This window comes from Oncorhynchus tshawytscha, unplaced genomic scaffold, assembly GCF_018296145.1.
Source record: "Oncorhynchus tshawytscha isolate Ot180627B unplaced genomic scaffold, Otsh_v2.0 Un_contig_1859_pilon_pilon, whole genome shotgun sequence".
Lineage (NCBI taxonomy): Eukaryota > Metazoa > Chordata > Actinopteri > Salmoniformes > Salmonidae > Oncorhynchus > Oncorhynchus tshawytscha.
The window spans coordinates 1-107,500 of NW_024609732.1; the positions used below are offsets into that span (position 1 = coordinate 1).

At 45.3% G+C, this 107,500-nt stretch overlaps 3 protein-coding genes, 1 long non-coding RNA gene and 1 pseudogene across 7 annotated transcripts in view; 1 reads left to right on the plus strand and 4 right to left on the minus strand.

Moving 5' to 3' along the window:
- Positions 1–14,628: 14,628 nt before the first annotated feature.
- LOC112239519 (ras-related protein Rab-33B) lies at positions 14,629–22,697 on the minus strand. Of its 2 annotated transcripts, XM_042317344.1 has the most exons (4): positions 22,441–22,697; positions 16,579–16,614; positions 16,022–16,200; positions 14,629–15,193 (listed from the first exon to the last, which is right to left on the minus strand). In XM_042317344.1, the coding sequence occupies exons 1-4, from the start codon at positions 22,657–22,659 to the stop codon at positions 14,809–14,811; spliced, it is 819 nt and encodes a 272-aa protein (XP_042173278.1). In that variant the 5' UTR covers positions 22,660–22,697; the 3' UTR covers positions 14,629–14,808. The 2 variants fall into 2 exon arrangements, with proteins under 2 accessions (XP_042173278.1, XP_042173279.1); XM_042317345.1 differs by lacking the exon at positions 16,579–16,614 and having other exon boundaries at positions 22,441–22,684.
- LOC121845663 lies at positions 17,567–19,841 on the minus strand. The gene is made up of 3 exons (XR_006082680.1): positions 19,149–19,841; positions 18,491–19,087; positions 17,567–18,430 (listed from the first exon to the last, which is right to left on the minus strand). It is a non-coding gene; the product is annotated as an uncharacterized LOC121845663 (long non-coding RNA).
- A 1,956-nt stretch (positions 22,698–24,653) lies between the features above and the next one.
- Positions 24,654–40,385, plus strand: LOC112240074 (annotated as a pseudogene).
- A 4,458-nt stretch (positions 40,386–44,843) lies between these two features.
- Positions 44,844–64,260, minus strand: LOC121845664 (N-alpha-acetyltransferase 15, NatA auxiliary subunit-like). 2 transcript variants are annotated; one of them, XM_042317346.1, is made up of 6 exons: positions 63,950–64,260; positions 56,279–56,363; positions 53,966–54,087; positions 51,491–51,641; positions 51,185–51,304; positions 44,844–45,083 (listed from the first exon to the last, which is right to left on the minus strand). In XM_042317346.1, exons 1-6 carry the CDS (start codon positions 63,992–63,994, stop codon positions 44,902–44,904), a joined length of 705 nt encoding a protein of 234 aa, XP_042173280.1. In that variant the 5' UTR covers positions 63,995–64,260; the 3' UTR covers positions 44,844–44,901. The 2 variants fall into 2 exon arrangements, with proteins under 2 accessions (XP_042173280.1, XP_042173281.1); XM_042317347.1 differs by lacking the exon at positions 51,185–51,304 and having other exon boundaries at positions 44,845–45,083; positions 63,950–64,256.
- An 11,298-nt stretch (positions 64,261–75,558) lies between these two features.
- Positions 75,559–107,500, minus strand: part of maml3 (mastermind-like transcriptional coactivator 3) — a 242,728-nt gene continuing 210,786 nt past the window's right edge. The window contains exons 4-7 of one of the 2 annotated variants that reach the window (XM_042317348.1): positions 92,608–92,874; positions 91,641–91,643; positions 81,554–81,635; positions 75,559–77,286 (exon numbers count right to left, since the gene is read on the minus strand). In XM_042317348.1, the coding sequence (XP_042173282.1) occupies positions 76,178–77,286; positions 81,554–81,635; positions 91,641–91,643; positions 92,608–92,874 (1,461 nt within the window). In that variant the 3' untranslated portion in view covers positions 75,559–76,177. The remainder of the gene's footprint in view (positions 77,287–81,553; positions 81,636–91,640; positions 91,644–92,607; positions 92,875–107,500) is intronic. The other variant, XM_042317349.1, reaches the window with a different exon arrangement.

Below are 107,500 nucleotides of genomic sequence, written 5' to 3' on the forward strand. Positions count from 1 at the left end.
GCCAGAGCGTCCAGTGTCACTCTGAACGCTCAGATCAACCCTGCTCCTCGGCCAGAGCGTCCAGTGTCACTCTGAACGCTCAGATCAACCCTGCCCCCTGCTCCTCGGCCAGAGCGTCCAGTGTCACTCTGAATTTACAAACAACAATCTGACAACGCTCTGAATTTACAAACGCACAGAGCGCACGCTGGCACTCAGAGTGAATTTACAGACACACAGAGCGCACGCTGGCACTCAGAGTGAATTTACAAACGCACAGAGCGCACGCTGGCACTCAGAGTGAATTTACAGACACACAGAGCGCACGCTGGCACTCCAGAGTGAATTTACAGACACACAGAGCGCACGCTGGCACTCCAGAGTGAATTTACAAAACACAGAGCGCACGCTGGCACTCCAGAGTGAATTTACAAAACACAGAGCGCACGCTGGCACTCCAGAGTGAATTTACAGACACACAGAGCGCACGCTGGCACTCCAGAGTGAATTTACAAACACACCCTAAAGCTAACTGGCGAAGCAGCTATGGTTTCCATGGTTTCCAGGTGTTTGATGCCGTTCCATTTGCTCCGTTCCGGACATTACTATGAGCCGTCCTCCCCTCAGCAGCCTCCTGTGGCCAACATACAGGGTGAATTCTCAATAAGTGGGACCCCTTTTTGTGTTTCTGTCTTCTGTAACCTCTTCAGACATCTATCCAACATATTAGCCCAACACAGGATACATTTCTGAAAATCCTCAAGATGTTTTCTAATCACAAAAAAAAAAAAGAATGTTGATATCATATTCATGAGCTGGATGGCTGACCAGCTGACTGATCGCCTCAGACAGGGCAACTCCATACATCAAATGGAATGTGGAGTCAAGAACTAACAACTCTTTAAAAAAGCCCTTTGATACTGTGAATCATGAGGTCCTCCTGTCCAAACTATCCTCCCGTAATGTGTCCACTGAAGACACGAGTTGAATGTAATTCCCATCTGACAAACAGAAGCCAAGGGTTCGCCTGGGTGTGGGACTCGCTCTACTTTCACATTGGCGTCCCACAAGGGTCAATATTAGGCCCTCTTCTGTTCGCCATCTATATAAATGATCTCCCACAAGATGACATGCAGATGTATGCAGACGATACAGTCCTGTATGTCCTGTCAAAAAAACAGACAACATGCTGTTAACAAGTTAACTGAAGTCCACGTCTCTCATGGTCCACGTCTCTACATGGTCCACGTCTCTACATGGTCCACGTCTCTACATGGTCCACGTCTCTACATGGTCCACGTCTCTACATGGTCCACGTCTCTACATGGTCCACGTCTCTACATGGGTCACATGGTCTCTACATGGTCCACGTCTCTAACATGGTTGGCTGATTCTTACAATGCATTTAAATATTCACAAGACTGTTTGGATGTACTTCTGTAAGAAAACCATTGATTCTACCCAACGAGCCGTTTCCGGTCAATGGGGAGAAACTCCAAAGTTGTGTCTAACTTCAATATCTTGGCATCGTTTTGGACTCCCAGCTTCATATTTAAGGAACAGGTGATGGTGGTGGTGGTTAACACGGTCATGTTTGGATTAAGCTTCAGGTTTACAAAACCTTCCCTTCCTCTGGAGGCCACCGAACTATGTAGGTATGCTATGATGTTCTCCCATCTGAGTTATAGCATCACATGCTGGTCACTAGTAGGAGCTACCATTCAGAAACCTATTGAATCGCTCTACAAACACTTTTACATAACAAACCAAACAGTTAGCACCATTGTCACATCATTTACAAACATCATTGATTCAGTCTGGACAGCTTTAAGCCTTGTCTTTAAGATCCTGCATGGCCTTGCTCCTCCACCTCTATGCCGGCATATCATGCTGAAGGAAAGCCCCTCCAGGACAACAAGGGCAGCAACTAGAGGGGACTGCGTTGTCCCTTTTCCCCACTATAAACTGGGACAATCCTCCCTCTCAGTAAGAGCCATGATAAACTGGAATACTCTGCCCATGGACTTGAGAAACTGCACTGACTACTACACTTTTACATTTCAATAGAAAACATGGCTCAGATCTATCCAAACCTGTACGCATTAGTTATCTGTGGTTTCTCTTGTTCCTGATGATCGTGCTGTTATGATGAATAGGTTGTTTTGCATAGTTTTTAATGAGTATATTTGTATTTGTGTAGTGGCTGTGTAGCCCTTAATAGCCCTTAAATGCCCAGGGACTATGGGTGCAAGTTATCTTCTGGCTAACCCCGGCACATTTACATGGATGTTGCATCACTGTCATATCTTTTGTTCAAATATTTTTTATTGACACAGTAATGGTGTATAGGTATAAAAGACAAGTGTGCAATTCTCATCTAAACATAAAAGAGCAGACAGGAACTACAAGCCCCAGAGTTCTGGGTCCAAAGTAAATGATACAAAACACCACATACAGAACAAGGACATGTAGAAAGAAAGAGGGTAGATGCCCCCCCACTCGGGTGGCAGGGCCGGCACATGCTGCCCAAAGGTGGATTCAAATATTACAATTGAGAGTAACGTGTTAAAATGTAGAAATTCACAGCGCCAACTGGTCCAAGTGAGAGAGGAAAGGCTGCCAGATTTGATCAAATGTTGATCATTTATTGTTCAGAATATATCTGATATCTAAGTGAACAGTGTTTGCCAATTCGCTGATCCATAAGGGAGCTTCCTTTTCCAAAACAACAAGATACATTTTTTTTTGCCGAAATGAGACTGTAAGAGATGAGTTGTTTTGGGCTGAAATGAGACTGTAAGAGATGAGTTGTTTTGGGCTGAAATGAGACTGTAAGAGATGAGTTGTTTTGGGCTGAAATGAGACTGTAAGAGATGAGTTGTTTGGGGCTGAAATGAGACCGTAAGAGATGAGTTGTTTTGGGCTGAAATGAGACTGTAAGAGATGAGTTGTTTTGGGCTGAAGTGAGACTAAGAGATTAGTTGTTTTGGGCTGAAATGAGACTGTAAGAGATGAGTTGTTTTGGGCTGAAGTGAGACTAAGAGATGAGTTGTTTTGGGCTGAAATGAGACTGTAAGAGATGAGTTGTTTTGGGCTGAAATGAGACTGTAAGAGATGAGTTGTTTTGGGCTGAAATGAGACTGTAAGAGATGAGTTGTTTTGGGCTGAAATGAGACTGTAAGAGATGAGTTGTTTTGGGCTGAAATGAGACTGTAAGAGATTAGTTGTTTTGGGCTGAAATGAGACTGTAAGAGATGAGTTGTTTTGGGCTGAAGTGAGACTAAGAGATGAGTTGTTTTGGGCTGAAATGAGACTGTAAGAGATGAGTTGTTTTGGGCTGAAATGAGACTGTAAGAGATGAGTTGTTTTGGGCTGAAATGAGACTAAGAGATGAGTTGTTTTGGGCTGAAATGAGACTGTAAGAGATTAGTTGTTTTTTGGCTGAAATGTGACTGTAAGAGATGAGTTGTTTTGGGCTGAAATGAGACTGTAAGAGATGAGTTGTTTTGGGGGGGTTGGTTAATCTGTTTAGGGAATCAGACACTCCCAGGATTATCAGAAGCGGGTCTGGGTCTATTGAGGTCTCCAGAACTTCAGAGAGGATCTTAAAAATTCCACACCAATAACCATACAGATTCTTGTGAGCTGTCCCCTATAAATACATAAATACAGGTACACTGAGACAAAACCATAGCTTCCGGTTTTTATTTAACTACGCAAGAAATTATAAATACAATGACGGCTAGGAACAGTGGGTTAACTGCCTTGTTCAGGGGAACAGTGGGTTAACTGCCTTGTTCAGGGGAACAGTGGGTTAACTGCCTTGTTCAGGGGAACAGTGGGTCAACTGCCTTGTTCAGGGGAACAGTGGGTTAACTGCCTTGTTCAGGGGAACAGTGGGTTAACTGCCTTGTTCAGTGGAACAGTGGGTTAACTGCCTTGTTCAGTGGAACAGTGGGTTAACTGCCTTGTTCAGGGACAGAGCAACAGATTTTTACCTTGTCATTTCATTTGATCTAGCAACCTTCTGGTTCCTGGCCCAATGCTATAACCACTAGGCTACCTGCCAACAATGTAAAAATCTGTAATTCTGCCCCTGAACAAGGCAGTTAACCCACAGTTCCTTGGCCGTCATTGTAAATAAGGATTTGGTCTTAACTGACTTGCCTGGTTAAATAAAGGTAAAAAAACAATAAACAAACACCTCCTCTGTGTTGTCCCACTATAGCTCCTCCCACTATAGCTCCTCCCACTATAGCTCCTCCCACTATAGCTCCTCCCACCATAGCTCCTCCCACTATAGCTCCTCCCACTATAGCTCCTCCCACCATAGCTCCTCCCACTATAGCTCCTCCGTGTTGTCCCACTATAGCTCCTCCCACAAAAGCTCCTCCCACTATAGCTCCTCCATGTTGTCCCACTATAGCTCCTCCCACTATAGCTCCTCCCACTAAAGCTCCTTCCTCTATAGCTCCTCCCACTATAGCTCCTCACTTTTGTCCCACTATAGCTCCTCCCACGATAGCCCCTCCCACTACTATAGCTCCTCCCACTATATTTTATAACCTTAACATCAAAACACAAACAAAGAGTTGATCTTCTGTCACTGATCTAACCATGGGGTGAGGTTCCTGTTTACAGCTAGCTCTGCCACCCTCCATGACGTCACACCCTGATCTGTTTCACCCCTCCAGGTGTCGCTTATTATCCCCTGTGTTTCCTGTCTCTCTGTGTCAGTTTCGTCTTGTATAACTTTCAAGTCAACCAGTGTATTTTCCCGTACTCCTGCTTCTATTCTCTTTTGCTAGTCCTCCCGGTTTTTGACCCTTGCCTGTTTTCTGGACTCCGTAACTGCCTGCCCTGACCTCGAGCCTGCCTGACCATCCTGCCTGCCCTGACCATTGAGCCTGCCTGACCATTCTGCCTCCCTCCCCATTCTGCCTGCCCTGACCTCGAGCCTGCCTGCCCATTCTGCCTGCCCTGACCTTGAGCCTGCCTGACCCATTCTGCCTGCCTGACCATTCTGCCTGCCCTGACCTCAAGCCTGCCTGACCCATTCTGCCTCCCCTGCCCCAGCCTGCCTGACCATTCTGCCTGCCTTCTGACCATTCTGCCTGCCTTCCCATTCTGCCTGCCTTCCCATTCTGCCTGCCTGACCATTCTGCCTGCCCTGCCCTTGAGCCTGCCTGACCCTGCCTGCCCTGCCCTCGAGCCTGCCTGACCATTCTGCCTGCCCTGACCTCGAGAGCCTGCCTGACCATTCTGCTGCCCTGACCCCGAGCCTGCCTTCCCATTCTGCCTGCCCTGACCTCGAGCCTGCCTGACCATTCTGCCTGCCCTGACCTCGAGCCTGCCTGACCATTCTGCCTGCCCTGCCCTCGAGCCTGCCTGACCATTCTGCCTGCCCTTCCCAGCCTGCCTGACCATTCTGCCTGCCCCCCATTCTGCCTCCCCATTCTGCCTGCCTTCCCATTCTGCCTTCCCCTGAGCCTGCCTTCCCATTCTGCCTTCCCATTCTGCCTGCCCCCATTGAGCCTGCCTGACCCTGCCTTCCCATCTGCCTGCCTTCCCATTCTGCCTTCCCATTCTGCCTGCCCCCATTCTGCCTGCCTGACCATTCTGCCTGCCACTCTGTACCTCCTGGACTCTGAACTGATTTTGACCTTTTGCCTGTCCCTTTTGGATTGTTTAATAAATATCAAGACTCAAACCATCTGCCTCTGGGTCTGTGTCGTGTCTGGGTCTGGGTCTGTCTGGGTCTCTGTCTGTGTCTGCCTCCTGGGTCTGTGTCTGGGTCCGGGTCTGGGTCTGGGTCTCGCCTTGTGCCCTTATGATGTCACACCAATCAAGTAATGTGATTTTGATCATGTGGTTTCACTGTAATGGTTTAGTAACAATATCTTAGATTTTCTCTTGTCAAACCAAGAAATAAACGCGTCAGGATTAAGATGTCCCTGTTTATATGATGTCCCGTTCTTTCCCGAATTCACCCTGAACTCGTGACAGGCTGTGACTTTCAGACCTATTGGGACTGTCACAGTCACATACCAGCAAAAAAATGTGTAAAAGAAATGGAGCGCTATTTGCCTTTCTTGTGTCTTTCTTTCTGTGGGCCAAGGATCAGCATGCGCAAGACACCTCTTCATCCTCCTTCTTCTTCTGTGGATTTTATATGGCGTTTGGCAACCAACTTTTAAGGTGCATTACTGCCACCAACTGGACTGGAGTGTGGACCAGAGACAGTGAAGGTCTAAATCCTACCCAATAATCTGGTCTCCCTAAACTAAGGAAACTAAATACATCATTAAATATTACTTCCCTGAAGATTTCCCCAGAAGTTCACTTAATCCTGGCTCTTCAAGCCCATTAATCCTCAAATCTAATAATGTGCTCCCTTTCTCTCACATATTTCTGGCACTGAAATAGAACGTGTTCCACTGTCTCCATCTCCTACTGACACTGATCACACCTCCCAGTCTCAGCCTTGTGTGTCCCAGTCTCAGCCTTGTGTTTCCCAGTCTCAGCCTTGTGTGTCCCAGTCTCAGCCTTGTGTGTCCCAGTCTCAGCCTTGTGTTTCCCAGTCACAGCCTTGTGTGTCCCAGTCTCAGCCTTGTGTGTCCCAGTCTCAGCCTTGTGCGTCCCAGTCTCAGCCTTGTGTTTCCCAGTCTCAGCCTTGTGTTTCCCAGTCTCAGCCTTGTGTGTCCCAGTCACAGCCTTGTGTTTCCCAGTCTCAGCCTTGTGTGTCCCAGTCTCAACCTTGTGTGTTCCAGTCTCAACCTTGTGACTACACTTTCTTCCCTTCTCTCTCCCTGCCCACCACCCGTTCCTGGATCTTATACAGGGGTCTTCCCTTCTGTTCCTGGATCTTATACAGGGGTCTTCTCTTCTCTCCCCGTTCCTGGATCTTATACAGGGGTCTTCCCTTCTCTCCCTGGATCTTATACAGGGGTCTTCTCTTCTCTCTCCCTGGATCTTATACAGGGGTCTTCCCTTCTCTCTCTCCCTGGATCTTATACAGGGGTCTTCCCTTCTCTCCCTGGATCTTATACAGGGGGTCTTCCTCTTCTCTCTCCCTGGATCTTATACAGGGTCTTCCCTTCTCTCTCCCTGGATCTTATACAGGGGTCTTCTGTTCCTGGATCCCTTCTCTCTCCCTGGATCTTATACAGGGGGGTCTTTACAGGGGTCTTCCCTTCTCTCCCTGGATCTTATACAGGGGTCTTCCCTTTCTCTCTCCCTGGATCTTATACAGGGTCTTCCCTGGATCTTATACAGGGGTCTTCTCTCTCCCTGGATCTTATACAGGGGTCTTCCCCTTGTCTCTCTCTCCCTGGATCTTATACAGGGGTCTTCCCCTTGTCTCCCTGTTCCTTGATCTTATACAGGGGTCTTCCCTTCTCTCTCCCCGTTCCTTGATCTTATACAGGGGTCTTCCCCTTGTCTCCCTGTTCCTTGATCTTATACAGGGGTCTTCCCTTACTCTCCCTGTTCCACAACTCTGACCATTTGTTTTAAACCACTGTTATTATTAACCCCTTGGCTTCTGCTTTACTGATGGACAATTCCATCTCAACATTAGGATGTTTAAGAGCCTGCTTGGCAATAATATCCTCTTTCCCCTCTACTCCCACATGAGCTGGTACCCAGAGGAACATCACAAACACCCCCGATACCCCATCTGTTTCACCCTATACAAACACTAAGACCTCGTACAATACATCCTGTCTGCTCTGAGACACACATGAATTTAAACTCATCAGTGCTGCACATGAGTCAGAGCAGATGACTTGCACAAGGCACCCTATCAGACTTAACATACGGACCCATGCCATCACACATCCCCTTTTGTAGCCTATAGATTTGTGGAATTTGTAGTTTTTTTCATGTGGAATTCTGTAGTTTTTAAATGACACCCTTGTCATGCTACCATCATGCTATGTTATTTCAATAATCCCAGGATGGTTGTTGTCTGTTTTGGTTGGTGCCACTTGTAAATAATTATATTTGAACTATTCTGTTCTTGCCAGGGATATTACAATGACCAGCCCTCTTTCCATTGATTTAAAACATGAATCCTTTCCTCCCTTCTGCCCCTCTCCTCCCTTCTGCCCCTCTCCTCCCTTCTGCCCCTCTCCTCCCCCTCTCCCACTCTCCTCCCTTACCCTCCTCTCATCCCACTGTCCTCACTTCCTCTCCCCCTTCCCCTCCTCTCCCCTCCTCCCTCCCCTCCTCTCCTCCTCCTTCCCCTCCTCTCTTCCCCAGATTCCCCATTGATCTGCCAAGGATGGATTGGTGAGAGTCAAAGCAATCCTAACCTAGCTTCCACTTATCCAGCCACAGGTCAGTGATTATTGACCAGTATTAGAACAGAACAGGGCATGATTATCTGCTGGTCCCAGATCTGTTTGGCTGTCTTGTCAAATCCTACATGACAATGACCATAGGAGTTGGCAAGACAACACACAAACAGATCTGGGACCAGGCTACAGTGCTGCTGCTACTTCTGCTGCTACTGGTCCTTCCTCTTCCCTTCCCTCAGACTCTATGTCCCTATCATCAAGGAGAGAGGAAGGAAAGGAGGAAGGATGCTAACAGTATTAGAATGGGTCCCTCTTCCCTCAGACTCTATGTCCCTATCATCAAGAAGAGAGGAAGGAAAGGATGAAGGATGCATAACATATTAGAATGGGTCCCTCTTCCCTCAGACTCTATGTCCCTATCATCAAGAAGAGAGGAAGGAAAGGAGGAAGGATGCATTTAACAGGAATGTATTAGAATGGGTCCCTCTTCCCTCAGACTCTATGTCCCCATCATCAAGAAGAGAGGAAGGAAAGGATGAAGGATGCATAACATATTAGAATGGGTCCCTCTTCCCTCAGCTCTATGTCCCTATCATCAAGAAGAGAGGAAGGAAAGGAGGAAGGATGCTAACAGTATTAGAATGGGTCCCTCTTCCCTCAGGCTATGTCCCTATCATCAAGAAGAGAGGAAGGAAAGGAGGAAGGATGAAATTAACAGTATTAGAATGGGTCTTGAGCTGCAGGTCCCTCCTCTTCCCTTCCCTCAGGCTCCATGTCCCTATCATCAAGAGAGAGGAAGGAAAGGAGGAAGGATGCTAACGTATTAGAATGGGTCCCTCTTCCCTCAGGCTCTGAATACGGCAGAGCACCACGTCCAACAGCAGACATTTAGACAGGAATGTCATCTCCTTCTCAACAGAGCATGACAAACAGGAACATCTCATTCCTGGAAATTAACATTTTGCAATCTTTTTATTTATTTTATTCAGTTAAGAACACATTTTTTATTTACAATGACGGCCTACCGGAAGGCAAAAGTCCTCCTGACTGTGGATATGTCTGTGTATATGTCGGGTCTGTGTATGAGGGGGCTGGGATTCAAATTATAAATATAGGACAAAACACACATCACAACATTACATAAAGAGAGACCTAAGACAACACATACATTACATAGCATGGTAGCAACACAACATGACAACAACATGGTAGCAACAACATGACAACACAACATGGTAGCAACATGACACAACATGTAAACACAACATGGTAGCAACATGGTAGCAACACAACATGACAACAACATGGTAGCAACACAACAACACAACATGACAACATGGTAGCAACACAACATGGTAGCAACATGGTAGCAATACAACATGGTAGCAACACAACATGACAGTAGCAACATGACAACATGGTAGCAACACAACATGACAACAACAACACAACATGGTAGCAACACAACATGACAACAACATGGTAGCAACACAACATGGTAGCAACATGACAACAACACAACATGGTAGCAACACAAAACATGGTACATGTGAAAAACATGGTACAAATATTGGGCACAGAAAACAACACAAAGGGCAAGAAGGTAGAGACAACAATACATCACATGAAGCAGCCACAACCGTCAGTAAGAGTGTCCATGATTGAGTCTTTGAATGAAGAGATGTGGAGATAAAACGGTCCAGAGTCAGAGGATAACATCCAGGACTGTGTTTGTGTGTCGATCATCAAACGATATGCTGACTGTGGATATGTCTGTGTATATGTCTGTGTATATGTCTGTGTATGCTGACTGGGTATATGTCTGTGTATGCTGTCTGTGTATATGTCTGTGTATGCTGACTGTGTATATGTCTGTGTATATGTCTGTGTATGCTGTCTGTGTATGCTGTCTGTGTATGTCTGTGTATATGTCTGTGTATATGTCTGTGTATATGTCTGTGTATATGTCTGTGTATATCTGTGTATATGTATGTCTGTGTATATGTCTGTGTATATGTCTGTGTATGACCAGTGTCTGTGTATATGTCTGTGTATATGTCTGTGTATACTGTCTGTGTATATGTCTGTGTATACTGTCTGTGTATATGTCTGTGTATATATCTAGTGTATACTGTCTGTGTTTATGTCTGATTGTATACCATGTCTGTGTATATGTCATAGTGTGTATGCTGTCTGTGTATATGTAGTGATTGTATGACCTGAGGGTAGTGAATCGACCTAGTGAGACATAGTGATTGTATCGACCATAGTGAGACATAGTGATTGTATCGACCACAGTGAGGCATAGTGATTGTATCGACCACAGTGAGACATAGTGATTGTATCGACCACAGTGAGGCATAGTGATTGTATCGACCATAGTGAGACATAGTGATTGTATCGACCACAGTGAGACATAGTGATTGTATCGACCACAGTGAGACATAGTGATTGTAGTGAGACATAGTGATTGTATCGACCATAGTGAGGCATAGTGATTGTAGTGAGGTTTGACCATAGTGAGACACAGTGATTTTAGGTTGATATAACAGTGTTACCATCTATAGGTTATATAACTCAGTGTTACCATCTATAGGTTGATATAACTCAGTGATACCATCTTAGGGGTTATATAACTCAGTGTTACCATCTATAGGTTATCTATATTGACTCAGGTGTTACCAGGTACAGGTTGTACTGATCAATATATTGGATCTTCATCTATATTGAATCTAGGGGGTTCAGTGTTACCACCTATAGGTTATATTAGGATCTTCATCTAGAATCTGGTTCCTCCCCGAGTTCCTCCTTGCTGGCCTGTCACCCTAGACCTGACAGGAAGTTCCTCCTTGCTGGCCTGACCTAGACCTGACAGGAAGTTCCTGACAGGAAGTTCCTCCTTGCTGGCCTGTCACCCTAGACCTGACAGGAAGTTCCTCCTTGCTGGCCTGTCACCCTAGACCTGACAGGAAGTTCCTGACAGGAAGTTCCTCCTTGCTGGCCTGTCACCCTAGACCTGACAGGAAGTTCCTCCTTGCTGGCCTGTCAACCTAGACATGACAGGAAGTTCCTGACAGGAAGTTCCTCCTTGCTTGCCTCTCACCCTAGACGTGGTATCAATGAAATAAACTCCTGGACTCCAACTGATTTGCGATAGAGGTCATTATTTTGCGTTTGTAAAAAGAGCTATAAACAATAGAGGTAGGTTTATAAAACACAGATATAATGCAGATCTAGGATCAGATTTAACTCACCCCAAATGAACCATTATGAGTCAAGTCGATGGTAATGAGTTGACATGGGACCTGATCCTAGATAAGCCGTCCTACTCTGAGACGCTTTATCAACTCCCTGACCTGAGACCAGTGCTTAAAGGCAACCAGGAGGGACCTTCCACTTGTTCTGATTCAGTCAGTTCAGGAAGTCTGTGAAAGGAGAGAGAAAACCGAGAAGGACCTCTGTCAGCTAACCGATGAATGTTGCACCATACTGTCGTGCCACACACACACACACACACACACACACACACAGCTGTTAGTGGCATGTGTGTTGTCTGCTGAACTGAGCAGAAGAAGGGTCATGTGACAGCCTCAGTCACACACACCATTCTCAACCGCCCACACTCCTGCACCAGACACCTGCATGACCAGCACACCACTCCTCCCGTGTAGTCCCTCTACCACAGTAACCATGGAAAAGGGAGTGTTTCCAGGGAGTAAATCGGTTGTGAAGTGTAACCTTTTCACAGTTGATATCCCGGGGCAGCGATTGTCTCCTTCTCATCCAGAGATCAAGAAACATATTGAACGTGTTCTAGTCCTGCTCTGCTGTAGTAAATCGTTTTTCAAGTAAACTAACTTCAAAATGAACACTGAAAACTATTACAGACCTGCATTAGATCCCTGTGAAAAATCAGACAAACTGCCAATGGGATGAACAATATAAAAACACACTTCAGTTCAAAGAGTAGTACTATTGATGGGATGAACAATATAAAAACACACTTCAGTTCAAAGAGTAGTACTATTGATTCCAACTTTGAGGAACATTGATTATTTTATTGAATATGGAAAACATTTACACACATCATGAATGGAAATGTCCAGTCATATCTTTCCTGCTCTACAATGACCATAACGCAAAGATGGACAGATCGAGACACATAAAAGACGACCCACTGCACAAGCTTCAGACAGTTACATTTATGCGGTACTTCCAGGGGAGTGTATCCAAGAGTTTCCACTGTTTTTTGGGGTCATTCCACGAAATGAGGGGTTCCCTTTGATATTTCAGGTATAAATTGAGCACCAATATTGAATTTTAAAAAGCCTGTTATATTAAATGTAGTGCCATTTAATATAGACCACATGGAGAATTCAATAAATCTGATTTAATAGGAATAGACTTCGGCATTTTGAAATGTCCCTCCGTGCACCCTCTCCGACTTCTAAGAAGATTAAACCCCCTTCATCCCAACATTTCTCCATCATTGTAAAGCCCTCGTTATTTTATTGTGATTAGTGATTCAGTCCCTCAGTTTTAAGGTTAACCCTGTTAAGTGAATTGAACTCTCATTTTAATTTGGTGAAAATATTCCCATTTTAAATATTTCTTCCCAAAGAGACATTGAACATCTAGTAGTCAAATCATAATGTCAAAACAGGTGAGCTGGTTCTATTCTTTCTGGCCATTTTCTGGTGTTTTGTGGAGTAAAACTGAGCGGGTCGAGCGTAACAAGTCAACCCTTTTACCAACAGACAGACAGTCTAAAAATGTTTTAACAATTAAAATGTTTTGGGAAGCCTGTTGCACATACAGTAACAAGCTTCCATTCCCCCTGTCACAAGGGGATTCATGGCTGATTTAAGATGACATCGTCAACCCCGTTACGGTCAACCCTGTTACAGACAACCCCGATTAGGGTCAACCCCGGTTACGGTCAACCCCGTTACGGTCAACCCCGTTACGGTCAACCCCGATTAGGGTCAACCCGATTAGGGTCAACCCCGATTAGGGTCAACCCCGATTAGGGTCAACCCCGTTACGGTCAACCCTGATTAGGGTCAACCCCACCCCGTTACGGTCAACCCCGTTACATTATTTGGCACTTGCTATAGTAATTTCCGTCTTTAACCTGTTGAGATGGGGAAACTTAATGAAGTTCAACATGTCCTCTTTATGACAGAATGTTAAAATGAGGTGAAGTCAAAACGTTTTCAAAAGGCACCGAATTAGTAGAACGACCCTTTGGTTACAACAGATCTGAGAGCAGGCTATAGAAGGAGACAACAGATCTGAGAGCAGGCTATAGAAGGAGACAACAGATCTGAGAGCAGGCTATAGAAGGAGACAACAGATCTGAGAGCAGGCTATAGAAGGAGACAACAGATCTGAGAGCAGGCTATAGAAGGAGACAACAGATCTGAGAGCAGGCTATAGAAGGAGACAACAGATCTGAGATCAGGCTATAGAAGGAGACAACAGATGTGAGATCAGGCTATAGAAGGAGACAACAGATCTGAGAGCAGGCTATAGAAGGAGACAACAGATCTGAGAGCAGGCTATAGAAGGAGACAACAGATCTGAGAGCAGGCTATAGAAGGAGACAACAGATCTGAGAGCAGGCTATAGAAGGAGACAACAGATCTGAGAGCAGGCTATAGAAGGAGACAACAGATCTGAGAGCAGGCTATAGAAGGAGACAACAGATCTGAGAGCAGGCTATAGAAGGAGACAACAGATCTGAGAGCAGGCTATAGAAGGAGACAACAGATCTGAGAGCAGGCTATAGAAGGAGACAACAGATCTGAGAGCAGGCTATAGAAGGAGACAACAGATCTGAGAGCAGGCTATAGAAGGAGACAACAGATCTGAGAGCAGGCTATAGAAGGAGACAACAGATCTGAGAGCAGGCTATAGAAGGAGACAACAGATCTGAGAGCAGGCTATAGAAGGAGACAACAGATCTGAGAGCAGGCTATAGAAGGAGACAACAGATCTGAGAGCAGGCTATAGAAGGAGACAACAGATCTGAGAGCAGGCTATAGAAGGAGACAACAGATCTGAGAGCAGGCTATAAAAGGAGACAACAGATCTGAGAGCAGGCTATAAAAGGAGACAACAGATCTGAGAGCAGGCTATAAAAGGAGACAACAGATCTGAGAGCAGGCTATAGAAGGAGACAACAGATCTGAGAGCAGGCTATAGATCAGTGGAGGCTGCTGAATGGAGTAAATGGAATGGGATCGAGCACGTGTTTGATACCATTCCATTCCAGCCATTATTATGAGCCATCCTCCCCTCACCAGCCTCCACTGATATAGATGCTTGATCAGAGAGGACTTCCCCCTCTCCCTCTCTTCCTTCCTTCCTTCCTTCCTTCCTTCCTTCCTTCCTTCCTTCCTTCCTTCCTTCCTTCCTTCAGGTATATGTCCAGAAGTCTTTCTCTGAGTTCTTGGTGGGCACCCTAAATTCCCCTGTTCCCCCTCCCTCCATCCCATGTTCCATCCCTCTTCTCACCCTGCCTCTCTCAACAGGTGCATGTCCAGAAGTCTTTCTGAGGGTTCTTCTTGGCTGGCAGTCTGAAAGAAGATGTCCCTGTATAGGACCCACAATAGGACCCAGACACTCCTGTGTTGTTGAGAACCGGGGGAGGAGGTCTGGTCTGTCTCTTCAGCCTGGAGGCCAGGGCCATGAACACATCCTCCACGCTGTCCTGATGCCCCCCTCCTGGTTCTCCTCCTCCTCCTCCTCCTCCTCCAGGGAGGCTTTTAGCAGACGTTTCAAACAGAATCATCCCGTGGGCAACTGCAAACTTCTGGGCCTGATCCCGTGTCACCTGACCTTCGACCTTGATGGAGCGGGGGTCACAGCTGCAGGTGTCACGGAGGTCGCTCTTGTTGCCCACGAGGAACCTGCAGAGGGGGAGACATATGGAGAGTTTAAAACATAATAGGTTACAACCGAAAAGGCAATGTTGGCCACTACAGAGTATTCAAAACCATGTGTTTACTGTGTTGGTTGAGGTGTGTGTAACACAGCTGCCCAATGCTGACACGATGCAGCTTTTCTGAATCTGATCCTGGCGATAGAGCTAGTTCCTCTGGGCCTCCACGTGGAACTGATCAGGTGTAAACGGGGCCATTTAACAAAAAAGGACAAATGGAATTGGCTTCTAATATGACTGACTAACCTGGTTAACTCCTGTCCCAGTGAGTACCGTCTACACCCCTCTATCCAGGTTGTGTGTGTATATAACTAACCTGGTTATCTCCTGTCCCAGTGAGTACCTTCTACACCCCTCTATCCAGGTTGTGTGTGTATATAACTAACCTGGTTATCTCCTGTCCCAGTGAGTACCTTCTACACCCCTCTATCCAGGTTGTGTGTGTATATAACTAACCTGTCCCAGTGAGTACCTTCTACACCCCTCTATCTATAACTAACCACCCCTCTATCCAGGTTGTGTGTATATATAACTAACCTGGTTATCTCCTGTCCCAGTGAGTACCTTCTACACCCCTCTATCCAGGTTGTGTGTGTATATAACTAACCTGGTTATCTCCTGTCCCAGTGAGTACCGTCTACACCCCTCTATCCAGGTTGTGTGTGTATATAACTAACCTGGTTATCTTCTACACCCCTCTATCCAGGTTGTGTGTGTATATAACTAACCTGGTTATCTCCTGTCCCAGTGAGTACCTTCTACACCCCTCTATCCAGGTTGTGTGTATATAACTAACCTGGTTATCTCCTGTCCCAGTGAGTACCTTCTACACTCCTCTATCCAGGCTGGCAGGCCTCTGAAGCTGTCTGGTCTGGTGACGTCGTAGATGAAGAGAACAGCATGAACGTTCCGATAGTACTGCTGGACCATCGACTTCCTGAAACGCTCCTGGCCCGCCGTGTCCCATAGCTGGAGCTGGAGGGAGAGAGATGGTTGGGGGGTGAAACTATTCTACATGTGAGAGAAGGGGTTTTAGAGATGGAGGAGCGGGAGTAGAACGGGTGAGGGAGAGAGATGGTTGGGGGGTGAAACTATTCTACATGTGAGAGAAGGGGTTTTAGAGATGGAGGAGCGGGAGTAGAGAGGGTGAGGGAGAGAGATGGTTGGGGGTGAAACTATTCTACATGTGAGAGAAGGGGTTTTAGAGATGGAGGGCGGGGGAGAGAACGGGTGAGGAGAGAGATGGTTGGGGGGTGAAACTATTCTACATGTGAGAGAAGGGGTTTTAGAGATGGCGAAAGAGGGGGAAGCAGACAGAGAGAGAGGGGCCTTTTCTCAATTAAATTTGCTCACCTCCTGCGTCCTCTCTCCTCCATCCTCTCTGTCCTCCTTTAAAAAAGGTCCAAGTTAAAACAGGAGAGGCGGCGAGGAGGGAAAGTGGACGAGAATGAGCTTGTATGAAATGAGACTTCTCCAATCGCTCGACAGAGCGGCTAATGAGGTTTAGAGGGTGGAATCCCAACATAAACATATATATTGTGACTAATTTAGATGGTTGTACAAGATATTTTAAAGATAAAAGGATAAGTAGAATAAATGTTTGCATTAATTTCTCCTTTGATAAAAACAATAGCTGATTTAAAGGGGGCGTGGAAGATTTCAAAACACTTGTGCTTCATCGCCAAAAGGAGGCTATCGAGGAGGGGAGGTCCGTCTCCCTTTTGTCTACTAATGAACTGACACTCATCAACCACTTACCAGGTTCTGGATCACGTGGGAGAGAGAGGGGCGGGAGGAAAGAGGGGGGCGGGAGGAGAGGGCTGGGGAGAGAGAGGGCGGATGGAGAGAGGATTGGGGAGAGAGGGCGGGGGAGAGAGAGGGGGGGGGGGGGAGAGAGAGAGGGGGGGGGAGAGAGAGAGAGAGGGCGGGGGGGAGAGAGAGAGGGGGGGGGGTGAGAGAGAGAGGGCGGGGGGAGAGAGAGAGGGGGGGGGAGAGAGAGAGAGGGCGGGGGGGAGAGAGAGAGGGAGAGAGGGCGGGGGAGAGAGAGAGAGGGCGGGGGGGAGAGAGAGGGGGCGGGGGGAGAGAGAGGGGGCGGGGGAGAGAGAGGGGGCGGGGGAGAGAGAGGGGGCGGGGGAGAGAGAGGGCGGGGGGAGAGAGAGAGGGCGGGGGGGAGAGAGAGGGCGGGTGGGGGAGAGAGAGGGCGGGTGGGAGAGAGAGGGCAGGGTGGGAGAGAGAGGGCAGGCGGGAGAGAGGGGGGCGGGGGGGAGAGAGGGGGAGGGGGGGGAGAGAGGGGTGGGGGAGCGTGTGAGAGAGGGCGGGAGGGTGTGGGAGAGAGGGTGTGGGAAAGAGGGGTGGGGGAGCGTGTGAGAGAGGGCGGGAGGGTGTGGGAGAGAGAGAGGGCGGCTGTATAAACTCTCTCACACAGTTAGTCAGCAGATGATGTTATTCTACTTCCCATCAACATATCGACTCACCAGATAGAAGACCAACGTCAATATAATGATTCCTCCTCCACCACTCATGATAACTCCAATCAGAAGGTCAGCCCTGTCTCATAGTAACCTCCGGGCTCTACCTATGATGTAAACTCCAATCAGAAGGTCAGCCCTGTCTCATAGTAACCTCCGGGCTCTACCTATGATGTAAACTCCAATCAGAAGGTCAACCCTGTCTCATAGTAACCTCCGGGCTCTAAAGGGCTGAACCTATGATGTAAACTCCAATCAGAATGTCAACCCTGTCTCATAGTAACCTCCGGGCTCTACCTATGATGTAAACTCCAATCAGAAGGTCAGCCCTGTCTCATAGTAACCTCCGGGCTCTACCTATGATGTAAACTCCAATCAGAAGGTCAGCCCTGTCTCATAGTAACCTCCGGGCTCTACCTATGATGTAAACTCCAATCAGAAGGTCAACCCTGTCTCATAGTAACCTCTGGGTTCTACCTATGATGTAAACTCCAATCAGAAGGTCAACCCTGTCTCATAGTAACCTCCGGGCTCTAAAGGGCTGAACCTATGATGTAAACTCCAATCAGAAGGTCAGCCCTGTCTCATAGTAACCTCTGGGCTCTACCTATGATGTAAACTCCAATCAGAAGGTCAACCCTGTCTCATAGTAACCTCCGGGCTCTACCTATGATGTAAACTCCAATCAGAAGGTCAACCCTGTCTCATAGTAACCTCCGGGCTCTAAAGGGCTCTACCTATGATGTAAACTCCAATCAGAAGGTCAGCCCTGTCTCATAGTAACCTCCGGGCTCTACCTATGATGTAAACTCCAATCAGAAGGTCAGCCCTGTCTCATAGTAACCTCCGGGCTCTACCTATGATGTAAACTCCAATCAGAAGGTCAACCCTGTCTCATAGTAACCTCTGGGCTCTACCTATGATGTAAACTCCAATCAGAAGGTCAGCCCTGTCTCATAGTAACCTCCGGGCTCTACCTATGATGTAAACTCCAATCAGAAGGTCAGCCCTGTCTCATAGTAACCTCCGGGCTCTACCTATGATGTAAACTCCAATCAGAAGGTCAGCCCTGTCTCATAGTAACCTCCGGGCTCTACCTATGATGTAAACTCCAATCAGAAGGTCAACCCTGTCTCATAGTAACCTCCGGGCTCTACCTATGATGTAAACTCCAATCAGAAGGTCAGCCCTGTCTCATAGTAACCTCCGGGCTCTAAAGGGCTCTACCTATGATGTAAACTCCAATCAGAAGGTCAGCCCTGTCTCATAGTAACCTCCGGGCTCTACCTATGATGTAAACTCCAATCAGAAGGTCAGCCCTGTCTCATAGTAACCTCCGGGCTCTACCTATGATGTAAACTCCAATCAGAAGGTCAACCCTGTCTCATAGTAACCTCCGGGTCTCTACCTATGATGTAAACTCCAATCAGAAGGTCAACCCTGTCTCATAGTAACCTCCGGGCTCTAAAGGGCTCTACCTATGATGTAAACTCCAATCAGAAGGTCAGCCCCGTCTCATAGTAACCTCCGGGCTCTACCTATGATGTAAACTCCAATCAGAAGGTCAACCCTGTCTCATAGTAACCTCCGAGCTCTACCTATGATGTAAACTCCAATCAGAAGGTCAACCCTGTCTCATAGTAACCTCCGGGCTCTAAAGGGCTGAACCTATGATGTAAACTCCAATCAGAAGGTCAGCCCTGTCTCATAGTAACCTCCGGGCTCTAAAGGGCTCTACCTATGATGTAAACTCCAATCAGAAGTTCAGCCCTGTCTCATAGTAACCTCCGTGCTCTAAAGGGCTCTACCTATGATGTAAACTCCAATCAGAAGGTCAGCCCTGTCTCATAGTAACCTCCGGGCTCTAAAGGGCTCTACCTATGATGTAAACTCCAATCAGAAGGTCAGCCCTGTCTCATAGTAACCTCCGGGCTCTAAAGGGCTCTACCTATGATGTAAACTCCAATCAGAAGGTCAGCCCTGTCTCATAGTAACCTCCGGGCTCTAAAGGGCTCTACCTATGATGTAAACTCCAATCAGAAGGTCAGCCCTGTCTCATAGTAACCTCCGGGCTCTAAAGGGCTCTACCTATGATGTAAACTCCAATCAGAAGGTCAGCCCTGTCTCATAGTAACCTCCGGGCTCTAAAGGGCTCACCTATGATGTAAACTCCAATCAGAAGGTCAGCCCTGTCTCATAGTAACCTCCGGGCTCTAAAGGGCTGAACCTATGATGTAAACGGAGTGTAGTTTAGCATCAATCACATACTTTTGTCCCGCTGCGTTTCTGGACCAGACCCGACGCTCTGCCCCTCCGTTTCCACCTCCGTTTCCCAAGGCCGTCTAGAGCCCTAAAGGCAGTGGAGATTAAATACATGGACCGTATACCACGCTCTGCCCCTCCGTTTCCACCTCCGTTTCCCAAGGCCGTCTAGAGCCCATAAGGCAGTGGAGATTAAATACATGGACCGTATACCACGCTCTGCCCCTCCGTTTCCACCTCCGTTTCCCAAGGCCGTCTAGAGCCCATAAAGGCAGTGGAGATTAAATACATGGACTGTATACCACGCTCTGCCCCTCCGTTTCCACCTCCGTTTCCAAGGCCGTCTAGAGCCCTAAAGGCAGTGGAGATTAAATACATGGACCGTATACCACGCTCTGCCCCTCCGTTTCCACCTCCGTTTCCCAAGGCCGTCTAGAGCCCATAAGGCAGTGGAGATTAAATACATGGACCGTATACCACGCTCTGCCCCTCCGTTTCCCAAGGCCGTCTAGAGCCCATAAAGGCAGTGGAGATTAAATACATGGACTGTATACCACGCTCTGCCCCTCCGTTTCCACCTCCGTTTCCATAGGCCGTCTAGAGCCCTAAAGGCAGTGGAGATTAAATACATGGACTGTATACCACGCTCTGCCCCTCCGTTTCCACCTCCGTTTCCCAAGGCCGTCTAGAGCCCTTAAGGCAGTGGAGATTAAATACATGGACCGTATACCACGCTCTGCCCCTCCGTTTCCCAAGGCCGTCTAGAGCCCTTAAGGCAGTGGAGATTAAATACATGGACCGTATACCACGCTCTGCCCCTCCGTTTCCCAAGGCCGTCTAGAGCCCTTAAGGCAGTGGAGATTAAATACATGGACCGTATACCACGCTCTGCCCCTCCGTTTCCGTAGGCCGTCTAGAGCCCATAAGGCAGTGGAGATTAAATACATGGACCGTATACGACGCTCTGCCCCTCCGTTTCCCAAGGCCGTCTAGAGCCCTTAAGGCAGTGGAGATTAAATACATGGACCGTATACCACGCTCTGCCCCTCCGTTTCCACCTCCGTTTCCATAGGCCGTCTAGAGCCCATAAGGCAGTGGAATGTTGAGATAAAATACATGGAGGACTTTTGGCCCCTAAACGAGATATGTGTTTTGAAGCAGTCAGAGGTCAGAGAACCAGAATACACAAAGGACAAAAGGCAGAAATACATTATGTCACATACTTGCAGGTGAGTAATGCTTGATTTCATTTGTCCTGGCACAATGGAACCAATTGGATAGTCCCCAAAGTGAAAACACAATACCATGCCGGCAACCTAAAACATCTAGTATTTGTAAAATTTTAAACAAGTATTCTGCCCCATGTCTGGCCTCCTCTCTCTCTCTCTCTCTCTCTCTCTCTTTAACCCAGATACAAAACAACGTCTTGTTACCCGCCATGCTTCCTCTATCATGTGGTCTGCCCTGCTCCGATAAAGAGAGCATTGGGTTGGCCAATATCCTCTTTTCATGCCTGTGTTTCCGTAAACACACAGAAATCACATTATTTAGCCCATCACGGACGTTACAATACTTTTCACGACATTAAATAACCCGACTAATGTTGTGTGCTGAGGTGAAAGGTTTTTATTTAACCTTTTTTTAACTACGAAAGTCAGTTAAAGAACAAATTCTTATTTACAATGATCGCCTACACTGGTCAAACCCGGACGACGCTGGGCCAACTGTGCGCTGCCCTACCGGACTCCCGATCAGCGCCGGTTGTGATACAGGCGGGGGGTTGTGATACAGCCTTTGTCATATGTGTCATGACCATATAAATGCATTACACATGTGGTTTGTTCTGCTGTATGAGAACCGGGGGAGTTACATATGCATGTATGTAACTCTGAAACACACTAGTTTCAAGTTAACAAGACATTCATTGTATTCATACTTATTTAACCGTCACTGTTGATCCAAGAGGCCAAACAACACAAACACTATTGTGTCAGTCCTTTCAACTGAGCCTTTAAAGACACTTGGATCCTACACTGGTTTAGGTCAAAAACTAAACATAACCATTTACATAAGATGACATTTTATTTGACAGTAGTCATGTTTGTTAGTCCTGTACAAATAAAACGACATTTCAAAAGGAACTTAACTAAGATTGATAGACCAAAGCTGACACCACAGACCGCTTGCTGTTCATGCGCAATAGTAGGCGCAGATTCAGCTGCAAACACAAATGTTTAACGAGTAACGCCTACGAAGTGCAAATATCTATTTTTAAAAATGCCCATACTACGAGGCAATGAGAGTGCCGTCTGAGAGAACTCAACACCACCTTCTCAAAATGTGTGAGCATAAAAATGATAAGGCACATTTTCTTGTTTACGCAGTGATTCTCTGGTGCATTAAATTGTGTAATGCACCAATTAATTACGACCCAACTCGTTCATAATATTTGGAAATAACGGTTTAAACTTTATACTTCTCTTACCTTGATTTTCTCGCCTTCGACCTCGACCAATCTCTCACGGAAATCGACACCGATGGTGGCTTCGGTTCGGTCGAGGAACTCACCGGCACAGAACCGGTAGGTGAGACAGGTCTTACCGACACCGGAGTCTCCGATCACGATGATCTTGAAGATCCGACACCGCGCGGAGGGCGAAGACACACTGGTGAAAGAGTTTGAGAACTCCAGGGATGATTCCATATTGCGTAAAAACTCAAATTAAAGAGTGAGATCAGGCTCTCCCAACAAGCCAATATGTTATGTCGAGATCTTTAACGTTATATAAACAGAGAACTCCCTTGGCAAAGTTCATGGCAACTCGCCGGCTATGCTATAAACTCTCCCTGGTTGTCATTGTCTGTGGAAGGAGCGGAGAGTTTAGAAAGTCCCCTGCTGCAACTTCTTGGCCCGTGGCCACGTATCTGACAGCACGGTAATAAATCTCGCGAGAAGAAGGGGGAATCTATTCGCTGTAGATGGAACGCTATGTCATCAATATTGTGTCTCTAGACTTCTATAACCATAGATAGCCTCAATATGTCTCAATATTGTGTCTCTAGACTTCTATAACCATAGATAGCCTCAATATGTCATCAATATTGTGTCTCTAGACTTCTAGAACCATAGATAGCCTCAATATGTCATCAATATTGTGTCTCTAGACTTCTAGAACCATTAGATAGCACCCCAATATGTCATCAATATGAATGTGTCTTTAGACTGACAGACTACAGGTACATCAATGAATGATCTTTATCTGACTGACAGACTGACAGGTACATCAACTGAATGTCTCTTTATCTGACTGACAGACTTCTAGTACATCAACATGTCTCTTTATAGCCTACATCACTGAATAGGTACATCAACTGAATGTGTCTTTATCTACTGACAGACTAGAACCATGAAGATACTGAATGTCTCTTTATCTGACTGACAGACTGACAGGTACATCAACTGAATGTCTCAATGACAGATGTCATCAATATTCTCTTTATCTCTAGACTTCTAGAATGTGTCTTTATCTGATAGATAGTACATCAACTCAATGTCTCTTTATGTCAGGTCATCAACTGAATTGTGTCTCTATCTGACTGACAGACTGACCATCAACTGAATGTCTCTTTATCTGCCTCAATATGTCATCAACTGAATGTCTCTTTATCTGACTGAGAACCATAGATACATCAACTGAATGTCTCTTTAGTCTGGAACACTGACATCAACTGAATGTGTCTTTATCTGACTGACAGACTGACAGGTACATCAACTGAATGTGTCTTTATCTAACTGACAGACTGACAGGTACATCAACTGAATGTCTCTTTATCGCCGACTTCTCACCAGTGATGTCATCATATCATCACCAGTAACTATTTCTATTTTTGGTCCAGACCTAACTTGACCCTGACATTCTGAGCCTTTACTTCTCTAACACTTCTCCAGAACCCGATAAGTGTTTGAGGAGTGTCAGTTCATTCGTAGACATACGGAAGACGGTCCTCCCCTCCTCGATAGCCTCCTTTTGGCGATGAAGCACAAGTGTATCCTCCCTACGTCCTTCAAGGAAGAGTTTTGAAATCTGTCAAAAGCCATTTAAATCAAGGACAAAAGCATGCAAACATTTAAAAGGATAAGTCATCAATATCACTGCAGGTATCATATCTGTCTCTAACTGGGGCTCCACTGAGCTATACAGTCTACTGTCATAAGGAGAGGACTGAAGAACCAGAACAGGGTCATCAATATCATTGCAGGTATCATATCTGTCTCTAACTGGGGCTCCACTGAGCTATACAGTCTACTGTCATAAGGAGAGGACTGAAGAACCAGAACAGGGTCATCAATATCACTGCAGGTATCATATCTGTCTCTAACTGGGGCTCCACTGAGCTATACAGTCTACTGTCACGAAGAGCGGAAAATACTGCTAGGCTATATGACTTCTATGTCATTATGTCTTTGATGTGAGAAACTTCTTAGCAACTTATCCTGGATCGGTGGTTGAACCCAGCTACCTACATCAAACTGATCTGTTTTGAAAACCCCAACAGGAAGCTGATGACAGAGCAGCAACATTTCACATAGAGTGTGCTCAAATATCTTCTGTTATTATTAGTGCATGACTTGGGGAAAGTCTGGGGTGTAGAAGCTAGAGGTCTGCTGCTAACCCGAGTGTCTTCTACAGAGGAGAGTGGTCAGGTTTATGTTCTAGGTGGTGGAGCATGATGAGAGAGGCCAAGGTTGTGTGTAGAGAGCTGGACTGTGGGAATCCTGTAGCTGAATCTAGAGGACCTCTGATTGAAGATGGAAGAGGAGGAGTCAGACTAGGTTGTTGCTATGGAGATGAGTCTTCTATTAGACAGTGTGACATCATAGAAGGAGAACCTGGTGTCTGTAATGGTGGATATTATCGTCATGTGACCTGTTCAGGTAAGAGACTGGTCATATTGAACATTACATTACCATGTATCATGTTTTTAGTAGTTGAAGAGGTTTGTCTTGATCTCTTGTATTGTTCCAGAAAGCCGGTGTTGTGTGGTCAATTGCATTACTACACAATGGACCCAAACACTACCAACACAAGATAGGATTTAAAGGGCTGTGTCATCATTTAGATCGTGTTAAAGGGAATTTTCTCAAATGTTCAACTTCATATTCATCATCAACATATGTGAAAATGGCATGTTTCTATATTTAGTAGTAAACCAGATGGAATAGAAGCGTTTCCAATGACATCATCAACCAATTAGTAGAACATTAATAAGTGATTAGTAGGCCATGCCTACACGTAATTGGTTAAAAATCACACGACGCACACTGATGATGTCATTGGAAACACTTATCTTCCTCTGTCTTGTTTACTACCAAACATAGAAACACCATTTTCACATAATGTTGATGTTTCTGGAGAGGATGAATATGAAGTTGAAAACATCTGAAATGTCTTCAACTGCCTTCAACTGTCTTTCCTGTTTACATCAGAATGACCCCATGCTACAGCTCCTCAGAATGACCCCTGCCAACCCCAACCCCATGCTACAGCTCCTCAGAATGACCCCATGCTACAGCTCTCTCTCTCCAACCCCATGCTACAGCCCCAGAATGACCCCAGCTACCCCATCGACCCCCACCTCTGTTAAACCCAGCTTGGCTACTTCCACCCAGCGGTAGTCTGACCAGACAGTTTTCAGACACCTCAGCCAGACTCCAAGAGAGTGACATCACCTCTGATCCTACCATCAACACCTGAGCCAGACTCCAAGAGAGAGACATCACCTCTGATCCTACCATCAACACCTGAGCCAGACTCCAAGAGAGAGACATCACCTCTGATCCTACCATCAACACCTGAGCCAGACTCCAAGATTGTGACATCACCTCTGATCCTACCATCAACACCTCAGCCAGACTCCAAGATTGAGACATCACCTCTGATCCTACCATCAACATCTCAGCCAGACTCCAAGAGAGAGACATCACCTCTGATCCTACCATCAACACCTCAGCCAGACTCCAAGAGAGAGACATCACCTCTGATCCTACCATCAACACCTCAGCCAGACTCCAAGAGAGTGACATCACCTCTGATCCTACCATCAACATCTCAGCCAGACTCCAAGAGAGAGACATCACCTCTGATCCTACCATCAACACCTCAGCCAGACTCCAAGAGAGAGACATCACCTCTGATCCTACCATCAACATCTCAGCCAGACTCCAAGAGAGAGACATCACCTCTGATCCTACCATCAACACCTCAGCCAGACTCCAAGAGAGAGACATCACCTCTGATCCTACCATCAACATCTCAGCCAGACTCCAAGAGAGTGACATCACCTCTGATCCTACCATCAACATCTCAGCCAGACTCCAAGAGAGTGACATCACCTCTGATCCTACCATCAACACCTCAGCCAGACTCCAAGAGAGTGACATCACCTCTGATCCTACCATCAACACCTCAGCCAGACTCCAAGAGAGTGACATCACCTCTGATCCTACCATCAACACCTCAGCCAGACTCCAAGAGAGAGACATCACCTCTGATCCTACCATCAACACCTCAGCCAGACTCCAAGAGAGAGACATCACCTCTGATCCTACCATCAACACCTCAGCCAGACTCCAAGAGAGTGACATCACCTCTGATCCTACCATCAACACCTCAGCCAGACTCCAAGAGAGTGACATCACCTCTGATCCTACCATCAACACCTCAGCCAGACTCCAAGAGAGAGACATCACCTCTGATCCTACCATCAACACCTCAGCCAGACTCCAAGAGAGTGACATCACCTCTGATCCTACCATCAACACCTCAGCCAGACTCCAAGAGAGAGACATCACCTCTGATCCTACCATCAACACCTCAGCCAGACTCCAAGAGAGTGACATCACCTCTGATCCTACCATCAACACCTCAGCCAGACTCCAAGAGAGAGACATCACCTCTGATCCTACCATCAACACCTGAGCCAGACTCCAAGATTGTGACATCACCTCTGATCCTACCATCAACACCTGAGCCAGACTCCAAGATTGTGACATCACCTCTGATCCTACCATCAACACCTCAGCCAGACTCCAAGAGAGAGACATCACCTCTGAATATAACACCTCAAGTCTACCTAGTACCACACCAACCCAATCAACACCATCACAGGGTGACTATATACCCTACGTACCTGTTCAACAGGAGTCCTTAAATCTAATACAACTTAAATATCCCAGAATGCTTTTGTATGTGAGTGTTATCTCAGTGAACGTCTCTACTCACTACCACTGTCACATGTCATATTATTGTCACATCTAAATGAGGAAAGTAGTTGAGGAGCTACGTTTTCTTTTTCTCTCCTCTTGTTCCAGATGTCCTGCTTCAGCCTGATATCAACATATGTTGTCTCAGTGACTGTAGGCCCACTACTCATGTTGCCCTGTGAGGGAGGGTGGCTGGCACTGTTACATGCTGATGTTATTGTCATATCTATAGGAAACTAGTTGAAGAGGTTTTTATTGTTACAGATCTCCTGGTCCAGCCTGATATCTTCCTGACTGACCCAATGGGAGGGGTCTTCAGGGGCCACCAGGGGCCTGATGTGTTCAGGGGCTACAGCTTCACCATCACCTGCTCCACTCAGCCACAGTACCCAGGAGGCTTATTCCTCCTCACGTTCACCGGCTCCAACAGAACCCAGACCCAGCCAGCTGTCAATCACTCTGCTGCCTTCCTCTTCCCTGCTGCAGATGACTCCCACCAAGGGAACTACAGCTGTGTTTATGACAATTATGTTTTCTCTCATAACTTCTCCTCTGAGAGTGAGCTCCTCTCCCTCACCATCACAGGTAACTGAACATGAACCAGACTTATAACTTTGTCATTGACAGATTTCCCACAGATCTATGTGATGATGATCAGTCCCCTCATCAAAGGTGTTTCTGTTTGCAGCCTCTCCTCTGCCAGCCTTCATCATCAGACACGTTGTTGTGCTGCTGATCCTTCTGACAGCCATCACCATCATCTACCTGTACTACAAGGTAAAGACATTTACTCAGACGTGACAAGTCATTTAAACTAGAGGGAGAGGGTGAGGGGGAGAGGGAGGGAGAGAATGGAGATACTAGAGAGTAAATGTCTGACTGTTGGTGCTGTGTCTCTCTAGCCCACCAGGAGGCAGATGAGAGTGAACAGGGTGAGCATCATGGATCTTAATGTCAATGCCATGGAGATGGTCTCTCTGAGCTCCAGAGCTGAAGCTGGACCGGGAGAGGAGAGAGCAGCCCAGGAGACGGAGTAGGAGTAGAATGAAGCTGACCCTACATGCTGATCTTAGGTCAGTGTTGTGTTTTAAATCGATAGTCAGCAGTGGACTGGTGTTTAAAATGTGGTGACAAACCTGAAGTTGTTCTAATTTTAATAACAAGTTCAGAATTAGTTTCTCTTTCAAGAACCAACTCAGTGTACAGTTGATGTGAGCTTCAGGTCTTTATCTTATCATCCAGCCAACTGGACACAAGTGTAGGAAGCTTTGGAGTCAACATGTCAAAGGTCAAAAGGTGGGGGTCCAACTGAATATCAGGAAGGTGTTCCTAATGTTTTGTCAACTCAGTGTACAGTTGATGTGAGCTCAGATGATGTTGCTGTTATGTTATTTACTCTTTCCAGATAAACACCTGTTGTTCTCTAAACTGTCATGGAGTCACTGAATGTTTTAATAAACTCACTGTCAGTCTTGTGTGATTTTCCCCTCCAGTGTTTTATTTCCCAGTGATCAAAGGGTTATTGATCATTAGTGATTCCATCAGTGACACCAGACATCATCTCAGCCCAGAGGTCCAGCTCAGCACCATGACCCTTAGTGACCTCTCCCCCAGACAGACCTACCTACCTACCTACCTGTCACCCCTCCACTCTCTCCCTGAGTCCAGGCCCCAGACAGACAGAACAGCAACACCGTCAGAACTATAGCAGTCTTCATTCTGAAATGACTCTGGTCTTCTTCAGAAGTAGTGCAGTCGTCTACAGGGTTCAGAACTCACCTTTTTAAACACTTCTTATCACTCATATCATGAGGTTTCACATGTGTTTGGTTACATAGTGTCCAATGTTCTTCTGAGTGATAAAACAGCAAACATTAAGAGTGTTGACTTATCAGACCCACATATATAATAAATATACTATAATATACTATATTCATATGCTTTTAGTACTCACACATGAATCATATCCTGTTTGCAGGTCATGTGTTGTTTTGAGCCAGCAGTAAAAACACACTGACAGGACAGTTCCTCTTATGGCCACTAGGACTAGAAATAAGCATTGTCCCAATTATCCTCCTTCACTGACTTCTCACCAGTGATGTCATCATAACCAGTAACCTGTTCCTCTCTTGGCCCAGCCTGACCCTGACATATAGCATCAGGCCTGTTGAGTTGACTTGGGTAACAGACCTCTAGCTTCTACACCACATCCCCCCTTCTCCTGCTCTAACATGAGACCTCATCAGTACTCATTTTGGGTGCTGGTACTGTTTCTATTTAGGTGCTGGAACATTAAGCCAATATTCTATAAGAGGTGAACTCAAGCAGTAGAAAGTTAGAGGTGATATTATAGGACACTATGTGTAACTTTGCTGCTCTGCCAGCAGTTTCCTGTGGAGTTTTTCAAATGTCAGTGTTTCCTGTAGGTGGGTGTGTTTAACTGATCTTATCTGCTTAAAGGTTTGTCACATCATATAACTAAGGAAGAGATGAGAGAGAAGTCATATAGCCTAGCAGTATTTTTACACTCTTCAGTCCTCTCTTTATGACAGCAGACTGTGGAGCCCCAGTTAGGGACAGATATGATACCTGCAGTGGTACTGATGACCCTGTTGTGGAGCAGAGGTAGGACGCTGTTATACTGATATACACTTGTGACAGTTACTGAGATATGATTTGATATTGTAAGATATCTTACCATTTGCTGGGTTAGTAAAATAACATACAACTGGAAGCAGACAGTAAAAATGTGTCTCAAAGCAGGACAATGATGTGATCACCTGTAAATGTACTTTACTGTAGTCTAACTGTCCATCTGGGGACAGGCACTAATGTCAGTTAAGTTGTGATGGTGTCATGCATCTGACTGTTGTATATTCAGTGTGTCAATGATTGATTGTATCTGTCTCTATGTAAATGAATGAGAGTATATATTATGTATTATATATTATATTGGTGTTATGTTAGAGTAGGAGAAGGGAGGGGTGTAGATGATAGAGGTCTATGAGCTGAGTCAAGATCAACAGGTCCAACACTATATGTCAAGAGAGAGAGAGAGAGAGAGAGAGAGAGAGAGAGAGAGCAGAGAGAGAGAGAGAGAGATGAGAGAGAGAGAGAGAGAGGGGAGAGGGGAGAGAGAGAGAGGGGAGGGACAGAGGGGAGGGGACAGAGAGGGGAGAGGGGGGGAGGAGAGAAAAGGGGAGGGGAGAGAGGGAGAGGAGGAGAGAGGAGAGAGAGGGGGGGAGGGAGAGACTGTGGAGGGAGAGAGATTTGTGCCCTTCCCAGAGAGAGAAAGGAGGGCCCTCTCAGCCAGCTGGCTCCACTAGGGCCCTCTCAGCCAGCCTGGCTCCACTAGGGCCCTCTCAGCCAGCTGGCTCCACTAGGGCCCTCTCAGCCAGCTGGCTCCACTAGGGCCCTCTCAGCCAGCTGGCTCCACTAGGGCCCTCTCAGTCTTCTGGTTTCACTAGGGCCCTCTCAGCCAGCTGGCTCCTCTAGGGCCCTCTCAGTCAGCTGGCTCCTCTAGGGCCCTCTCAGCCAGCTGGCTCCACTAGGGCCCTCTCAGCCAGCTGGCTCCTCTAGGGCCCTCTCAGCCAGCTGGCTCCTCTAGGGCCCTCTCAGTCAGCTGGCTCCACTAGGGGGCTCCAGCCAGGGCCCTCTCAGGGCCCTCTGGCCAGGCTGGCTCCACTAGGGCCCTCTCAGCCAGCCGGCTCCACTAGGGCCCTCTCAGCCAGCTGGCTCCACTAGGGCCCTCTCAGCCAGCTGGCTCCACTAGGGCCCTCTCAGCCAGCTGGCTCCACTAGGGCCCTCTCAGCCAGCCGGCTCCACTAGGGCCCTCTCAGCCAGCTGGCTCCACTAGGGCCCTCTCAGCCAGCTGGCTCCACTAAGGCCCTCTCAGCCAGCCGGCTCCACTAGGGCCCTCTCAGCCAGCCGGCTCCACTAAGGCCCTCTCAGCCAGCTGGCTCCACAGGGGCTCTCAGCTCCTGGCTCCACTAGGGCCCTCTCAGCCAGCCTGGCTCCACTAGGGCCCTCTCAGCCAGCTCCACTGGCTCCACTAGGCCCTCTCAGCCAGCTGGCTCCACTAGGGCCCTCTCAGCCAGCCGGCTCCACTAGGGCCCTCTCAGCCAGCCCGGCTCCCTAGGCCCTCTCCAGCCAGGCTCCACTAAGGCCCTCTCAGCCAGCTGGCTCCACTAGGGCCCTCTCAGCCAGCCGGCTCCACTAAGGCCCTCTCAGCCAGCTGGCTCCTAAGGGCCCTCTCAGCCTGGCTCCACTAAGGCCCTCTCAGCCAGCTGGCTAGGCTCACCAGGGCCCTCTCAGCCAGCCTGGCTCCACTAGGCCCTCTCAGCCAGCTGGCTCCACTAAGGCCCTCTCTCAGCTGGCTCCACTAGGGCCCTCTCAGCCACCTGGCTCCACTAGGGCCCTCAGCCAGCTGGCTCAGCTCAGCCAGCTGGCTCCACTAAGGGCCCTCTCAGCCTCAGCTGGCTCCACTAGGGCCCTCTCCAGCCAGCCTCCACTAGGGCCCTCTCAGCCAGCTGGCTCCACTAGGGCCCTCTCAGCCAGCTGGCTCCACTAGGGCCCTCTCAGCCAGCTGGCTCCACTAGGGCCCTCTCAGCCAGCCTGGCTCCACTAGGGCCCTCTCAGCCAGCTGGCTCCACTAAGGCCCTCTCAGCCAGCCAGGCCCTCTCAGCCAGCCGGCTCCACTAGGCCCTCTCAGCCAGGCTCCACTAGGGCTCCTGGCTCCAAGGCCCTCTCAGTCAGCTGGCTCCACTAGGGCCCTCTCAGCCAGCTGGCTCCACTAGGGCCCTCTCAGCCAGCTGGCTCCACTAGGGCCCTCTCAGCCAGCTGGCTCCACTAAGGCCCTCTCAGCCAGCCGGCTCCACTAAGGCCCTCTCAGCCAGCTGGCTCCACTAGGGCCCTCTCAGCCAGCCTGGCTCCACTAGGGCCCTCTCAGCCAGCTGGCTCCACTAGGGCCCTCTCAGCCAGCTGGCTCCACTAAGGCCCTCTCAGCCAGCTGGCTCCACTAGGGCCCTCTCAGCCAGCCTGGCTCCACTAGGGCCCTCTCAGCCAGCCGGCTCCACTAGGGCCCTCTCAGCCAGCTGGCTCCACTAGGGCCCTCTCAGCCAGCCTGGCTCCACTAGGGCCCCTCAGTCAGCTGGCTCCACTAAGGGCCCTCTCCATAGCTGGCTCCTAAGGCCCTCTCAGCCAGCCTGGCTCCACTAGGGCCCTCTCAGCCAGCCTGGCTCCACTAGGGCCCTCTCAGCCAGCCTGGCTCCACTAGGGCCCTCTCAGCCAGCTGGCTCCACTAAGGCCCTCTCAGCCAGCCTGGCTCCACTAGGGCCCTCTCAGCCAGCTGGCTCCACTAGGGCCCTCTCAGCCAGCTGGCTCCACTAGGGCCCTCTCAGCCAGCCTGGCTCTCTCAGTCAGGGCCCTCTCAGCCAGCCTGGCTCCACTAGGGCCCTCTCAGCCAGCTGGCTCACTACTCCAGCTGGGCCCTCTCAGCCAGCTGGCTCCACTAGGGCCCTCTCAGCCAGCTGGCTCCACTAGGGCCCTCTCAGCCAGCTGGCTCCACTAGGGCCCTCTCAGCCAGCTGGCTCCACTAGGGCCCTCTCAGCCAGCCGGCTCCACTAAGGCCCTCTCAGCCAGCCGGCTCCACTAAGGCCCTCTCAGCCGGCTCCACTAAGGCCCTCTCAGCCAGCTGGCTCCACTAGGGCCCTCTCAGCCAGCTGGCTCCCAGGCCCTCAGCCAGCTGGCTAGGGCCCTCTCAGCCAGCTGGCTCCACTAGGGCCCTCTCAGCCAGCTGGCTCCACTAGGGCCCTCTCAGCCAGCCTGGCTCCACTAGGCCCTCTCAGCCAGCTGGCTCAGGCCCTCTCAGCCAGCTGGCTCCACTAGGGCCCTCTCAGCCAGCTGCTCTCAGGGCCCTCCAGCCTGGCTCCACTAGGGCCCTCTCAGCCAGCTCCACTAAGGCCCTCTAGGGCCCTCTAGGCCCTCCAGCCTGGCTCCACTAGGGCCCTCTCCCAGCTGGCTCCACTAGGGCCCTCTCAGCCAGCCTGGCTCCACAGGCTCCACCACTAGCCCTCTCAGCCATCAGCTGGCTCCACTAAGGCCCTCTCCAGCTGGCTCCACTAGGGCCCTCTCAGCCAGCTGGCTCCACTAGGGCCCTCTCAGCCAGCTGGCTCCACTAGGGCCCTCTCAGCTCCACTAGGGCCTGGCTCCACTAGGGCCCTCTCAGCCAGCCTGGCTCCACTAGGGCCCTCTCAGCCAGCTGGCTCCACTAGGGCCCTCTCAGCCAGCTCCCTGGCTCCACTAGAGCCCTCTCAGCCAGCCTGGCTCCACTAGGGCCCTCTCAGCTGGCTCCACTAGGGCCCTCTCAGCCACCTGGCTCCACTAGGGCCCTCTCAGCCAGCCTGGCTCCACTAGGGCCCTCTCAGCCACCTGGCTCCACTAGGGCCCTCTCAGCCACCTGGCTCCACTAGGGCCCTCTCAGCCAGCTGGCTCCACTAGGGCCCTCTCAGCCACCTGGCTCCACTAGGGCCCTCTCAGCCACCTGGCTCCACTAGGGCCCTCTCAGCCAGCCGGCTCCACTAGGGCCCTCTCAGCCAGCCTGGCTCCACTAGGGGCCCTCTCACTAGGGCCCTCAGTCAGCCAGCTCCCTGGCTCCACTAGGGCCCTCTCAGCCAGCCTGGCTCCACTAGGGCCCTCTCAGCCAGCCTGGCTCCACTAGGGCCCTCTCAGCCAGCCTGGCTCCACTAGGGCCCTCTCAGCCAGGGCTCCCTCTCAGCCAGCCCCTCAGCCAGCTGGCTCCACTAGGGCCCTCTCAGCCAGCCGGCTCCACTAGGGCCCTCTCAGCCAGCCTGGCTCCACTAGGGCCCTCTCAGCCAGCCGGCTCCACTAGGGCCCTCTCAGCCAGCTGGCTCCACTAGGGCCCTCTCAACCAGCTGGCTCCACTAGGGCCCTCTCAGCCAGCCGGCTCCACTAGGGCCCTCTCAGCCAGCCTGGCTCCACTAGGGCCCTCTCAGCCAGCTGGCTCCACTAGGGCCCTCTCAGCCAGCTGGCTCCACTAGGGCCCTCTCAGCCAGCTGGCTCCACTAAGGTCCTCTCAGTCAGCTGGTGTGTGTAGGAGAGCATGAGCTGTGTGTACAAAAAGTAGAAGTACAAATGTCAAGGGAAATGAACTAAAGTGATAAATCTAGTCCTAGGTTTTATTTACTGTGGTGTTTGTTCTCCACTGGTTACCCTGTTCTCATCACAACAGGTCACACATTCTGCTGACATGATTGCACACTGTGGTATTTCACCTAACAGATACAGGAGCTTGTCAATATTATATTTGTTTTCAAATTATTTTGGGGTCCTTGTAATATGAGAGAAATATATGTCTCCTATATCGACGTACATTTGTCAGGAGGTTAGGAAGTGCAGCTCAGTTTCCACCTCATTTTGTGAGTAGTGGGCACATAGCCTGTCTTCTCTCTGCCTATGGTGACCTCTCTCAATAGCAAGGCCATGCTCACATTGTCTCTACATTGTCCATTTGTTTCTCTGTTTTCTATCAGTCACAAAAGACCCACTGAATATTTAATAATTGTGTAGTTCTAGATAATGTGTGGTTTATTATATTTCTAGTCAGTAAATATTTCATAATTGTGTAGTTCTAGATACTGTGTGGTTTATTATATTTACTAGTCAGTAAATATTTAATAATTGTGTAGTTCTAGATACTGTGTAGGTTTATTATATTTCCTAGACAGTAAATATTTAATACTTGTGTAGTTCTAGATACTGTGTAGGTTTATTATATTTCTAGTCAGTAAATATTTAATAATTGTGTAGTTCTAGATACTGTATGGGTTTATTATATTTCCAAGTCAGTAAATATTTAATAATTGTGTAGTTCTAGATACTGTATGGGTTTATTATATTTCTAGTCAGTAAATATTTAATAATTGTGTAGTTCTAGATAATGTGTAGGTTTATTTTATTTCTAGTCAGTAAATATTTAATAATTGTGTAGTTCTAGATACTGTGTGGGTTTATTATATTTCTAGTCAGTAAATATTTAATAATTGTGTATTTCTAGTCAGTAAATATTTAATAATTGTGGATGTTCTAGATACTGTGTAGGTTTATTATATTTCTAGTCAGTAAATATTTAATAATTGTGTAGTTCTAGATACTGTGTGGTTTATTATATTTCTAGTCAGTAAATATTTAATAATTGTGTAGTTCTAGATACTGTGTGGTTTATTATATTTCTAGTCAGTAAATATTTAATAATTGTGTAGTTCTAGATACTGTGTTAATAATTGTGGTTTATTATATTTCTAGTCAGTAAATATTTAATAATTGTGTAGTTCTAGATACTGTGTGGTTTATTATATTTCTAGTCAGTAAATATTTAATAATTGTGTAGTTCTAGATACTGTGTGGTTTATTATATTTCTAGTCAGTAAATATTTAATAATTGTGTAGTTCTAGATACTGTGTGGTTTATTATATTTCTAGTCAGTAAATATTTAATAATTGTGTAGTTCTAGATACTGTGTAGGTTTATTATATTTCTAGTCAGTAAATATTTAATAATTGTGTAGTTCTAGATACTGTGTGGGTTTATTATATTGTCACCTAGTATTATATTTCTAGCCAGTAAATATTTAATAATTTGGCCTCCCTTGATAAATGTTTTATTATTTAATAGCCATTCAGCATTGAGCTAAACTGAGTGAGCTCAGCTGTGAATGGTCCTGGTGCAGTGTAAAGGGAAGCCAGTTTGGATTTGGCTTCAGACCAATCACATCACAAGTCAAACATCATTTACAGAAAAAAAAACTTCAATGCATCTCATTGTGTCGTTGTCTAGGTAGCTAAAATGGTCCCTTTCCTAAATTAGCCATGGATTTACACTTGTGGTTTTAATTCTCTTTACTGGACAAAGATTAAAACTGAGATTCTGATCTGACCATAAATTGATAGAATATGAGGTGGGGCAGAATAAGAGTAGGAGAAGGGGAAAGAGGAAAGAGAGAGGAGGAGAGGGGGGAGGGGGAGAAGAGAGGAGAGGGGGGGGGGAGGTACAGACTAAGATGCAGAGAGTTCCACTCAGAGGACTCTACCTTCTGTAGTAAACCAGTCATAGGGAGAGGGGGAGAAGAGAAGGGAAGTAGAGGGGAGAACAAGTGCCCACTTTAGGAGAGGGGGAGAAGAGATAAGATTTGGGACAATGATTCAAATCAAATTTGACCATCTGACTTGGAAAAGTGGCATCCTATGATGTTGCATTGTTGAAAGTCACTGATCTTTTCATTATTAAGGCCATTCTACTGTCAATGTTTGTCTATGGAGATTGCATGGCTGAGTGCTTGATTTGATACATCTGTCAGGAAGGGGTGTGGCTGAAATAGAATCCACTAATTTGAAGGGGTGTCCACATACTTTTGTATACTATGTACTAAACACATGTGAAACCTCATGATAAGCCTGTCTTCCCCATCACATCATGAAAGGTCATGTTGATGTTCATTTAACCTCTGTCTCTCTCTTCCTCTGACTCTCTCTCTTTCTCCTCTGTCTCTCTCTTTCTCCTCAGATCTCCAGGCTCAAAGCGTCAGTCCACCAGGTAGGTAGAGTATAAATCTACAGTGATTATAGCAGTTCAATATTAGTCAACTTTATTATCCCACATGGAGAAATTCATGTGTCCATACAAACCATTCTAAACCCCAATAACAAGTAGTGTTTTATGGAACTACTAATACTTGTCAACCACAAAGCATCACTGCTGTTAGAATAACAGAATCACTGTCATCATCTGTCCTCACCACTGTGTTTTCCTCTCTGCTGTTTACAGCTGAATACTCAGTCAGACTGGTGAATGGGACCACTTCCTGTTCTGGGACAGTGGAAGTCTTCTACAGAGGAGAGTGGTTGAGTCTATGTTCTAGTTGGTGGAGCATGATGAGAGAGATGTTAAGGTTGTGTGTAGAGAGCTGGACTGTGGGAATCCTGTAGCTGAATCTAGAGGACCTCTGATTGAAGATGGAAGAAGAGGAGTCATACTATAGTAGTTGTAGTGGAAATGAGTCTTCTATTAGACAGTGTGACATCATAGGAGGACCTGGTGTCTGTGATGGTGGATATTATCATCATGTGACCTGTTCAGGTAAGAGACTGGTCATATTGAGAGATTTATTTATACATTATATAATATTACCATGTATCATGTTTTATGTGTTTTTATTTCATTTAAATAGAGGGAGAGATGTCAGATGTATTTAAACATTATATTTGTGTTTGTCATATTGGTTTATGGGAGATGTTCATGGGCAGATCATTGTAGTTCAGATGGTACTGAAGTGAAGCTGCCTGATGGATGTCCAGCTGTTTATTTTCTATAAAGTGAAGTGAACTTATTCCTGTCTCCTGCCTGCATTATTCCCAACCCGATCCTGAGTGACTAAGAACCCATTTCTACCTCTTACAGTATCAAACATAGCAAACTACAATCTTTTATCCAACATATTTGTGTTTAGTCCTTGACAGTGTCATCAACAAAACTGATTGAATGTTCAACCAACTCTTTTCTCCAGAGTCTGTGCGGCTTGTGGATGGAGCTGGTCTCTGCTCTGGGAGAGTGGAGGTGAAGTCCAATCAGTCCTGGGCCTCAGTGTGTGAAGCTGACTTTGACCGGCAGGATGCAGAGGTAGTCTGTAGGGATGTTGGCTGTGGGGCTCCTGCAGCTCTACAGGGGGGGCTCTATGGAGAAGGTGAGGGTCAGACCTGGGATAAAGAGTTCCAGTGTAAAGGCAAAGAGTCCCTTCTCCTGGACTGTGACACCTCAGACAGAGAGAACAACACCTGCCTACCTGGTAATGCTGTTGGACTCACCTGCTCAGGTAAGAAACAGTTTGTCACTCAATCAACATTGTTTCTCACCTGGAGTGAAGAATATGAGAGACAATATAGGTGTGTTTTAGTGAGAAAATAGTAAGATTACTGTCTCTCTCTTTTCTTTTCTCAGAGCCTGATGATGTGAGGCTGGTGGGAGGAGGCAGTCGCTGTGCTGGTGGAGTGGAGTGGTACGACCAGGGAGAGTGGAGGACTGTGGGAGCTGAGTGACTGGGACCAGGAGGATGTAGCTGCAGTAGTGTGTAGACAGCTGGGTTGTGGCTCCACTGTTTCAGTACTACCTGGAAACACCACTAGAGGGTTTAGAGTTTCCTGTTCTGGGTCTGAGTCTTCACTGAGGGAGTGTTAGAAGAAGTTATGATCTCCATCCTGGACTCACAGTGATCTGCTCAGGTAATAACAAGATACACTATATGGCCAATAGTATGTGGACATTAGTGGATTCGGCTATTTCAGCCACACCTGACAGGTGTATCAAATTGAGCACACAGCCATGCAATCTCCATAGACAAATATCAGCAGTAAAATGTCCTTACTGAAGATGTCAGTGAATTTCAACGTGGAACATCTAGGAGCAACAACGGCTCAGCCGTGAAGTGGTAGACAACACAAGCTCACAGAACGGACCGCCGAGTGTTGAACCACGTAGAGCGTAAAAATAATCCTCTGTTGTAAAACTCACTGCTGAGTTCCACATACTTTTGTCCATGTATTATATCTCCTTCCTGGACTCACAGTGATCTGCTCAGGAAATATCAACATATTATAATTATATTCAACTGATTTCCTTCATTCATACAACTTCCTCTGCACCTCTCATGATGACTGTTTAGCTTGTCAGTCTGCTTTACTAAATAGATCACTCAGTCAAGTAGGAATCAAATACAACTTAAATATCCCAGAATGCTTTTGTATTTGAGTGTTATCTCAGTGAACGTCTCTACTCACTACCACTGTCACATGTCATGTTATTGTCACATCTAAATGAGGAAAGTAGTTGAGGAGCTACGTTTTCTTTTTCTCTCCTCTTGTTCCAGATGTCCTGCTTCAGCCTGATATCAACATATGTTGTCTCAGTGACTGTAGGCCCACTACTCATGTTGCCCTGTGAGGGAGGGTGGCTGGCACTGTTACATGCTGATGTTATTGTCATATCTATAGGAAATAGTTGAAGAGGTTTTTCTTGTTCTCTTTTATTGTTACAGATCTCCTGGTCCAGCCTGATATCTTCCTGACTGACCCAATGGGAGGGGTCTTCAGGGGCCACCAGGGGCCCGAGATGTTCAGGGGCTACAACTTCACCATCACCTGCTCCACTCAGCCACAGTACCCAGGAGGCTCCTTCCTCCTCACGTTCACCGGCTCCAACAGAACCCAGACCCAGCCAGCTGTCAATCACTCTGCTGCCTTCCTCTTCCCTGCTGCAGATGACTCCCACCAAGGGAACTACAGCTGTGTTTATGACAATTATGTTTTCTCTCATAACTTCTCCTCTGAGAGTGAGCTCCTCTCCCTCACCATCACAGGTAACTGAACATGAACCAGACTTATAACTTTGTCATTGACAGATTTCCCACAGATCTATGTGATGATGATCAGTCCCCTCATCAAAGGTGTTTCTGTTTGCAGCCTCTCCTCTGCCAGCCTTCATCATCAGACACGTTGTAGTGCTGCTGCTGATCCCTGACTGACAGCCATCACCACCTCCTACCTGTACTACAAGGTAAAGACATTTACTCAGACGTTACAAGTCATTTAAACTAGAGGGAGAGGGGAGGGGGAGAGAGAATGGAGATACTAGAGAGTAAATGTCTGACTGTTGGTGCTGTGTCTCCCTAGCCCACCAGGAGGCAGAAGAGAGTGAACAGGGTGAGCAGCATGGATCTTTATGTCAATGCCATGGAGATGGTCTCTCTGAGCTCCAGAGCTGAAGCTGGACCGGGAGAGGAGAGAGCAGCCCAGGGGACGGAGTAGGAGTAGAATGAAGCTGACCCTACATGCTGATCTTAGGTCAGTTTTGTGTTTTAAATCGATGGTCAGCAGTGGACTGGTGTTTAAAATGTGGTGACAAACCTGAAGTGGTTCTAATTTTAATAACAAGTTCAGAATTAGTTTATCTTTCTAGAACCTTGGAAGAAATCTAAAAGGAGTGACTGCAACCACCATTATTCATTTAGTTTGGTTTTTACCACCAGAGAAACATGGGGTTTTGGGTAACATGGGGTTTGGGTAACATGGGGTTTTGGGTAACATGGGGTTTTGGGTAACATGGGGTTTTGGTCCAGCCAATACAATGAGCCAGTCCTCCTATAGCTCCTCCCACCAGCCTCCACCACATTCTATACATTCATTGTACCAAGGGAACTTTAGCTTTTTTATATTATTTAGTATAGCCTACTGTTAGATTCTTTATGTTGAAGTGTCTCCACTATTAGTCCATGTATTATTATATAATTTAGTATAGCCTACTGTTAGATTCTTTATGTTGAAGTGTCTCCACTATTAGTCCATGTATTATTATATATCATTTAGTATTCCTACTGTTAGATTTCTTTATGTTGAAGTGTCTCCACTATTAGTCCATGTATTATTATATTATTTAGTATAGCCTACTGTTAGATTCTTTATGTTGAAGTGTCTCCACTATTAGTCCATGTATTATTATATAATTTAGTATAGCCTACTGTTAGATTCTTTATGTTGAAGTGTCTCCACTATTAGTCCATGTATTATTATATAATTTAGTATAGCCTACTGTTAGATTCTTTATGTTGAAGTGTCTCCACTATTAGTCCATGTATTATTATATAATTTAGTATAGCCTACTGTTAGATTCTTTATGTTGAAGTGTCTCCATTATTAGTCCATGTATTATTATATAATTTAGTATAGCCTACTGTTAGATTCTTTATGTTGAAGTGTCTCCATTATTAGTCCATGTATTATTATATAATTTAGTATAGCCTACTGTTAGATTCTTTATGTTGAAGTGTCTCCACTATTAGTCCATGTATTATTATATAATTTAGTATAGCCTACTGTTAGATTCTTTATGTTGAAGTGTCTCCACTATTAGTCCATGTATTATTATATTAAGTATAGCCTACTGTTAGATTCTTTATGTTGAAGTGTCTCCACTATTAGTCCATGTATTATTATATTATTTAGTATAGCCTACTGTTAGATTCTTTATGTTGAAGTGTCTCCATTATTAGTCCATGTATTATTATATAATTTAGTATAGCCTACTGTTAGATTCTTTATGTTGAAGTGTCTGGGATTTTTTATGTTGAAGTGTCTCCATTTAGTCCATGTATTATTATATTATTTAGTATAGCCTACTGTTAGATTCTTTATGTTGAAGTGTCTCATGGGGTTTATTAGTCCATGTATTATTATATAATTTAGTATAGCCTACTGTTAGATTCTTTATGTTGAAGTGTCTCCATTATTAGTCCATGTATTATTATATTATTTAGTATAGCCTACTGTTAGATTCTTTATGTTGAAGTGTCTCCACTATTAGTCCATGTATTATTATATAATTTAGTATAGCCTACTGTTAGATTCTTTATGTTGAAGTGTCTCCATTATTAGTCCATGTATTATTATATTATTTAGTATAGCCTACTGTTAGATTCTTTATGTTGAAGTGTCTCCACTATTAGTCCATGTATTATTATAAATTTAGTATAGCCTACTGTTAGATTTTTATGTTGAAGTGTCTCCATTATTAGTCCATGTATTATTATATTATTTAGTATAGCCTACTGTTAGATTCTTTATGTTGAAGTGTCTCCACTATTAGTCCATGTATTATTATATAATTTAGTATAGCCTACTGTTAGATTCTTTATGTTGAAGTGTCTCCATTATTAGTTTTGTATTATTATATTATTTAGTATAGCCTACTGTTAGATTCTTTATGTTGAAGTGTCTCCACTATTAGTCCATGTATTATTATATATAATTTAGTATAGCCTACTGTTAGATTCTTTATGGGATTCTTTATGTTAAGTGTCTTTATATTAGTCCATGTATTATTATATAATTTAGTATAGCCTACTGTTAGATTCTTTATGTTGAAGTGTCTCCATTATTAGTCCATGTATTATTATATAATTTAGTATAGCCTACTGTTAGATTCTTTATGTTGAAGTGTCTCCACTATTAGTCCATGTATTATTATATAATTTAGTATAGCCTACTGTTAGATTCTTTATGTTGAAGTGTCTCCACTATTAGTCCATGTATTATTATATTATTTAGTATAGCCTACTGTTAGATTCTTTATGTTGAAGTGTCTCCACTATTAGTCCAAATGTATTATTATATAATTTAGTATAGCCTACTGTTAGATTCTTTATGTTGAAGTGTCTCCACTATTAGTCCATGTATTATTATATTATTTAGTATAGCCTACTGTTAGATTCTTTATGTTGAAGTGTCTCCACTATTAGTCCATGTATTATTATATAATTTAGTATAGCCTACTGTTAGATTCTTTATGTTGAAGTGTCTCCACTATTAGTCCATGTATTATTATATAATTTAGTATAGCCTACTGTTAGATTCTTTATGTTGAAGTGTCTCCACTATTAGTCCATGTATTATTATATTATTTAGTATAGCCTACTGTTAGATTCTTTATGTTGAAGTGTCTCCATTATTAGTCCATGTATTATTATATTATTTAGTATAGCCTACTGTTAGATTCTTTATGTTGAAGTGTCTCCACTATTAGTCCATGTATTATTATATTATTTAGTATAGCCTACTGTTAGATTCTTTATGTTGAAGTGTCTCCATTATTAGTCCATGTATTATTATATTATTTAGTATAGCCTACTGTTAGATTCTTTATGTTGAAGTGTCTCCACTATTAGTCCATGTATTATTATATTATTTAGTATAGCCTACTGTTAGATTCTTTATGTTGAAGTGTCTCCATTATTAGTCCATGTATTATTATATTATTTAGTATAGCCTACTGTTAGATTCTTTATGTTGAAGTGTCTCCACTATTAGTCCATGTATTATTATATTATTTAGTATAGCCTACTGTTAGATTCTTTATGTTGAAGTGTCTCCACTATTAGTCCATGTATTATTATATTATTTAGTATAGCCTACTGTTAGATTCTTTATGTTGAAGTGTCTCCACTATTAGTCCATGTATTATTATATAATTTAGTATAGCCTACTGTTAGATTCTTTATGTTGAAGTGTCTCCACTATTAGTCCATTTATTATTATATTATTTAGTATAGCCTACTGTTAGATTCTTTATGTTGAAGTGTCTCCACTATTAGTCCATGTATATTATATTATTTAGTATAGCCTACTGTTAGATTCTTTATGTTGAAGTGTCTCCACTATTAGTCCATGTATTATTATATAATTTAGTATAGCCTACTGTTAGATTCTTTATGTTGAAGTGTCTCCACTATTAGTCCATGTATTATTATATAATTTAGTATAGCCTACTGTTAGATTCTTTATGTTGAAGTGTCTCCACTATTAGTCCATGTATTATTATATAATTTAGTATAGCCTACTGTTAGATTCTTTATGTTGAAGTGTCTCCACTATTAGTCCATTTATTATAATCATCTGTTCATTCTTTGTAGTTTCAAACACTTTAATAAAAGGGGACATATTTTTCACAAGTCAATTTGGTTTATTGTTGTAGTTTGTTTTCTTTTAGATGTATAAATCTCTCATGATGTTGATATTGATTTACGATGCAAATTATTGTTATGATGTTGTGCCTTCAGAAAATATTCACACTCCTTTACTTTCAAAATGGGATAAAACAAAAAAAATTATATTTTTTTTGTCAATGATCTACACAAAATACTCAACCCCCTGAGTCAATACGTGTTTGGATCACATTTGTCAGTGATTACGGCTGTGAGGCCTTCTGGGTAAATCTAGAAGAGCTTTCCACACCTGAATTGTGCAACATTTTCCCATTATTAACAAAATTGAACCAAAATTCTTCAAACTGTCTAATTAGTTACTGATCATTACTAGACAACCATTTTCAGGTCTTGCCATAGATCTTCGAGCAGATTTAAGTCAACCCACTAGATGACAGCAACATAACAACCCAACCCACTAGACGACAGCAACGTAACAACCCAACCCACTAGACAACAGCAACATAACAACCCAACCCACTAGACAACAGCAACATAACAACCCAACCCACTAGACGACAGCAACATAACAACCCAACCCACTAGACGACAGCAACATAACAACCCAACCCACTAGACGACAGCAACGTAACAACCCAACCCACTAGACAACAGCAACATAACATAACAACCCAACCCACTAGACGACAGCAACATAACAACCCAACCCACTAGACAACAGCAACATAACAACCCAACCCACTAGACGACAGCAACATAACAACCCAACCCACTAGACGACAGCAACATAAATTAACAACCCAACCCACTAGACAACAGCAACATAACAACCCAACCCACTAGACGACAGCAACATAACAACCCAACCCACTAGACGACAGCAACCCAACCCACTAGACGACAGCAACATAACAACCCAACCCACTAGACAACATAACAACCCAACCCACTAGACAACATAACAACCCAACCCACTAGACGACAGCAACCCAACCCACTAGACAACATAACAACCCAACCCACTAGACAACATAACAACCCAACCCACTAGACAACATAACAACCCAACCCACTAGACGACAGCAACCCAACCCACTAGACGACATAACAACCCAACCCACTAGACGACAGCAAAACAATGTATGTATTTTGACAGATTGCCACTCACAAAACCAAGCCACAAAGACCAAAACTTCACATGTACAGTGATACTCCTGTTGCTGAGTGACTGATCTAGTGAGGTGGCCAGCTCCACGGCTTTGGTTTCTGTAGACGAGTCCAGAAACACCATCATTTTGGCAGCTGCAGGAGGAGAGAGAAGAAGGGAAGAAAGAGAGAGAGGAAAAAGAGAGAGGAAAGAGAGAGAGGAAAGAAGAGAGAGAGGAAAGAAGAGAGAGGGGAAAGAAGAGAGAGAGGGAAAAAGAGAGAGGGGAAAGAAGAGAGGGAGAGAGGAAGAAAGAGAGGGAAAGAAGAGAGAGAGGGGAAAGAAGAGAGAGAGGGAAGAAGAGAGAGGGGAAAGAAGAGAGAGAGGGAAAGAAGAGAGAGAGAGGAAAGAAGAGAGAGAGGAAAGAAGAGAGAGAGGAAGAAGAAGAGAGAGGAAAGAGAGAGAGAGGAAAGAAGAGAGAGAGGAAGAGAGAAGAAGAGAGAGGGGAAGAAGAGAGAGAGGAAAGAAGAGAGAGAGGAGGAAAGAAGAGAGAGGAAAGAAGAGAGAGGGAAAGAAGAGAGAGAGGAAAGAAGAGAGAGAGGAAAGAAGAGAGAGAGGAAAGAAGAGAGAGGGAAGAAGAGAGAGGGAAGAAGAGAGAGGAAGGGAAGAGAGAGAGGAAAGAGAGAGAAAAAGAAGGAAGAGAAGAAGAGAGAGGAAAGAAAGAGAGAGGAAAGAAGAGGGAAGAAGAGAGAAGAAGAGAGAGAGGGAAAGAAGAGAGAGAGAGGGGAAGAAGAGAGGGGAAAGAAGAGAGAGGGAAAGAAGAGAGAGAGAAAGAAGAGAGAGAGAGGAAGAAGAGAGAGGGGAAAGAAGAGAGAGGGGAAAAGAGAGAGAGGAAGGAGAAGAAGAAGAGAGAGAGGAAGAAGAGAGAGGGAAGAAGAGAGAGAAGAGAGAAAGAAGAGAGGGGAAAGAAGAGAGAAGGGAAGAAAGAGGGGAAAGAAGAGAAGGAAGAAGAGAGAGAGGGAAGAAGAGAGAGAGGAAGAAGAGAGGGGGAAGAAGAGAGAAGAAGGAAGAAGAGAGAGAAGAAGAAGAGAGGGAAGAAAGAGAGGGGAAGAAGAAGAGAGAAGAAGAGAGAAGAAGAGAGAGGGAAGAAAGAAGAGAGAGAGGAAAGAGAGAGAGGAAGAAGAGAGAAGAAGAAGAGAGAGGGGAAAGAAGAGAGAGAGGAAGAAGAGAGAGAGAGGAAGAAGAGAGAGAGGAAGAAGAGAGAGAGGGAAGAAGAGAGAGAGGAAGAAGAGAGGGGAAAGAAGAAGAGAGAGAGGGAAAGAAGAAGAGAGGGGAAAGAAGAAAGAGAGAGAGGGAAAGAGAGAGAGGAGAAGAAGAAGAGAGGGAAGAGAAGAAGAGAGAGAGGAAGAAGAGAGAGGGGAAAGAAGAGAGAGGGAAGAAAGAGAGAGAGGGAGAAGAGAGAGAAGAAGAGAGAGAGAAAGAGAGAGAGGAAGAAGAGAGAGAGAGAAGAAGAGAGAGAGGAAAGAAGAGAGAGGAAGAAGAGAGAGAGGAAAGAAAGAAGAGAGAAGAGAGAGAAAGAAGAGAGAGGAGAGGGAAGAAGAGAGAAAGAAGAGAGAGAGGAAAGAAGAGAGAGGGAAGAAGAGAGAGAGGGAAGAAGAGAGAGGGAAGAAGAGAGAGAGGAAAAGAAGAGAGGGGAAAGAAGAGAGGGGAAAGAAGAGAGAGAGAGAAGGAAGAAGAGAGAGAGAGGGAAGAAGAGAGGGGAAGAAGAGAGAAAGAAGAGAGAGAGGAAAAGAGAGAGAGAAGGGAAGAAGAGAGAGAGGAAAGAAGAAGAGAGCAAGAAGAGAGAGAGGAAAGAAGAGAGGGGAAGAAGAGAGAGGGGAAAGAAGAGAGAGAGAAGAAAGAAGAGAGAAGAGAGAGGGAAGAAGAGAGAGAGAGGAAGAAGAGAGAGAGGAAGAAGAGAGAGGAAAGAAGAGAGAGAGAGAGAGAAGAGAAGAGAGAGGGGAAGAAGAGAGAGAGGAGGAAGAAGAGAGAGAGCAAGAAGAAGAGAGAGAAGAAGAGAGAGAGAGAAGAAGGAGAAGAAGAGAGAGGGAAGAAGAGAGAGGAAGAAGAAAGAAGAGAGGGAAGAAGGAGAGGGGAAAGAAGAGAGAGAGGGAAAGAGAGAGAGGGGAAAGAGAGAGAGGGAAAGAAGAGAGAGAGAAGAGAGAGAAGAAAGAAGAGGGAAAGAAGAGAGAGGGAAGAGAGAGAGAGGAAGAAGAGAAGAGGGAAGAGGAAAGAAGAAGAGAGAGAGAGGAAGAAGAGAGAGAGAAGAAGAAGAGAGAGAGGAAGAAGAGAGAGAGAAGAAGAGAGAGAGGAAAGAAGAGAGAAGAGGAAGAAGAGAGAGAGAGGAAGAAGAGAGAGAAGAGAAGAAGAGAGAGAAAGAAGAGAGAGAGAAGAAGAAGAGAGAGAGAGGAAGAAGAAGAGAGGAAGAAGAGAGAGAGGAAGAAGAGAGGGAAGAGAAGAAGAGAGAGAGGAAAGAAGAGAGAGGAAAGAAGAGAGGAAGAAGAGAGAGGAAAGAAGAGAGGAAGAAGAGGAAAGAAGAGAGAGGGAAGAAGAGAGAGAGGAAGAAGAGAGAGAGGAAGAAGAGAGAGAGGGAAAAGAAGAGAGAGGAAGAAGAGAAAGGGAAGAAAGAGAGAGAGGAAGAAGAGAGAGAGGGGAAGAAGAGAGAGAGGAAGAAGAGAGAGGGGAAGAAGAGAGAGAGGGAAGAAAGAGAGGGAAGAAGAGAGAAAGAAGAGAGAGAGAGAGGAAGAAGAGAGAGAGGGAAGAAGAAGAAGAGAGAGGAAGAAGAGAGAGGGGGAAGAAGAGAGGGGAAGAAGAGAGAGAGGGAAGAAGAGAGGAAGAAGAGAGGAAGAAGAGAGAGGGAAGAAGAGAGAGGGAAGAAGAAGAAGAGAGAGGGAAGAAGAGAAGAGGAAGAAGAGAGAGAGAAGAGAGAGAGGGAAGAAGAGAGAGAGCAAGAAAGAGAGAGCAAGAAGAGAGAGGGAAGAAGAGAGAGAGGAAGAAGAGAGAGGGAAGAAGAGAGAGAGGAAGAAAGAGAGAGAGAAGAGAGAGAGGAAGAGAGAGAGGGAAGAAGAAGAAGAAGAGAGAGGAGAAGAAGAAGAGAGAGAGGAAGAAGAGAGAGGAAGAGACAGAGAAGAAGAGAGAGAGACAGAGGAAGAAGAGAGAGGAAGAAGAGAGAAGAAGAGAGAGAGGAAGAAGAGAGAGAGGAAGAAGAGAGAAGAAGAGAGAGAGGAAGAAGAGAGAGAGGAAGAAGAGAGAGAAGAAGAGAGAGAGGAAGAAGAGAGAGGGAAGAAGAGAGAGAGGAAGGAGGAAGAGTGAGGCCTGGGGCGAGTTCAGCAGGACACAAAACGTTTTGGAACATTCAGATAGAAATATGTTACGTAGAACAAACATGCAGAACAACGAATCTTGTTGTTTTTATCTGCAACATTTGGCAACAGAGTGTCTCCCCCTACCTGCTACTCTGTGTGGTACAGAGTCAGAGTGTCTCTCCTACCTGCTACTCTGTGTGGTACAGAGTCAGAGTGTCTCCCCCTACCCCCTACCAGAGTGTCTCTCCTACCTGCCACTCTGTGTGGTACAGAGTCAGAGTGTCTCTCCTACCTGCTACTCTGTGTGGTACAGAGTCAGAGTGTCTCTCCTACCTGCCACTCTGTGTGGTACAGACCAGAGTGTCTCTCCTACCCACTCTGTGTGGTACAGAGTCAGAGTGTCTCTCCTACCTGCTACTCTGTGTGGTACAGAGCCAGAGTGTCTCTCCTACCTGCCACTCTGTGTGGTACAGAGCCAGAGTGTCTCCCCTACAGACCTGCTACTCTCTGTGGTACAGAGGTACAGAGTCAGAGTGTCTCTCCTACCTGCTACTCTGTGTGGTACAGAGCCAGAGTGTCTCTCCTACCTGCTACTCTGTGTGGTACAGAGTCAGAGTGTCTCCCCCTACCTGCCACTCTGTGTGGTACAGAGCCAGAGTGTCTCCCCCTACCTGCTACTCTGTGTGGTACAGAGCCAGAGTGTCTCCTACCCCCCTACCTGCTACTCTGTGTGGTACAGAGCCAGAGTGTCTCCCCTACCTGCTACTCTGTGTGGTACAGAGTCAGAGTGTCTCCCCTACCTGCTACTCTGTGTGGTACAGAGTCAGAGTGTCTCTCCTACCTGCTACTCTGTGTGGTACAGAGTCAGAGTGTCTCCCCCCTACCTGCTACTCTGTGTGGTACAGTCAGTGTCTCTCCTACCTGCCACTCTGTGTGGTACAGAGTCAGAGTGTCTCTCCTACCTGCTACTCTGTGTGGTACAGAGCCAGAGTGTCTCTCCTACCTGCTACTCTGTGTGGTACAGAGCCAGAGTGTCTCTCCTACCTGCCACTCTGTGTGGTACAGAGCCAGAGTGTCTCTCCTACCTGCTACTCTGTGTGGTACAGAGTCAGAGTGTCTCTCCTACCTGCTACTCCAGAGTCAGACTCCTACCTGCCACTCTGTGTGGTACAGAGTCAGAGTGTCACTCCTACCTGCTACTCTGTGTGGTACAGAGCCAGAGTGTCTCTCCTACCTGCTACTCTGTGTGGTACAGAGTCAGAGTGTCTCTCCCCTACCTGCTACTCTGTGTGGTACAGAGTCAGAGTGTCTCTCCTACCTGCTACTCTGTGTGGTACAGAGTCAGAGTGTCTCCCCCTACCTGCCACTCTGTGTGGTACAGAGCCAGAGTGTCTCTCTCCTACCTGCTACTCTGTGTGGTACAGAGCCAGAGTGTCTCTCCTACCTGCTACTCTGTGTGGTACAGAGTCAGAGTGTCTCCCCCTACCTGCTACTCTGTGTGGTACAGAGCCAGAGTGTCTCCCCCTACCTGCTACTCTGTGTGGTACAGAGCCAGAGTGTCTCCCCCTACCTGCTACTCTGTGTGGTACAGAGCCAGAGTGTCTCTCCCTACCTGTGTGGTACAGAGCCAGAGTGTCTCCCCCTACCTGCTACTCTGTGTGGTACAGAGCCAGAGTGTCCTCTCCTACCTGCTACTCTGTGTGGTACAGAGTCAGAGTGTCTCTCCTACCTGCTACTCTGTGTGGTACAGAGTCAGAGTGTCTCTCCTACCTGCTACTCTGTGTGGTACAGAGCCAGAGTGTCTCTCCTACCTGCCACTCTGTGTGGTACAGAGCCAGAGTGCTACTCTGGGGACAGAAAATTTACTCCTACCAAAGTGTCATTTCTTCAGTGTTGTCACATGAAAACCAAAAATGTGAGGGGTGTACTCACAGTTTTGTGATATACTGTATTTACTGAGATGTTATGCTTTAAATGCTTCAGGGCCTTCTCTACCTAATGGACCAAAATGTGTAGAATTGCAGGAAATTTGCATGAAAACCAATTTCAAGAGATGAGTCTTTAAAAATGGTCCTTCCAGACCGAACATGCACTGTAGTAGGACCGTACGACCTATTTTTCATCTCACTGTATTCTATACAGGGGAACCCAGAACACAACAATTATGGTATAGGGTATATGTAGCGTACCGGGCTTCAGGGCCTTCTCCAGACCGTGGTAGTAGGACCAGTTATAACAGTGTTATGTAGGGTATATGTAGCGTACCAGGCTTCAGGGCCTTCTCCAGACCGTGGTAGTAGGACCAGTTATAACAGTGTTATGTAGGGTATATGTAACCAGGAGGGCCTTCTCCAGTAGTAGGACCAGTTATAACAGTGTTATGTAGGGTATATGTAGCGTACCAGGCTTCAGGGCCTTCTCCAGGCCGTGGTAGTAGGACCAGTTATAACAGTGTTATGTAGGGTATATGTAGCGTACCAGGCTTCAGGGCCTTCTCCAGACCGTGGTAGTAGGACCAGTTATAACAGTGTTATGGAGGGTATATGTAGCGTACCAGGCTTCAGGGCCTTCTCCAGACTGTGGTAGTAGGACCAGTTATAACAGTGTTTACCAGGCTTCAGGGCCTTCTCCAGACCGTGGTAGTAGGACCAGATATAACAGTGTTATGTAGGGTATATGTAGCGTACCAGGCTTCAGGGCCTTCTCCAGACCGTGGTAGTAGGACCAGTTATAACAGTGTTATGTAGGGTATATGTAGCGTACCAGGCTTCAGGGCCTTCTCCAGACCGTGGTAGTAGGACCAGTTACAACAGTGTTATGGAGGGTATATGTAGCGTACCAGGCTTCAGGGCCTTCTCCAGACCGTGGTAGTAGGACCAGATATAACAGTGGTATGTAGGGTATATGTAGCGTACCAGGCTTCAGGGCCTTCTCCAGGCCGTGGTAGTAGGACCAGTTCTCAGGGTCTCTCTCCTGTACACAGCGGTAGACCGCTGTAGCTTCATCCAGACGATCCAGGTTCAAAAACAACTCTCCTACAGGTGGGAATACACTGTTAGTGATCTCTGTGTTCCAGGTGTGAGTGACAGACGGAGAGACGGTGAGAGACTTCAGTCTTGGTTTCTTTGTGGATCCAAATAAAGAAATCAAATGTGTATGATGGCTGCAAACACACACACACACACACACAGACACACACACACAGACACAGACACACACACCTTGTGTCTCCTCGATGGCCAGTTTGTCACAGAACTGTTCCTTGTAGGTGGTGAGGTGGTCCAGAGCCTCCCTGTAGAGTCCAGCCTCCCTCAGCACCTGGTTCTGGTACAGCAGCTCACTGTACTCACAGTTCACCTTGTCTGGAGACGTCTAGGAGAGAGGTTATAACAGGGTTATGTAGTGTCTATGGTTCTGGTACAGCAGCAGCTCACTGTACTCACAGTACACCTTGTCTGGAAACGTCTAGGAGAGAGGTTATAACAGGGTTATGTAGTGTCTATGGTTCTGGTACAGCAGCAGCTCACTGTACTCACAGTACACCTTGTCTGGAAACGTCTAGGAGGTTATAACAGGGTAATAACAGAGTTATGTAGTGTTATAACAGGGATACGTAATGTTATATAGTGTCTATGGTTCAGATAGAGCAGCAGCTTACTGTACTCGTGGGGAGGTGAAACAGAAAAAGAGAGAGAGGGAAAGTGAGAGAGATGGAGAAAGAGAGGGGAGGAGAGGCGAGAGACAAGTATAAAATCCTTCAACATCACAGGCTTCATCATGTATATGTTTACATAGAGCACCACTTCAGTAGAACTACATGCTGGGTGGGACAAAGGCAGGAAGCAGGATGGTCCAATGTAACAGTATAACTTTAGACCGTCCTCTCGCCCATACCCGGGCGCGAACCAGGGACCCTCTGCACACATCAACAACAGTCACCCTGGAAGCATCGTTACCCATCGCTCCACAAAAGCCGCGGCCCTTGCAGAGCAAGGGGAACTACTACTTCAAGGTCTCAGAGCAAGAGACGTCACCGATTGAAACGCTATTTAGCGCGAACACCGCTAACTAAGCTAGCCGTTTCACATCCGTTACACTCACCCCCCTTTTGACCTCCTCCTTTTCCACAGCAACCAGTGATCCGGGTCAACAGCATCAATGTAACAGTAACTATCTTTAGCGTGTCGCACCGTCAGCTAGCTTTAGCGTGTCGCACCGTCAGCTAGCTTTAGCGTGTCGCACCGTCAGCTAGCTTTACCGTGTCGCACCGTCAGCTATAGTATATGTAGCGTACCAGGCTTCAGGGCCTTCTCCAGGCCGTGGTAGTAGGACCAGATACAACAGTGTTATGGAGGGTATATGTAGCGTACCAGGCTTCAGGGCCTTCTCCAGGCCGTGGTATTAGGACCAGTTATAACAGTGTTATGGAGGGTATATGTAGCGTAGCGTACCGGGCTTCAGGGCCTTCGCCAGACCGTGGTAGTAGGACCAGTTACAACAGTGTTATGTAGGGTATATGTAGCGTACCAGGCTTCCGGGCCTTCTCCAGGCCGTGGTAGTAGGACCAGATACAACAGTGTTATGGAGGGTATATGTAGCGTACCGGGCTTCAGGGCCTTCTCCAGGCCGTGGTAGTAGGACCAGATACAACAGTGTTATGGAGGGTATATGTAGCGTACCGGGCTTCAGGGCCTTCTCCAGGCCGTGGTAGTAGGACCAGTTATAACAGTGTTATGTAGGGTATATGTAGCGTACCAGGCTTCAGGGCCTTCTCCAGGCCGTGGTAGTAGGACCAGTTATAACAGTGTTATGTAGGGTATATGTAGCGTACCAGGCTTCAGGGCCTTCTCCAGACCGTGGTAGTAGGACCAGCTATAACAGTGTCATGTAGGGTATATGTAGCGTACCAGAATTGCTAGCTTTCGTAGGCCGTAGTAGCAGTTATAACAGTGTTTAGGCTTTACTGTGTCGTACCGTTAGCTAGCTTTACTGTAGTCGTTATTACCGTTAGCTAGCTTTACTGTGTAGCGTACCAGAATTGTCGTACCGTCAGCTAGCTTTACCGCGTCGTACCGTTAGCTAGCTTTACTGTGTCGTACCGTTAGCTAGCTTTACTGTGACGTACCGTTAGCTAGCTTTACTGTGTCGTACCGTTAGCTAGCTTTACTGTGACATACCGTTAGCTAGCTTTACTGTGTTGCACCGTTAGCTAGCTTTACTGTGTCGTACCTTTAGCTAGCTTTACTGTGTCGTACCTTTAGCTAGCTTTACTGTGTCGTACCTTTAGCTAGCTTTACTGTAACTCAGACCGTAAACTGATGAGGGAAAACACTGTTGTGAGTGGTAGTCATACATTATGTTCTCAATGCTCCTACTGTTGCACAAGAGCAGTGGTTTCCTCTCCTCGTCTCCTTTCCTTCCTCTCTATTGATAAGATAGAACTGAACTGATCAATCAAATACTGTACCTGGTACAGACATGCCGCATATTACTTCCACCTTTACTACGTTCACGTCGTTGTTGTAAAATAATGCTTTCTCAATGACTTACCTGGTTAAATAAATCCTAAATGAATAAATACATGGTTTTCAGAAACAAGGAGAGGAAGCCATTTTGGATTAGTGGTGTGAACCCAGTGTGTACCAAGGACAGACTGATTCAGCCCATAGGTTGGCTTGTCTCTGGACATACCGTACCTGTTGTGTTTTCCTGAACTCCTCTACTATCTTGGCAGCCATCTCGTAGTCGTCTAGGAGGCGATGGCGTAGCCGATCCATGAAGCCCTCTGGGCTGGCAGCAGCAACTGGTACCTCGTCTCCTACAGGGGGACAAGGAGAAGTTAGCCATTAGCTTAGCATAGTGCGCTAGTTTCTCATAGGGAAACAATAAGAGAGGGGCTAGCAAGTTAGCGGTTAGCTTAGCTTCAAGTTCCTGTTCCTTTAACTTAAAATGTATTCTTCTATCCTCCCTTCCGTGAAGTAACCTGATCTCACCAATGAGAAAACAAAAGGCAGCAACAACAAAAAAAGAGAGAGCAAGAGTAGTTGACAGAGGAGGAAGTAGATTTTTGTTTCTGCTGAGTCATGTTGACAATGCTAGAATATGCTGACACTAACTGACTTTCCCAGTTAAATAAATACTAGAGACATGTGTCGTTTTAAATGAGTTAAGTCTGCTAATATGGCCTACTGCTAACAGGACAACTGATAGCAACAACATTCTAGTAGTAGTTTCAAATAAAACATGTACTCCTGCACATTAATGTGAGAATCGTTCAATTGATCTTTATCATGATCATTCTGTAAATGTGTTGTGAAATTGATTGTTGAGTATGTGTGTAGTGGTGTGTGTTGTGTGTGTGTGTGTGTAGTGGTGTGTGTGTGTTGGAGGTGTGTCTGTTGTGGTGTGTGTGCTGACTGGAGGCTGTGTCTAGCCTGTGTGTGCTGACTGGAGGCTGGGTCTAGCCTGTGTGTGTGTGTGTGTGTGTGTGTGCTGACTGGAGGCTGGGTCTAGCCTGTGTGTGTAGTGTGTGTGTGTGTGTGTGTGTGTGTGTGTGTGCTGACTGGAGGCTGGGTCTAGCATGTGTGTATAGTGGTGTGTGTGTGTGTGTGTGCTGACTGGAGGCTGGGTCTAGCCTGTGTGTATAGTGTGTGTGTGTATGTGTGTGTGTATAGTGGTGTGTGTGTGTGTATGTGTGTGAGTGTGTATGTGTGTGTGTGTGTGCTGACTGGAGGCTGGGTCTAGCCTGTGTGTGTGTAGTGGTGTGTGTGTGTGCTGACTGGAGGCTGGGTCTAGCCTGTGTGTATAGTGTGTGTGTGTGTGTGTGTGTGTGTGTGTGTGTGTGTATGTATAGTGGTGTGTGTGTGTGTGTGTGTGCTGACTGGAGGCTGGGTCTAGCCTGAGATAACACATATCAGTGCAGGGCCTTATCTGCTGGAAATGTCAGCACAGATTTCACTCATGCGTGTGTGTGGGTGAGCCTGTTTTAGAGAGACAAGAGCAGGGCTCTGCTCCTTAATGTCAAACGGGTGAGAGTGTGTGTGTGTGTGTGTGTGTGTGTGTGTGTGTGGTGTGAAACAGAGAGAGAGACAGAGAGAACAAGCCTCCTTGCAGAAGCAGGTAACCAATAAGAATGATAGACAACAGACTGACGACAGTCAATTCAAAACCTATTGTGTAGCCTGGCTAGTGAACTATTTCACCGACACTCATAACTACAAAATGGCCGACAACACAAGAACGGGTGCTTATTAAACCAATGATACCCCTGTTGTAAAAACGCCTCTCAAGAGCTCAAATTTGGGCCATTAACGTTCAAAATATTCCTAGAATAACCTAACTGACAACTAACGGAATATCTTAACCAGACAAGATTATTTTGATCAGCATGTCTTTGCTAGTTACCTAGCTTTGAAGTAGCCTACCGTAACCACCTCAAAGTATTGAGTTGGAATTGCAGTATTTTATAGTCCACTATGGGGTAGCCAATCATTGTCCAGGAGAGCCTTAAAGGGGCAGTGTTGTATTTTGAGACAGGCTCGACTATGCAGAGAAGCCAATCGACAGAGGATAGACTACATTTCAGTCTGATTCTCTACAGTAGTAATAATAATGTATTTTTATTTTTGGTAAGTGGTTCCTTGCAACATATAATGAGGTAAAATGGTTTTACAGACGTTTTCTGACACACTTGACGGCATCCCGTTTCAGTCACACATCCACAGACTACATCCCAGGCGTGTTTTTAAAAGGTTACAGACATGACTCTGGAGGTCGTTGCGGAGGCCTCGTCTGACCAGGTTGTAAGCCTCCTCCTCCTTCCCCAGACAGTTCAGGGTTAAACCCTTCATCACCAGGGTCTCTGCAGGGTGGAGGAGGGGGAGACAACGAGAGGTCAGGGTCTCTGCAGGGAGGGGGAGACAACGAGAGGTCATCGTCAGGGTCTCTGCAGGGAGGGGGAGACAACGAGAGGCTTTATAAAAGGGGTCTACATCTCATCCCTCCCTGACCTCCATGTTCTGTGAACTTGGGGTTGGACAGGATCTGCTTGCAGAACTGGAGTCCGTTTCTGTGCTGCTTGTGTTCGTAACGTCGCTGGGGAGAGAAAGAGAGAGAACAGTTGATCTTCCAGGTGTTTTGAATGGCTGAAAGCCTGCATGTACCTCCCACGCCAGGTGTTTTGAATGGCTGAAAGCCTGCATGTACCTCCCACGCCTGGTGTTTTGAATGGCTGAAAGCCTGCATGTACCTCCCACGCCTGGTGTTTTGAATGGCTGAAAGCCTGCATGTACCTCCCACGCCAGAGACAATGACTCAGAGAGGCCGTGACAACGTGGTTTGTGCAAGTCAAGATCTGTCACGGTCGAAAAACATTCTTTATTCATTTACCTCAGAAAAGCGGTCTTACCAATACCAAGAGCGAAGTGGGACAAAAGTGTTGACAAAAAGACGCTGATATGAATACCAAGTGTCATCAAGGCAAAGGGTGGCTACTTTGAAAAATCTCAAATATATTTTGATTTGTTCAACATCTTTATTTTGGTTACTACATGATCACATGTGTGTTCTCAAACTTTTGACTGGTACTGTGTGTGTGTATATATATATATATATATAGTTCTTTTTCACTTTTTTTGGAACGCAAGGATTTCACCGTACCCCGTACCGACACCTTCAACCCCGGTACCGACACCTTCAACCCCGGTACCGACACCTTCAACCCCGTACCGACACCTTCAACCCCGTACCGACACCTTCAACCCCCGTACCGACCCCTTCAACCCCGTACCGACCCCTTCAACCCCGTACCGACCCCTTCAACCCCGTACCGCACCTTCAACCACAGTAACGACCCCTTCAACCCCAGTAACGACCCCTTCAACCCCCGTACCGACCCCTTCAACCCCGTACCGACCCCTTCAACCCCCGTACCGACCCCTTCAACCCCCCGTACCGACCCCTTCAACCCCGTACCGACCACTTCAACCCCGTAACGACACCTTCAACCCCGTAACGACACCTTCAACCCCGTAACGACACCTTCAACCCCGTAACGACACCTTCAACCCCGTAACGACACCTTCAACCCCCGTAACGACACCTTCAACCCCCGTAACGACACCTTCAACCCCCGTAACGACACCTTCAACCCTGTACATGTGACTATTACACTCATTTATAATCTCATCCATTAATGGCCACGTGTGTGTGTGTGTGTCAGAGTCTAAAACACAGCTAAATTACCACCGCTTTCCTCTCAAATAGAAGCTATATTTAGCATCACGCTGTGTTGCTTAATCGCTATAGGGGAGAGAGGGAGGGAGAGCAGACTGTGAGCTACTAGCAGAGAGAGGGTGGAAGAACGAGGGAGGCGGGGAGGAGATGGAGGGGGAGAGAAAGGGGGGGTTAACAGATGGCACTTCTGTGGATGTCCTCTTAATATCACTAATGGTGATGACACTGAAGCTTTTCACATATTCTGCTCACATTAGCTAAGATCAAAGTAGAAGAGGCCACACACACTTCACTGAGAAGTTGCACTCTTTAGTACACTCTTTGATTGACTGAATCTAAACTAATCACCTACCACAAGCTAAGAGACAGGATTCTACCAAGAAACTGTAGACACATTGAGCAGCGAACGACAGGCCACCTCCGCCGTCAGGCCTGGCCGCCAGGTCTCGCCGTCAGGCCTGGCTGCCTCCGCCGTCAGGCCTGGCCGTCAGGTCTCGCCGCCTCCGCCGTCAGGCCTGGCCGTCAGGTCTCGCCGTCAGGTCTCGCCGTCAGGCCTGGCCGCCTCCGCTGTCAGGCCTGGCCGTCAGGCCTGGCCGTCAGGCCTGGCCGTCAGGCCTGGCCGTCAGGCCTGGCCGTCAGGCCTGGCCGTCAGGCCTGGCCGTCAGGCCTCGCCGTCAGGCCTGGCCGTCAGGTCTCGCCGTCAGGCCTGGCCGTCAGGTCTCGCCGTCAGGCCTGGCCGTCAGGTCTCGCCGTCAGGCCTGGCCGTCAGGTCTCGCCGTCAGGCCTGGCCGTCAGGTCTCGCCGTCAGGCCTGGCCGTCAGGTCTCGCCGTCAGGCCTGGCCGTCAGGTCTCGCCGTCAGGCCTGGCCGTCAGGTCTCGCCGTCAGGCCTGGCCGTCAGGTCTCGCCGTCAGGCCTGGCCGTCAGGTCTCGCCGTCAGGCCTGGCCGTCAGGTCTCGCCGTCAGGCCTGGCCGTCAGGTCTCGCCGTCAGGCCTGGCCGTCAGGTCTCGCCGTCAGGCCTGGCCGTCAGGTCTCGCCGTCAGGCCTGGCCGTCAGGTCTCGCCGTCAGGCCTGGCCGTCAGGTCTCGCCGTCAGGCCTGGCCGTCAGGTCTCGTCGTCAGGCCTGGCCGCCTCCGCCGTCGTCAGGCCTGGCCGCCTCCGCCGTCAGGCCTGGCCGCTGCTGTCTGTCAGGTCTTAATAGTGGGCTTAGCATCTAACAGTAACCAACGTGTTCTGTCAAACATCATGTCGCAGTCAGTGGATTAAAGCATGTTGTCGCTAGGCCTTAGCCTGGGTGCCAGTCAGGTTCTGCTCTCTTTAGCTCCACAATGACAATAGGGAGAAGGCAAAAGCACAAACCAATCAGGGACCTGGCTAGCTAGACCTGTCTCTGGGCCCGTAGCTGGGCCTGTATCTGGGCCCAGTAGTAGTAGTAGTAGTCTATAGTAAAACAGACTGAGAGACACCATGATGTGTCAGAACACATTTGGATCCAGACTTCCCTTGTAGCTTTAACGTAAGGTTAGTAACCCCAAGCAACGCTTATCTGACGTCTTCAACACTTAGCCTGCCGAATCCCTAAAATAACTCTGCCCACGGTGCTGTAACGGTACAGAGCAGGGTGAGAGACAGGCAGAGACAACACTGTGCTGTGGTGGTACAGAGCAGGGTGAGAGACAGGCAGAGACAACACTGTGCTGCGGCTGGGGAACACTGCACACACTCACAATAAATATACCCACAAACTACTAGCTTAGACTCCTGGATGGTTTAATGTAATACTGTTCAACCACATATCCTCCTCTCACCCTCCACAGAACCCTCCTCTCTCCCTCCATACAGTCCCTACACAGAATCCTAGTGTTCTCCCTCAACCCTCCTCTCACCTTCCATACAGTCCTAGTCTTCCCTCTCATCCCCTGTCCTAGTCTCCTCCCTCCCTCCGTACAGTCCTAGTCTCCTCCCTCCCTCCGTACAGTCCTAGTCTCCTCCCTCCCTCCGTACAGTCCTAGTCTCCTCCCTCCCTCCGTACAGTCCTAGTCTCCTCCCTCCGTACAGTCCTAGTCTCCTCCCTCCGTACAGTCCTAGTCTCCTCCCTCCGTACAGTCCTAGTCTCCTCCCTCCGTACAGTCCTAGTCTCCTCCCTCCGTACAGTCCTAGTCTCCTCCCTCCGTACAGTCCTAGTCTCCTCCCTCCTACAGTCCTAGTCTCCTCCCTCCGTACAGTCCTAGTCTCCTCCCTCCGTACAGTCCTAGTCTCCTCCTCCCTCCTCCGTACAGTCCTAGTCTAGTCTCCTCCCTCCGTACAGTCCTAGTCTCCTCCCTCCGTACAGTCCTAGTCTCCTCCCTCCGTACAGTCCTAGTCTCCTCCCTCCGTACAGTCCTAGTCTCCTCCCTCCGTACAGTCCTAGTCTCCTCCCTCCGTACAGTCCTAGTCTCCTCCCTCCGTACAGTCCTAGTCTCCTCCCTCCGTACAGTCCTAGTCTCCTCTCCCCTCCGTACAGTCCTAGTCTCCTCCCTCCGTACAGTCCTAGTCTCCTCCCTCCGTACAGTCCTAGTCTCCTCCCTCCGTACAGTCCTAGTCTCCTCCCTCCGTACAGTCCTAGTCTCCTCCCTCCGTACAGTCCTAGTCTCCTCCCTCCGTACAGTCCTAGTCTCCTCCCCTCCGTACAGTCCTAGTCTCCTCCCTCCGTACAGTCCTAGTCTCCTCCCTCCGTACAGTCCTAGTCTCCTCCCTCCGTACAGTCCTAGTCTCCTCCCTCCGTACAGTCCTAGTCTCCTCCCTCCGTACAGTCCTAGTCTCCTCCCTCCGTACAGTCCTAGTCTCCTCCCTCCGTACAGTCCTAGTCTCCTCCCTCCGTACAGTCCTAGTCTCCTCCCTCCGTACAGTCCTAGTCTCCTCCCTCCGTACAGTCCTAGTCTCCTCCCTCCGTACAGTCCTAGTCTCCTCCCTCCGTACAGTCCTAGTCTTCTCCCTCCGTACAGTCCTAGTCTCTCCCTCCGTACAGTCCTAGTCTCCTCCCTCCGTACAGTCCTAGTCTCCTCCCTCCGTACAGTCCTAGTCTCCTCCCTCCGTACAGTCCTAGTCTCCTCCCTCCGTACAGTCCTAGTCTCCTCCCTCCGTACAGTCCTAGTCTTCTCCCTCCGTACAGTCCTAGTCTTCTCCCTCCGTACAGTCCTAGTCTTCTCCCTCCGTACAGTCCTAGTCTTCTCCCTCCGTACAGTCCTAGTCTTCTCGCTCCGTACAGTCCTAGTCTTCTCGCTCCGTACAGTCCTAGTCTTCTCGCTCCGTACAGTCCTAGTCTTCTCCCTCCATACAGTCCTAGTCTTCTCCCTCCATACAGTCCTAGTCTTCTCCCTCCATACAGTCCTAGTCTTCTCCCTCCATACAGTCCTAGTCTTCTCTCTCTCCAAGTCTTGAGGATGTTTCTCCAGCCCTGTTCTAATACACCTAATCAGCTGCTGATCAGGACCACGAATAGGCCTAGATGCATCAGGTGTGTTTTAGTACAGTGCTGGGCTGTAACAAAGACCTGCACTGTGCCGACCCAGTAGCTCTCCGGGAGGGTTTGGCCAAAGAGATAGCCTGGGTTCTGATTCTATGTACGGTGGGTTAGCCAGACATTTCTTGCACATGGTGATGAGTTGAATCCCCTGGCGACAGGTGTTAAGCACAGCAGGAAGCCACCAGGCTCAGACCAGGAAGTACTTATTTGACTTGTGTGTGTTTCACAGTAAACCCCCCTCTAGTGCAGGGAGGGGCAACTTGATGGAGGGTCACAAAAAACCTTAACTCATCATGAGGGCAGTTGCTCCTGGGTACTAGTACCCACATCCAACCCCCAGCCGCTTGACAGTGGAGAGAAATGATTTAGGTTTTAAAGTTAATTTGGCACAAATCTACACATTTTGCCATGGGGGTGTAGAGAAAATGTTGCTGTTTTAAAGCAAGTTTGGTGCAATTCTACACATTTTGCGATGAGACAGAGAGAAGATTTTGCAATATTACACATTTTGCCACAGGGTGGAGAGAAATGTTTGTGGTTTTTAATATGATATCATAGTGAGACTGACTAACAAAAGCAATGGGAAACTCCCCTGGCCAGTAATTCGACCATGATACCGAGGTTAGCTAGCTGGCCACTAAACACATTTAGCAACCTACATTTGTTTTTGCTTACAAGGGCTAATTGACTGACTACCAGTGACTGATATTACAAGAGAAACTGCTGATGCACAACCACATTTTGACATGGCACCTTGTGTGTTCTACTATACTAATAGAACAATAGTGTTCTACTATACTAATAGAACAATAGTGTTCTACTATACTAATAGAACAATAGTGTTCTACTATACTAATAGAACAATAGTGTTCTACTATACTAATAGAACAATAGTGTTCTACTATACTAATAGAACAATAGTGTTCTACTATACTAATAGAACAATAGTGTTCTACTATACTAATAGAACAATAGTGTTCTACTATACTAATAGAACAATAGTGTTCTACTATACTAATAGAACAATAGTGTTCTACTATACTAATAGAACAATAGTGTTCTACTATACTAATAGAACAATAGTGTTCTACTATACTAATAGAACAATAGTGTTCTACTATACTAATAGAACAATAGTGTTCTACTATACTAATAGAACAATAGTGTTCTACTATACTAATAGAACAATAGTGTTCTACTATACTAATAGAACAATAGTGTTCTACTATACTAATAGAACAATAGTGTTCTACTATACTAATAGAACAATAGTGTTCTACTATACTAATAGAACAATAGTGTTCTATCTTGTGTGTTCTACTATTCTACCTGGCAACAGTAAGTTGAGACCCCCTGAGTTCCCTGAAAACAAAAGCATTTACTAGAAGGTATGTAGCTGAAAAACAAACCCGTTCCAGGGTCTACACTGAGGAAGACAACCTGACCACACCATACAAACCCCTGTTCAGGGTCTATACTGAGAAAGACAAACATACATACATCCTATAACATGCTACTGTCCAAGGGCTGATCAGTATGTACTACCAGACATCAGTTAGCGACAGGGATTACATATGTGTCCCACCAAACAGAAACATCACAACACTGGTGTGTCAAAAAAACAAAATAAAATTTCTGCTTTGAATGTTTTCCCAGGAAGAGTTGAGTTCAGGACAGGCCTAGATGAGCAGCTAACTCTCAACGGTCATTCTGCAAGATAACTAGCTACATTCTCTAACTAGTAACTAGTTGGCACAACTTTACAAAACACAGCCATATTATCTAGAAACCTCAAAAGCAGCACCAAACAGCCAGCCATATTATCTAGAAACCTCAAAAGCAGCACCAAACAGCCAGCCATATTATCTAGAAACCACAAAAGCAGCACCAAACAGTCAGCCATATTATCTAGAAACCACAAAAGCAGCACCAAACAGCCAGCCATATTATCTAGAAACCACAAAAGCAGCACCAAACAGCCAGCCATATTATCTAGAAACCACAAAAGCAGCACCAAACAGCCAGCCATATTATCTAGAAACCACAAAAGCAGCACCAAACAGTCAGCCATATTATCTAGAAACCACAAAAGCAGCACCAAACAGCCAGCCATATTATCTAGAAACCACAAAAGCAGCACCAAACAGCCAGCCATATTATCTAGAAACCACAAAAGCAGCACCAAACAGCCAGCCATATTATCTAGAAACCACAAAAGCAGCACCAAACAGCCAGCCATATTATCTAGAAACCTCAAAAGCAGCACCAAACAGTCAGCCATATTATCTAGAAACCTCAAAAGCAGCGCCAAACAGTCAGCCATATTATCTAGAAACCACAAAAGCAGCACCAAACAGCCATATTATCTAGAAACCTCAAAAGCAGCACCAAACAGCCATATTATCTAGAAACCACAAAAGCAGCACCAAACAGCCATATTATCTAGAAACCTCAAAAGCAGCACCAAACAGCCATATTATCTAGAAACCTCAAAAGCAGCACCAAACAGCCATATTAGCTGGCTGGAATTGCTGACACGGGACAAGGCTTTACTGTTTGTATGGAAAGCTTATGTATGACTGTGTAGACAACAAATATAGCCAGTCATCTAGATAAAAACAGCTCTGATTGTTTTACTTAGCTCGTTACTTAGCTAGATATCTCCAGTTAACTAACTAGTTAACGTAGTTACAGTAGCTGAGACAACTTGCTACTAACTAACTCCCATTTGAAGATGACAGTTTTGGTCCTAAGTAACTGTATCTAACTAGCTAGTAAACTAAATGTACCTCTGATATTAATTAATTTAACGTTATATGTTGTATTGTCACATACACCGGATAGGGTGTTGTGAAATGTGACGTTTTTTTTTACCGGGTCACAACTCACACCACTTGTCATCCAAAATGTAATATAACAAACCAAACCAAGACAAACGTTACCAGACAGTTGTTTTTGGGGTGAAGAAACGGGTCTTGGGGGAACATTTCATGACGGTAACGACAAGTTGTTTAGCAGACCTTTGGTTTCCTGGTAGTTGGTAAACTAACCCGTTAGTGATTAAACTGCTGTGTCTAACTACTATGTGTTTTAGAAACACCTCCCGTCCACAGAACAAACAGCCCCACAGAGGTCTGACTGGCAGCCTGTGTTTGACCTCTGCCTTTATTCAAATCGAAGACTGCAGATATCCGGTTTATTACTAAACAGGCGAGGACGAGTGCAGGTTGTATTGGTGCGGATGGAGGAACCGGGCACCGGGCAATGAATATGAAGGTGCCGGTGGCTCCTTCAACAATTGATAGTTACAGTTGCAAAACAAATAAAAAATAAGTACAACAATAATCAACTCACCAAAAGTCTTTTGGAGGCTGTCTTCTTGCGGCGGTAGGGTTCATGTCGGCATGTTGCGGATGCAACGAAGAGCGGTTCAGCTAAATGATTCTCTCTCTCCGAGTCACTCTCCGCTCGATTGCTCTGTTTTCGGCCTCTCCTCTCTCACGTGATCACAGACAGAAAGGAAAGGGTTTACATCATCCCTCATCCTGTTTGCCTCCCTGACATTTTCAATAACTTGACACACGAGGGCGCCATAGCGGTACAAAACCAGAAAAACCTTACCCTTGCACCCGTGAACTGATGGAAGAAACCATCAGACTGTACTGAGTGCATGAGAACTGAGCAAGCTACTTGACCAGGAGAGTTTGTTTGAGTTTAGAGAGAAGAGGAAGTGGAAAAGAGAGAAAAACTGACAAAAAAAACAAAGAGCGAGAGAAGTAAAGTGTGTGTATGCTCAGCTGATTCTGTAGCCTGTGTGTGTGTGAGTGAGTGTCTGTGTGCTTGAAAAAAATGAAAGCGATATTGTGTGTTTGTGTGTTATTTATTGTGCTGTGCAGAGGGCTAGTCACATCTCCCGTGTTCCGTAGTGTTATCTGGTGGCCTCCTCCTCCTCTACAGCTCACACGGAGGCTTCTGCATTAATCACACTGCTACTTATACAGACTACAGACAGGACTCTATACACACACTCTGTCTTCCTCCTCCTGTAGTCTTTCTCTACTGTCCCTCTTCTCTCTCTCCTGAAGAGCTCTTTCTCTTTTCCCTCTCCTGAAGAGCTCTTTCTCTTTTCTCTCTCCTGAAGAGCTCTTTCTCTTTTCTCTCTCCTGAAGAGCTCTTTCTCTTTTCCCTCTCCTGAAGAGCTCTTTCTCTTTTCTCTCTCCTGAAGAGCTCTTTCTCTTTTCCCTCTCCTGAAGAGCTCTTTCTCTTTTCTCTCTCCTGAAGAGCTCTTTCTCTTTTCTCTCTCCTGAAGAGCTCTTTCTCTTTTCTCTCTCCTGAAGAGCTCTTTCTCTTTTCTCTCTCCTGAAGAGCTCTTTCTCTTTTCTCGCTCTTTCTTCCCTTCAACTATTATTTTCTCCTCCCCTCTCTTAATATATCATGATATGTAATATAATGTATCGTAAAATAATAATATAGCAATAAAATAACAATATTATAATATATAGTAATATTATAATATATAAATTCCATATTTTCTCCCTCTCTCATCTTACGTTCTCTTGCACCACATGCAGTCTCCTCTGTCCCTCCCCCTATATATTTATTATGGGCATGTGTCCCAAATGACACCCCAATACATTTGTCGCGCACTACTTTGGATGGGTTCTGAACAAAAGTAGTGCACTACATAGGGAATAGGGTGCTATTTGAGGTGCAAGTTTAGTTTATTCCGCTGATTGAAGTGTGCAACGCCACATCCCAGACAGTAGTAGTGGATAATTGTCTGGAGCGGAGCAGGGTTTGATTAAGACTGTCTGGCTGTGCTGAGGCTAACTATACTGAATAGGACCGGAGGAGGCTGATATCCCTAAATCACTGATGTACCGATCCCAGGGGGAGGGAGAGAGTGTGTGTGACTGGAACAGGGTGACTGTGTGTGACTGGAACAGGGTGACTGTGTGTGACTGGAACAGGGTGACTGTGTGTGACTGGAACAGGGTGACTGTGTGTGACTGGAACAGGGTGACTGTGTGGGACTGGAACAGGGTGACTGTGTGTGACTGGAACAGGGTGACTGTGTGTGACTGAACAGGGTGACTGTGTGACTGGAACAGGGTGACTGTGTGTGACTGGAACAGGGTGACTGGAACAGGGTGACTGTGTGTGACTGGAACAGGGTGACTGTGTGTGACTGGAACAGGGTGACTGTGTGTGACTGGAACAGGGTGACTGTGTGTGACTGGAACAGGGTGACTGTGTGTGACTGGAACTGTGTGTGACTGGAACAGGGTGACTGTGTGTGACTGGAACAGGGTGACTGTGTGGGACTGGAACAGGGTGACTGTGTGACTGGAACAGGGTGACTGGAACAGGGTGACTGTGTGTGACTGGAACAGGGTGACTGTGTGTGACTGGAACAGGGTGACTGTGTGGGACTGGAACAGGGTGACTGTGTGTGACTGGAACAGGGTGACTGTGTGTGACTGGAACAGGGTGACTGTGTGTGACTGGAACAGGGTGACTGTGTGTGACTGGAACAGGGTGACTGTGTGTGACTGGAACAGGGTGACTGTGTGTGACTGGAACAGGGTGACTGTGTGTGACTGGAACAGGGTGACTGTGTGTGACTGGAACAGGGTGACTGTGTGTGATGGAGACAGAGCGAGGGAAGTAAAGGAGGGAAGATGACAGTTGAACACACACACACATTTCCACACCTTTTCTCTCTCTCTGCTCTTGGAAAATAACACCACAGCACATACTCATAATGGGGGGGGGCTTGTGAGTGTCTGTGTGTGGGGTGGGTACTAAAAGGGTTGTTGTCCGACCTCATTCAACCCCATCCAGTCACCCCAAACTACACCCCTCTCCTCTCTCTCTTGTCCCCCTTGTCTTCCTCTCCTCTCTCTCTTCTAGGTGGTGTGTCCGTCTGTCCTGAGGATGAGTAATGATGTTGTCATCTCCATGATTTTCCATTCATCAACGTCAAGACAGAGAAAGAGAGAGAGAGAGGGGGTATACTGTATAGAGACAGAGAAAGAGAGAGGAGGTATACTGTATAGAGACAGAGAAGGAGAGGGGGTATACTGTATAGAGACAGAGAAAGAGAGGGGGTATACTGTATAGAGACAGAGAAAGAGAGAGGAGGTATAATGTATAGAGACAGAGAAGGAGAGGGGGTATACTGTATAGAGACAGAAAGAGAGAGGGGGTATACTCTATAGAGACAGAAAGAGAGAGAGACAGGGGGTATACTGTATAGAGACAGAAAGAGAGAGAGAGAGGGGGTATACTGTATAGAGACAGAAAGAGAGAGAGAGGGGGTATACTGTATAGAGACAGAGAAAGAGAGAGAGAGACAGGGGGTATACTGTATAGAGACAGAGAAAGAGAGAGAGAGACAGGGGGTATACTGTATAGAGACAGAGAAAGAGAGAGGAGGTATACTGTATAGAGACAGAGAAAGAGGCAGAGAGAGACAGGGGGTATACTGTATAGAGACAGAGAAAGAGGCAGAGAGAGAGACAGGGGGTATACTGTATAGAGACAGAGAAAGAGGAGGTATACTGTATAGAGACAGAAAAGAGAGAGGGGGGTATACTGTATAGAGACAGAGAAAGAGAGAGAGACAGGGGGTATACTGTATAGAGACAGAGAAAGAGAGAGAGGGGGTATACTGTATAGAGACAGAGAAAGAGAGAGAGAGGGGGTATACTGTATAGAGACAGAGAAAGAGAGAGAGGGGGTATACTGTATAGAGACAGAGAAAGAGAGAGAGGGGGTATACTGTATAGAGACAGAGAAAGAGAGAGAGGAGGTATACTGTATAGAGACAGAGAAAGAGAGAGAGGAGGTATACTGTATAGAGACAGAGAAAGAGAGAGAGAGGGGGTATACTGTATAGAGACAGAGAAAGAGAGAGAGACAGGGGGTATACTGTATAGAGACAGAGAAAGAGAGAGAGGGGGTATACTGTATAGAGACAGAGAAAGAGAGAGAGAGGGGGTATACTGTATAGAGACAGAGAAAGAGAGAGAGGGGTATACTGTATAGAGACAGAGAAAGAGAGAGAGGAGGTATACTGTATAGAGACAGAGAAAGAGAGAGAGGAGGTATACTGTATAGAGACAGAGAAAGAGAGAGAGGGGGTATACTGTATAGAGACAGAGAAAGAGAGAGAGGAGGTATACTGTATAGAGACAGAGAAAGAGAGAGAGGGGGTATACTGTATAGAGACAGAGAAAGAGAGAGACAGGGGGTATACTGTATAGAGACAGAGAAAGAGGCAGAGAGAGACAGGGGGTATACTGTATAGAGACAGAGAAAGAGGCAGAGAGAGAGGGGGTATACTGTATAGAGACAGAGAAAGAGAGAGAGGGGGTATACTGTATAGAGACAGAGAAAGAGGAGGGGGTATACTGTATAGAGACAGAAAGAGAGAGAGAGGAGGTATACTGTATAGAGACAGAGAAAGAGAGAGAGAGGGGGTATACTGTATAGAGACAGAGAAAGAGAGAGAGACAGGGGGTATACTGTATAGAGACAGAGAAAGAGAGAGAGGGGGTATACTGTATAGAGACAGAGAAAGAGAGAGAGAGGGGGTATACTGTATAGAGACAGAGAAAGAGAGAGAGGGGGTATACTGTATAGAGACAGAGAAAGAGAGAGAGGGGGTATACTGTATAGAGACAGAGAAAGAGAGAGAGGAGGTATACTGTATAGTCAGAGAAAGAGAGAGACAGGGGGTATACTGTATAGAGACAGAGAAAGAGAGAGAGAGGGGGTATACTGTATAGAGACAGAGAAAGAGAGAGAGGAGGTATACTGTATAGAGACAGAGAGAGAGAGGAGGTATACTGTATAGAGACAGAGAAAGAGAGAGAGAGGAGGTATACTGTATAGAGAAAGAGAGAGAGAGGAGGTATACTGTATAGAGACAGAGAAAGAGAGAGAGAGGAGGTATACTGTATAGAGACAGAGAGAGAGGGGGTATACTGTATAGAGACAGAGAGAGAGGAGGTATACTGTATAGAGAAAGAGAGAGAGGGGGTATACTGTATAGAGACAGAGAAAGAGAGAGAGAGGAGGTATACTGCATAGAGAAAGAGAGAGAGAGGAGGGGGTATACTGTATAGAGACAGAGAAAGAGAGAGAGGGGGTATACTGTATAGAGACAGAGAAAGAGAGAGAGGAGGTATACTGTATAGTCAGAGAAAGAGAGAGACAGGGGGTATACTGTATAGAGACAGAGAAAGAGAGAGAGAGGGGGTATACTGTATAGAGACAGAGAAAGAGAGAGAGGAGGTATACTGTATAGAGACAGAGAAAGAGAGAGAGGGGGTATACTGTATAGAGACAGAGAAAGAGAGAGAGGAGGGGGTATACTGTATAGAGACAGAGAAAAGAGAGAGAGGGGGTATACTGTATAGAGACAGAGAAAGAGAGAGAGGGGTATACTGTATAGAGACAGAGAAAGAGAGAGAGGGGTATACTGAGAGAGGGGGTATATATAGACAGAGAAAGAGAGAGAGGAGGTATACTGTATAGAGACAGAGAAAGAGAGAGAGGGGGTATACTGTATAGAGACAGAGAAAGAGAGAGACAGGGGGTATACTGTATAGAGACAGAGAAAGAGGAGAGAGAGACAGGGGGTATACTGTATAGAGACAGAGAAAGAGGCAGAGAGAGAGGGGGTATACTGTATAGAGACAGAGAAAAAGAGAGAGAGGGGGTATACTGTATAGAGACAGAGAAAGAGAAAGAGGGGGTATACTGTATAGAGACAGAGAAAGAGACAGAGAGAGACAGGGGGTATACTGTATAGAGACAGAGAGAGAGAGGAGGTATACTGTATAGAGACAGAGAAAGAGAGAGAGAGGGGGTATACTGTATACAGACAGAGAAAGAGAGAGAGACAGGGGGTATACTGTATAGAGACAGAGAAAGAGAAAGAGAGGGGGTATACTGTATAGTCAGAGAAAGAGAGGGGGTATACTGTATAGAGTCAGAGAGGAAGGGAAAGCGAGAGAGAGAAATACATGCAAATACAGAGAGAAACAGGAAGTGAACAAGAGACGGAAACAAAAATGCAGCGAGAAAGAGAATGATTGGTAGAGGAGGAGCATCAGTGTGGTTTATCTCTGTCCCTCCAGGAGGACAGCAAATATGATTCATGATTATTATCATCTTCAGACTGAATTAAGGCAGCGAGAAAGAGAATGATTGGTAGAGAAGGAGCATCAGTGTGGTTTCTCTCTGTCCCTCCAGGAGGACAGCGAATACGATTCATGGTTATTATCATCTTCAGACTGAATTAAGGCAGCGAGAAAGAGAATGATTGGTAGAGAAGGAGCATCAGTGTGGTTTCTCTCTGTCCCTCCAGGAGGACAGCGAATACGATTCATGGTTATTATCATCTTCAGACTGAATTAAGGCAGCGAGAAAGAGAATGATTGGTAGAGAAGGAGCATCAGTGTGGTTTCTCTCTGTCCATCCAGGAGGACAGCGAATACGATTCATGGTTATTATCATCTTCAGACTGAATTAAGGCAGCGAGAAAGAGAATGATTGGTAGAGAAGGAGCATCAGTGTGGTTTCTCTCTGTCCTTCCAGGAGGACAGCGAATATGATTCATGATTATTATCATCTTCAGACTGAATTAAGGCAGCGAGAAAGAGAATGATTGGTAGAGAAGGAGCATCAGTGTGGTTTCTCTCTGTCCCTCCAGGAGGACAGCAAATATGATTCATGGTTATTATCATCTTCAGACTGAATTAAGGCAGCGCTGGTCTCCAGCAGATGTAGTTAAAATGATGTGCATGACTTCTCACTCAGAGTGCCAGTATTTCAGTCCGTGGGAAAAGCACGACCGTGTAGCCTAAGCATTTGTATGTGTCCATCATCAACCTCAACACATTCATTCATTACAGAGTAGTTGAACATGGAACAAAATGAACGTTTGCATTGAATCTCTGGTAGTTCAGTTGGTCGTGTGTTTCTTGGTTTCCAGAAGAAAGTGTTGGTGTAATGTGTCAATGACCAAAGGGTTCCTACAAGACTCACACAACACGACAGAACCACAGAGGACAGGGGTCCTCGTGTGGCTCAGTCGGTAGAGCGTGCCACTTGCAACGCCAGGGTTGTGGGTTCCATCTCCACGGGGGGACCAGTACGGGGAAAAAATACTAAAATGTTGTCCTCTCACTACTGTAAGTCTCTCTGGATAAGAGCATCTGCTAAATGACTCACATGTAAATGTTGTCCTCTCACTACTGTCAGTCTCTCTGGATAAGAGCGTCTGATTGACATGTAAATGTTGTCCTCTCACTACTGTCAGTCTCTCTGGATAAGAGCGTCTGCTAAATGACTCACATGTAAATGTTGTCCTCTCACTACTGTCAGTCTCTCTGGATAAGAGCGTCTGCTAAATGACTCACATGTAAATGTTGTCCTCTCACTACTGTCAGTCTCTCTGGATAAGAGCGTCTGCTAAATGACTCACATGTAAATGTTGTCCTCTCACACAGAAACCACCAGACTGAAGACATTATATTTCATATGATCAGCGAGAACATTCTCTCTTTATTCGTATATTTTTTTTTAGAAAAACAAGTGTTTGTTTTTGTTGTAATTGTCTTGTTTGTTAACATTTTCAGAATTCTGTACAGGATAAAAAGAAATAAATCACTGCTTTTTAGGTACAGAGTCAAAATCTCAAACTAGAAAAAAATTAACTTCAAAATCAACAGCAGAAGAAGTTTACAATAGAAATGAGCAGTAAGACATCGTCAGAAGTGCAACGGCTCTGATGGGTTAAGAGTGGAAAACAATTACCGAAATAAAAATACTCCTCTATTTTTAATAAAAAACAAACAAACGGTCATTTCTTTACAGAGTAGAGCCGGTAATTATCTGATGTAAAAACATATTTACAAAGAGCCGTTATTTAGTGGATGTATTTTCCCTCCGTCGTCGTCACATCAGCACCGGAACCAATGAACAACTCAACACGAACGTTGAAAAGAAGACAAAGTTACAGTTAATGACAATAAATCAAAAAATTACGTTTGACTTGGTCCCCGGGAAATAATGTCCGCACCACAAATAGCACCCTATTCCCTATCGAGTGCACTACTTTCGCCCAGGGCTCATAGGGAATAAGGGGCCATTGGGGACACAGACAACGATATTTGGAGGAAGCTTCTTTTCTGTTGTTGGAAGGGAAATCCTTCACTTTGACAAAGAGGACCAAAAGTCAAGGGTCGCGACCTTTACGTGACCTTCAGGATCCCATAACACTGACCAGGAAGTGTTTAATGCTCAACCCTTCACACTCGACAAGCAGCCTCCTCTGAGTAGGACGAAGTTACGCCCCCTTTAGACACTGACCTAAGATCAGTTTTGTGTTTGTCCTCGCCCAACAGTGAAGGGTGGAGGGTTTGAGGAACTGATCCTAGATCTCTCTTTCAGGGACACTCTGACTGAGCCGGTCTTTCTCACAACACTACAGAACCACAGAGGACAACCTACATTACCAAAATATTAAAATAAAATATAAACTAAACATTTATCGAAACAATTTCTTGGGCGTTTTACCAACCGTAGCGGTGCTTTGGAGAGAGGTCAACTTCCAACTCACTTAGTTAGATACACTAAAACTATGTGTATATTTGACAGAATATAATCAACAACATTTGTGTGGTTGCTATGGCGAGGCAGTGAACTAAACACGGGGTTAGTTAAGACTAGTAGAAGGTTTTTTGGCTGGTTTGTTGACATGACAGAATTCTCCTGTTCTCGTCACCTTGACCTTGAGAGAAGCCTGGGGTCAAACCTACCTCTTTCTCCGCCCAACACTCACCGTTGGGGGGGGGCACTGGTAATAGTGTCATTGTACAAGCCACGACCACAACCTCCTTTTTGAAACCTCTCCATCTCGTTAGGGTTGGAGGTATGTATCTCTCTTCACAGTCAAACACTTCATGTTCATAACACCTGGAACCGACAAAACAGAGCTCAGATTCATCAACAGCTCGTTGTATGTAGGTCTACCGGACCAAAGCAACAGAGGAGACAACAGAGATAGTATGAATTGAGTTGAAGGTAAAGATAACTGTCAAAATAACATTTCATTTCAGACCAATGTGGGAAGAACTTCAAACTTTTTTAAAGCAAAAAACACAAAAAGAAAAGAAAAGGACAAAAAAAATCCTCGGGATCCAAGATGGCCGACAAACGGCTGTTAGTTTCTATTTCAAATGAAGTCACTTGTGGTGCTTGAATACATTCAATGCCCAGCTAATCCTGTTGCTATACGTCTTTTTGATCCATTTATATAGAATTGCTAATAACACGGACAGAGGATGATGTCATGTTGTTACTCCCTTAACTGCCTGACTAACTGACTAACTGACTGACTGACTGACTGGCTGACAATGATCTACTTCTCCTTTCAGCCGTCGGGGAGCGGTGTGTGTGGTGTGTGTGTGTGTGTGTGTGTGTGCTGTGTGTGTGCAACAGCTACCAGTGAACAGGAAATGAAGAGAAGCTCGGCTGCTCGGCTCAGAGAGAGAGAGTAGGCCGGTTGCTTAGCAACAGGACCGTGGGGTGACCGCACAGCGCCTGCGCTAAATAAATACCGCCACAAAAGAAGAACGCAATCTGTTTTGTTTTGATGTTTTCACAGTACACACAGCCAGACGAACAACCCAACGCAGACAAAAAACACGTCTCTAGAGAGGAGAGATGGGAGGGAGGGAGAGAGGGAGGGAGGGAGAGGGAAAAAGTGGGGAGAGAGGGGAGGGAAGGGAGAGTGAGAAGGAGAGAGGGGGCAGGGAGTGAGAGAGGGAGGGAAAGAGTGGGAAGGGAGGGAGAGAGAAAGAGAGAGAGAGACAGAGAGAGAGAGAGAGAGAGAGAGAGACAGAGAGAGAGAGAGAGAGAGAGAGAGTGAGAGACAGAGAGAGAGAGAGACAGAGAGAGACAGAGAGAGAGAGAGAGAGACAGAGAGAGAGAGAGAGAGTGAGACAGAGAGAGAGAGAGACAGAGAGGGAGAGACAGAGAGACAGAGAGAGAGAGAGACAGAGAGAGATCTCAACCACATCTCAGACAGACAGAGGTGACAGCTCTCTACCTAGCTCTGATGGCTGTTACAGAAGTGGGTTGTGTGTGTGTTTATCTCCTTGTCTGCCTGTCTGTCTGTCTGCTTGTCTGTCTGTCTGTCTCTCAAAGGGACCTGCATGTGTAGAAATGCTACGATCACATGCCACACGCCATCACACACAACATGAATATAACGAGATGTGAAACCTGTCAGGCACAATCCAATAACCCAGGTATCCAAGAAGAACTAATACCGGAAAAATAAATAGAGATGTTCTACCCCTATATTGAAAAACAAATATTAAAAAGACTCTCCCCTGTTTGAGAGCTTGTAGTCAGTCTCCTGTCTCTCCTGTCTTGTTGTCAGTCTCCTGTCTTGTAGTCAGTGTCCCGTCTCTCCTGTCTTGTAGTCAGTCTCCAGTCTCTCCTGTCTTGTTGTCAGTCTCCTGTCTTGTAGTCAGTCTCCTGTCTCTCCTGTCTTGTAGTCGGTCTCCTGTCTTGTAGTCAGTCTCCTGTCTTGTAGTCAGTCTCCTGTCTTGTAGTCAGTCTCCTGTCTTGTAGTCAGTGTCCTGTCTCTCCTGTCTTGTAGTCAGTGTCCTGTCTCTCCTGTCTTGTAGTCAGTGTCCTGTCTCTCCTGTCTTGTAGTCAGTCTCCAGTCTCTCCTGTCTTGTAGTCAGTCTCCTGTCTTGTAGTCAGTGTCCTGTCTCTCCTGTCTTGTAGTCAGTGTCCCATCTCTCCTGTCTTGTAGTCAGTGTCCTGTCTCTCCTGTCTTGTAGTCAGTGTCCCGTCTCTCCTGTCTTGTAGTCAGTGTCCTGTCTCCCCTGTCTTGTAGTCAGTGTCCTGTCTCTCCTGTCTTGTAGTCAGTGTCCCGTCTCTCCTGTCTTGTAGTCAGTGTCCTGTCTCCCCTGTCTTGTAGTCAGTGTCCTGTCTCTCCTGTCTTGTAGTCAGTGTCCCGTCTCTCCTGTCTTGTAGTCAGTGTCCTGTCTCTCCTGTCTTGTAGTCAGTGTCCTGTCTCCTGTCCTGTCCCTGTCTCTTGTAGTCAGTGTCCTGTCTCTCCTGTCTTGTAGTCAGTGTCCTGTCTCTCCTGTCTTGTAGTCAGTGTCCTGTCTTGTAGTCAGTGTCCTGTCTCTCCTGTCTTGTAGTCAGTGTCCCTGTCTCCCCTGTCTTGTAGTCAGTGTCCTGTCTCTCCTGTCTTGTAGTCAGTGTGTCCTGTCTTGTCAGTGTCCTGTCTCTCCTGTCAGTGTCCTGTCTTGTAGTCAGTGTCCTGTCTCTCCTGTCTTGTAGTCAGTCTCCTGTCTCTCCTGTCTTGTAGTCAGTCTCCAGTCTCTCCTGTCTTGTAGTCAGTGTCCTGTCTCTCCTGTCTTGTAGTCAGTCTCCAGTCTCTCCTGTCTTGTAGTCAGTCTCCAGTCTCTCCTGTCTTGTAGTCAGTGTCCTGTCTCTCCTGTCTTGTAGTCAGTGTCCTGTCTCTCCTGTCTTGTAGTCAGTGTCCTGTCTCTCCTGTCTTGTAGTCAGTGTCCCGTCTCTCCTGTCTTGTAGTCAGTGTCCTGTCTCTCCTGTCTTGTAGTCAGTGTCCTGTCTCTCCTGTCTTGTAGTCAGTGTCCTGTCTCTCCTGTCTTGTAGTCAGTGTCCTGTCTCTCCTGTCTTGTAGTCAGTGTCCTGTCTCTCCTGTCTTGTAGTCAGTGTCCCGTCTCCCCTGTATGAACGGCCCAGTTGACACGCTGCTAAAGGGTTGGGGTTTAAATCACGGCCCAAAAGGTCAAAACCAAATTCACTTCCATTTCTTGAATGATATTTCACCACCAGACCGCGTTTACCATTAGAGGCCTTTTAAATACCGTGACAGTACACACACACACACACACACACACACACACACACATATACACACACACACACACACACACACACACACATAAATACACGACACAGAACTCTTCCTGTCCGTTCAAGCTTTACAAAACAAAATATGCCGACTGTCCGTCTGTCTGTCCAGTTCTCTCGTCTCAATAAAGTTTTCCCCACGCAGTTTTCGTTAGTCCCTCCAGTAAAAACTCCCCACTACATTTCCAGCTCTGCTATTGGTTGGGGAAGAACTCTTCCATCCAACCGTCACTTGAGTCCAAGTCCGCCCCTGTCCCGTCGGCCAATCCGAACCCTCCGCCCGACGGCGCCACCTGCCCGCCAACGTATCCATAAGATGACAGGTCCTGACTAGACGTCCTCTGGTAGCCCTGAGGCTGACCTCCGACCCCTACCCCTCCTTGTCCCACATACCCTCCTCCACCGCCAGGGCCCACCCCCATTGCCGGCCCCTGTCCAAAGGCCCCCATGTTGGGCACGCCCTGGCCCATCACCCCCTGTCCCGGCATGACCATGGGTCTGGGCTGGTTGGTCCTTGGCTGTCCTGGTCCAGCCATGTGAGGGGCAATCATGGGCCCGGCCATGCCGGCCGCAGGGTTCATAGCCCTGGGGTCCATGGGCTGGCCCTGACCCATAGCCTGGGGGTGGCCCTGTGGGTGCCCAGGGAAGTGTTGCTTGGCCAGGCGTGGGTGTGGAGGCTGTTGTCCGGGTCCAGGCTGCATGGAGCCGTAGCCCCCCTGGGCCGAGCCAAAGCCCACCATATCGCCTGTAGTCCTGCCTGGTCCTCCTACCCCTCCTGGCCCTCCCATCCCCTGGAGGGACTGCCCCTGCTGGGGTGGCCACCCTCCCATCCCTCCCTGTGGTCCTCCTCCTCCCGGTCCTCCTCCAATTCCCAGCATGCCCTGCAACCTCTGGGCCTGGGCTTTGGGCGGCCCCTTGAGGGGCTGCTGGGACATGGAGTTCATCATCATCCCCTGTGGTCCTCCGTATCCTCCTCCACCTCCTCCTCCCGCCTGCCTCTGGACCTGCACCGCTGGGTTGTGTCCTGGTGGAAGACCCATGGAGGCCTGGACGCTTTGGTTCTGGTGCTGCATAATTTGGCTCATGGAGGGGTTGAGGCTGTAGATGGACTGCTGCCCGGCTCCCTGCCCTCCGTAGGGGAGGCCCATGTCGGGTTGGGGACCCACCGAGCCCCCTGGGATGCCCTGGTTCATCTGGACCATCTGCTGGTTCTGTTGTTGTTGTTGTTGTTGTTGTTGGAGGAGGCGGGTGGCGCGGATGTTCTGGAGGGCCTGGCTCCTCACCGCCATCTCCTGGGGTGATCCTGGTGGGACAGAAAGGAAAGAGGAGAGGTTAGAGGGAGGAGAGAGAGGGGACAGGAGGGGAGGAGAGAGAGGACAGTAGGGGAGGAGAGAGAGGGGACAGGAGGGGAGGGAGAGAGAGGGGACAGGAGGGGGGAGGAGAGAGAGGGCAGGAGGGGAGGAGAGAGGGGACAGGAGGGGAGGAGAGAGAGGACAGGAGGGGAGGAGAGAGAGGGGACAGGTGGGGAGGAGAGAGAGGACAGGAGTGGAGGAGAGAGAGAGGACAGGAGGGGAGAGAGAGAGAAGACAGGAGGGGAGGAGAGAGAAGACAGGAGGGTAGGAGAGAGAGGACAGGAGGGGAGGAGAGGTGAGGACAGGAGGAGGGAGAGGAGGAGGGGGACAGGGGAGGAGGAGGACGAGAGAGGACAGGAGGGGAGAGAGAGGGGGACAGGGGGAGGAGGAGAGAGAGGACAGAGGGGACAGGAAGAGGAGAGGACAGAGGGGACAGGAAGGGAGAGAGAGGACAGGAAGAGAGAGAGAGGACAGGAAGAGAGAGTGGACAGGAGGGGAGGAGAGAGAGGGGACAGGAGGGGAGAGAGAGGACAGGAGGAGGGAGAGAGGTGTGTTAAAGACCAACAGAGTGGTCACTGAGGTTTCTGTGATCAATTTGTCCTTTTATTCATAGTTTGATTACTTCTTATAAGGTCACCAGTATTCCACGTGAAGTACATGATGTTGTTATCCAGAATGGAAAGACAAGCTCTCTCTCTCTCTCAGGGAGGAGCAGATCTCTCTCTCTCTCTCTCTCTATCTCTCTCTCTCTCTCTCTCTCTCTCTCTCTCTCTCTCTCTCTCTCTCTCTCTCTCTCTCTCTCTCTCTCTCTCTCTCTCTCTCTCTCTCTCTCTCTCTCTCAGGGAGGAGCAGATCTCTCTCTCTCTCAGATCTCTCTCTCTCTCTCTCTCTCTCTCTCTCAGGGAGGAGCAGATCTCTCTCTCTCTCTCTCTCTCTCTCTCTCTCTCTCTCTCTCTCTCTCTCAGGGAGGAACAGATCTCTCTCTCTCTCAGGGAGGAACAGATCTCTCTCTCTCTCTCTCTCTCTCTCTCTCTCTCTCAGGGAGGAGCAGATCTCTCTCTCTCTCTCTCTCTCTCTCTCTCTCTCTCTCTCTCTCAGGGAGGAGCAGATCTCTCTCTCTCTCTCTCAGGGAGGAACAGATCTCTCTCTCTCTCTCTCTCTCTCTCTCTCTCTCTCTCAGGGAGGAGCAGATCTCTCTCTCTCTCTCTCTCTCTCTCTCTCTCTCTCTCTCTCTCTCAGGGAGGAGCAGATCTCTCTCTCTCTCTCTCTCTCAGGGAGGAGCAGATCTATCTGTCTCTCTCTCTCTCTCTCAGGGAGGAGCAGATCTCTCTCTCTCTCTCTCTCTCTCTCTCTCTCTCTCTCTCTCTCAGGGAGGAGCAGATCTCTCTCTCTCTCTCTCTCTCTCTCTCTCTCTCTCAGGGAGGAGCAGATCTCTCTCTCTCTCTCTCTCTCTCTCTCTCTCTCAGGGAGGAGCAGATCTCTCTCTCTCTCTCAGGGAGGAGCAGATCTATCTGTCTCTCTCAGGGAGGAGCAGATCTATCTCTCTCTCTCTCTCTCTCTCTCTCAGGGAGGAGCAGATCTATCTCTCTCTCTCTCTCTCAGGGAGGAGCAGATCTCTCTCTCTCTCTCTCTCTCTCTCTCTCTCTCTCTCTCAGGGAGGAACAGATCTCTCTCTCTCTCTCAGGGAGGAGCAGATCTGTCTCTCTCTCTCTCTCTCTCTCTCTCTCTCTCTCTCTCTCTCTCTCTCAGGGAGGAGCAGATCTCTCTCTCTCTCTCTCTCTCTCTCTCTCTCTCTCTCTCAGGGAGGAGCAGATCTCTCTCTCTCTCTCTCTCTCTCTCTCTCTCTCTCTCTCTCTCTCTCTCAGGGAGGAGATCTATCTGTCTCTCTCTCTCTCTCTCTCTCTCTCAGGGAGGAGAGATCTCTCTCTCTCTCTCTCTCTCTCTCTCTCTCTCTCTCTCTCTCTCTCTCTCTCTCTCTCTCTCTCTCTCTCTCTCAGGGAGGAGCAGATCTCTCTCTCTCTCTCTCAGGGAGGAGCAGATCTATCTGTCTCTCTCTCTCTCTCAGGGAGGAGCAGATCTATCTGTCTCTCTCTCTCTCTCAGGGAGGAGCAGATCTCTCTCTCTCTCTCAGGGAGGAGCAGAAACTCTCTCTCTCTCTCTCTCAGGGAGGAACAGATCTCTCTCTCTCTCAGGGAGGAGCAGATCTGTGTCTCTCTCTCTCTCTCTCTCCGACAGCGTCGCCGGAACTCTGGGGGATCCGGGACCGGTTGCCAAGGTAACAGGCGGAGACAGAATATTTTTTCAGGAGGAAATTACCAAAGAGGAGTAGCGGAACGATATGAAACGCCTACGACGGGGGAGAGAGGAGAGAGACAGATACAGGGGGAGAGAGCGAATATGCAGAGGAGAATCTGATTGGTCAGAGATGATATCATCTTCAACAGTGTGTGTGACAAGGTTTATGAGCACGTGTGAATGTGTTCCAATGCATGTGGGTATGTCAAGGTGTGTGTTGCACCCTTTATACTGGTTGACCTGTGGGTAGTTGGGGGTATATAATATATTACCTTTATACTGGTTGACCTGTGGGTATATATTACCTTTATACTGGGGGGTATATAATATATTACCTTTATACTGGTTGACCTGTGGGTAGGGGGGTATATAATATATTACCTTTATACTGGTTGACCTGTGGGTAGGGGGGTATATAATATATTACCTTTATACTGGTTGACCTGTGGGTAGGGGGGTATATAATATATTACCTTGATACTGGTTGACCTGTGGGTAGGGGGGGGTATATAATATATTACCTTGATACTGGTTGACCTGTGGGTAGGGGGGTATATAATATATTACCTTGATACTGGTTGACCTGTGGGTAGGGGGTATATAATATATTACCTTGATACTGGTTGACCTGTGGGTAGGGGGGATATAATATATGACCTTGATACTGGTTGACCTGTGGGTAGGGGGGTATATAATATATTACCTTGATACTGGTTGACCTGTGGGTACCTTGATACTGGTTGTGGGGGTATATAATATATTACCTTGATACTGGTTGACCTGTGGGTAGGGGGGTATATAATATATTACCTTGATACTGGTTGACCTGTGGGTAGGGGGGTATATAATATATTACCTTGATACTGGTTGACCTGTGGGTAGGGGGTATATAATATATTACCTTGATACTGGTTGACCTGTGGGTAGGGGGTATATAATATATTACCTTGATACTGGTTGACCTGTGGGTAGGGGGGTATATAATATATTACCTTGATACTGGTTGACCTGTGGGTAGGGGGGGGGGTATATAATATATTACCTTGATACTGGTTGACCTGTGGGTAGGGTAGGGGGGTATATAATATATTACCTTGATACTGGTTGACCTGTGGGTAGGGGGGGGTATATAATATATTACCTTGATACTGGTTGACCTGTGGGTAGGGTGTGGGGGGGTATATAATATATTACCTTGATACTGGTTGACCTGTGGGTAGGGGGGTATATAATATATTACCTTGATACTGGTTGACCTGTGGGTAGGGTGGGGGGTATATAATATATTACCTTGATACTGGTTGACCTGTGGGTAGGGGGGTATATAATATATTACCTTGATACTGGTTGACCTGTGGGTAGGGTGGGGGGTATATAATATATTACCTTGATACTGGTTGACCTGTGGGTAGGGGGGGGTATATAATATATTACCTTGATACTGGTTGACCTGTGGGTAGGGGGGTATATAATATATTACCTTGATACTGGTTGACCTGTGGGTAGGGGGGTATATAATATATTACCTTGATACTGGTTGACCTGTGGGTAGGGGGGTATATAATATATTATCTTGATACTGGTTGACCTGTGGGTACCTTGATACTGGGGGGGTATATAATATATTACCTTGATACTGGTTGACCTGTGGGTAGGGGGGTATATAAAATATTACCTTGATACTGGTTGACCTGTGGGTACCTGTGGGGGGGTATATAATATATTACCTTGATACTGGTTGACCTGTGGGTAGGGGGGGGGCATATAATATATTACCCTGATACTGGTTGACCTGTGGGTACTGGTTGGGGGGTATATAATATATTACCTTGATACTGGTTGACCTGTGGGTAGGGGGGGTATATAATATATTACCTTGATACTGGTTGACCTGTGGGTAGGGGGGGGTATATAATATATTACCTTGATACTGGTTGACCTGTGGGTAGGGGTTTCTCTGACCCTGGACCATCTGTCTGGGGAGATGCTGCTGCTGCTGCTGGAGCTACACAAATGACCACAGAAGAAGAACAGACAACCACATCACTTCCTGTTCCCATGACATTATTTCCCGCTGTCCCACTGGAAAGGTCAAATAAAGGCCAATTCAGCCAAAAAGTACCGGCTACAGTCACCGGGGACGACCATGAAACAGCAGTACCGGCTACAGTCACCGGGGACGACCATGAAATAGCAGTACCGGCTACAGTCACCGGGGACGACCATGAAACAGCAGTACAATATGACTGACAATCTGCCTGAACTTTCACATTAACAGTTTTCACACCAAATGTTGATCTCTGTTTGTTGACAAACCAACTGTACCAACCTGTTATAAATAGATAGTCTGGAGTGTGAATAATGTCAGTCAATTTACAATGTTCATTTAGTAGTTAATAATCCGTATATATAACTATAGTCTGTAGTGTTAGTAATCAGTATATATAACTATAGTCTGTCAGGTTAATAATCAGTATATATATCTATAGTCTATAGTGTTAGTAATCTGTATATATATCTATAGTCTGTAGTGTTAGTAATCAGTATATATATCTGTAGTGTTAGTAATCAGTATATATAACTATAGTCTGTAGTTAGTAATCAGTATATATAACTATAGTCTGTAGTGTTAGTAATCAGTATATATAACTACAGTCTATAGTGTTAGTAATCAGTATATATATCTATAGTCTATAGTGTTAGTAATCAGTATATATATCTATAGTCTATAGTGTTAGTAATCAGTATATATATATCTATAGTGTTAGTAATCAGTATATATATCTATAGTCTGTAGTTAGTAATCAGTATATATATCTATAGTCTGTAGTGTTAGTAATCAGTATATATATCTATAGTCTATAGTGTTAGTAATCAGTATATATATCTATAGTCTATAGTGTTAGTAATCAGTATATATATCTATAGTCTGTAGTGTTAGTAATCAGTATATATATCTATAGTCTATAGTGTTAGTAATCAGTATATATATCTATAGTCTATAGTGTTAGTAATCAGTATATATATATCTATAGTGTTAGTAATCAGTATATATATCTATAGTCTGTAGTTAGTAATCAGTATATATATCTATAGTCTGTAGTGTTAGTAATCAGTATATATATCTATAGTCTATAGTGTTAGTAATCAGTATATATATCTATAGTCTATAGTGTTAGTAATCAGTATATATATCTATAGTCTGTAGTGTTAGTAATCAGTATATATATCTATAGTCTGTAGTGTTAGTAATCAGTATATATATCTATAGTCTGTAGTGTTAGTAATCAGTATATATATCTATAGTCTGTAGTGTTAGTAATCAGTATATATATCTATAGTCTATAGTGTTAGTAATCAGTATATATATCTATAGTCTGTAGTGTTAGTAATCAGTATATATATCTAGAGTGTATAGTGTTAGTAATCAGTATATATATCTATAGTCTGTAGTGTTAGTAATCAGTATACAGTGCCTTGCGAAAGTATTCGGCCCCCTTGAACTTTGCGACCTTTTGCCACATTTCAGGCTTCAAACATAAAGATATAAAACTGTATTTTTTTGTGAAGAATCAACAACAAGTGGGACACAATCATGAAGTGGAACAACATTTATTGGATATTTCAAACTTTTTTAACAAATCAAAAACTGAAAAATTGGGCGTGCAAAATTATTCAGCCCCTTTACTTTCAGTGCAGCAAACTCTCTCCAGAAGTTCAGTGAGGATCTCTGAATGATCCAATGTTGACCTAAATGACTAATGATGATAAATACAATCCACCTGTGTGTAATCAAGTCTCCGTATAAATGCACCTGCACTGTGATAGTCTCAGAGGTACGTTAAAAGCGCAGAGAGCATCATGAAGAACAAGGAACACACCAGGCAGGTCCGAGATACTGTTGTGAAGAAGTTTAAAGCCGGATTTGGATGCAAAAAGATTTCCCAAGCTTTAAACATCGAAAGGAGCACTGTGCAAGCGATAATATTGAAATGGAAGGAGTATCAGACCACTGCAAATCTACCAAGACCTGGCCGTCCTTCTAAACTTTCAGCTCATACAAGGAGAAGACTGATCAGAGATGCAGCCAAGAGGCCCATGATCACTCTGGATGAACTGCAGAGATCTACAGATGAGGTGGGACACTCTGTCCATAGGACAACAATCAGTCGTATATTGCACAAATCTGGCCTTTATGGAAGAGTGGCAAGAAGAAAGCCATTTCTTAAAGATATCCATAAAAAGTGTTGTTTAAAGTTTGCCACAAGCCACCTGGGAGACACACCAAACATGTGGAAGAAGGTGCTCTGGTCAGATGAAACCAAAATTGAACTTTTTGGCAACAATGCAAAACGTTATGTTTGGCGTAAAAGCAACACAGCTCATCACCCTGAACACACCATCCCCACTGTCAAACATGGTAGTGGCAGCATCATGGTTTGGGCCTGCTTTTCTTCAGCAGGGACAGGGAAGATGGTTAAAATTGATGGGAAGATGGATGGAGCCAAATACAGGACCATTCTGGAAGAAAACCTGATGGAGTCTGCAAAAGACCTGAGACTGGGACGGAGATTTGTCTTCCAACAAGACAATGATCCAAAACATAAAGCAAAATCCACAATGGAATGGTTCAAAATAAACATATCCAGGTGTTAGAATGGCCAAGTCAAAGTCCAGACCTGAATCCAATCGAGAATCTGTGGAAAGAACTGAAAACTGCTGTTCACAAATGCTCTCCATCCAACCTCACTGAGCTCGAGCAGTTTTGCAAGGAGGAATGAGAAAAAATTTCAGTCTCTCGATGTGCAAAACTGATAGAGACATACCCCAAGCGACTTACAGCTGTAATCGCAGCAAAAGGTGGCGCTACAAAGTATTAACTTAAGGGGGCTGAATCATTTTGCACGCCCAATTTTTCAGTTTTTGATTTGTTAAAAAAGTTTGAAATATCCAATAAATGTCGTTCCACTTCATGATTGTGTCCCACTTGTTGTTGATTCTTCACAAAAAAATACAGTTTTATATCTTTATGTTTGAAGCCTGAAATGTGGCAAAAGGTCGCAAAGTTCAAGGGGGCCGAATACTTTCGCAAGGCACTGTATATTACTATAGTCTGTAGTGTTAGTAATCAGTATTTATAACTATAGTCTGTAGTTAGTAATCAGTATATATATCTATAGTCTGTAGTGTTAGTAATCAGTATATATATCTATAGTCTGTAGTGTTAGTAATCAGTATATATATCTATAGTCTGTAGTGTTAGTAATCAGTATATATATCTATAGTGTTAGTAATCAGTATATATATCTATAGTCTGTAGTGTTAGTAATCAGTATATATATCTATAGTGTTAGTAATCAGTATATATATCTATAGTGTTAGTAATCAGTATATATATCTATAGTGTTAGTAATCAGTATATATATCTATAGTGTTAGTAATCAGTATATATATCTATAGTGTTAGTAATCAGTATATATATCTATAGTCTGTAGTGTTAGTAATCAGTATATATAACTATAGTCTGTAGTGTTAGTAATCAGTATATATATCTATAGTCTATAGTGTTAGTAATCAGTATATATATCTATAGTCTGTAGTGTTAGTAATCAGTATATATATCTATAGTGTTAGTAATCAGTATATATATCTATAGTCTGTAGTGTTAGTAATCAGTATATATATCTATAGTCTGTAGTGTTAGTAATCAGTATATATATCTATAGTGTTAGTAATCAGTATATATATCTATAGTCTGTAGTGTTAGTAATCAGTATATATATCTATAGTCTATAGTGTTAGTAATCAGTATATATATCTATAGTCTATAGTGTTAGTAATCAGTATATATATCTATAGTCTATAGTGTTAGTAATCAGTATATATATCTATAGTCTAGTAGTGTTAGTAATCAGTATATATATCTATAGTGTTAGTAATCAGTATATATATCTATAGTCTGTAGTGTTAGTAATCAGTATATATATCTATAGTGTTAGTAATCAGTATATATATCTATAGTGTTAGTAATCAGTATATATATCTATAGTCTGTAGTGTTAGTAATCAGTATATATATCTATAGTCTGTAGTGTTAGTAATCAGTATATATATCTATAGTCTGTAGTGTTAGTAATCAGTATATATATCTATAGTCTGTAGTGTTAGTAATCAGTATATATATCTATAGTCTGTAGTGTTAGTAATCAGTATATATATCTATAGTCTGTAGTGTTAGTAATCAGTATATATATCTATAGTCTATAGTGTTAGTAATCAGTATATATATCTATAGTCTATAGTGTTAGTAATCAGTATATATATCTGTAGTGTTAGTAATCAGTATATATAACTATAGTCTGTAGTGTTAGCATTCAGTATATATATATCTATAGTATGAGTGTTAGTAATCAGTATATATATCTATAGTCTATAGTGTTAGTAATCAGTATATATATCTGTAGTGTTAGTAATCAGTATATATATCTATAGTCTATAGTGTTAGTAATCAGTATATATATCTGTAGTGTTAGTAATCAGTATATATATCTATAGTTTGTAGTGTTAGTAATCAGTATATATATCTGTAGTGTTAGTAATCAGTATATATATCTATAGTTTGTAGTGTTAGTAATCAGTATATATATCTATAGTGTTAGTAATCAGTATATATATCTATAGTCTGTAGTGTTAGTAATCAGTATATATATCTATAGTCTGTAGTGTTAGTAATCAGTATATATATCTATAGTCTATAGTGTTAGTAATCAGTATATATATCTATAGTCTGTAGTGTTAGTAATCAGTATATATATCTATAGTCTATAGTGTTAGTAATCAGTATATATATCTATAGTCTGTAGTGTTAGTAATCAGTATATATATCTATAGTTTGTAGTGTTAGTAATCAGTATATATATCTATAGTCTGTAGTGTTAGTAATCAGTATATATATCTATAGTTTGTAGTGTTAGTAATCAGTATATATATCTATAGTGTTAGTAATCAGTATATATATCTATAGTCTGTAGTGTTAGTAATCAGTATATATATCTATAGTCTGTAGTGTTAGTAATCAGTATATATATCTACAGTCTATAGTGTTAGTAATCAGTATATATATCTATAGTCTGTAGTGTTAGTAATCAGTATATATATCTATAGTCTGTAGTTAGTAATCAGTATATATATCTATAGTCTGTAGTAATCAGTAATCAGTATATATACTATAGTCTGTAGTGTTAGTAATCAGTATATATATCTATAGTCTGTAGTGTTAGTAATCAGTATATATATCTATAGTCTGTAGTGTTAGTAATCAGTATATATATCTATAGTCTGTAGTGTTAGTAATCAGTATATATAACTATAGTCTGTAGTGTTAGTAATCAGTATATATATCTATAGTGTTAGTAATCGGTATATATATCTATAGTCTGTAGTGTTAGTAATCAGTATATATATCTATAGTGTTAGTAATCAGTATATATATCTATAGTGTTAGTAATCAGTATATATATCTATAGTCTGTAGTGTTAGTAATCAGTATATATATCTATAGTCTATAGTGTTAGTAATCAGTATATATATCTATAGTCTGTAGTGTTAGTAATCAGTATATATATCTATAGTCTGTAGTGTTAGTAATCAGTATATATATCTATAGTCTATAGTGTTAGTAATCAGTATATATATCTATAGTCTGTAGTGTTAGTAATCAGTATATATATCTATAGTGTTAGTAATCAGTATATATATCTATAGTGTTAGTAATCAGTATATATATCTATAGTCTGTAGTGTTAGTAATCAGTATATATATCTATAGTCTGTAGTGTTAGTAATCAGTATATATATCTATAGTCTGTAGTGTTAGTAATCAGTATATATATCTATAGTGTTAGTAATCAGTATATAGATCTATAGTCTGTAGTGTTAGTAATCAGTATATATATCTATAGTCTGTAGTGTTAGTAATCAGTATATATATCTATAGTGTTAGTAATCAGTATATAGATCTATAGTCTGTAGTGTTAGTAATCAGTATATAGATCTATAGTCTGTAGTGTTAGTAATCAGTATATATATCTATAGTCTATAGTGTTAGTAGTCAGTATATATATCTATAGTCTGTAGTGTTAGTAGTCAGTATATATATCTATAGTCTGTAGTGTTAGTAATCAGTATATAGTCTATAGTGTTAGTAATCAGTATATATATCTATAGTCTGTAGTGTTAGTAATCAGTTAGTAATCATATATCTATAGTCTATATATATCTATATATCTATAGTCTGTAGTGTTAGTAATCAGTATATATATCTATAGTCTATAGTGTAGTTAGTAATCAGTATATATATCTATAGTCTATAGTGTTAGTAATCAGTATATATATCTATAGTCTGTAGTGTTAGTAATCAGTATATATATCTATAGTCTGTAGTGTTAGTAATCATCTATATATATAATCAGTATATATATCTATAGTGTTAGTAATCAGTATATATATCTATAGTCTGTAGTGTTAGTAATCAGTATATATATCTAGTCTAGTGTTAGTAATCAGTATATATATCTATAGTCTGTAGTGTTAGTAATCAGTATATATATCTATAGTCTGTAGTGTTAGTAATCAGTATATATATCTATAGTCTGTAGTGTTAGTAATCAGTATATATATCTATAGTCTGTAGTGTTAGTAATCAGTATATATAGTATATATATCTATAGTCTGTAGTGTTAGTAATCAGTATATATATCTATAGTAGTGTTAGTAATCAGTATATATATCTATAGTCTGTAGTGTTAGTAATCAGTATATATATCTATATCTAGTGTTAGTAATAGTCTATAGTGTTAGTAATCATCAGTATATATATCTATAGTCTGTTAGTGTTAGTAATCAGTATATATATCTATAGTCTGTAGTGTTAGTAATCAGTATATATATCTATAGTCTGTAGTGTTAGTAATCAGTATATATATCTATAGTCTGTAGTGTTAGTAATCAGTATATATATATATCTATAGTAATCTAGTAGTGTTAGTAATCAGTATATATATCTGTAGTGTTAGTAATCAGTATATATATCTATAGTCTATCTAGTGTTAGTAATCAGTATATATATCTATAGTCTGTAGTGTTAGTAATCAGTATATATATCTATAGTCTGTAGTGTTAGTAATCAGTATATATATCTATAGTCTGTAGTGTTAGTAATCAGTATATATATCTATAGTCTGTATAGTAATCAGTATATATATATCTATAGTGTTAGTAATCAGTATATATATCTATAGTCTGTTAGTGTATAGTAATCAGTATATATAATCAGTATATATATCTATAGTGTTAGTAATCAGTATATATATCTATAGTCTGTAGTTAGTAATCAGTATATATATCTATAGTCTGTAGTGTTAGTAATCAGTATATATATCTATAGTGTTAGTAATCAGTATATATATCTATAGTGTTAGTAATCAGTATATATATCTATAGTGTTAGTAATCAGTATATATATCTATAGTCTGTAGTGTTAGTAATCAGTATATATATCTATAGTCTGTAGTGTTAGTAATCAGTATATATATCTATAGTCTGTAGTGTTAGTAATCAGTATATATATCTATAGTGTTAGTAATCAGTATATATATCTGTAGTGTTAGTAATCAGTATATATATCTATAGTCTGTAGTGTTAGTAATCAGTATATATATCTATAGTCTATAGTAGTAATCAGTATATATATCTATAGTGTTAGTAATCAGTATATATATCTATAGTCTGTAGTGTTAGTAATCAGTATATATATCTATAGTCTGTAGTGTTAGTAATCAGTATATATATCTATAGTGTTAGTATATATATATCTATAGTGTTAGTAATCAGTATATATATATCTAATAGTCTATAGTGTAGTAATCAGTATATATATCTATAGTCTGTAATCAGTATATATATCTATAGTCTGTAGTGTTAGTAATCAGTATATATATCTATAGTCTGTAGTGTTAGTAATCAGTATATCTATATCAGTATATATATCTATAGTGTTAGTAATCAGTATATATATATATCTATAGTGTTAGTAATCAGTATATATATCTATAGTGTTAGTAATCAGTATATATATCTATAGTCTGTAGTGTTAGTAATCAGTATATATATCTATAGTGTTAGTAATCAGTATATATATCTGTAGTCTGTAGTGTTAGTAATCAGTATATATATCTGTAGTCTGTAGTGTTAGTAATCAGTATATATATCTATAGTCTGTAGTGTTAGTAATCAGTATATATATCTGTAGTGTTAGTAATCAGTATATATATCTATAGTCTGTAGTGTTAGTAATCAGTATATATATCTATAGTCTGTAGTGTTAGAAATCAGTATATATATCTATAGTCTGTAGTGTTAGTAATCAGTATATATATCTATAGTCTGTAGTGTTAGTAATCAGTATATATATCTATAGTGTTAGTAATCAGTATATATATCTATAGTCTATAGTGTTAGTAATCAGTATATATATCTATAGTCTGTAGTGTTAGTAATCAGTATATATATCTATAGTCTATAGTGTTAGTAATCAGTATATATATCTATAGTGTTAGTAATCAGTATATATATCTATAGTGTTAGTAATCAGTATATATATCTATAGTGTTAGTAATCAGTATATATATCTATAGTCTATAGTGTTAGTAATCAGTATATATATCTATAGTCTATAGTGTTAGTAATCAGTATATATATCTATAGTCTATAGTGTTAGTAATCAGTATATATATCTATAGTGTTAGTAATCAGTATATATATCTATAGTGTTAGTAATCAGTATATATATCTATAGTCTATAGTGTTAGTAATCAGTATATATATCTATAGTCTGTAGTGTTAGTAATCAGTATATATATCTATAGTCTGTAGTGTTAGTAATCAGTATATATATCTATAGTCTATAGTGTTAGTAATCAGTATATATATCTATAGTCTATAGTGTTAGTAATCAGTATATATATCTATAGTGTTAGTAATCAGTATATATATCTATAGTCTATAGTGTTAGTAATCAGTATATATATCTATAGTCTATAGTGTTAGTAATCAGTATATATATCTATAGTCTAGTGTTAGTAATCAGTATATATATCTATAGTCTGTAGTGTTAGTAATCAGTATATATATCTATAGTGTTAGTAATCAGTATATATATCTATAGTCTATAGTGTTAGTAATCAGTATATATATCTATAGTCTATAGTGTGTAGAATATCTAATATAACGCAGTATGTTCATTTAGAACACAGCAGGTACAGAGAGAGAACATCAGGAGACAGGAATGTTCCTGGACTGCAGTATGCTTGTTGTGTTGTGCCAATTACGATCTACTTGCTGTGTGTGTGTGTGTGTGTGTGTGTGTGTGTGTGTGTGTGTGTGTGTGTGTTTTGACCTAGGGAGTTCAGAACAGTTTAACACCAGGTTAACCACAGAGGGAAAAATCAAAGTAAAAGACAAAATTATCACAGCAGGTGTTGTGTACACACACACACCCGCACGCACGCACGCACACACACACACGCACACACATACACACTCTGAGGACATCAAAGGAATCCTAAAGCATCGGGAGGGGGTTAGTGTAGAGGGGATGTTAGTAAACACGAGAGCTGATTATAAATGTGTGTGTGTGACGGTGTGTGTGTGATGGTGTGTGTGTGATGGTGTGTGTGTGACTGTGTGTCTGTGATGGTGTGTGTGTGATGGTGTGTGTGTGACTGTGTGTCTGTGATGGTGTGTGTGTGACGGTGTGAGTGTGACTGTGTGTGTGTGTGTGACGGTGTGTCTGTGACGGTGTGTGTGTGATGGTGTGTCTGTGACGGTGTGTGTGTGATGGTGTGTGTGTGACGGTGTCTGTAAATGACAGATGAAGAGGAGACACTTTGGTGTTTAATTTGCAACACTGACAAATGGGGGAGAGAGAGACTGTAATCATGTCCCCACATCCACCTGCTCCTCCTCCCTGTTCTGTCCCCCTCTCTGTTCTGTCCCTCCCCCCTCCTCTCTGTTCTGTCCCTCCTCCCTCCTCTCTGTTCCGTCCCTCCTCCCTCCTCTCTGTTCTGTCCCTCCTCTCTGTTCTGTCCCTCCTCCCTCCTCTCTGTTCTGTCCCTCCTCCCTCCTCCCTGTTCTGTCCCTCCTCCCTCCCTCCTCTGTTCTGTCCCTCCTCCCTGTTCTGTCCCTCCTCCCTCCTCTCTGTTCTGTCCTCCTCCCTCCTCTCTGTTCTGTCCCTCCTCCCTCCTCTCTGTTCTGTCCCTCCTCCCTCCTCTCCGTTCTGTCCCTCCTCCATCCTCTCTGTTCTGTCCCTCCCCCCCCTCCTCTCTGTTGTCCCTCCTCCCTCCTCTCTGTTCTGTCCCTCCTCCCTCCTCCCTCCTCTCTGTTCTGTCCTTCCTCCCTCCTCTCTGTTGTCCCTCCTCCCTCCTCTCTGTTCTGTCCCTCCTCCCTCCTCTCTGTTCTGTCCTTCCTCCCTCCTCTCTGTTCTGTCCCTCCCCCTCCTCTCTGTTGTCCCTCCTCCCTCCTCTCTGTTCTGTCCCTCCTCCCTGTTCTGTCCCTCCTCCCTCCTCTCTGTTCTGTCCCTCCTCCCTCCTCTCTGTTCTGTCCCTCCTCCCTCCTCTCTGTTCTGTCCCTCCTCCCTCCTCTCTATTCTGTCCCTCCTCCCTCCTCTGTTCTGTTCTGTCCCTCATCTCTGTTCTGTCCCTTCCCCTCCCTCCCTCCTCTCTGTTCTGTCCCTTCCCTTCCCCTCCCCTCCCCTCCCTCCCTCCTCTCTGTTCTGTCCCTTCCCCTCCCCTCCCTCCCTCCTCTCTGTTCTGTCCCTCCTCTCTGTTCTGTCCCTTCCCTTCCCCTCCCCTCCCTCCCCCTCTCTGTTCTGTCCCTTCCCCTCCCTCCCCCTCTCTGTTCTGCCCTTCCTCCCTTCTCTCACCTGTTCAGCCAGTAATAGCTGTTGTTGCTGCTGTCTCTGTTCTCTCAGTAGCTGTTGTTTCTGTTGTTCCATCATGTGGAGCTGAACTCTCTTCTCCTGCTCCATCACCATCATCTGTTTCATAATGGCCGCCTGCTGCTGGTTGCCCAGGTAACCGGGAGGGGCCCCTGCGCCCTGATTGGGCCCCGCGCCCGAGGCCACACCCCCGGCAGGGTGAGGGGGAGGGACGGCACCGGGCTGCCGTGACATTCCCACCACACCTTGTTCCTAAAGAGAGAGAGAGGGAGGGAGATCAGTGAGTTTTTATTGGTGGGATGATCAATCAATCAGCTGGTCAAGCAATCAATCAAATCAACGAGTAAACGCTGGTGTGGCGCTTTTCACAGAGAATTCAACTGAAGACAGAAGTAACCAGCTACTTTAAAACCTACAATACAATGACAGATTAATTATCCCGGGAACCCCGTGTAAAGGATTATCCCAGGAACCCCGTGTAAAGGATTATCCCAGGAACCCTGTGTAAAGGATTATCCCAGGAACCCTGTGTAAAGGATTATCCCAGGAACCCTGTGTAAAGGATTATCCCAGGAACCCTGTGTAAAGGATTATCCCAGGAACCCCGTGTAAAGGATTATCCCAGGAACCCTGTGTAAAGGATTATCCCAGGAACCCCGTGTAAAGGATTATCCCAGGAACCCTGTGTAAAGGATTATCCCAGGAACCCTGTGTAAAGGATTATCACAGGAACCCTGTGTAAAGGATTATCACAGGAACCCTGTGTAAAGGATTATCACAGGAACCCTGTGTAAAGGATTATCACAGGAACCCTGTGTAAAGGATTATCCCAGGAACCCTGTGTAAAGGATTATCCTAGGAACCCTGTGTAAAGGATTATCACAGGAACCCTGTGTAAAGGATTATCCCAGGAACCCTGTGTAAAGGATTATCACAGGAATTATCACAGGAACCCTGTGTAAAGGATTATCCCAGGAACCCTGTGTAAAGGATTATCCAGGAACCCTGTGTAAAGGATTATCCTAGGAACCCTGTGTAAAGGATTATCCTAGGAACCCTGTGTAAAGGATTATCCCAGGAACCCCGTGTAAAGGATTATCCCAGGAACCCTGTGTAAAGGATTATCCCAGGAACCCTGTGTAAAGGATTATCACAGGAACCCTGTGTAAAGGATTATCCCAGGAACCCTGTGTAAAGGATTATCCCAGGAACCCTGTGTAAAGGATTATCCCAGGTACCTGTGTAAATAATTATCCCAGGAACCTGTGTAAAGGATTATCCCAGGAACCCTGTGTAAAGGATTATCCCAGGAACCCTGTGTAAAGGATTATCCCAGGAACCCCGTGTAAAGGATTATCCCAGGAACCCTGTGTAAAGGATTATCCCAGGAACCCTGTGTAAAGGATTATCCCAGGAACCCTGTGTAAAGGATTATCCCAGGAACCCTGTGTAAAGGATTATCCCAGGAACCCTGTGTAAAGGATTATCCCAGGAACCCCGTGTAAACAGACACAGCAGGATACACTATTTATACAGCAGTGTGGACACCCCTTCAAATAAGTGGATTTGGCAATTTCAGCCATACCAGTTGCTGACAGGTGTATAAAATTGAGCACACAGCCATGCAATCTCCATAGACAAACATTGGCAGTAGAATGGCCTTACTGAAGAGCTCAGTGACTTTCAACGTGGCACTGTCATACGATGCCACCTTTCCAACAAGTCAGTTCGTCAAATTTCTGCCCTGCTAGAGCTGCCCCGGGTCAACTGTAAGTGCTGCTATTGTGAAGTAGAAATGTCTAGGAGCAACAATGGTTCAACCGTGAAGTGGTAGGCCACACAAGCTCACAGAAAGGGACCGCTGAGTGCTGAAGCGCGTAAAAATCCATACAGAAATGGTTTGTTGAGATCGGTGTGGAAGAACTTGACTGGCCTGCACAGAGCCCTGACCTCAACCCCACCGAACACCTTTGGGATGAACTGGAATGCTGACTGCGAGCCAGGACTAATCACCCAACATCAGTGGCTGAATGGAAGCAAGTCCCTGCAGCAATGTTCTAATATCTAATGGAAAGCCTTCCCAGAAGACTGGAGGCTGTTATAGCAGCAATGTTCCAACATCTAGTGGAAAGCCTTTCCAAAAGAGTGGAGGCTGTTATAGCAGCAATGTTCCAACATCTAGTGGAAAGCCTTCTCAGAAGAGTGGAGGCTGTTATAGCAGCAATGTTATAACATCTAGTGGAAAGCCTTCCCAGAAGACTGGAGGCTCTTATAGCAGCAAAGGACCAAGTCCATATTAATGCCATGATTTTGGAATGAGATGTTCAACGAGCAGGTGTCCACATACTTGTAGCGTATATTCATTCAGACTAAACACCACAGTTTTAAAGATTCTTCCCAGCTAACCCCTCACTCTCATCCCCTGCCAGTGCAGTATGGGTAGTCCTAGACCACCCTGAGTCCTCTCATCCCCTCCCAGTGCAGTATGGGTAGTCCTAGCCCACCCTGAGTCCTCTCATCCCCTCCCAGTGCAGTACAGTATGGTAGTCCTAGACCACACGGAGTCCTCTCATCCCCTCCGAGTGCAGTATGGGTAGTCCTCTCATCCCCTCCGAGTGCAGTATGGGTAGTCCTCTCATCCCTTCCCAGTGCAGTATGGGTAGTCCTCTCATCCCCTCCCAGTGCAGTATGGGTAGTCCTAGCCCACCCTGAGTCCTCTCATCCCCTCCCAGTGCAGTATGGGTAGTCCTAGCCCACCCTGAGTCCTCTCATCCCCTCCCAGTGCAGTATGGGTAGTCCTAGCCCACCCTGAGTCCTCTCATCCCCTCCGAGTGCAGTATGGGTAGTCCTCTCATCCCCTCCCAGTGCAGTATGGGTATGTGCATACATTACACCCTCATTAGCATATAAAGAGCTACTTCCTCCACTTAGCCGCATGCTAATCTGTAAAAGGATGAAACAGCACTCTGGAACACCATTATACCCCCAACCGACCAATTAGACGAGCCCGCTCAGGATTCTATTATAGGTTCATTCAGTACATTGTTTGGGGTCAGAACGCCCATCATTCACCACTGCTCTGTGTCAACAACGGACTAGAATGAATGGGGTTTTATTTTGTTCACTGTTGTTTTAGGGAAGGTTGGCTACATATTGTCCTGCGTGTCAGTTAGATTAGAGAGACAGACACAGACAGAGAGACAGACGTTCCACTGTAATAGTGAAGGTGTAAACTTGGCAGTAGAAAATCTTAACAGTATATTTGACCTCTCAGCTTCCCTATCAAATCTAAAAATCTCAAATAGAAAACCAAAGAAAATTAACAACAATGACAAATGGTTTGATGAAGAATGCAAAAATCTAAGAAAGAAATTGAGAAACCTGTCCAACCAAAAACATAGAGACCCTGAAAACCTGAGTCTAAGCCTTCACTATGGTGAATCACTAAAACAATACAGAAATACACTACGGAAAAAGAAGGAACAGCACGTCAGAACTCAGCTCAATGTAATTGAAGAATCCATAGACTCTAACCACTTCTGGGAAAATTGGAAAACACTAAACAAACAACAACACGAAGAATTATATATCCAAAATGGAGATGTATGGGTAAACCACTTCTCCAATCTTTTTGGCTCTATAACAAAGAATAAAGAGCAAAAACATATACATGATCAAATACAGATCTTAGAATCAACTATTAAAGACTACCAGAACCCACTGGATTCTCCAATTACATTGAAAGAGTTACAGGACAAAATAAAAACCCTCCAACCCAAAAAGGCCTGTGGTGTTGATGGTATCCTCAATGAAATGATCAAATATACAGACAACAAATTCCAATTGGCTATACTAAAACTCTTTAACATCATCCTTAGCTCTGGCATCTTCCCCAATATTTGGAACCAAGGACTGATCACCCCAATCCACAAAAGTAGATCCAAATTTGACCCCAATAACTACTGTGGGATATGCGTCAACAGTAACCTTGGGAAAATCCTCTGCATTATCATTAACAGCAGACTCGTATATTTCCTCAGTGAAAACAATGTACTGAGCAAATGTTAAATTGGCCTTTTACCAAATAACCGTACAACAGACCATGTATTCACCCTGCACACCCTAATTGAATAACCGAAACAAAGGCAAAGTCTTCTCATGCTTTGTTGATTTCAAAAAAGCCTTCGACTCAATCTGGCATGAGGGTCTGCTATACAAACTGATGGAAAGTGGTGTTGGGGGTAAAACATACGACATTATAAAATCCATGTACACAAACAACAAGTGTGCGGTTAAAGTAGGCAAAAAAAGACACATTTCTTCACACAGGGTCGTGGGGTGAGACAGGGATGCAGCTTAAGCCCCACCCTCTTCAACATATATATCAACGAATTGGAGAGGGCACTAGAAAAGTCTGCAGCACCCGGCCTCCCCCTGCTAGAATCTGAAGTCAAATGTCTGCTGTTTGCGAGAGCACACAAAAGGAACATAAAATTCAACGTAACAATCTGAGAGACAAGACAAGAAGGGCCTTCTATGCCATCAAAAGGAGCATAAAATTCAACATACCAATTAGGATTTGGCTAAAAATACTTGAATCAGTCATAGAGCCCATTGCCCTTTACGGTTGTGAGGTCTGGGGTCCGCTCACCAACCAAGACTTCATAAAATGGGACAAACACCAAATTGAGACTCTGCATGCAGAATTCTGCAAAAATATCCTCCGTGTACAACGTAGAACACCAAATAATGCATGCAGAGCAGAATTAGGCCGATACCCACTAATTATAAAAATCCAGAAAAGAGCCGTTAAATTCTATAACCACCTAAAAGGAAGCGATTCCCAAACCTTCCATAACAAAGCCATCACCTACAGAGAGATGAACCTGGAGAACAGTCCCCTAAGCAAGGTGGTCCTGGGGCTCTGTTCACTAACAACCTACAGAGCCCCAGGACAACAGCACAATTAGACCCAACCAAATCATGAGAAAACAAAAAGATAATTACTTCACACACAGGAAATAATTTACCAAAAAACAGAGCAAACTAGAATGCTATTTGGCCCTACACAGAGAGTACACAGTGGCAGAATACCTGACCACTGTGACTGACCCAAACTTAAGGAAAGCTTTGACTATGAACAGACTCAGTGAGCATAGCCTTGCTATTGAGAAAGGCCACCGTAGGCAGACATGGCTCTCAAGAGAAGACAGGCTATGTGCTCACTGCCCACAAAATGAGGTGGAAACTGAGCTGCACTTCCTAACCTCCTGCCCAATGTATGACCATATTAGAGAGACATATTTCCCTCAGATTACACAGATCCACAAAGAATTCGAAAACAAACACAATTTTGATAAACTCCCATATCTACTGGGTGAAATACCACAGTGTGCCATCACAGCAGCAAGATGTGTGACCTGTTGCCACGAGAAAAGGGCAACCAGTGAAGAACAAACACCATTGTAAATACAACCCATATTTATGCTTATTTATTTTCCCTTTTGTACTTTAACCATTTGTACATTTGTATATTGTTAAAACACTGTATATATATATATAATATGACATTTGTAATGTCTTTACTGTTTTGAATGATTGTTTATTTCACTTTATATATTATCTACCTCACTTGCTTTGGCAATGTTAACACATGTTTCCCATGCCAATAAAGCCCCTTGAATTGAATTGAGAGAGAGAGAGAGAGAGAGAGAGCGTCAGAGAGAGAGAGAGAGAGCGTCAGAGAGAGAGAGAGAGAGTCAGAGAGAGAGAGAGAGAGAGAGAGCGTCAGAGAGAGAGAGAGAGCATCAGAGAGAGAGGGAAAGAGAGGGACAGAGAGAGAGGGGGAGAGAGAGAGAGAGAGAGAGCGTCAGAGAGAGAGAGAGAGCGTCAGAGAGAGAGAGAGAGAGAGAGAGAGAGAGAGAGAGCATCAGAGAGAGAGAGAGGGAAAGAGAGAGAGTCAGAGCGTCAGAGAGAGAGAGTCAGAGAGAGAGAGAGAGAGAGAGAGAGCGTCAGAGAGAGAGAGAGTCAGAGAGAGAGAGAGAGAGAGAGCGTCAGAGAGAGAGAGAGAGCATCAGAGAGAGAGAGAGAGAGCATCAGAGAGAGAGAGAGGGAAAGAGAGCGTCAGAGAGAGAGAGAGAGTCAGAGAGAGAGAGTGAGAGAGAGAGAGCATCAGAGAGAGAGAGAGAGAGAGAGAGGGACAGAGAGAGAGGGGGACAGAGAGAGAGAGAGCGTGAGAGCGACAAAGAGGGACAGAGAGAGGGACAGAGAGAGGGACAGAGAGAGAGGGAGAGATAAAAGATGTCAAGAGGCGTGATGGAAACCTAAAAGAGAGAGAGAAACAGAGGGATGGAGGGATAAAAGAGAGAGAGAAGGACAGACTCCTCCCAGTAAGCAGACCAGACAGATACTCCGAACAGTCTCATCTCCTGCTTGGCCATGATGCAGTCAGACCAATAACACCATGCCTGAGTGGAGTGAGTGGTGCAGCAGCAGGGTCTGGCCTGCGGGGGTCACTGGTGTTCTGTGTGTGTGTGTGTGTGTGTGTGTGTGTGTAACAGGCTCATTGGTCTCCTCTCTCAGCAGATGGCTCAATCATGACGACTCTGATCTACAATCTCTTCTCCCTCTCCTCTCTCCATAATTCTTCTCTTCCACTCTCTCTCTCTCTGTTCCTTCCTCTTCCTCTGTTCTCTCTCTCTCTCTCTTTCTCTCCATTCCTCTGTTCTCCTCCATCTTTCTCATCCATATTTTTCTAACCAATCTTCACTTCACTTGCATTATATTATTATCTCTCTCTCTGTGTTCATCTCCCTCCCTCTCTCTCTCTCTTCATCACTCTCTCTCTCTCTTTCTGTGTTCATCTCTCTCTCTCTCTCTCTCTCTCTCTCTCTCTCTCTCTCTCTCTCTGTGTTCATCTCCCTCTCTCTCTTTGTGTTAAAATCAAATCAAATCAAATTTTATTTGTCACATACACATGGTTAGCAGATGTTAATGCGAGTGTAGTGAAATGCTTGTGCTTCTAGTTCCGACAATGCAGTAATAACCAACAAGTAATCTAACTAACAATTCCAAAAAACTACTGTCTTATACACAGTGTAAGGGGATAAAGAATATGTACATAAGGATATATGAATGAGTGATGGTACAGAGCAGCATAGGCAAGATACAGTAGATGATATCGAGTACAGTATATACATATGAGATGAGTATGTAAACCAAGTGGCATAGTTAAATTGGCTAGTGATACATGTATTACATAAGGATGCAGTCGATGATATAGAGTACAGTATCTACGTATGCATATGAGATGAATAATGTAGGGTAAGTAACATTATATAAGGTAGCATTGTTTAAAGTGGCTAGTGATATATTTACATCATTCCCATCAATTCCCATTATTAAAGTGGCTGGAGTAGAGTCAGTGTCATTGACAGTGTGTTGGCAGTAGCCACTCAATGTTAGTGGTGGCTGTTTAACAGTCTGATGGCCTTGAGATAGAAGCTGTTTTTCAGTCTCTCGGTCCCAGCTTTGATGCACCTGTACTGACCTCGCCTTCTGGATGACAGCGGGGTGAACAGGCAGTGGCTCGGGTGGTTGATGTCCTTGATGATCTTTATGGCCTTCCTGTAGCATCGGGTGGTGTAGGTGTCCTGGAGGGCAGGTAGTTTGCCCCCGGTGATGCGTTGTGCAGACCTCACTACCCTCTGGAGAGCCTTACGGTTGAGGGCGGTGCAGTTGCCATACCAGGCGGTGATACAGCCCGCCAGGATGCTCTCGATTGTGCATCTGTAGAAGTTTGTGAGTGCTTTTGGTGACAAGCCAAATTTCTTCAGCCTCCTGAGGTTGAAGAGGCGCTGCTGCGCCTTCCTCACGATGCTGTCTGTGTGAGTGGACCAATTCAGTTTGTCTGTGATGTGTATGCCGAGGAACTTAAAACTTACTACCCTCTCCACTACTGTTCCATCGATGTGGATGGGGGGTGTTCCCTCTGCTGTTTCCTGAAGTCCACAATCATCTCCTTAGTTTTGTTGACGTTGAGTGTGAGGTTATTTTCCTGACACCACACTCCGAGGGCCCTCACCTCCTCCCTGTAGGCCGTCTCGTCGTTGTTGGTAATCAAGCCTACCACTGTTGTATCGTCCGCAAACTTGATGATTGAGTTGGAGGCGTGCGTGGCCACGCAGTCGTGGGTGAACAGGGAGTACAGGAGAGGGCTCAGAACGCACCCTTGTGGGGCCCCAGTGTTGAGGATCAGCCGGGAGGAGATGTTGTTGCCTACCCTCACCACCTGGGGGCGGCCCGTCAGGAAGTCCAGTACCCAGTTGCACAGGGCGGGGTCGAGACCCAGGGTCTCGAGCTTGATGATGAGCTTGGAGGGTACTATGGTGTTGAATGCCGAGCTGTAGTCGATGAACAGCATTCTCACATAGGTATTCCTCTTGTCCAGGTGGGTTAGGGCAGTGTGCAGTGTGGTTGAGATTGCATCGTCTGTGGACCTATTTGGGCGGTAAGCAAATTGGAGTGGGTCTAGGGTGTCAGGTAGGGTGGAGGTGATATGGTCGTTGACTAGTCTCTCAAAGCACTTCATGATGACGGATGTGAGTAGTCGTTTAGCTCGTTTAGCTCAGTTACCTTAGCTTTCTTGGGAACAGGAACAATGGTGGCCCTCTTGAAGCATGTGGGAACAGCAGACTGGTATAGGGATTGATTGAATATGTCCGTAAACACACCGGCCAGCTGGTCTGCGCATGCTCTGAGGGCGCGGCTGGGGATGCCGTCTGGGCCTGCAGCCTTGCGAGGGTTAACACGTTTAAATGTCTTACTCACTTCGGCTGTAGTGAAGGAGAGACCGCATGTTTTCGTTGCAGGCCGTGTCAGTGGCACTGTATTGTCCTCAAAGCGGGCAAAAAAGTTATTTAGTCTGCCTGGGAGCAAGACATCCTGGTCCGTGACTGGGCTGGGTTTCTTCCTGTAGTCCGTGATTGACTGTAGACCCTGCCACATGCCTCTTATGTCTGAGCTTTTGAATTGAGATTTTACTTTGTCTCTGTACTGGCGCTTAGCTTGTTTGATAGCCTTGCGGAGGGAATAGCTGCACTGTTTGTATTCAGTCATGTTACCAGACACCTTGCCCTGATTAAAAGCAGTGGTTCGCGCCTTCAGTTTCACACGAATGCTGCCATCAATCCAGGGTTTCTGGTTAGGGAATGTTTTAATCGTTGCTATGGGAACGACATCTTCAACGCACGTTCTAATGAACTCGCACACCGAATCAGCGTATTCGTCAATGTTGTTGTCTGACGCAATACGAAACATCTCCCAGTCCCCATGATGGAAGCAGTCTTGGAGTGTGGAGTCAGCTTGGTCGGACCAGCGTTGGACAGACCTCAGTGTGGGAGCTTCTTGTTTTAGTTTCTGTCTGTAGGCAGGGATCAACAAAATGGAGTCGTGGTCAGCTTTTCCGAAAGGGGGGCGGGGCAGGGCCTTATATGCGTCGCGGAAGTTGGAATAGCAATGATCCAGGGTCTTTCCACCACTGGTTGCGCAATCGATGTGCTGATAAAATTTAGGGAGTCTTGTTTTCAGATTAGCCTTGTTAAAATCCCCAGCTACAATGAATGCAGCCTCCGGATAAATCGTTTCCAGTTTGCAGAGAGTTAAATAAAGTTCGTTCAGAGCCATCGATGTGTCTGCTTGGGGGGGGATATATACGGCTGTGATTATAATCGAAGAGAATTCTCTTGGTAGATAATGCGGTCTACATTTGATTGTTCATCTCCCTCTCTCTCTCTCTCTGTTCATCTTCCTCTCTCTCTCTCTGTGTTCATCTCCCTCTCTCTCTCTGTTCATCTCCCTCTCTCTCTCTCTGTTCATCTCCCTCTCTCTCTCTCTGTTCATCTCCCTCTCTCTCTTTCTGTGTTCATCTCCATCTCTCTCTCTCTCTGTTCATCTCCCTCTCTCTCTCTCTGTGTTCATCTCCTTCTCTCTCTGTTCATCTCCCTCTCTCTCTCTGTGTTCATCTCCCTCTCTCTCTGTTCATCTCCCTCTCTCTCTGTTCATCTCCCTCTCTCTGTGTGTTCATCTCCCTCTCTCTCTGTTCATCTCCCTCTCTGTTCATCTCCCTCTCTCTGTGTGTTCATCTCCCTCTCTCTCTGTTCATCTCCCTCTCTCTCTCTGTGTTCATCTCTCTCTCTCTCTCTGTTCATCTCCATCTCTCCCTCTCTCTCTCTGTGTTCATCTCTCTCTCTCTCTCTGTTCATCTCCTCTCTGTTCTCTCTCTCTCTCTGTTCATCTCTCTCTCTCTCTGTGTTCATCTCCCCTCTCTCTCTCTGTTCATCTCCCTCTCTCTCTCTCTGTTCATCTCCCTCTCTCTCTCTGTGTTCATCTCCCTCTCTCTCTGTGTGTTCATCTCCCCCTCTCTCTGTTCATCTCCCTCTCTCTCTTTCTGTGTTCATCTCCCTCTCTCTCTGTTCATCTCCCTCTCTCTCTCTCTCTGTTCATCTCCCTCTCTCTCTGTGTTCATCTCTCCTCTCTCTCTCTCTGTTCATCTCTCCCTCTCTCTCTCTGTGTTCATCTCCCTCTCTCTCTGTTCATCTCCCTCTCTGTGTTCATCTCCCTCTCTCTCTGTTCATCTCCCTCTCTGTGTTCATCTCCCTCTCTCTCTGTTCATCTCCCTCTCTCTCTTTCTGTGTTCATCTCCCTCTCTCTCTCTGTGTTCATCTCCCTCTCTCTCTCTGTGTTCATCTCCTCTCTCTCTCTGTGTTCATCTCCCTCTCTCTCTCTCTCTGTTCATCTCCCTCTCTCTCTGTGTTCATCTCCCTCTCTCTCTCTCTGTTCATCTCCCTCTCTCTCTCTCTGTGTTCATCTCCTTCTCTCTCTGTTCATCTCCCTCTCTCTCTCTCTGTTCATCTCCTCTCTCTCTCTCTGTGTTCATCTCCCTCTCTCTCTGTTCATCTCCCTCTCTCTGTGTTCATCTCCCTCTCTCTCTGTTCATCTCCCTCTCTCTCTTTCTGTGTTCATCTCCCTCTCTCTCTGTTCATCTCCCTCTCTCTCTCTGTGTTCATCTCCCTCTCTCTCTCTCTCTGTTCATCTCCCTCTCTCTGTGTGTTCATCTCCCTCTCTCTCTGTTCATCTCTCTCTCTCTGTTCATCTCCATCTCTCTCTCTCTGTGTTCATCTCTCTCTCTCTCTTTCTGTGTTCATCTCCATCTCTTTCTCTCTCTGTTCATCTCCCTCTCTCTCTCTGTGTTCATCTCCCTCTCTCTCTGTTAATCTCCCTCTCTCTCTTTCTGTGTTCATCTCCCTCTCTCTCTCTCTCTGTGTTCATCTCCCTCTCTCTCTCTCTGTGTTCATCTCCCTCTCTCTCTCTCTCTCTGTGTTCATCTCTCTCTCTCTCTTTCTGTGTTCATCTCTCTCTCTCTCTCTCTCTGTTCATCTCCCTCTCTCTCTCTGTTCATCTCTCTCTCTCTCTCTGTGTTCATCTCCCTCTCTCTCTCTGTTCATCTCTCTCTCTCTCTCTCTGTTCATCTTCCTCTCTCTCTCTGTGTGTTCATCTCCCTCTCTCTCTCTCTGTTCATCTTCCTCTCTCTCTCTGTGTGTTCATCTCCCTCTCTCTCTCTGTGTTCATCTCCCCCTCTCTCTCTCTGTTCATCTCCCTCTCTCTCTCTGTTCATCTCCCTCTCTCTCTGTGTTCATCTCCCTCTCTCTCTCTCTCTGTTCATCTTCCTCTCTCTCTCTCTCTGTTCATCTCCCTCTCTCTCTGTTCATCTCCCTCTCTCTCTCTGTTCATCTCCCTCTCTCTCTGTGTTCATCTCCCTCTCTCTCTCTCTCTGTTCATCTTCCTCTCTCTCTCTCTCTGTTCATCTCCCTCTCTCTGTGTTCATCTCCCTCTCTCTGTGTTCATCTCCCTCTCTCTCTCTCTCTCTCTGTGTTCATCTCCCTCTCTCTGTGTTCATCTCCCTCTCTCTCTCTCTGTTCATCTTCCTCTCTCTCTCTCTCTGTTCATCTCCCTCTCTCTCTGTTCATCTTCCTCTCTCTCTCTGTGTGTTCATCTCCCTCTCTCTCTCTGTGTTCATCTCCCTCTCTCTCTCTCTGTGTGTTCATCTCCCTCTCTCTGTGTTCATCTCCCCTCTCTCTCTCTCTCTGTTCATCTTCCTCTCTCTCTCTGTGTGTTCATCTCCTTCTCTCTCTCTGTTCATGTCCCTCTCTCTCTCTCTCTGTTCATCTCCCTCTCTGTGTTCATCTCCCCCTCTCTCTCTCTGTGTTCATCTCCCTCTCTCTCTGTTCATCTCCCTCTCTCTCTCTCTGTTCATCTCCCTCTCTCTCTCTCTGTTCATCTCCCTCTCTCTCTTTCTGTGTTCATCTCCATCTCTCTCTCTCTCTGTTCATCTCCCTCTCTCTCTCTCTGTGTTCATCTCCTTCTCTCTCTGTTCATCTCCCTCTCTCTCTCTGTGTTCATCTCCCTCTCTCTCTCTGTTCATCTCCCTCTCTCTCTCTCTTGTTCATCTCCCTCTCTCTGTGTGTTCATCTCCCTCTCTCTCTGTTCATCTCCCTCTCTCTCTCTGTGTTCATCTCTCTCTCTCTCTCTGTTCATCTCCCTCTCTCTCTGTTCATCTCCCTCTCTCTCTCTGTGTTCATCTCTCTCTCTCTCTCTGTTCATCTCCATCTCTCCCTCTCTCTCTCTGTGTTCATCTCTCTCTCTCTCTCTGTTAATCTCCATCTCTCTCTCTCTCTGTTCATCTCTCTCTCTCTGTGTTCATCTCCCTCTCTCTCTCTGTTCATCTCCCTCTCTCTCTCTCTGTTCATCTCCCTCTCTCTCTCTGTGTTCATCTCCCTCTCTCTCTGTGTGTTCATCTCCCCCTCTCTCTGTTCATCTCCCTCTCTCTCTTTCTGTGTTCATCTCCCTCTCTCTCTGTTCATCTCCCTCTCTCTCTCTCTCTGTTCATCTCCCTCTCTCTCTGTGTTCATCTCCCTCTCTCTCTCTCTGTTCATCTCCCTCTCTCTCTCTGTGTTCATCTCCCTCTCTCTCTGTTCCTCTCCCTCTCTGTGTTCATCTCCCTCTCTCTCTGTTCATCTCCCTCTCTGTGTTCCTCTCCCTCTCTCTCTGTTCATCTCCCTCTCTCTCTTTCTGTGTTCATCTCCCTCTCTCTCTCTGTGTTCATCTCCCTCTCTCTCTCTGTGTTCATCTCCCCTCTCTCTCTGTGTTCATCTCCCTCTCTCTCTCTCTCTGTTCATCTCCCTCTCTCTCTGTGTTCATCTCCCTCTCTCTCTCTCTCTGTTCATCTCTCTCTCTCTCTGTGTTCATCTCCTTCTCTCTCTGTTCATCTCCTCTCTCTCTCTCTGTTCATCTCCCTCTCTCTCTCTGTGTTCATCTCCCTCTCTCTCTCATCTCCTCTCCCTCTCTGTTCATCTCCCTCTCTGTGTTCATCTCCCTCTCTCTCTGTTCATCTCCCTCTCTCTCTTTCTGTGTTCATCTCCCTCTCTCTCTCTGTTCATCTCCCTCTCTCTCTCTGTGTTCATCTCCCTCTCTCTCTCTCTCTGTTCATCTCCCTCTCTCTGTGTGTTCATCTCCCTCTCTCTGTGTTCATCTCTCTCTCTCTGTTCATCTCCATCTCCCTCTCTCTCTGTTCATCTCCATCTCTCTCTCTCTGTGTTCATCTCCATCTCTTTCTCTCTCTGTTCATCTCCCTCTCTCTCTCTGTGTTCATCTCCCTCTCTCTCTGTTAATCTCCCTCTCTCTCTCTGTGTTCATCTCCCTCTCTCTCTCTCTCTGTGTTCATCTCCCTCTCTCTCTCTCTGTGTTCATCTCCCTCTCTCTCTCTCTCTCTGTGTTCATCTCTCTCTCTCTCTTTCTGTGTTCATCTCTCTCTCTCTCTCTCTCTCTGTTCATCTCCCTCTCTCTCTCTGTTCATCTCTCTCTCTCTCTCTGTGTTCATCTCCCTCTCTCTCTCTGTTCATCTCTCTCTCTCTCTCTCTGTTCATCTTCCTCTCTCTCTGTGTGTGTTCATCTCCCTCTCTCTCTCTCTGTTCATCTTCCTCTCTCTCTCTGTGTGTTCATCTCCCTCTCTCTCTCTGTGTTCATCTCCCCCTCTCTCTCTCTGTTCATCTCCTCTCTCTCTCTGTTCATCTCCCTCTCTCTCTGTGTTCATCTCCCTCTCTCTCTCTCTCTGTTCATCTTCCTCTCTCTCTCTCTCTGTTCATCTCCCTCTCTCTCTGTTCATCTCCCTCTCTCTCTCTGTTCATCTCCCTCTCTCTCTGTGTTCATCTCCCTCTCTCTCTCTCTCTGTTCATCTTCCTCTCTCTCTCTCTCTGTTCATCTCCCTCTCTCTGTGTTCATCTCCCTCTCTCTGTGTTCATCTCCCCTCTCTCTCTCTCTCTCTCTGTGTTCATCTCCCTCTCTCTGTGTTCATCTCCCTCTCTCTCTCTCTGTTCATCTTCCTCTCTCTCTCTCTCTGTTCATCTCCCTCTCTCTCTGTTCATCTTCCTCTCTCTCTCTGTGTGTTCATCTCCCTCTCTCTCTCTGTGTTCATCTCCCTCTCTCTCTCTCTGTGTGTTCATCTCCCTCTCTCTGTGTTCATCTCCCTCTCTCTCTCTCTCTGTTCATCTTCCTCTCTCTCTCTGTGTGTTCATCTCCTTCTCTCTCTCTGTTCATGTCCCTCTCTCTCTCTCTCTGTTCATCTCCCTCTCTGTGTTCATCTCCCCCTCTCTCTCTCTGTGTTCATCTCCCTCTCTCTCTGTTCATCTCCCTCTCTCTCTTTCTGTGTTCATCTCCCTCTCTCTCCTTCTCTCTCTCTGTTCATCTCCCTCTCTCTCTCTCTGTGTTCATCTCCTTCTCTCTCTGTTCATCTCTCTCTCTCTCTGTGTGTTCATCTCTCTCT

Coding starts and splice junctions, on each gene's coding strand:
- LOC112239519 (XM_042317344.1), bottom strand. CDS start 22,659: ATGGAATCATCCCTGGAGTTCTCAAACTCTTTCACCAGTGTGTCTTCG. Junction 16,201..16,578: donor GAGGAGAGAGGACGCAGGAG/GTGAGCAAATTT, acceptor CTCTCCCTCCAG/CTCCAGCTATGGGACACGGC. Junction 15,194..16,021: donor CTGGGACAGGAGATAACCAG/GTTAGTTATATA, acceptor CCCCCTCTGCAG/GTTCCTCGTGGGCAACAAGA.
- LOC121845664 (XM_042317346.1), bottom strand. CDS start 63,994: ATGTTCCCCCAAGACCCGTTTCTTCACCCCAAAAACAACTGTCTG. Junction 56,364..63,949: donor ACCCCAAAAACAACTGTCTG/GTAACGTTTGTC, acceptor TTCTCTCCCCAG/CGACGTTACGAACACAAGCA. Junction 45,084..51,184: donor GGAGAAGGCCCTGAAGCCTG/GTACGCTACATA, acceptor CTCCTCCTGCAG/CTGCCAAAATGATGGTGTTT.